Source organism: Oncorhynchus masou, chromosome 9 (assembly GCF_036934945.1).
Source record: "Oncorhynchus masou masou isolate Uvic2021 chromosome 9, UVic_Omas_1.1, whole genome shotgun sequence".
NCBI lineage: Eukaryota > Metazoa > Chordata > Actinopteri > Salmoniformes > Salmonidae > Oncorhynchus > Oncorhynchus masou.
The window spans coordinates 65811189-65955367 of record NC_088220.1 but is presented as its reverse complement, the minus strand read 5'-3'; the positions used below and the strand labels follow the sequence as shown (position 1 = coordinate 65955367).

Below are 144179 nucleotides of genomic sequence, written 5' to 3'. Positions count from 1 at the left end.
GCGATGGTCATGTTCTTGTGTTCAATGAAACGGAAGGTGTGCATGCTGAGACGTTCCATTCAAGTCGACCCTGGTTTGTCCATCATGTGTATGTACACCTTCAATGAGACAAGAGATATGAGTCATACACATACTGTACTCATACATGATTTAGGCGTGACCGGAAACAAAAAAGGCTTCAGTTTCAGTTGCAGAGTTATCATAAATCTATAGAAATTAAACTGGGTGAATAATATTGACTCACCCAACAAAGAGGTCATTGTAGGTGCTGTTGTTGGGAACGGGACTTGTTGTTGTGTAGCATCGGTCAAGCAGAACGTGGAACCTTTGGAGAGGAAGAGAGGGACTGATTCTAGAATGCAGGATAACTACAGCACTTTTTTTCTTAAAGATATTTTTTTTGTGATACATTGTACATTTTGCAGTATTGTACTTTACAAAAGGCTTTTATTGAGGTAGATTTTATCTGCGTATTGTAGTCCTACCTCTCTGTTAGATTGGTGGCTTTCACCCCCACAAAGATTCGGGTCTTCAGATTTATTCCATTCTCTGGAACAATGAGATTCTGAGTGTAGTCAGTGTCCTGTTTCACAGCAAAACACTAGTCTATTATAAGCACAACACAGTTGCTTCATATCCTGTAGAAGTGCACTGTGTACTTCTGGCAGCCATGTGCTCAAGGTACACACAAAGACAGACCACTTACACTGTAGAGCCACATACTCAGAGTACTGATGAAGCTGCCGCGGTTCTCCCTCACTGCAAGACTCACATCCGATCTGTGGACAATCAAGTGGGGGGAATGTTACAGAGACACATACATGGTTTACACTCAATAATGAACACTCTTAATAATGACTCTTTTCTCTGTATATATCAAATCAAATCAAGGAACCCACCAGATACAACCCTAAATCCGTAAACATGGGCACCCTCATAGACATTATCCTGACCAACTTGCCCTCCAAATACACCTCCTCTGTTTTCAATCAGGATCTCAGTGATCACTGCCTCATTGCCTGTATCCGCTATGGGTCCGCGGTCAAACGACCACCCCTCATCACTGTCAAACGCTCCCTAAAACACTTCTGTGAGCAGGCCTTTCTAATCGACCTGGCCCGGGTATCCTGGAAGGATATTGACCTCATCCCGTCAGTCGAGGATGCCTGGTCATTCTTTCAAAGTAATTTCCTCATCATCTTAGATAAGCATGCTCCGTTCAAAAAATGCAGAACTAAGAACACATATAGCCCTTGGTTTACTTCAGACATGACTGCCCTTGACCAGCACAAAAACATCCTGTGGCGGACTGCAATAGCATTGAATAGTCCACACGATGTGCAACGGTTCAGGGAAGTCAGAAACCAACACACGCAGTCAGTCAGGAAAGCAAAGGTTATCTTTTCAAGCAGAAATTTGCATCCTTTAGCTCCAACTCCCAAAAGTTTTGGGACACTGTAAAGTCCATGGAGAACAAGAGCACCTCCTCCCAGCTGCCCACTGCACTGAGGCTAGGTAACACGGTCACCACTGATAAATCCATGATATTCGAAAATTTCAATAAGCATTTCTCAACGGCTGGCCATGCCCCCCCCCCCCCGCTGCCGCGGTCATCCCCCTCTTCAAAGGGGGTGACACCCTAGACCCAAACTGTTACAGACCTATATCCATCCTGCCCTGCCTATCTATAGTCTTCAAAAGCCAAGTTAATAAACAGATCACTGACCATTTCGAATCCCACCGTACCTTCTCCGCTGTGCAATCCGGCTTCCGAGCCGGTCACGGGTGCACCTCAGCCACACTCAAGGTACTAAATGATATCATAACCGCCATCGATAAAAGACAGTACTGTGCAGCCGTCTTCATCGACCTGGCCAAGGCTTTTGACTCTGTCAATCACCGTATTCTTATCGGCAGACTCAATAGCCTTGGTTTTTCTATTGACTGCCTTGCCTGGTTCACCAACTACTTTGCAGACAGAGTTCAGTGTGTCAAACCGGAGGGCATGTTGTCCGGACCTCTGGCAGTCTCTATGGGGGTACCACAGGGTTCAATCCTTGGGCCGACTCTTTTCTCTGTATATATCAATGATGTCTCTCTTGCTGCGGGCGATTCCCTGATCCACCTCTACGCAGATGACACCATTCTATATACATCTGGCCCTTCTTTGGACACATTCTTAGCCTCTTGAAACTCTGGGGGCGCTATTTCATTTTTGGATGAAAAACGTTCCCGTTTTAAACAAGATATTTTGTCACAAAAAGATGCTCGACTATGCATATAATTGATAGCTTTGGAAAGAAAACACTCTGACGTTTCCAGAACTGCAAAGATATTCTCTGTGCGTGCCCTAGAACGTGAGCTACAGGCAAAACCAAGATGAAACGGCATCCAGGAAATCAGCAGGATTTTTGAGGCTCCGTTTTCCATTGTCTCCTTATATGGCTGTGAATGCGAGAGGAATGAGCCTGCCCTTTCTGTCGTTTCCCCAAGGTGTCTGCAGCATTGTGACGTATTTGTAGGCATATCATTGGAAGATTGACCATAAGAGACCACATTTACCAGGTGTCCGCCCGGTGTCCTGCGCCAAAATTGGTGTGCAAACCTCAGCTGCAAGTATTTTTCCATGGAATTCAGAGAAGAAAGCAGGCTTCCACGAACGATATATCAATGAAGAGATATGTGAAAAAACACCTTGAGGATTGATTCCAAACATCCGAGTCTCCTCATTGAAAACATCCGAAGCTCTTCAAAGGTAAATGATTTTATTTATTTGGTTATCTGTTTTTTGTGAAAATGTTGCGTGCTAAATGCTACTCAAAATGCTAAGCTAGCTTTGCATACTCTTACACAAATTAGTGAATTGCTATGGTTCAAAAGCATATTTTGAAAATCTGAGATGACAGTGTTGTTAAGAAAAGGCTAAGCTTGAGAGCAGGTGCATTATTTTAATTTTATTTGCGATTTTCAGAAATCGTTAACGTTGCGTTATGCTAATGAGCCTGAGGCTTTATTCACGATCCCGGATCCGGGATGGGGAGTATCAAGAGGTTAAATGGAAAATATTTGTAACCACCGCCCGGCCAAACTGAGCAATCGGGTGAGAAGGGCCTTGGTCACGGAGGTGACCAAGAACCTGATGGTCACTCTGACAGAGCTCCAGATTTCCTCTGTGGAGATGGGAGAACCTTCCAGAAGGACAACCATCTCTGCAGCGCTCCACCAATCAGGTATTTATGGTAGGGTGGCCAGACGGAAGCCACTCCTCAGTAAAAGGCACATGACAGCCCACTTGGAGTTTGCCACAAGGCACCTAAAGATTCCCAGGCCATGTGAAACAAGAGTCTCCGGTCTGATGAAACCAAGATTGAACTCTTTGGCCTGAATGCCAAGCGTCACGTCTAGAGAAACCTGGCACCATCCCTACGGTGAAGCATGGTGGTGGCAGCATCATTCTGTGGGGATATTTTTCAGCGGCAGAGAATGGGAGACTAGTCAGGATTGAGGAAAAGATGAATGGCGCAAAGTACAGAGAGATCCTTAATGAAAACATTTTCCAGAGCACTCAGGACCTCAGATTGGGGCGAAGGTTCCCCTTCCAACAGGACAACACACAAGCACACAGCCAAGACAACGCAGGAGTGGCTTCGGGACAAGTCTCTGATTGTCCTTGAGTGGCCCAGCCAGAGACCAGACTTGAATCCAATCAAACATCTCTGGAGAGACGTTCCCATCCTACCTGACAGAGCTTGAGAGAATCTGCAGAGAAGAATGGGAGACTCCCCAAATAAAGGTGTTCCAAGCTTGTAGCGTCATACCCAAGAAGACTCGATGCTGTAATTGCTACCAAAGGTGCTTCAACAAAGTACTGAGTAAATGGTCTGAATACTTATGTAGATGTAATATTTCTGGTTTTTAGTTTTAATAAATTAGCAACAATTTCTAAAAAGCTGTTTTTGGTGTGACATTCTGGGGTATTGTGTGTAGAGTGATGAAGGGGGAAAACTATTTAATACATTATAGAATAAGGCTGTAACATAACAAAATGTGGAAAAAGTCAAGGGGTCTGAATACTTTCCGAAGGCACTGTATGTTGTTGTATTTTCAACATGGCTAGGTACTTAATTATTAAGTATTTTTTAAATAAATGTTTCATATTTTGGCAAGGATCTCTGTCAGTAGATATACCTACAATGACGCTTTAGAATGCAAGACTAAAAGTGATTTACTGTATTAATTAACATGGTGAAAAGAAGTACACGAATGTACAGACAATTTCATTACATATCCTCTGAGAGTAATTGTATGATTGTTGTGCTGATTAAAGCCAATTGACTTCAACAGAGTTGTGGATCTTATATAGAGCCACAGGATGAGCTCAGTGCTCGAGGAACAACTTGATGACATAATTAATGTCATTTTATGTCTGTCTCAATTGAGTTACAATCAAGTCCACACCAGGCACATACTGTCTATGGGAAAGAGAGCCGTGATGGTAGGTTGGATGGAAGGTGTTAATATAAATGTGTTAATAGCCATTAATGGTGTTATGTAAAGACTACATAATGAATAGTCTCGGGCATAATGTAACAAGCACATGTTTTTGAAAAAAAAAATGTGTCCATTAAAATAACATCAAATTGATCAGAAATACAGTGTAGACATTGTTAATGTTGTAAATGACTATTGTAGCTGGCGAAAGGAGGCCCATTATCAGCAACCATCACTTCTGTGTTCCAATGGCACGTTATGTTAGCTAATCCAAGTTTATCATTGCAAAAGGCTAATGGATCATTAGAAAATCATTTTGCAATTATGTTAGCACAGCTGAAAACTGTTGTTCTGATTAAAGAAGCAATAAAACTGGCCTTCTTTAGACTAGTTGAGTATCTGGAGAATCAGCATTTGTGGGTTCGGTTACAGGCTCAAAACGGCCAGAAACAAATAACTTTCTTCTGAAACTCGGCAGTCTATTCTCTTTAGCTAAATCCCAAACTTATTTTCCCTCCTCTTTTCCCTCCTCTCTCTCTCTCTCTCTCTCTCTCTCTCTCTCTCTCTCTCTCTCTCTCTCTCTCTCTCTCTCTCTCTCTCTCTCTCTCTCTCTCTCTCTCTCTCTCTCTCTCCCTCTCCCTCCCTCCCCCTGGGGTGTGAGTCAGATGGCAGGAGAGGAGACAAAAGTGTTCTCTGCTCTCATCTCGTGTACTCTAGTTTCCCTGTTCCATTCCATCCAAGCACAAACAACATGAGCAATGGACAAACAAACCCCACATAGCAACAGGAGACTGTTTACATGTTTTGACTTGCTCCGGTTCCTTTTTCATGTTATGACACCTGACCTTTCGAACAGTAAAATAACGATAACTATAATTTCTTCAGTTTAGTGTCATTACAGTTTTTCTCAATTGCTAAAACACTAAAAGCCATTGGCTGAACAAAGTTCTCAGTTGCCTGGACTCATTTAGCTAATTATGCAGTCTGTTGTCAATACCTTAAACCATTTCACATGATAAAACACAATTTGCAGATCTCAGTTAGACTTTTCAGCAAAACTCTAAACACATTCTCATTCTCAAAACACAGTCTGCACTTTAATCCCCATGTCATCCATACTGGCAAACACAAGTGGCAACAATCAAATACAAATAGAGAAGACATGTCATTGATGGAACACAACCACTCAAAATTGATTTAACCTGTTTCAAATGATGCGACACAACCAATATAAGCCTGTTCAGAGAGCAAACAGGTTGTTGAAGGTGGGAAGGAGAAAGTCTGAGAATGGATAGAAGAAACAATGTGAGAGGACGAGTGCGTATGCGAGGTGGGTGACGAGGAGGAAGAGGAGGAGGACGAAGAGGAAGAGGAATACAAAGAGTGGAAATATCTGATGAAATTTGAGCAACAGTTATAGACCATGTTCAAATCAAATTTATTTATAGAGCCCTTCGTACATCAGCTGATATCTCAAAGTGCTGTTACAGAAACCCAGCCTAAAACCCCAAACAGTAAGCAATGCAGTGTAGAAGCAAAGCACGGTGGCTAGGAAAAACTCCCTAGAAAGGCCAAAACCTAGGAAGAAACCTAGAGAGGAACCAGGCTATGAGGGGTGGCCAGTCCTCTTCTGGCTGTGCCGGGTTGGAGATTATAACAGAACATGGCCAAGATGTTCAAATGTTCATAAATGACCAGCATGGTCAAATAATAATAATCACAGGCAGAACAGTTGAAACTGGAGCAGCAGCACGGCCAGGTGGACTGGGGACAGCAAGGAGTCATCATGCCAGGTAGTCCTGAGGCATGGTCCTAGGGCTCAGGTCCTCCGAGAGAGAGAAAGAAAGAGAGAAAGAGAGAATTAGAGAGAGCATACTTAAATGCACACAGGACACCGGATAAGACAGGATAAGTACTCCATATATAACAAACTGACCCTAAACTACTGCAGCATAAATACTGAATTATATTCTTGTCCATGGACTGACAATGAGGGAAGCAGGACTTAGAGTGCAACCCAATTTGAGCTGATTTTCTGTGTCCACCATAGTAAGGACCTTCAGAGAAGAGAACAGGTACAGTACACTACTGTATTTTTGTATTTGCAAATTTACTGTACTACACTATATGCAGCTGTTTCAATAGACATTTGTAAAGTTAATCACTGTATGTATTGTACTGCATGAATATGTTTTGTAACTGCACAACTACTTTTTGTAGAATTGCAAGGCTGCCACGTGCAGGTGGAAGGACAGCTATATTCACTCGGGAGCAAGAGGCCGTTATAGTTGGCATGGTCCTTCAAGATAATGCAATACGACTCAGAGAAATCCAGGAACGAGTGATACAAGACAACACTCACTTCCAGGGAATCGACAGTGTGAGCATTTCCACAATTGACCGTGTCCTCCATTGTAACAGGATGCGAATGAAACAAGTATTCAGACTACCTTTTGAGTGCAACTCACCAAGGGTGAAAGAACTGCGAGCTCAGTATGTGCAAGTAAGTGTACATTCAGAAACATTTACTGTAATCCAGATTGTCTACAGTACTAACATATACTATGTGAATGACATTACTCTTCAGTACATACAATGTATGTGAATCGGAAGCCTAATTGTACTCTACAGTATAGCACTGTCTCTGTACGACTTACAAAATCCTACATACAGTATATTGTATTTCTACACAGACAATATTTGACTTGGAATCCTTGGATAGACCCCATGAGTTCATCTTTGTTGATGAAGCATTCTTCAATCTAACAAAGAGGAGAAGGAGAGGCCGATACATGATTGGACAGCGGGCCATTGTTGCAGTCCCTGGTCAATGAGGTGGCAATGTCACAATCTGTGCTGCTATCAGCAACTATGGTGTTCTACATCACCATGTTACACTCGGGCCATATAACACCCAGCACCTTCTAAGATTTATTGGCAATCTAATAGATATTTTATTTGAGCAGCAGGTTCAAGAGCAGCAGGGTCAAGAGCTAATTGAGAATCCCATTCCCACCTATGTGATAGTGTGGGACAATGTCAGTTTCCACCGAGCTGCTCAGGTAAGGGAATGGTTTAACATCAATGGGCAGTTTATGAACTTGTACCTCCCTCCATACTCGCCTTTCCTGAATCCGATTGAGGAGTTTTTCTCCTCTTGGAGATGGAAAGTGTATGATAGACAACCCTACACCAGAGTAAATCTGCTGCAAGCCATGGATTTAGCCTGTGGTGATATAGGTGAGGAATCATGTCAGGGCTGGACACGGCACACAAGAGGCTTCTTCCCCCGTTGCCTCAGGAGGGACAATGTAGCTTGTGATATCGACGAAGTGCTCTGGCCTGACCCAGCCCAAAGACAAGAAGAAGCAGATTGATCACATGTTTACTCATTAGATTTTATTTGTCACTTTTAGTATTGTATACTGTAGTACAGTGCATTGTAGGCTGTATACTGTACAATGGACAAATTGTATGGCCCTGAACATTGTGCTTTCCATTTATTAACAGTACTGACTGCTCAATAGATTTTGACTGGTTGCAGGTTAATATCAACAAAGAATAAGAATTACAGTATCACAGAGACAAAGGACACGTTTGTGAGATGCAGGGTACAGTACTGTAAAAATAGGAGGAAGAACAAAAAACAAAATTGCAAAGAACAAAGCAGAGTAGTAATTTCCGATCAATTTTGAGCTACTATGATAGAACATGTTTTCGTTCATCAAAAGACAGTGGCGGATTTTTTTTTTTAGATAAAAAATGTACTTCTCCCTGAGAATTGTATGTTTTAAACAATGTGTTTTCTATTTTTCGGTGTATTGTTTACTGACTGCTTGAGAGTGTATATCATTTTGATCACTTTTGATCAGAGGTTATGTAAATAGTGCTTGAAGATGAGGTTTTGTGTTTAATGGAAATGGAGCAAGGTTACAGAAATTGTGTTTTAGCAATTGAGAAAAACTGTAATTATATAAAACCAGACTCACATTATGTTGTTGATATGCAAAATGCAATGCATATTACAATTACATGGTAGGCCTATGCTTTTGCTGACAGTATAAATTAAACAACTAAAGTGAAAGACCATTAGAGGTCATTCCACGAAATGAGTGTATTTTGCATCCCTTTGATATTTTAAGTAGAAATTGTGTACAAATATTGCATTTTTAAAGACTGTTATATTAAATTAAGTGTCCTTTAATATAGAACACATTGCATGTAAAATTCAATAACTCTGAACAGACTTTGTAAAGTGAAACAATTCAGCATTTTTACATGCATTTTGACATGCATCCTCTGTGACTACTAGTAAGATTTTCACCCACTTAACCCCAAATGTCATTTCTGAAGATTATTATTTATTTCATGTTATTAGTGATTAATATATTGGCAAAAAAAAACAACAACAACCTATCCCTCATTTTAAGGTCAGCCCTGTTTTGTGAACTGAACTCTTTTTTCAATATTTATCTCAGTAGGTAGGTTTCCATCCAATTAGTGACAGATTTTCATGTGAATACTCAAAAATCTACATAAAAACAATATGCTCATTTAGTGTGTATTTTTTTACTAAAAGGTTGTGCTTGATGATGTAATGCACATAAAAATAACTTTTTGTGGTTAAATTCCAATGTACCGAATAAAAACGTCAAGTTAAATGGGTTTCCATCGCATTTTCAACTCTACTGATGGTTTTCTCACAACAAATGTTGGGTTATATAGCGAGTGTGCCCGCTCGGGTATTGTTAGCTGCGCTCTAGCCAACAGTACTATCTGCGGATGTATAGTTTACATGATGAGATTATTATGGACAAAATAGCGAGTTTATTTGTATTTGCCAAGCAGATTAAGACCATTGATATTTATTGGAAAGGAGAATAAAGCACATCACCTTGCACTTTCCCAACCCTGTGAAGTTCATCATAATTTATTTAATCTTTAACCTCATAAACTGTATGCTTTCCTGATGAGTTGTAGTGGGAGGACCACACAACATGTCATCACATGCCATCATGTGACTCCACGTGACTACTTTGGTATAATGGTGATTGGCCTATATCAATATTTGCGCATAAAAACGTTTCCACCGACATTTTTTGTGTAATTAATTTTACCACATAAAAAGATCCACCTGGTCTAGCGTATTTTGTTTTGTCAACATTTGGAAAGTTTACAGAGAAATGCTGTTTTGAAAGGTTGGATGAACACATTAAAAGATTGAATGAAAACCAGTGTCAAATCATAGTGTAAAAGCAGGTGAGATGGTTTTATTGTTTTGGGCAATTTGTTTGTGTTTGTGGTGGAAATCTGAGCGGGTCGAGCATGCACTACCGGTCAAAGGTTTTAGAACACCTACTCATTCAAGGGCATTCTCTCACTCTTGGCATTTTATCAACCAGCTTCGTCTGGGATGTTTTTCCACAGTCTTGAAGGAGTTCCCACATATGCTGAGCACTTGTTGGCTGCTTTTCCTTCACTCTGGGATCCGACTCATCCCAAACCATCTCAATTTGGTTGAGGTCGGGAAATTGTGGAGGGCGTGTCAACTGATGCAGCACTCCATCACTCTCCTTCTTGGTAAAATAGCACTTACACAGCCTGGAGGTGTGTTGGGTCATTGTCCTGTAGAAAAACAAATGATAGTCCCACTAAGCCCAAATCAGATGGGATGGCTTACTGATGCAAAATGCTGTGGTAGCCATGCTTGTTAAGTATGCCTTGAATTCTAAATAAATCTCTGAAATTGTTACCAGCAAAGCACCACCACACCTCCTCCTCCATGCTTTACGGTGGGAAAAACACATGTGGAGATCATCCGTTCACCCACACCATGTCTCACAATGACACGGCTGTTGGAACCAAATATCTCAAATTTGGACTCCAGAGCAAAGGACAGATTTCCACTGTCCATTGCTCGTGTTTCTTGGCCCAAGGAAGTCTCTTATTATTTGTGTCTTCCTTATTATTTGCGCATACTGGATGCTCTGGCGGAGGAGTAGGGTTGATCTAAGAGTTCTGACCTCACAACGGCACTAGTGGAATCTTTGCGGAAATTCGACCATGATGGCCTGATTCACACAGCCTGACTCACTGTAATGCTCCGGTTGTTGTGGGTGTGGAGTCAAATGCAGGAGACAGAGAGTTCAATGCTGTGCGTCTTTAATAGCACCAACGCACCACTGGGTGCTCACAATAGTTACGTTCCCAAACACAGGGAATCAAAATGTGCAACGAAAAATACACGACCAAGTACTAACACGGAGCTCTACAACAGAGCCGAAGGTTACACTGAAATAATCCCGCACAACAACCAGGCTAATTAAACATAAACAGGTGCTACCACTAAACATACAAGGAGGGGGAGGAAAGACAATCAGTGGCAGCTAATAGGCCGGTGACGACGACCGCCGAGCCCCACCTGCCCGGGAAAGGGAACCACCCTTGGTCGGACTCGTGACACTCACAGAGATGTGTCTTTTACTTGAATTTCTGTGAAGTATTTACTTGGGCTGCAATTTCTGAGGCTTATACTCTGCAGCAGAGGCAACTCTGGGTCTTCCATTCCTGTGGCGGTCCTCATGAGAGACACTTTCATCATAGCACTTGATGGTTTTTGCAACTGCACTTGAAGAAATATTCAAAGTTCTTGAAATGTTTCATATTGACTGACCTTCATGTCTTAAAGTAATGATTGGCTGTTGTTTCTCTTTGCTTATTTGAGCTTATCATATTCTGACCTTAGTTCCTTTGTTATGTCTTTGTTTTAGTATGGTCAGGGCGTGAGTTGGGTGGGTTGTCTATGTTCGTTTTTCTATAATTTGGGATTTCTGTGTTCGGCCTAGTATGGTTCTCAATCAGAGGCAGCTGTCAATCGTTGTCCCTGATTTAGAATCATACTTAGGTAGCCTGGTTTCACTTTGGAGTGGTGGGTGTTTGTCTTCTGTGTCAGTGCTTGTTGCCACGCGGGACTGTTTAGTTTATTCACGTTTATTGTTTTGTTCCAGTGTTCTGTTGTGTTTTGATTAAACATTATGGACACTTACCACGCTGTGCATTGGTCCTCCGATCCTTCTCGCTACTCCTCTGGAGAGGAGGACGAGATCTGTTACAGAAACACCCACCAACCAAGGACCAAGCAGCGTGGTATCGGGCAGCAGCGATCTCCGGACTCCTGGACATGGGAGGAGATACTTGACGACAAGGTACCCTGGGCACAGGCTGGGGAATATCGCCGCCCCAAGGCAGAACTGGAGGCAGCGAAAGCTGAGCGGCGGCGATATGAGGAGGCAGCACGGCAGCGCGACAGGCACAAGAGGCAGCCCCCAGGTCTCCAACCTGACTCTGCCCCACTCCTCGTGCTTATCGGAAGAAGCGCAGTACTGGTCAGGCACCGTATTATGCGGTCAAACGCACGGTGTCGCCAGTACGCGCTCATAGCCCGGTAGGCTATAGGCCAGCCCCCTGCAAGTGCCATGTGAGAGTAGGCATCCAGCCAGGGCGTGTTGTGCCAGCCCAGCGTGTTTGGTCTCCAGTATGCCGTTTCGGTCCAGGGTATCCTGCGCCGGCGCTGCGTGCTGTGTCTCCGAGGCGCTGGGAGGGTGCAGTGCGTTCTATGCCTGCGATACGCCCGTGCCGGGCGAATGTGGGTATTGTGCCGAAGGGAGAGGTGCGAGTGGTATGCACCAGAGTTCCAGTGCTTACCCACAGCCCGGGTCAACCTGTGCATGCACTCGGGAGGGTCCGGGCTAAAGTGGGCATCCAGCCTGGAGGAGTGGTGCCAAGGCTGCACACCAGAGCTCCCCCACAGCCCGGTCCATCCGGTGCCCCTCCATGCACCAGGCCTCCCGTAGGTCTCCCCAGCCTGGTGGGCCCTGTGGCAGCCCCACACACCAATCTGTCTCTCTGTCTCCTCCCTACAGGTGCTCCCGCCTGTCCGGCGCTGCCGGAATCTCCCGTCCAATTGGGACCCATTGCTAGCGCCCCCAGTCCGAGGTCGGCGGCTAGGGTCGCCGCTCGAAAGACGCCACGGAGGCGGTTGAGGAGGCGGACAAAGACTATGGCGGAGTGGGGACCGCACCAGAGCCGCCACCGAGGACAGACACCCACCCAGACCCTCCCCTATAGGTGTAGGTTTTACGGTCGGAGTCCGCACCTTGGGGGAGGGGGGGGTACTGTCACGTTCTGACCTTAGTTCCTTTGTTATGTCTTTGTTTTAGTATGGTCAGGGCGTGAGTTGGGTGGGTTGTCTATGTTCGTTTTTCTATAATTTGGGATTTCTGTGTTCGGCCTAGTATGGTTCTCAATCAGAGGCAGCTGTCAATCGTTGTCCCTGATTTAGAATCATATTTAGGTAGCCTGGTTTCACTTTTGAGTGGTGGGTTTTTGTCTTCTGTGTCAGTGCTTGTTGCCACATGGGACTGTTTTGTTTATTCACGTTTATTGTTTTGTTCCAGTGTTCTGTTTTGATTAAACATTATGGCCACTTACCACGCTGCGCATTGGTCCTCCGATCCTTCTCGCTACTCCTCAGGAGAGGAGGACGAGATCCGTTACAGAGCTGTTCTTGCCATAATACAAACTTGGTCTTTTACCAAATAGGGAAATCTTCTGTATACCCCCTACCTTGTCACAACACAACTGATTGGCTCAAATGCATTAAGAAGGAAAGAAATTTCACAAATTTACTTTTTAGAAGGCACACCTGTTAATTGAAATGCATTTCAGGTGACTATCTCATGAAACTGGTTAAGAGAATGCCAAGAGTGTGCAAAGCTGTCATCAAGGTAAAGGGTGGCTATTTGAAGAATCTCAAATATAAATATATATTTTGATTTGTTAAACACTTTTGTTTTTGTTACTACATGATTCCATATGTGTTATTTCATAGTTTTGATGTCTTCACTATTATCCTACAATGTAGAAAATAAAGAAACTCCTGAATAAGTAGGTGTTCTAAAACATTTGACCGGTAGTGTAACTTCCAATAAATAGGTTAGTCCTAAATATTTCAAAACTATAAGCATTGTATATGGGAAAAATCGTTCACTAAACCTCAACTAAATCTTGTAATGAATAATGTGGAAATTGAGCAAGTTGAGGAGACTAAACTGCTTGAAGTAACCCTGGATTTTAGACTATTATGGTCTTAACATATACAACAGTTGCTAAAATGGGGAGAGGTCTGTCCATAATAAAGTGCTGCTCTGCTTTCTTTCACTGTCCAGTCATGTGGGCACAAAAAAGGGACTTAGGAAAATTACAATTGGCACAGAACAGGGCAGCCCGGCTGGCCTTTAAATGTACACAAAGAGCTAACAATAATATGCATGTCGATCTCTCCTGGCTCAAAGTAAGTGGAGAGGTTGAATGCACCTGAGTGGTCTGTTTAAACTACTAGCACACAGCTCAGACACCCATCCATACCACAAGACATGCCAACAGAGGTCTTTTCACAGTCCCCCAAGTACAGAACAGACTATGGGAGGCTCACAGAACTACCTTGAGCCATGACTACATTCAACTATGCCACATCAAGTAAATCATGCAAGCAGTAAATTCAGATTTAAAAAAGAGATACAAATACATATTATGGAACAGTGGTGACTGTGAAGAGACACACACAGGCACAGCCACACGCATACACACACATGGTAACATACGCACTATACACACATACACCCATGGATTTTGTGTTGTAGATATGTAAAAATAGAGGAGTGGCCGGAGGGCATGTGTTCGTAAATTCATTCTGGAGTGCCAGAGTGTACTCTGAGCGTTCAGACCGCATACTGGATGCTCCGGTGGAGGAGTAGGGTTGATCCGAGAGTTCTGACCTCCCAATGGCAGTCATGAACCCAAGCTAACTGGCTAACGTTAGCTAGCTTGCTAGCTACAGTACTTCCAGACACAAATGAGAGAACATCTCACTCTGACCATTTTACTTGCCCTAGAAAAGGTGGTTAGGCTGTTTACATTTTTTTCCAGAGCATTGGTGACTCTAACTGTGCTTCTCGCAACAATTGAATTACTCTCAGGCAAGAGTGCTCTGAAATCGGAGTAGACAGCCAGAGTGAATTTATGAACGCACCCTTAATGTGTTGTGAAATCAGTTGTGAAATGTAATGTAATGTTTTCAATTGTTTATAACTGCTTTCATTTTGCTGGACCCCAGGATGCTGATGCTTTGGTAGGCCATCATTGTAAATAATAATTTGTTTTTAACTGACTTGCCTAGTTAAATAAAGATTTTTAAAAAATAATAATAATAGGTTGTAATAATACTGTGAAATTATTAAGGTGGGATGGAGTTTTGGCCTGCCTCGGACATCACCATTACTTTTTTTGTGACACTTGCATTCAATTAACTGCCCCTCCCTGTGGCACACAAGAAGCTTGACTTGATTGGCTACATCGCTCAGTTCTAGACTGTTCTGCGAAAATCTTTATATACCTCAGAAATCACCAGCCCGCCCAGTTTCTGCGAGAATATTGTAGATGCGGAAACCTTCGGGACTGTTCAGGGTGAAGCTACATTTTCTGTCTGATTTCTTATCTTTAATAAGGTAAGCTTTTTTAAATTGAGGTTGAATGTCAGCATTACAATTGTTGGAGATGGAAAAACAGTAAGTTAGGCAAACAAGCTTGAAGCAATACTGAAACGGCAAGCATAAATGGCTATATTAGGCATAATCTGGATTCACAGGAAGCGTTACCTACGGTTGGGTTTCATATTCAAGTCTCCTGTAGAATCGCCATATTCAACGTCTCCTGTAAACCCAAATTCTAATTGAAAATGGCTACATTATTTTTGAACGCAAAAATAGTTTCAATGATTGCGTCATCGGATATGGCAGTTTCAGTTTGCTTGCAGTTTAAAGGGACGCTCTCTTGTTAGGCTAACTGTGAAGAAGGCTTGCCTTCCAACATTAACCAATTCAGTTGAACAATTGGTTTACTCTGTCGATGTAGCCTAATGTGCTGGTAACATATGTTCGAGTTTAAATAATTGCGTGTGAAACTTATTTTAATGGCAAGCCTATCAAGTCTAGCCTACGTGAGTTGGATGGTGATGAAACTGAACTGAATGTTCCAGCAATTTCCCAACCCACCCGCGGCAGGGCAGAGCCCTCAGTGACACAACTCCAGGCAAAATGTTTGTTTTGTATTTGAGTAGGTGATAGTGAGGAATCGCTTCGAGGATTTGTTCTACCACGTTAATTTGGTTAAAGTGTTAATACGTATGGAGTTACTTTAGCTATTCAGTTAAAACAGGTGGACATTAAAAACAACGTAAACAGTAACGTGACTTGCACTTATTCCCCCCCACCCCCCCTTTCTAACTGACTGCGGATAGCTACTTTGAGGAGAAATGTACTTTCTATGCCTGTGTTATGTGGTTGGGCCACCTTAAAATGAATGCACTAACTGTAAATCGCTCTGGTTAAGAGTCTGTTAATGACCAAAATGTCAAATGCTGTAATAAAGCACGTCTTCTTTACCCCCCTGCCTACTCCCAACCTGTAACTAGGGAAACACACTTCACGCTGCTTCGATACCAAAGTTACTTTGTCGTAGCAGGTTATGAGACTAAGGTTAGCGAAATGGCTCTTCTAACCTGCTACTAAAATAACTGTCTGTATCAAGACGAAATGCTTTGAAGAATGTCTGGTTGAAAGACAGCTGTTGCACTGAAGGTCAAGACAAGGATGAGTTTTTGAATGCAGAATCCGCATTAGTGGAAACTAAGACTGTTCTCAGTGCAGACCTGTTTGTATCTAGATTTGTGGGGTTGGGACAATTTTAGCAATTTCTAACCCTTTTCCTACCCTTAATGTAATTCTCCAAACATTACACATTCATTCTCCTAACATGCCACATTAAGTATCCTAACCTTTTTATCAAGGTCTCATAAACCTGCTATGAAAAGTCACTTCCGCTAGTAAAAACCTGCAGACCTGCCTTGAGAGCAGTGTGAGTGTCCAATAATGCAATGCTCCTTTTTGAACAGGTGGTCCCGGGGTCTTTCAATGACACAATAGGCTACGACAAAAAGTATGGACTTTTCTGAAAATAGCATCATGTGTCACAGGCCTATACCAAAATAGACCTAACTTGACCAGTTGTACAGAGTTGTCCCAGAGTCTACCCTCAGGATCACTTACCTGGGTCAATGAGTTCATACCTAGATTTCTTAAAAAATCTATTTTGCCACCACACAGTTTGTTTTAATGATATCGCTCTTCATTTTCAGACACCATGTCAAAGGGACCAGCAGTTGGCATTGACCTTGGCACCACCTACTCATGTGTGGGTGTGTTCCAGCATGGCAAAGTGGAGATCATTGCCAATGACCAGGGCAATAGAACCACACCCAGCTATGTCGCCTTCACAGACACAGAAAGGCTGATTGGGGACGCTGCCAAGAACCAAGTGGCCATGAACCCCACAAACACAGTGTTTGGTTAGAAATTCACTTGTAGAAATTGATCAAATACCATGTACGGTATATAAGATGTACTTGTGTGGCATTAACTCTTGTTTACCCCCTTTTCCCAGATGCGAAGCGGCTGATTGGGCGGAAGTTTGACGACAATGTCGTCCAGGCAGACATGAAACACTGGCCGTTTACAGTGATCAACGACTCGACACGGCCCAAGGTCCAAGTGGAGTACAAGGGAGAGACCAAGGCCTTCTACCCAGAGGAGATCTCCTCCATGGTGCTGGTCAAGATGAAGGAGATTGCAGAGGCCTACCTGGGCAAAGTGAGCATCACAACAGTCCTATCACTGTCTTCAACGCATGTTATGGTCTTTTGGGTGTTACTGAATGGTTTAACAAAATATAAATGCATTATTCTCACACTGTAGATTTGACTTTCAAAAAAGATTTGACTTAGTTGTAAATATTTCCTCCTGCAGACTATAACCAATGCAGTGGTCACTGTGCCAGCTTACTTCAACGACTCTCAGCGCCAGGCCACCAAAGATGCAGGGACCATCTCAGGTCTCAACGTACTCCGCATCATCAATGAGCCAACCGCTGCTGCTATCGCCTATGGCCTGGACAAGAAGGTTCATTTATATATATTTATCAACACTAACAACAGTACTTAGAACTCAGAACTGTAATGCATACCTGAGGCCCATTGACCATGTGTTTTGAGAGACAAATTTCACCCTAAAAATAATTTAACTCACAAAAGAAAATGTTTTTAGGTGGGAATGGAGAGAAACGTCCTAATCTTTGACCTGGGCGGTGGTACGTTTGATGTGTCCATCCTGACCATCGAAGACGGGATCTTTGAGGTGAAGTCCACTGCCGGCGACACCCATCTTGGAGGAGAGGACTTTGACAACCGCATGGTCAACCACTTCATCTCAGAATTCAAGCGCAAATACAAGAAGGACATCAGCGACAACAAGAGGGCCGTGCGTCGTCTGCGCACTGCCTGTGAGCGTGCCAAGCGCACCCTCTCCTCCAGCACCCAGGCCAGCATCGAAATCGACTCTCTGTATGAAGGTGTCGACTTCTACACCTCCATCACCAGGGCTCGCTTTGAGGAGCTGAATGCTGACCTGTTCAGAGGCACCCTGGACCCCGTTGAGAAGTCTCTTAGGGACGCCAAGATGGATAAAGCCCAGGTCCACGACATTGTCCTGGTGGGAGGCTCCACGCGCATCCCCAAGATTCAGAAGTTGCTGCAGGACTTCTTCAACGGGAAAGAGCTCAACAAGAGCATCAACCCTGATGAGGCTGTCGCCTATGGTGCAGGTGAGGCGCTTTATTTTTCTAGCTCCCTCTTTTATCTAAAGCTTTGCCCAGTAAACCTTCTTGTCAACTGTCTTTTCCTGTTCTACCATTTCTAACCTTCATCCAGAGAAGCCCTAATCAAATCAAATGTATTTATATAGCCCTTACATCAGCTGATATCTCAAAGTGATGTACAGAAACCCAGCCTAAAACGCCAAACAGCAAGCAATGCAGGTTTAGAAGCACGGTGGCTAGGAAAAACTGCCTAGAAAGGCCAAAACCTAGGAAGAAACTTAGAGGGGAACCAGTCTGAGGGGTGGCCAGTCCTCTTCTGGCTGTGCCGGTTGGAGACTAATATCGAAAAGACATTGTAAATTCTTTGATGGTTTGTTTAAGAATGAGTGATGACACCGTGTCTGTTGACAGCTGTCCAGGCGGCTATCTTGTCCGGAGACAAGTCTGAGAACGTGCAGGACCTGCTGCTGCTGGACGTCACACCTCTGTCCCTGGGCATTGAGACGGCCGGAGGGGTCATGACTGTGCTCATCAAGAGGAACACCACCATCCCCACCAAGCAGACGCAAACCTTCACCACATACTCAGACAACCAGCCTGGGGTGCTCATTCAGGTGAGCGGAATGTACTTATGACTCATTCCTAGGTATCTCAATGGATTGTGTCCATCAGTGTCAAAATGTTAGTATATACTCTAGTTGATATTTAAGTTGAATTTGGATCGGAGTCAATATTGACCCACACACTAATTTATTTGTTAGTGTTTACATTAAAACTTGAGATTTTAATCAGAATGTATCCAAATGAGTGTTGACCTGAGTGTGTGTCTGTGTCCTGTCAGGTGTATGAGGGGGAAAGAGCGATGACCAAAGACAACAACCTACTGGGGAAGTTTGAGCTGTGTGGGATCCCACCAGCCCCCCGGGGTGTGCCTCAGATAGAGGTTACCTTTGACATTGATGCCAACGGCATCATGAACGTGTCCGCCTCTGACAAGAGCACTGGCAAGGAGAATAAGATCACCATCACCAATGACAAAGGTAGACTTAGTAGTAGTTAAGAGTTAAAGGACAGATCTCATTTTCAAACAATAAAAACTCACCCACCCGCCACTGTTTTGGGGGAAAAGTTGAGGGATGGGACTGGAGAAATGTGTACCCACTCTCAAATGTATAGACCTAGCTATGGATACAAGGACTGATCATCCATGATATCAAAATTCTAGTTTTAACCATATTTTGAGACTGAACAGTGTTTGTTTACAATTATATTGTTTACAAACAAAGGAGTTAATTAAACTAGCTTATATGTGACCGACTGACTCGATCCGGTCTTATGTAGCAACATTTTAAATAATTTTTTACTTTTGATCAAAGTGGAGACTGAGCTAGAAAATGGTATATCATACGCTACAGCTGAGGAACAATGGGAAAGTAATTCTGCTTTGAAAGTTTGATTAACTTAGAACTTCACTTTTGAGAAAATGGCCTTGGAATGTTTTGGCGCATCTACTGTAGATCCCCTCTTTGTCTACACCTATTCAGCATCGAAAACACTAGAGGCCGATCGATTAATCGGAATGGCCGATTAATTAGGGCCGATTTCAAGTTTTCATAACAATCGGTATTTGGACACCGATTTTGGCAGATTTTTTAAATATTAACCCACCGGCCTAGGAACGGCCTAGCCTTGTTCAGGGGCAGAGCGACAGATTTTTACCTTGTCAGCTCGGGGATTCAATCTTGCAACCTTACGGTTAACTAGTCCAACGCTCTAACCACCTGCCTCTCATTGCACTCCACAAGGAGCCTGTCTGTTACGCAAATGCAGTAAGAAGGTAAGTTGCTATCTAGCATTAAACTTATCTTATAAAAAACAATCAATCAATCATAATCACTAGTTAACTACATATGGTTGATGATATTACTAGTTTATCTAGCGTGTCCTGCGTTGCATATAATCAATGTGGTGCGCATTCGCGAAAAAGGACTGTTGCTCCAATGTGTACCTTACATTAACATTAATGCCTTTATTAATATCAATACACAAGTATATATTTTTAAACCTGCATATTTAGTTAATATTGACTGCTAACATGAATTTCTTTGTCACTTCTCTTGCAACAGAGTCAGGGTATATGCAGCAGTTTGGGCCGCCTGGCTCGTTGCGAACTGTGTGAAGACTATTTCTTCCTAACAAAGACGGCAAACTTCGCCAAACGGGGGATGATTTCACAAAAGCGCATTTGTGAAAAAAGCACAATCGTTACACGACTGTATCTAACCATAAACATTAATGCCTTTCTTAAAATCAATACACAAGTATATACTTTTAAACCTGCATATTTAGCTAAAAGAAATCCAGGTTAGCAGGCAATATTAACCAGGTGAAATTGTCACTTGCGTTCATTGCATGCAGAGTCAGGGTATATGCAACAGTTTGGGCCGCCTGGCTCGTTGCGAAATAATTTGCCAGACTTCTACGTAATTATGACAAAACATTGAAGGTTGTGCAATGTAACAGGAATACTTAGACTTATGGATGCCACCCGTTAAATAAAATACGGAACGGTTCCGTATTTCACTGAAAGAATAAACCTCTTGTTATCGAGATGATAGTTTCCGGATTCGGCCATATTAATGACCTATGGCTCATATTTCTGTATGTTATGTTATAATTAAGTCTATGATTTGATAGAGCAGTCTGACTGAGCAATGGTAAGCACCAGCAGGCTCATAAGCATTCATTCAAACAGCACTTTTGTGTGTTTTGCCAGCAGCTCTTCGCAATGCTTCAAGCATTGCGCTGTTTATGACTTCAAGCCTAGCAACTCTCGAGATTAGGCTGGTGTAACCGATGTGAAATGGCTAGCTAGTTAGCGGGGTGCGCGCAAATAGCGTTTCAAACGTCACTCGCTCTGCAACTTGGAGTAGTTGTTCCCCTTGCTCTGCATGGGTAACGCTGCTTCGAGGGTGGCTGTTGTCAATGTGTTCCTGGTTCGAGCCCAGGTAGGAGTGAGGAGTGGGGCGGAAGCTATACTGTTACACTGGCAATACTAAAGTGCCTATAAGAACATCCAATAGTCAAAGGTATATGAAATACAAATCGTATAGAGAGAAATAGTCCTATAATTCCTATAATAACTACAACCTAAAACTTCTTACCTGGGAATATTGAAGACTCATGTTGAAAGGAACCACCAGCTTTCATGTTCTCATGTTCTGAGCAAGGAACTTAAACGTTAGCTTTCTTACATTGCACATATTGCACTTTTACTTTCTTCTTCAACACTTTGTTTTTGCATTATTTAAACCAAATTGAACATGTTTCATTATTTATTTGAGCCAAAATTGATTTTATTGATGTATTATATTAAGTTAAAATAAGTATTCATTCAGTATTGTTGTAATTGTCATTAATGCAAATATATCTTTAAAAATCGTCTGATTAATCATTATCGGCTTTTTCTGGTCCTCCAATAATCGGTATCGGCGTTGAAAAAGCATAATCGGTCGACCTCTAGTATAAACCCTCTTAAGCTTTAGCCCCACCCATCTCTTTAAGAATTTGCATGTGAGGCCGGAGTAGGGTTGAGCCAAGCATTCTGTCCTAACCGCAGTCAAGCACCCAAGCAAACTGGCTAACGTTGGCTAGCTTGCGACTTCCAGACACAAATGAGAGAACAGCTCACTCTGACCATTTTACTCGTCCTAGCAGAGCTGGTTAGGCTGTTTTATATTTTATCCAGATCGCAAGTGACTGCAACTGTGCTGCTGGCAACAATTTAATTGCGCTTGTTTCCCCAACGTTTACTGACATTGGCCATATTCAATGGCTGTTGAGCGTTTGTAAATTTGTCAGTTATTCTGCGCTCTGAATTTACCAACAACGTCTATCAACAGTTGTCTCAGTGACAGCATTAACTTTCAAGACATGTAGCTAGCTAAACAATGATACATAATCCCAGCTCATGACGTTACTGCCCTGCATGAATCTGCAGGCAACAAAAACCAGGTTCAGTGTTAGCTAGCTAACATTAGGCTATAACTAGGAAATTGCTCTGCGGTACGAATAATATTACTACAAAGATCATGCACGTAAAGTTCGCTAGCGAGCCAGCTAACATTAGCTAGCTCGCTAACAGTACACTTCAACTTAAATGAAAATGACTTTCTAAGAAAATTAGAAACGTGTAATATCTGAATATTATTTTTGGTTCCGACAGGGTACTACTGTTGGACTAGGCTCATGAGGCATTTTGAAGCTACTTTGAAGAATCTCAAATATAAAACATATTTTGATTTTGTTTAACATTTTTGGTTACTACATGATTCCATATGTGTTATTTCATAGTTTTGATGTCTTCACTATTACTGTACAATGTAGAAAATAGTCAAAATAAAGAAAAACCCATGAATGACTAGGTGTGTCCAAATGTTTGACTGGTACTGTGTGTGTGTATATATATATATATCACACAGTATATTCAAAAGTCCAAACATGGATGAACCAATCACAGATTGACATGTAAATCTATAGTCTGGGATCTGGGTATCTGTTCATGGCAATTAAATTTTTAATATTTACCCTTTGATTCTTGAACATCCGAATCCCAGAATGTAGCTTTATACACTATGCCATTGTAAAGTATGCACACCATTTTAAATAGGGATGTCCTCTCCAACAATGCTTTAACAAATCCTCCATCTCATTGTCTGTCCCTCTCTCCATAGGTCGTCTGAGTAAGGAGGACATAGAGCGCATGGTCCAGGAGGCTGAGCAGTACAAAGCTGCAGACGATGTCCAGAGGGACAAGGTGGCGTCCAAAAACGGCCTGGAGTCGTACGCCTTTAACATGAAGTCCACCGTGGAGGACGAGAAGCTCAAGGGCAAGCTCAGCGACGAGGACAAACAGAAGATCATGGACAAGTGCAACGAGGTCATCAGCTGGCTGGATAAGAACCAGGTACAGTACTGGCCCTGGGCCTTTCAACCAGAATGGAGTCGGTTAACATTCATATTTGAAATCAATTATAGAGCTCGTAGTCCCTCATTGTAATTTGATTAAACAAATGTCTGGTGGCTCAACAAGGAGATTAGAGCACTAATGTACCTTTCTCTTTCTCTCTCCTTGTAGTCTGCAGAGAAGGAGGAGTTTGAGCACCACCAGAAGGAGCTGGAGAAGGTGTGTAACCCAATCATCACCAAGCTGTACCAGGGTGCAGGGGGCATGCCAGGGGGGATGCCAGGGGCTGGTGGTGCCACACCCGGAGGAGGCGGATCCTCTGGACCAACCATTGAGGAAGTGGACTAAACCATACAGAGTATACTTTACTCCTGATTGGATATGGCTAAATAGTGGTCCACATTCTATAGCTTGGAATGGGCTGAACCTTTATTTTCAATCTGCATAGACTACTTTTGTTTGTTTTGGTCATTCATCTTTTTATGCTGAAAGCAACCAATCAATTTAATATTTTTCATGGGCACTGTTCTACCTATTGTTAAACGTTTTCAGTTCAACCAGTGAATGGTTACTACTGTATACAGAGCATGTTTTTCACAAGTGGAATTCTGTGACTGCAAAATGTTTTTGCCTTTGTACTGCACTGTTGGCTTAAAAAAACAATTAAAAAAATAATCTCTTGAATTCACACTCTTCCAGATCCTCCTTTAATTTTGACACCTATGACAGTCTTGATTACCATCATGGTTTATCATTTAGATGTTAAAGCTGTGCTATGCAGAAATCACTTGCCATTTCCTGGTTGCTAAAATTATAGTAGTTTGCCTTATTTCAGTTGTTACACAAAAAAGCACATGGTACAATGATTCTCTAAACACTATCTAAACAGCTGAAATATATGTACATAACCAAAAATATTGTATACTCAGCTGTTTAAAGCTGGTGTACAAAACCGAAATGTAGAAGATTAAAAAATTAAACTTAAGAATGGGAAGCATAGAAATGGTGCAAATAGAACATTTACCGCTTAGATTTGCTTTTATTGAGTGACTGATCTATTACTTACATTTCTATGTGAATTTGGTCTGGTCACCCAAAAAGTATGCAGCTTTTAAAGAAATGTTCTAATTTATAACTGAACATAATCTTAACTGTGGTTTATATTCTTAGCAGACCGATGAATACCACTCAAGAGAATTTAAACTCTTATTCAATAGGGGTCAGGTAAACAGGAAATGACGTAGGTGCCTAAACCCCGGTCTCAGCTGTTTTTATTTTTTATGTAAAATTAGCAGGAGTTGGCGTTTCTCGGGCATTCATGCATCCTATAGGCACACATGTAAAAGATACCTGTAAAAGAAAATTGGAAGAGATTACCATTCAGTACATGGCATACTGTCCACTGGATTATTTACTTATGTGAAGAAAAATATTCAAATGAATCATGTTGGACAGAGCCATCTCAAATGGCACCCTACAGGACACCTACATCACCCGATGTCACAGGAAGGCCAAAAAGATCAAGGACAACAACCACCCGAGCCACTGCCTGTTCACCCCACTATCATCCAGAAGGCGAGGTCAGTACAGGTGCATCAAAGCTGGGACTGAGAGACAGCTGTTTTTCAGTCTCAAGGCCATCAGACTGTTAAACAACCATCACTAACAAAGAGACTGCTGCCAACATACATATTCAAATCTCATGTAAGTTAAGAACAAATTCTAATTCGGCCTAGGAAGAGTAGGTTAACTGCCTTGCTCGGGCAGAACGACAGACTTTTCCCTCAGTTCAGGGATTCGATCTTGCAACCTTCCGGTCACTAAATCCAACACTAACCACTTGGCTACCTGCCTAGTGGTTAGATGAAGAAGAGGATGCCGGCCAGCAAACGTCTTGTCAAACCCACTGAAGGAGCGTATGAAAGCCATGACGCCGATCACGATGCCAATGAAGCAGGCCAGCAGGGAGAGGATCATGAAGGCACGAGTGGCATCCCAGTACGCTGGTGACAGAGAGGGCACAGAGAGGACAAGGCTGATACTCAGTACAGTACAAGTACTTACCCAATAAGCATTACTACTATTCCTGTCTACTACTGAATTACATTTCACACTTTACTCAAATGTGACATCACTTAACATACACAATATTCAATATATTGCACCAAATATTGAAATGTGATTATTTATTCCCAACTGAACCTGCTCAAATAAAATTAGCTGAGCCAACTGCAGCGTAGTACAACCCTCTGCCCATGAAGCTGTACATCCTGCCAAGCACAGGAGGAGGAGACAGTTAGCCTACAGCACAACTGGCTGGGACACTGAAGCATCTCCACACACCACCATCTCATGGCTGGTGAATATAGCATAGAGTAACACAACATTGCATGCTTTGAATAGTTGAAAGGGTCTGAACCAATTACATTTTCCAAGAATAATCTTTCAAGGTACACATTCATATTCCACTTGTTTTACCATAGGCCTGCTGCTTTTAGACAGTTTGTTAGAGCAAGGTATTTTCAAATGTGGCACATAGTTTTAACTTTGATACACTGTATTTACCCTGACATGACTGATCTGTCTCTCTTCTGTCCTCTCTCTTCTGTCCTCTCTTCTGTCCTTTCTATGAAGAAATATTCACTTTAAGTCACCTACATTATGTCAAAGCACACACATGACATCAGATTTGAGGTAAGTAATAACCTACCGTTATTATCCTTTTGGAAAAAAAGTCAGAAATTCCAATAATACAGGGGGGTTGTCAATACACTCCGGAGCCCGGTATTGCCCAGCCTGGCAGGAAAGTTCAGTTTGTGTGTCGGAAACCAGGCGAACAAACGGCCCGAGGCACAATAGAGCATGCTGAGCCACAACCAATCACAGGGGATGAGTTTTGTGTTTTAGAGAATCTGCTGAAAATACAAAACTATTGAAGTGCTGGGTAAGTCACAGTAATACTGATAACACAGGGGTATAATTCAAAATGCTGCACTGCCATCCACAGTGGACATGGGTTGGCAATAGGCTCCAACACTATGCAGTAAATGTACATTTCACATAGTTATTTCACACAGAATTTTTTTGTAAGTATAGTTGGGGCTCTCATGTTGGGAAAGTTCAATTTAGATAATCTTATCCCTCACAACATCAGGTGTTAAAGTATTCAAATTTTAATCGAAACTACATTTGAACTCCCAAAACTGCTTACTATTAATTGAATTTAAACTGGCCAGTAATTCTCTGACTTTGATCCAAAAAGCAGCTTCAAACACACACTGTGATGAATATGAGTCACTATGTAACACTCCTCTGCTAGGGTAGCAGGTGTCTTGAACAAATTATGGTACATTTATTTTATAATCACAAAACAGTGATTCAAGTTATTCAGTGCTATTCCATAATTAACACATTTTGAGTAAAAGCGATCAATAATTATGTATTCAAACATTTTTGGTGGCGAGTCAAGTCTTTTGGGAGGCGGGAACATAATCAGAAAACATTTCATCAAAACATTTTACATGGTGAGGTCTGAAATTCTTGACAACCTTGATAAAGTTGACCAAAAATGACTGTATGAAATAAATAATTCAAATACTGAGCTATGCTCAAATAAATGGGAAAATGTTATGATTTTAAACTCATACTCTCCAGAATGAAGGGGAGGGACAATGAGTTGAATTCAAGCAAAAAAAATCTGTTTTCATCTCAGTATCAAATCATTTTTGGGTAACAATTTAGTACCTTACTGTGATTGTTTTCAATTTAAAAGGACAAAAATAAACAAAAATAGATTCTTAGCAAAGAGACATTTCTCAAGCAAGAACTAAGCGAGGACTCTGGGTGTGATCTAAGTGGGGAGGGGAAAACTGAAAACAAACTGTTATTGGCAGACACGTTTGGAACTCTCTTTCTTATTGGTCTATCAACTAATTTAACCCTTGGTGATGTCGCTAAGCAGTCGAAAACTCCATCCCACCTAATCAATTTCACAGTATTATTCCAACCTCATAGTGTAGACATATATATACCGTTGAAGTGAAAGGTTTACATACACCTTAGCCAAATACATTTAAACAGTTTTTCACAATTCCTGACATTGAATCCTAGTAAACATTCCCTGTCTTAGGTCAGTTAGGATCACCACTTTATTTTAAGAATGTGAAATGTCAGAATAATAGTAGAGAGAATGTCCCGACTTCCGCCGAAGTTGGTCCCTTTCCTTGATCGGGCAGTGTTCGGAGGTCGACGTCACTGACCTTCTAGCCATCGCTGATCCATTTTCCATTGGTTTTGTCTTGTCTCCCATCAAACCTGGTTTCAATAACATCACTGGGAAAGTGATGAAAGAAATAAAAGCTTAAATAAATCATTCTCTCTACTATTATTCTGTCATTTCACATTCTTAAAATAAAGTGGCGATCCTAACTGACCTAAGACGGGGAATTTTTACGAGGATTAAATGTCAGGAATTGTGAAAAACTGAGTTTAAATGTATTTTGCAAAGGTGTATGTAAACCTCCGACTTCAACTGTATATATACAGTGGGGCAAAAAAGTATTTAGTCAGCCACCAATTGTGCAAGTTCTCCCACTTAAAAAGATGAGAGAGGCCTGTAATTCTCACCATAGGTACACTTCAACTATGACAGAAAAAATGAGAAAAAAAATCGAGAAAATCACATTGTAGGATTTTTCATGAATTAATTTGCAAATTATGGTGGAAAATAAGTTTTTGGTCAATAACAAAAGTTTATCTCAATACTTTGTTATACACCCATTGTTGGCAATGACAGAGGTCAAATGTTTTCTGTAAGTCTTCACAAGGTTTTCATACACTGTTGCTGGTATTTTGGCCCATTCCTCCATGCAGATCTCCTCTAGAGCAGTGATGTTTTGGGGCTGTTGCTGGGCAACACGGACTTTCAAATCCCTCCAAAGATTTTCTATGGGGTTGAGATCTGGAGACTGGCTAGGCCACTCCAGGACCTTGAAATGCTTCTTACAAAGCCACTCCTTCATTGTACGGGGCGGTGTGTTTGGGATCATTGTCATGCTGAAAGACCCAGCCACGTTTCATCTTCAATGCCCTTGCTGATGGAAGGAGGTTTTCACTCAAAATCTCACAATACATGGCCCCATTCATTCTTTCCTTTACACGGATCAGTCGTCCTGGTCCCTTTGCAGAAAAACAGCCACAAAGCATGATGTTTCCACCCCCATGCTTCACAGTAGGTACGGTGTTCTTTGGATGCAACTCAGCATTCTTTGTCCTCCAAACACGACGAGTTGAGTTTTTACCAAAAAGTTCTATTTTGGTTTCATCTGACCATATGACATTCTCCCAATCTTCTTCTGGATCATCCAAATGCTCTCTAGCAAAATTCAGACGGGCCTGTACATGTACTGGCTTAAGCAGGGGGACATGTCTGGCACTGCAGGATTTGAGTCCCTGGCAGCGTTGTGTGTTACTGATGGTCGGCTTTGTTACTTTGGTCCCAGCTCTATGCCGGTCATTCACTAGGTCCCCCCGTGTGGTTCTGGGATTTTTGCTCACCGTTCTTGTGATCATTTTGACCCCACGGGGTGAGATCTTGCGTGGAGCCCCAGATCGAGGAAGATTATCAGTGGTCTTGTGTGTCTTCCATTTCCTAATAATTGCTCCCACAGTTGATTTCTTCAAACCAAGCTGCTTACCTATTGCATATTCAGTCTTCCCAGCCTAGTGCAAGTCTACAATTTTGTTTCTGGTGTCCTTTGACAGCTCTTTGGTCTTTGCCATAGTGGAGTTTGGAGTGTGACTGTTTGAGGTTGTGGACAGGTGTCTTTTATACTGATAACAAGTTCAAACAGGTGCTATTAATACAGGTCACGAGTGGAGGACAGAGGAGCCTCTTAAAGAAGAAGTTACAGGTCTGTGAGAGGCAGAAATCTTGCTTGTTTGTAGGTGACCATATACTTATTTTCCACCATAATTTGCAAATAAATTCATTAAAAATCCTACAATGTGATTTTCTGGATTTTTTTTCTCATTTTGTCTGTCATAGTTGAAGTGTACCTATGATGAAAATTACAGGCCTCTCTCGTCTTTTTAAGTGGGAGAACTTGCACAATTGGTGGCTGACTAAATACTTTTTTGCCCCACTGTATGTCCAAACATGGATGATCCAATCTCAAATTGCGTTTTTAGTCTATAGTCTGGGATCTGGGATTCTGTTCATGTTCATTTCAATTTATTGATATTTACCCTTTGAATCTTTAACATCTGAATCCCAGAATCTAACTTTAAATACTATGCCATTGTAAAGTATGCACAACATTTTAAATAGGGATGTCCTCTCCAACAATGCTTTAACAAAGCCTCCATCTCATTGTCTGTCCCTCTCACCATAGGTCGTCTGAGTAAGGAGGACATAGAGCGCATGGTCCAGGAGGCTGAGCAGTACAAAGCTGCGGACGATGTCCAGAGGGACAACGTGGCGTCCAAAAATGGCCTGGAGTCGTACGCCTTTAACATGAAGTCCACCGTGGAGGACGAGAAGCTCAAGGGCAAGCTCAGCGACGAGGACAAACAGAAGATCATGGACAAGTGCAGCGAGGTCATCAGCTGGCTGGATAAGAACCAGGTACAGTACTGGCCCTGGGCCTTTCAACCAGAATGGAGTGGGTTAACATTCATATTTAAAATCAATTATAACGCTCGTAGTCCCTCATTGTAATTTGAGTAAACAAATGTCTGGTGGTTCAACAAGAGGTTGGAGCACTAATTTCTATCTTTCTCTTTCTCTCTCCTTGTAGTCTGCAGAGAAGGAGGAGTTTGAGCACCACCAGAAGGAGCTGAAGAAGGTGTGTAACCCAATCATCACCAAGCTGTACCAGGGTGCAGGGGGCATGCCCGGGGGGATGCCAGGGGGATGCCAGGGGCTGGTGGTGCCACACCCGGAGGAGGCGGATCCTCTGGACCAACCATTGAGGAAGTGGACTAAACCATACAGAGTATACTTTTACTCCTGATTGGATATGGCTAAATAGTGGTCCACATTCTATAGCTTGGAATGGGCTGAACCTTTATTTTCACAATCTGCATTGACTACTTATGTTGGTTTTGGTCATTCATCTTTTTATGCTGAAAGCAACGAATGAATTGAATCTTTTTCATGGGCACTGTTCTACCTATTGTTAAACGTTTTCAGTTTAACCAGTGAATGATTACTATACAGAGCATGTTTTTCACAAGTAGAATTCTGACTGCAAAATGTTTTTGCCTTTGCATTGCACTGTTGGCTAAAGAGAACTATTACAAAAATAAAGAATCTCTTGAATTCACACTCTTCCAGATCCTCCTTTAATTTTGACACCTTTGACAGTCTTGATTACCATCAGGGTTTATCATTTAGATGTTAAAGCTGTGCTATGCAGAAATCACTCCATTTCCTGGTTGCTAAACTTATAATAGTTTGCCTAATTTCAGTTGTGACAAAAGAAGCCCATATAGTGTGTAGAGAGAATCACTGTACCATTTAAACCACTGAAATATATTTCCATAAAAAATATATAATATTGTATATTCAGCTGTTTGAATCTGGTGTACAAAACTGAAACTTAAGAAAGGAAAGCATAGAAATGGTGCAAATAAAAACATATTTACCACTTAGATTTGGATTAATCAGAATGACTGATCTATTACTCACATTGTTATGAATTTGTCGGGTCACCCCAAAAGTTACAATGCAGCTTTAAAGAAATGTTCTAACTTATACCTGAACATAATCTTAACTGTGGTTTATATTCTTATCAGACCGATGAATACCACTCAATGGAAAGAAGAAACACAATTGGATTTACCCTTTGTATTGCTTATTCAATAGTGGTCAGGTAAACAAGAAATGACGTAGCTACTGTTGGTGTGTAAAACCCGGTTTCAGCTGTTTTTTTTTTGTTTTTGTTTTTTCAAATCAGCGGGAGTTGGAGTTTCTCGGGCATTCATGCATCCTGTAGGCACACATGTAGAAGATACCTGTAAAAGAAAATGGGAAGACATTACCATTCAGTTCATGGACATACTCTCCACTGGATTATTTACTTATGTGAAGAAGAAAAAAATGTTCAAATGAATCATGTTGGACTGAGCCATCTCAAATGGCACCCTACTGGTTATATAGTGCACTACATTTCACCAAAGCCCTATGGGCCTTGGTCAAACGTAGAACACTAAAGGCAATAGTTGGCCATTTGGGACACACTGATAGTAAATTATTGTATTTAGCTCTATAGGCAGAACCACATCATCCTACCTGAGAAGAAAGTGAGGACCACGGCCACCCAACCCATGATGTAGGACCAGGAGAAACGCCAGTTCCCATATCGTTTCCCGTAGTAGTTCACCGTCACCCCAGTGTACACAGCCATCGCTAGCAGTACAAAGAAACCTGTGGAGAGTAGTCAATCAAACGCTGCTTTATTCCCTTCATCACATCCTTCAACAGGGACTTGATAGCATGGAATGAATTCATTCTATTTCTATGCTTGATATAGAGACTGACAGGGAGAAATGACAGTAGGAGGGGGAAGGAAACACTTACAGGAGATGAAGAAGAGGATGCCGGCAGCAAACGTCTTGTCAAACCCACTGAAGGAGGAGGAGCGTATGAAAGCCATGACGCCGATCACGATGCCAAGGAAGCAGGCCAGCAGGGAGAGGATCATGAAGGCACGAGTGGCATCCCAGTACGCTGGTGACAGAGAGGGCACAGAGAGGACAAGGCTGATACTCAGTACAGTACAAGTACTTACCCAATAAGCATTACTTTATATTCCTGTCTACTACTGAATTACATTTCACATTTTACTAAAATGTGACATCACTTAACAATGACTTATTACACAATATATTGCACCAACTATTAAAATGTGGTGATTTATTCACAATTTAACCTGCTCAAATAAATGGAGCTGATTCCTTTATTGTGGAAATTATTTTACACTAGATATTCACAGCATGGAACAAATCACTGAATGTGACCTCATCAAGGCTTTTATTTAACTTACAGTACATTTGATGACAAAGGAGACATGTTGCTCTTACCAATGCTATCTGTATGTGTCATGCATTTCCCTGGCATACAGTAGCGCCATAGGCCCTGATGCATGTAGTTGTTAGATTGACGATACTGCATCCAGTAATCAGTTGCTGTGGAGATAATAAGGAGTATGTTCCCGACTCCAGCGCAGAACAACCCACCGCCCATGAAGCTGTACATCCTGCCAAGCACACTGACAGAGGTGACAGTTATCCTACAGTACAACTAGCTGGGACATGGCTGGCGAATACAGCATAGAGTAACACAACATTGCATGCTTTGAATAGTTGAAAGGGTCTGAATCAATTATATTTTCCAAACAATAATCTTTCAAGGTACACATTCATATTCCACTTGTTTTACCATAGGCCTGCTGCCTTTAGACAGTTTGTTAGAGCAAGGTATTTTCAAATGTGGCACATAGTTTTAACTTTGATACACTGTATTTACCCTGACATGACTGATCTGTCTCTCTTCTGTCCTCTCTCTTCTGTCCTCTCTTCTGTCCTTTCTATGAAGAAATATTAACTTAAAGTCACCTACATTATGTCAAAGCACACACATGACGTCAGATTTGAGGTAAGTAATAACCTACCTTTATTATCCTTTTTGAAAAAAAGTCAGAAATTCCAATAATACAGGGGGGTTGTCAATACACTCCGGAGCCCGGTATTGCCCAGCCTGGCAGGAAAGTTCAGTTTGTGTGTCGGAAACCAGGCGAACAAACGGCCCCGAGGCACAATAGAGCATGCTGAGCCACAACCAATCACAGGGGATGAGTTTTGTGTTTTAGAGAATCTGCTGAAAATAGGAAACTATTAAAGCGCTGGGTAAGTCACAGTAATACTGATGACACAGAGGTTTCAATTCAAAATGCTGCACTGCCATCCACAGTGGACATGGGTTGGCAATAGGCTCCAACACTATGCAGTAAATGTACATTTCACATAGTTATTTCACACAGAAATTTAAAAAAAGTATAGTTGGGGCTCTCATTTTGGGTAAGCTAAATTTAGATAATCTTATCTCTCACAACATCAGATGTTAAAATTTTAAAATCTTTATCGAAACTACAATTGAACTCCCAAAACTGCATTCAAATAATTGAATTTCAACTGGCCAGTAATTCTTTGACCTTGATCCAAAAAACAGCTTTAAATACACACTGTGATGAATATGAGTCACCATGTAACACTTTCCCCTGCTAGGGTAGCAGGTGTCTTGAACAAATGATGGTAAATGTATTTCATAGTCACAAAACAGTGATTCTAGTTATTCAGTGCTATTCCATAATTAACACATTTTCAGTAAAAGCAATCAATAATGATGTATTTAGCATTTTTTGGCGGAGAGTTAAGTCTTTTGGGAGGCGGGAGCATAATCAGAAGACATTTTATCAGGGAGTGTTTTAAATTTGTATATACACGGTGGGGTCTGAAATTATTGACAGCCTTGATAAAGATGAGCAAAGAATGACTGTTTGAAATAAATATTTAAAATACTGAGCTAAGCTCAAATAAATGGGAAAATTATAATATTTTAAACTCATACAATTGCTCAGAGAAAAACATTTTGTTTAACAAGTAATACTTTTTTTCTCTCTTCTTGTGACTCCCCATCCCGGGTCCGGGAGCGTAATCATCGCCTGACACTAATTAGCATAACGCAACGGACATAAATCTTCCTAGAAAATCTTCCGATTCATGAAAATCACAAGTGAAATATATTGGAACACAGCTTAGCCTTTTGTTAATCACCCTGTCATCTCAGATTTATAGCCAAAGCTAGACAAGCATTTGTGTAAGTTTATCATAGACTAGCATAGCATTATGCCTTGCTAGCAGCAGGCAACCTTGTCACGAAAAACAGAAAAGCAATCAAATGAAATCGTTTACCTTTGATGAACTTCGGATGTTTTCACTCACGAGACTCCCAGGTAGATAGCCAAAGTAATTTTTTTCCCCCAAATATTATTTTTGTAGGCGAAATAGCTCCGTTTGTTCTTCACGTTTGGCTGAGAAATCGCCCGGAAATTGCAGTCACGAAAACGGCAAAAAATATTCAAAATTAGCTCCATAATATCGACAGAAACATGGCAAACGTTGTTTATAATCAAGCCTCAAGGTGTTTTTCAAATATCTATTCGTTAATATATCCGTCAGGACAATTAGTTTTTCAGTAGGACCGATTGGAGTAATGGCTACCTCTGTATTTTACGTGAGAGTCACCCTGGGAGCCATCAGGTGACCACTTACGCAATGTAGCCGCCTACGACTATTCTTCAACATAAATGCGTAAAACTACGTCACAATGCTGTAGACACTTTGGGGATTACGTAGAAAGCATAAACTGGTTGATAGCACATTCACAGCTCAATAGGGACTCATTGGAACACAGTGCTTTCAAAATATGGGGCACTTCTGGATGGGATTTTTCTCAGGCTTTTGCCTGCAACATCAGTTCTGTTATTCTCACAGACAATATCTTTACAGTTTTGGAAACGTTAGAGTGTTTTCTATCCAAAGCTATCAATGATATGCATATTCTAGCATCTTGTCCTGACAAAATATCCCGTTTCAAACGGGAACGTTTTTTTTCACAAAAATGAAAATACTGCCCCTAGAGTCTCAACAGGATTTATTAAACTCATACAATTGCTCAGAGAAAAATATTTTGTTTAACAAGTAATACTTTTTTCTCTCAAAAAGGTAGGGGTCAAAATGATTGACAGCCTGCGAGAATAACAGCGTGAAGGCTTTTGGCATTGGAGAACACATTGGGAGGGATCTTAAGATCATTTCTCCATACAGAAGGAATCCTTCCAGATCCTTGATATTTACATTTACATTTAAGTCATTTAGCAGACGCTCTTATCCAGAGCGACTTACAAATTGGATATCCCTTGTCTGCGCTAATAGACTGCCCTCTTCAATTCAAACCATAGGTTTTCAGTGGGTTTCATGTCCGGATAATGAAATCCAAAGCAAAAATAAATATATTTAATCAATTACAAGTATACTAAAGTGTACTTAAATATAAACATTTCTAATAATATACTTAAAATATGAAATGTACTATTCTATACTATATACTACATATATATATACTATAATACTATATATATTCTATACTATAATTACACTTCAACACACTTATTAAAATTGTGCTTTATATTCATTGCTATTTCAGTCTTTTAGTATACTATAAATACACTATCATCAACCTTCAATATGCATATTAAAAGTGTACTTTAAATTAATTGTTTTTCAGTCTTTAAGTATACTGTCACGCCTTGGTCTTAGTATTTTGTGTTTTAGTTAATTAGTTGGTCAGGCCAGGGTGTGACATGGGTTTATGTTTGTTGTATTTCTTAGTGGGGTTTTTTAGTTATTGGGATTGTGGCTGATTAGGGGTGTGTGTTGCATAGGTTTGGCTGCCTGAGGCGGTTCTCAATCAGTCAGGTGATTCTCGTTGTCTCTGATTGGGAACCGTATTTAGGTAGCCTGGGTTTCACTGTATTTCGTGGGTGATTGTTCCTGTCTCTGTGTTAGTGTTCACCAGACAGGTTCGGTCACTTTGGATTTTCTTTTTTTTCTTGTATTGGAAGAGAAGAGAACGAGCGACATTCTCCTTGCGGAGATGGTGCTAAATACATCATCACGGTCGGTCCCTGGGATTGGGCTGGCCAACACGATTTGTTTTGCTTGGAAGGAAAAGGATTTGGAGCCTTTAGGACGAGAATCTTTTGGAAGGATAATATTGATGGGGATTCTAAAGCTGACGGTGAAGGACGTGTTTTGTTTCCAAGGCAACTCGTTGGAGGGAGCATACGACGTCACGCTATATACAGAAGAAAAACATGATGATATCCTGAGAAGGGCAAGAGCAGTGGGAGGTGAGAGGCCGATGTGCCACTACGAAATATCAAGCCTGGCGAAGAATAACTTTAGGGTTGTAACTGTTAACATTTACAACCCTTACGTTAAGGATGAAGAGGTGAGGGTTTTTCTGGGGAGATACATGGATAACGTTTCCTCAGCTAGGCACCTCAAAGACTCCCTTGGGTTTTGGAATGGGAGGAGAGGTTTCCAGGCCCTTCTCAGGGAGGACCCAAAGGGACATGGTGGCTACCTCCATCCTCCTGCTATGTTCTCCCTTGGGGCTGACAGGGGGACATTGTTTTATGCACGTCAGCCCCCATTTTGCAGGCACTGTATGGCCTATGGACACATTTTCGCCTCGTGCAGCATGAGAAAATGCAGATTTTGTGGATCTGAGGATCACGAGGCGAGGGATTGTGACAAGCCTAAGACATGCCATGGGTGTGGCTCGTCAGCACACCTGTGGAGGGGGTGCCCGGCCCGTCAGAGGTCATATGCGTCTGCGGCTGGGGGGGGGGGGGGCAGGAGTGGGGGATGGGGGAAGAAGAGGAGGGGAAGGAAGCACGCCTCATGACAAGAGTACAAGTCCAGAGGGGAAGGCCACAAGGAAGGAAGAGGAGCAAGAAGCGGCGGATGGAAGAGAGAAGGAAACGGAAGGCACGAGAGTAGGAGAACCAGGAAAAGCGGCGGAAGAAGGCAACCGGGTGGAGGAGCATGAGAGAGAAGAAAGCGAGGAGGAGTGGTGGAGAAGAAGACGGTGGAAGAGCAAGTGGACTGGGGGAAAGTGACATGGTGGAAGAGATGAGGGGTATGGTGGAGGAGCTGGCGGGGGTGGGGGTGGTATCTCTCCACTGCCGCCATCACCAAAGAAGAGAATGAAGAGGAGGGTGCGATTGGTCGACAGTGAGGGGGAGGGGATGGCCAAGAGAGTGATGGGGGTGGGAGAAACCTCTGGGTTGCTGCTGGTTTCCCAAGGCTCTCAACTTCATTTGGGTGGGGACACACCTAACAAGACTCAGGACTGGGTACAGGAGGAGGTGGGGAGTTTTTTGTTTGGGGACTCAGCCTCCCCAATTGTTTTCCAAACCAGCTGCAACACTGGGGAGGGTGAAGATTGTGGGGGTAGACCCAGGGTGCAGGGCACCCCGGAGCCAAACACTATTCCTGCATCCTGGGATGGTGTGATGGAGGAAGAGGGGGGGATGTCGGGATTACGGATGGTGTTCTCACCGGTAGATATGGAGCAGGGGAGCATCGGGTGAGTCTCCTGTTTTTGTTTTTTTTCTGTCTGGGTTTAGATTTTGAGTGTATTACATGTTTTATTTTTTCATGGAGTCTAATTTTACTTTTGTTAGTTTAAATGTAAGGGGTTTAAGAGATATTGTTAAGAGGAGGGTGGTTTTTAGTTATTTGGAGGGTGTGGGGTTTGATTTTTGTTTTTTACAGGAGGTTCACCTGAGGGATGGAGGGGATGTTAGTAGATTTAAGAGGGAGTGGAACAAGGGGGAGTCGGTTTGGGGTGTAGGGGGGGTGCACTCATCGGGGGTAGGGATTTTGTGTGGGCACAGGGAGGTAAAAGTGGAGGATTCTTTTGTGGTAATGCAGGGGAGGGTTATATGGGTGGATGTCACGATAAGGGATTGTAAATTTAGATTAGTGGTGGTGTATGGGCCACAGGTGGTGGCAGACAGGAAGGAGATGGTGGACTGTCTGACGCCCCTGTGTGTCACAAATAGGAAATTAGTGATAGGGGGGGATTTTAATACAGATTTAGGAAGAGGGGGGATAACAGTGCAGGTGCCATTGCTAGGCTAATGGCTTGCCATGGTCTGGTAGATGGTGGTATGCACACTACTCCGAAAATGGACGGTCCTACATGGCGTAACTCCAGGGGGGTTGAGCGGAGGCTCGATTATATTTTTGTACCCAGGTCTTTGGGTAAGTTGTCTGGGCGGCTATTGCCTGTTTTCTTTTCGATCACGACGGGGTGCTCCTGCAGGTGGGGTCGCCAGTCTGTCTCTTTGGTAAGGGGTACTGGAAGCTAGATCGGGATGTGCTGGAGGAGCAGGCTTTTGTTGACGGGTTTTATGGTTTCTTTAGGAGGCTTGAGGGCCTCCGGTCCATGTGCGAGGGGGTGTTAGAGTGGTGGGAATTAGTTAAGGTGAGGATTAGGGCTTTTATAATAGGGTATTGCAAGAGAAAAAAAGGGAGGAGAGGAGGGAGGTGGATCGTATCCAAAGGTTAATTGAACTCGAATACGAGGCAGGCAACCTCGGCGGGTCGTTTGACTGGGAGAGATCCGCAACCCTAAAGGCGCAGCTCAGGGAGTTGCAGGAGCAGAAGGCTCGAGCTTTCCTGGAGCGTGCGCATAGTGGCTTTCTAGAACATAATGAGACTTGTTCTGCTATGTTCTTTAAGTCGGTTAGGGCAAGACAGAGTAGGAAGGTAATGCATGGTGTTAGGGAAGAAAATGATAGTATAGTTAGAGAACCAGAGGATATGGTCAGGGTGACAACTGATCATTTCCAAGGTTTATTTAAGGAAAGGGAAATAGATGTAGAGCAGGGAAATGTGTTTTTAGAACACTTGTCCAGGCGGTTGCCGGAGGACATTAGAGAAGTGATGGAGGCCCAGATTTCACTAGAAGAGGTTGAGAGCGCTCTTAGGAGGATGGGAAAAGGGAAGGTGCCTGGGATGGATGGGCTGCCGGCTGAGTTTTATCTCAAGTTTTGGGGTATACTTGGACCAGTGGTCCTCGAAGTCTTGAAGGCCATCCTTGAGACGGGGGTCCCGGGGGATCAATGGCTGTTGGTGTGCTGTCACTTTTATATAAGAAGGGGAAGTAACAGACCTTGGCAACTGGCGGCCATTGACCATGCTGTGTGTAGATTACAAGCTACTTGCAAAGGTTTTAGCAGACCGGTTGCGCACAGCCCTTCCCTACGTCGTTCATGAGGATCAGACGTGCGGGGTAGAGGGCCGCTCTATTAGATGGAACCTACAGTTAATCAGGGACTCCATCGCTTGGGTTGAAGATAGAGGACTGCCTTTTATGGTAACAGCGCTAGATCAGGCGAAAGCCTTCGATCGCGTGAATAGATCCTTTTTATTCAGAGTGTTAGGTCGATTAGGATTTGGGGAGAAGTTTATAGGATGGATTCGTACATTATATGTCGGAGCGGGGTGCCGAGTTAGTGTAAATAGTCACTTGGGTGACGTTTCTGACCTCTCGTCTGGGGTCAGGCAGGGGTGCCCACACTCGGCTCTCCTCTTCGTTCTGTACATGGAGCCTCTGGGGGCTGCCATTAGGACAGACACAGGGGTGGAAGGTTTGCTGATCCCTGGAAGTGGTGGACTGCGTGTTAAGATGACGCAGTACGCCGACGACACTTCCTTGCTGTTGTGCAAGGACTCGTGCCTGACTAGGTCCCTTGCCATCTTTGGGGATTTCACTCGAGCGTCGGGAGCAGTTCTGAACCATGCAAAGTCTTCCGTCAAGTTTTTCGGAAGATGGCGCGGTAGAACGGATGTGCCTGGGGGGTTATCTCTCTGTGAGGGGGCCCTGAGGATTCTCGGGGTCCATTTTGAGACCTCCGGCTCGGCGACGCTAAACTGGAACATGCGTATCGCAGTGGTACAGAGGAAGCTAGCAATGTGGAAAGCTAGGTATTTGTCTTTTATGGGCAAAGTCCTGGTCCTAAAGGTGGATGTCTTGCCGTCGCTTTTGTATTTGGCATACATCTACCCATTGCCGGCTTGTCTGAGGAGGCCTCTAGTGAGGCTTGTTTTTCAGTTTATGTGGAGTGGCAGGTATGAGTGGGTCGCCAGGGCACGCATGATCTGTCCCATCGGGGAGGGAGGTAGGGGGGTACCACATTTCCCCCTCAAGCTGGACACAATTTTTGTTTCTTTCTTGTTAACGGAGCTTGCTCAGCCAGTGATACACCCGTCCGGTTACCTCCTGCGGGTATTTTTCTCATATCAGGCGAGAAGCATAATGGTGTGGTCTAACACGGGTCCTCGGGCGGAACAGCTGCCGTGGCACTTTGGTCATGCGTGCGCACCCTGAGGTTGAAGTTGCCCGAGTAGGTTTAGATCATAGGCACCTGTACGAGGAGGTCAGAAAGGCAGAGAGTCCGGCGCCTGTAGTAGGCTTCTCGGAAGTGGTCTGGGAGGGAGTGCAGGTGCGGGGTCTGGACAACAGGCTCAAGGACCTGAATTGGTTGAGCCTTCATAAGTGTCTGCCGGTACGTTCCATCTTGTACCGGTATAGTTTAGTGCAATCCCCCACCTGTCCAAGATCCTCTTGTGGCAGGGAGGAGACTGTGCACCATGTCTTTTGGGACTGTGCCTTTGCCAGAGTAGTATGGGCTAGGGCACGGGTGTTGTTAGGTTTGGTAAGAGGGGATTTTGTATTGACGTGGGCCAGGTTAGAGAGGGGTGTAGGGAGAGCAAGAGGGACGGATAGGGACAGGTTTCTGCTCTGGCTTCTCATTAGTCTCTTTAAACGGGGGCTGTGGGAAGCAAGACTGAACATGGAGAAGACAGGGAGAGATTGGGGGGTGGAAGGGATAGTGAGGAGAGTGGAAGGAGATTTGAGGGGGAGGATGAAGAGGGAGGAGAGGAAGTGGGGGCAGCATGCTGCTCGGGAGAGGTGGAAGGGGGGTTTAGGGCTGGGTGTCATTTAGATTTGTAAGAGGATAGATTAGGGACGGGGAGATAGGGAAAGGTATTTTGTAGGGTGACGGGGAGGGAAGATGCTCCCCTGAGGTTTTGTTTGGGGTTTATATTTAGTTTAATTTAATTAGTTTAATTAAAAATACCATTATTTGAGTATGTATGTAAATTATGAGTTGTAAAGAATGAATGGTATTGAAGATAATAAATTATTTTTATAAAAAAATAGGCTGTAATAGGTTTCACGTTCCGTTTTGTTGTTTTTTGTATAAGTTATTGTATAAGTTATTTCGTGTATCGTCATTTTGTTCCATTAAAGAACATGAGTAACCAACACGCTGCATTTCGGTCCGACTTTCTTTCGACAAACGAAGAACGCCGTTACAGAATCACCCACCACACACGGACCGAGCAGCGTGCAGCTGGAGCAGCGAAGGGAGGACGTTATGGACAGCAGAGGATTGGAGTATACGACGTGGGAAGAAATAGACAGGTGGGCGGCCGACCCAGAGAGAGTGCCGGAGCCCGCCTGGGATTCGCTGGGGCAGTGCGAAGAGGGCTATAGGATAATGGAGTCGAAAAGAGTGACACGGCGGCGCAGAGCGAAACCAGAAAATCAGCCCCAAACATTTCTTGGGGGGGGGGGCTCAGAGGGAGAGTGGCTGAGTCAGGAGACAGACCTGAGCCAACTCTCCCTGTTTATCGTGAGGAGCCAAGGAGGAGACCAGAACCGGTGTTGGAGGTGAGCGAAGCAGAGACTGTGAAGGAGTTAATGGGGAAATTGGAGGAGAGAGTAATGAGGGAGTTGCTAGTTTGGTGCTTTAGGTATAAGATTCGTCCGACGGAGCGTGTCGGGGATTTAATGGCACCTGGGTCAGCGCTCCATACTAGTCCTGAGGTGCGTGTTAGTCGGCTGGTGAAAAATGTGCCAGCCTCACGCACTAGGCCTCCTGTGTACCTACCTAGCCTTGCACGTCCTGTGCCAGTCCTGCTCTCAGGCTCTCCAGTACACCTTCACGGTCCAGTCCATCCTGTGCCACCTTCACACACCAGTCCTCCGATGGTAGCTCCCCGCACCAGGCTTCCTGTGCGTGTCCTCGATCCAGTACCACCAGTTCCAGTACCACGCACCAGGCCTTCAGTGCGCCTCTCCTGTTCAGCGCAGCCAGCGCTTTCTTCCTCTCCTGCGCTGTCGGAGTCTCCCGCCTGTTCAGCGTTTCTAGAGCCTTCCTCCTCTACAGCGCTGCCGGAGCCTCCTGCCTGTTCGGAGCAGCCTGAGCTGCCAGTCTGCATGGAGCAGCCTGAGCTGCCAGTCTGCATGGAGCAGCTAGAGCTGCCAGTCTGCATGGAGCAGCTAGAGCTGCCAGTCTGCATGGAGCAGCTAGAGCTGCCAGTCTGCATGGAGCAGCCTGAGCTGCCAGTCTGCATGGAGCAGCTAGAGCTGCCAGTCTGCATGGAGCAGCTAGAGCTGCCAGTCTGCATGGAGCAGCTAGAGCTGCCAGTTTGCATGGAGCAGCTAGAGCTGCCAGTCTGCATGGAGCAGCCAGAGCTGCCAGTCTGCATGGAGCAGCTAGAGTTGCCAGTCTGCATGGAGCAGCCAGAGTTGCCAGTCTGCATGGAGCAGCTAGAGCTGCCAGTCTGCATGGGGCAGCCAGATTTGCCAGTCTGCATGGAGCTGCCAGTCTGCATGGAGCTGCCAGTCTGCATGGAGCTGCCAGTCTGCATGGAGCTGCCAGTCTGCAAGGAGCTGCCAGTCTGCAAGGAGCTGCCAGTCGGCAAGGAGCTGCCAAAGCTGTTAGTCTGCATGGAACAGTCAGAGCTGTCAGTCTGCAAGAAGCCGCCAGAGCTGTCAATCTGCATGGAGCAGCCAGAGCCGCCAGTCAGCATGGAGCAGCCAGAGCCGCCAGTCAGCATGGAGCAGCCAGAGCCGCCAGTCAGCATGGAGCAGCCAGAGCCACCAGTCAGCATGGAGCAGCCAGAGCCACCAGTCTGCCAGACTCTTCCAGATCTGCCAGACTCTTCCAGATCTGCCAGTCAGCCAGACTCTTCCAGATCTGCCAGTCAGCCAGACTCTTCCAGATCTGCCAGACTCTTCCAGATCTGCCAGTCAGCCAGACTCTTCCAGATCTGCCAGTCAGACAGACTCTTCCAGATCTGCCAGTCAGCCAGACTCTTCCAGATCTGCCAGTCAGCCAGACTCTTCCAGATCTGCCAAACTCTTCCAGATCTGCCAGTCAGCCAGACTCTTCCAGATCTGCCAGACTCTTCCGGATCTGCCAGTCAGCCAGACTTTTCCAGATCTGCCAGTCAACCAGACTCTTCCAGATCCGCCAGTCAGCCAGGATCTGCCGGATTCAACTGCCTGGCTGGGCTTCCTCTCAGTACTGGGCTTCCCCTCAGTCCCGGGCTGCCCCTCAGTCCCGGGCTGCCCCTCAGTCCCGAGCTGCCCCTCAGTCCCGAGCTGCCCCTCAGTCCCGAGCTGCCCCTCAGTCACGAGCTGCCCCTCAGTCACGAGCTGCTCCTCAGTTCAGTGGGGTTCTGGGTGAGGACTATTCGGCCATGGTCGGCGGCGAGGGTAGATCATCCCAGGATGCGAAGGGGAGGAACTATGACATTTATGGAGTGGGGTCCACGTCCCGAGCCGGAACCGCCACCATGGACAGACGCCCACCCGGACCCTCCCTATGGTTTTGAGGTGCGTTCGGGAGTCCGCACCTTAGGGGGGGTTCTGTCACGCCTTGGTTTTAGTATTTTGTGTTTTAGTTAATTAGTTGGTCAGGCCAGGGTGTGGCATGGGTTTATGTTTGTTGTATTTCTTAGTGGGGTTTTTTAGTTATTGGGATTGTGGCTGATTAGGGGTGTGTGTTAAATAGGTTTGGCTGCCTGAGACGGTTCTCAATCAGAGTCAGGTGATTGTCGTTGTCTCTGATTGGGAACCGTATTTAGGTAGCCTGGGTTTCACTTTGTATTTCGTGGGTGATTGTTCCTGTCTCTGTGTAGTGTTCACTGTAATAGGTTTCACGTTCCGTTTTGTTGTTTTTTGTATTTATAAGTTATTTCATGTATCGTCATTTTGTTTTATTAAAGAACATGAGTAACCAACACGCTGCATTTCGGTCCAACTTTCTTTCGACAAACGAAGAACGCCGTTACATATACTATATGCTCACTATCATTAAACATACAGACTCATTAAAACTGTACTTCAATTTCAAACACTAATTGGAATTCAGTATATTCATTCAAACTCTGCTTATGAGTGATCAAGTACACTATATGTATACAGAAACTTAAGTATACAGCAAGTGTATTCTTCACTCTATATTGTGTTACAACGTGGGATTAACATGTATTTAATTTAATTGTTTTTGTCAACAATGAACTCAAATTCTCTGTATGTATTCAACCGTTTTGGTGATTTTAAAACAGTTATAGTTTAATGTCTGTGATGGGAGAAAACTGAGGATGAATCAACAACATTGTAGTGACTCCACAATCACTTAAATGACAGAGTGAACATAAGAATACGAATATACGGTATACAAATTCAAAACATGCATCTTGTATGCAACAAGGCACTAAAGTAAGACTGCTAAAAAACACGACAAAGGAATACACTTTTTTGCCTAAATGCAAAGCCTTATGTTTGGGGGTAAACAACACATCACTGAGTAACTGCCTACTTATTTTCAAGCATGGTGGTAAGTGCAACATGGTATGGCTATGCTTGACATCAGCAGATACTGATGAGTTTTTCAGGATGAAAAGAAACAGGACGGAGCTAAGCACAGGCAAAATTGTAGGGAAAAACCCTTTTCATTCTGCTTTACATCAGACGCTGGGAGGGGAATTCACAATCCCCAACATCTTGACAAAGCTTGAACAATTATGAAAAGAATAATGGGATAATATTGCACAATCCAGGTTTGTAAAACAATTAGAGAATTACCCAAGAAAACTCACCGCTGTAATCACTGCCAAAGGTGTTTCTAACATGTATTGACTCAGGGGCTGAATACTTATGCAATGACTACATTTTAGTTTTAATTTTATTACATTTTTATCAATCTTTACAATAAAAAACAAAATCTTCCCCTTTGACCAAGTATTTTGTGTAGATTATTGACAAAGAAATTACAATTAAATCCCACTTTGTAACAATAAAATGTGAATAAGTCCAAAGGAGTATGGAACCAGTTCCGTAGGCCTCTATTACTCATCTAACCAGTAACTCAGCTAACTGGTAATAAGCATGTGGGTGTTTCTTGTCATCCTCCACATGGTAACTGACTCCGGAGTATTTTGTCAACAGAACATGTGATCATCTCTGCAAATTCTCTCCATGATGACAACCATGCTTGATTTATAATCGAATCTATATCACATTAAATGCATAGTCCCATTTGTAACAATACAATGTGAAGAATCCAAAGGGGTATGAATACTTTTGCGAGGTAATGTAGTTTCAGTGACAATGAGGAATGTTTAAGTACTTTCTTAATTCCTGTTCAGAAGAGTGCAGAGTAAGTTGACAATGATATCAATTGTTTATTCCACTAAGGAAACATGCACAGCTGAGGAACATGCTTCCTGAAAGTATACCTTTCATATCTCAAGAAAATATACTTAAGTATACTTTCACAAAAATATATTTAACTTAAATGTTCACAAAATATATTTAAAGTTTATGTTAAAAAATAATAGTTAATAATAATAATAATAATAATAGCATCCTTTCTGCAGTTTTTAATAAATTATAATGTTATATTGTTCTAATTTTTAGGTTATTCAAATGTTTTGATGTTCATTTTAAAACTGAATAATGTTGTGCTTTAAATTACACATTTTTATTGAAATGGTACTTTATCACTTATCACTGTAATGTGAACAACTAAAGTGTGAAATGCCCCTGATGCACAAGTACTGTATCATATATGTTACTTTTAAATTGTTGCTCCAGCCACAACTGCTTATAAATAGCATGTTAACATTCACTGAAAAAAAGGTAACCTATACATGGCTAATTACAATAGCTAATGTGGTTAATGAGTAGAAGTGTATTTTTAAAAGTAAACTTGAAACACATTATAAATATACTTTATTTGTAAAAATAATAATACAGGAATTCTAATTCAAATAACATTTTAGTATACTTCTAATTTATGAGAAATATACAGTACCAGTCAAAAGTTTGGACACACCTACTCATTCCAGGGTTGTTCTTCTTTGTTTTTTTACTATTTTCTACATTGTAGAATAGTTGTGAAGACATCAAAACTATGAAATAACACATATGGAATCATGTAGTAACCAAAAAAGTGTTCTTCAAAGTAGCCACCCTTTTCCTTGATGACAGCTTTGCACACTTTTGGCATTCTCTCAACCAGCTTCATGAGGTAGTCACCTGGAATGAATTTCATTGAAAAGCTGTGTCTTGTTAAAAGTTAATTTGTGGAATTTCTTTCCATCTTAATGCATTTGATGGCCATGTTGAAGGCAGACTTCCACTCGTCCCCTTCCCGTATACACACCAGGTGGAAGGCATTCCATAGGTCCAGCTTGGAAAACATGGTGGCCCCCTGGAGCTGCTCGAAGGCAGATGAGATGAGAGGTAGTGGGTAGTGGTTCTTCACCGTGATATCGTTGAGACCTCGGTAGTCAATGCACAGGGGCGGGGTTTTGTCCTTATTCTTCACAAAGAAGAACCCTGTGCATGTGGGGGAGGTAGAAGGGTGGATGAACCCAGCAGCTAGGTAGTCCTCAATGTAGGTCTCCATAGCCTTGGTCTCCGGACAGAGAGTACAGTCATTCCTGGGACGTGCGGAAATCCACTGCGTTGTCTACCACACTGCGGGAGCCTTGCCAAAGCTGGAGTAACTTCCGGGCAGCCTCTCTCTCGGACAATGGTGCATCGAAAACCTTCTTTACCTCTGCCACGAACTCCTCCAGACTGGAGCATACGGCCGACTGTTGTTCCCATCATGCCGTATCCCAGGCGAGAGCCCTCCCGGACATCAGCGTGATGAGGTACGCTATCTTAGAGCGGTCCAAGGGGAAGAAGGAGGGCTGCAGCTCGATGATGAGTGAACACTGAGGTAGAATCGCCCGACAGGTGCCCAACTTTCCATCAAAGTGCTCTGGGGGAGGTAAGCCATGTTCCCGGGAGACCGGGTTGACAGCGCTGCTAACAGACAGTTTACTGAGGGGCTGGGAGATTATCGTTGTGGTAGGCTGCATAGTAGACAACCCATGGAATTGCTCTAGCAATGTGTTCAATGCTTGGTTGTGACGTTTGGTCAAGGTCTGAAATCTTTCCATAAGACCACGAAGCAACTCTTCGTGCCTTCCATTGGTGGCATCTTAGGAGGAGAGGGCGTTGCGGAGCTGGTCCATGTCTGCTGGATCAGTCATGGTCAGATCGTACTACCACGTTTCAGGTATGACCCAACAAAAGTTTATTTCTTAAACAAGGGCAAGCAAATGACAGGTCAAAGGCAGGCAGGGGTCAATAATCCAAAGAAGGTGTAAAGGGACCAGAACGGCAGGCAGTCTCAGGGTCAGAGCAGGCAGGGGTCAATAATCAAGTAAGGTGGGGTAAAGTACAGAACAGCAGGCAGGCTCAGGGTCAGGGCAGGCAGAACGGTCAAAACCGGGAAGGACTAGAAAACAGGAGCAAGAAACAGGCAGGAGCAGGGGAACAAATGCTGGTAGGTTTCATGAACAAACAAACTGGCAACAGACAAACAGCGAACACAGGTATACATACACAGGGGATAATGGGGAAGATGGGTGACACCGGGAGGGGGGGGGAGACAAGCACAAAGACAGGTGAAACAGATCAGGGTGTGACAATTAGAGTTAACTGCACCTCTGATTGCAGCTCAAATAAATGCTTCACAGAGTTCAAGTAACAGACACATCTCAACATCAAATTTCAGAGCAGACTGCGTGAATCAGGCCTTCATGGTCAAATTGCTGCAAAGAAACCACTACTAAATTACACCAATAATAAGAAGAGACTTGCTTGGGCCAAGAAACACGAGCAATGGACATTAGACCAGTGGAAATCTGTCCTTTGGTCTGATGAGTCCAAATTCAAGATTTTTGGTTCCAACCGACGTGTCTTTGTGAGACGCAGAGTAGGTGAACGGATGATTTATGCATGTGTGGTTCCCACCGTGAAGCATGGAGGAGGAGGTGTGATGGTGTAGGGGTGCTTTGCTGGTGACACTGTCAATGATTTATTTAGAATTCAAGGCACACTTAACCAGCATGGCTACCACAGCATTCTGCAGTGATAAGCCATCCCATCTGGTTTGCGCTTAGTGGGACAGTAATTTGTTTTTCAACAGGACAATAACCCAACACACCTCCAGGCTGTGTAAGGGCTTTTTGACCAAGGACAGTGATGGAGTGCTGCATCAGATGACCTGGCCTCCACAATCACCCGACCTCAACCCAATTGAGATGGTTTGGGATGAGTTGGACCACAGATTGAAAGAAAAGCAGCCAACAAGTGCTCAGCATCTGTGGGAACTCCTTCAAGACTGTTGGAAAACCATTCCTCTTGAAGCTGGTTGAGAGAATGCAAAGAGTGAGCAAAGCTGGCATCAAGGCAAAGGGTGGCTACTTTGAAGAAACTCAAATATATAATATATTTAGATTTGTTTAACACTTTTTTGGTTACTACATGATTCCATATGTGTTATTTCATAGTGTTGATGTCTTCACTATTATTCTCCAATTTAGAAAATAGTAAAAAGAAAGAAAAACCCTTGAATGAGTAGGTTTCCAAACTTTTGACAGGTGCTGTATGTGAATTAGATATTTCTGTTTTGTTTTTTATATATATAAATTTGCCCCCCCCCCAAAAAAAAAAAAAACTATCTTCACTTCGTAATTATGGGGTATTGTGTGTAGATTGGCGAGGGAAAAATGTATGTAATCCATTTTAGAATTAGGCTGTAACGTAATAGGAAAAGTGAAGGGGTCTTTTAAAACTTCCCGAATGCACTGTACTTAAATGCGAATAAGACACAAATAAAATTGTCATTAAATGCATTAAAAATAGTTCCAATTGAAATAATTTTAAATATGCTTTAGTATATCAGGCGCATACTTAAATATATTTAAATATATTAATGAAGTATGATTTAAGTATATTACATTTTGTTTTAAAATCTGCTTGATTTTGTGGCCAATTAACCATTTCTTTGTGGATTTCGATGTGTGCTTGGGGTTATTGTCTTTCAGTAAGATCCAGCTGTGGCCACGTTTCAGCCTCCTGGCAGAGGCAATCAGGTTTTTGGCTAAAATGTACTTGGTAAAGTTCATGATGACCAATTGAGTTGAATCAAAATAGCCCAATAACTTCAAACCACTATATTTTACAGTAGGTATGGGATCATTTTCTGCTCTTGCATTCTCATTTTGACACCAAACCCACAACTGGTGGTCTAAAATCCCTCCCAATGTGTTCTCCAACTCATCAAACATTTGCTATAAAAGAGTGCCATTATCCTCGCAAGGTGAGATATTGAATGGCATTGAAAACAGGGGTGTCAATAATTTTGACCCCTACCTTTTTGAGATAAAAAGTATTATTTTTTAAACAAAATGCCTTTCTCTGTGCAATTGTATTACTTCAAATACGAATGGGCAACTGTGATTGGGGGGGGGGGGGTGGGGCCACAAAAAAATCTGAACTCATCATGAGGGACCGCAGTGACTTGTGGGTCTGTGTACCCACATACATACCGACAGATTCAGTCAGAAAATAATTAAAGTAGCCTTTTGGGGGCCCTAAGCAACATTGTGTTCGGGGCCTCCACACCTTACCAGCAAAACATTTTGGGCCCTCCTCTTGACAGCGTAGAGAAAAACGTTGCAGTTGTAGAGCAGTTTTGCTGCAATTCTACTCATTTTACCATAGGGTAGAGAGAATTGATCCACGAAGGAGGGCAGGCCGCCCGATTTTTTCCCCTTACACATCAACTAGAATTAGCTGCGGGACTATTTTGTCTTGAGCGGATGGTCAGGGGGCCGGAACGTAATTACAAATCATTTGTAGACCGCAAATTAAATTAAAATAACTTGGAACTGATTTCCTGGTGTTTTTTGGTCTAATGTAAAAAATATATATAATTTTTGTTGTTGCCTACGAACACTTCAGGGGCCTAATAAAACCACCCGCGGGTCACCAGTTGGGGAATCCTGGCTTACACTATACTGTAGCTCAGTATTTGAATGATTTATTTTACAGTGCGTACGGAAAGTATTCAGACCCCTTGACTTTTTCTACATTTTGTTACGTTACAGCCTTATTTAAAAACGTATTTCATTGTTTTTTTCCCATCATCATCTACACACAATAGCCCATATGACAAAGCAAAAACAAGTTTTTAGACATTTTTGCAAATGTTACAATATTATTACAATACAATATTATTATTGAAATATTACATTTACATAAGTATTCAGACCCTTTACTCAGTACATTGTTGAAGTACCTTTGGCAGCGATTACTACCTGAAGTCTTCTTGGGTATGACGCTACAAGCTTGGCGACTGTACAACCATCAAGATTAATTGTCAGATTCAACAGAAGATCTCTTTGTTTCTTGGGACCTAGAACTAGCATCTCTGTTTTGTCCGAGTTTAAAAGTAGAAAATTGGCCGCCATCCACTTCCTTATGTCTGAAACACAGGCTTCCAGTGAGGGAAATTTTGGGGCTTCACCAAGCTTCATCGAAATGTACAGCTCTGTGTCATCCGCATAGCAGTGAAAGTTAACATTATGTTTTCGAATGACATCCCCAAGAGGTAAAATATATAGTGAAAACAATAGTGGTCCTAAAACGGAGCCTTGAGGAACAGCGACATTTACAGTTGATTTGTCAGAAGACAAACCATCTACAGAGACAAACTAATATCTTTCCGACAGATGAGATCTAAACCAGGCCAGAACTTGTCCGTGTAGACCAATTTGGGTTTCCAATCTCTCCAAAAGAATGTGGTGATCGATGGTATCAAAAGCAGCACTAAGGTCTAGGAGCCTCGGTCTGACCCCATTAAAAGGTAATTTTCACAAGTTCAGCCCCAGTGCTATGATGGGGTTTCAAACCATACTGATGCGTTTCATATCCATTGTTTGTCTTCAGGAAGGCAGTGAGTTGCTAGGCAACAGTGTTTTACATTTTTTTGAGAAATGGGAGATTCAATATAGGCAGATCATTTTTTATATTTTCTGGGTCAAGGTTTGGCTTTTCAAGAGAGGCTTTTATACTGTCACTTTGGTGGGTTTGGTACACATCCGGTGGATAGAGAGCTGTTTATTATGTTCAACATAGGAGGGCCAAGCACAGGAAGCAGCTCTGTCAGAAGTTTAGTTGGAATTGGGTCCAGTATGCAGCTTGAAGGTTTAGAGGCCATGATTATTTTCTGAAATGTGTCAAGAGATATAGTATTAAAAAACTTGAATCCTAAATACTGGCAGAGTTGTGCAGACTCAGGACAACTGAGCTTTGGAGGAATACACAGATTTAGACAGAATACACAGATGGGGCGGCAGAGTAGCCTAGTGGTTAGAGGGTTTGATTAGTAACCAGAAGGTTGCAAGCTCAAATCCCCAAGGTACAAATCTGTCATTCTGCACCTGAACAGGCAGGTAACCCACTGTTCCTAGGCCGTCATTGAAAGTAAGAATTTGTTCTTAATTAACTGACTTGCCTAGTTAAATAAAGGTAAAATAAAAAATAAAGAGGAGTCTGTAATTTGCTTTCTAATGATCATGATCTTTCCGTCAAAGTAGTTCATGAATTTATCACGGCTGAAGTGAAAGCCATCCTCTCTTGGGGAATGCTGGTTTTTATTTAGCTTTGCGACAGTATTAAAAATACATTTTGGATTGTTTTTATTTTCCTCAATTAAGTTGGAAAAATAGGAGGATTGAGCAGCAGTGAGGGCTCTTCAATACTGCACGGTACGGTCTTTCCAAACTAGTCGGAAGACTTCCAGTCTGGTGTAGCTCCATTTCCATTCCAATTTTCTGGAAGCTTGCTTCAGAGCTTGGGTATTTTCTGTATACAAGGGAGCTAGTTTCTTATGACAAATCTTTTTTGTTTTTAGGGGTGCGACAGCATCTAGGATATTACAAGGTTAAATTGAGTTCCTCAGTTAGGTGGTTAACAGATTTTTGTACTCTGACGTCCTTGGGTAGGTGGAGGTTGTCTGGAAGGGCATCTAGGAATCTTTTGGTTGTCCGAGAATTTATAGCACGGCTTTTGATGATCCTTGGTTGGGGTCTGAGCAGAATATTTGTTGCTATTGCAAACATAATAAAATGGTGGTCCAATAATCCAGGATTATGAGGAAAAACATTAAAATCCACAACATTTATTCCACGGGACTAAACTACGTCCAGAGTATGAATGTGGTCCGGAGACATTTTGAACAAAACCCACTGAGTCGTTGGTGCCGATGTGGAAAACAATATCCCTGTACTATCTACACTCGCCAGTTTTAGCTTTAACCAACACCATCTTCAGATTAGTTTTAACGTCGGTAGCCCTGCCCCCTGATAAACAGTGTATGATCGCTGGATGATTAATTTTAACTTCTTATGGGTGGGGGGCTTTATTGAGTAGTTTGGATGAATAAGGTGCCCAGAGTAAACTGCCTGCTACTCAGGCCCAGAAGTTAAGATATGCATATTATTTGTAGATTTGGATAGGAAACACTCGGAAGTTTCTACAACTGTTTGAATGATGTCTGTGAGTATAGCAGAACTCATATGGCAGGCAAAACCTGAGGAAAAATCCAACCAGGAAGTGGGAAATCTGAGGTTTGTAGTTTTTTAACTAATTTCATATCGAATACACAGTGTCTATGGGGTCATATTGCACTTCCTAAGGCTTCCACTAGATGTTAACAGTCTTTAGAACCTTGTTTCAGGTTTCTACTGTGAAGGAGGAGGGAATGAGAGCTCTTTCAATCAGGTGTCTGCCATGAGCTGATCACGAGCGCTCCCGTGAGAGGTAGCTGCGTTCCTTTTCATTTCTAAAGACAAAGGAATTCTACGGTTGGAACGTTATTGAAGATGTATGTTTAAAACATCCTAAAGATTGATTCTATACATCGTTTGACATGTTTCTATGGACTGTAACGGAACTTTTTGACTTTTCATCTGGACCTAGTGATCGCGCCTCATGAATTTGGATTTGTGAACAAAATGAGCGAACAACAAGGAGGTATTTGGACAAATATGATGGACTTTATCGAACAAAACAAACATTTATTGTGGAACTGGGATTCCTGGGAGTGCATTCTGATGAAGATCATAAAAGGTAAGTGAATATTTATAATGCTATTTCTGAATTCTGTTGACTCCACAACATGGCAGATATCTGTATGGCTTGTTTTTGTGTCTGAGCTCTGTACTCAGATTATTGCATGGTGTTTTTTTTTAAAATCTGACACAGCGGTTGCATTAAGGAGAAGTGGATCTATAATTCCATGTATAACACTTGTATCTTTTATCAATGTTTATTATGAGTATTTCTGTAAATTGATGTGGTTCTCTGCAAAATCACCGGATGTTTTGTAACTACTGAACATAACGCGCCAATGTAAACTGAGATTTTTGGATATAAATATGAACTTTATCGAACAAAACATTCATTGTGTAACATGAAGTCCTATGAGTGTCATCTGATGAAGATCATCAAAGGTTAGTGATTCATTTGATCTCTATTTCTGCTTTTTTGACTCCTCTCTTTAGCTGGAAAAATGGCTGTGTTTTTCTGTGACGAGGCACTCACCTAACATAATCGTTTGGTGTGCTTTCGTCGTAAAGCCTTTTTGGAATCGGACACTGTGGTGGGATTAACAACAAGTTTATCTTTAAAAGGGTGTAAAATACTTGTATGTTTGAGGAATTTCAATTATGAGATTTCTGTTGTATGAATTTGGCGCCCTGCACTTTCACTGGCTGTTGTCATATCGATCCCGGTAGAGGGATCTAATGCCATAATACTGTGGGTAATGGAGTCGCCAATGACTAGGGTTTTCCATTTGTCAGAGCTAATGGCGGGAGGCTTCGGCGTCTCAGACTCCGTAACGGGAGGAGTAGAGACCAGAGAAGGCTCGACCTCTGACTCCGACCCGTTGCTTAATGAGGAGAACCAGTTGAAAGTTTCTGTCAGCTGAATGAGCGACCGGTTGAGCATTCCTACATCACAATTGGCCCAGCTTCGTCTGGGTTAGGATAGGCTGTCATTGTAAATAATAATTTGTTCTTAACTGACTTGCCTAGTTAAATAAATAAAAAATGATCTGCACATCCTATGTACACTATGTAACAGCCACTAGATGGTGCCTTCTATCAAGTCATGCATTCACATATGGAGCCAGATCAGCAGGCCTCTATGACTCATCTGGCCAACTGGTCATCCTCCACATGGTAACTGACTCTGGAGTATTTAGTCAACAGTACATGGGATCATCTCTGCAAATTCTCTCCATGATGACAACCATGCTTGATTTATAATCTACATTACATTCATAATCCCATCATCTGCCATTGATATCAAACATTTAGGTATTTTATGTTCTTACTGTGTGTATGGGTTCATGGTTGACCTTTTCTATATGAATCTCTACTCAACAGATCAGTTCATCATATACAACTGATCAGGGTTGGAGTCAATTTCAGTCAATAAAAAAAAAAACTCAAATTAAAATAAAAAAAAAATCATCGAAAAGCATTGAAGAGAATATGAATCACCACCTTCCGGAGACACCTGAAACCCCACCTCTTCAAGGAATACCTAGGATAGGATAAAGTAATCCTTCTCACCCCCCCCCTTAAATGATTTAGATGCACTATTGTAAAGTGGCTGTTCCACTGGATGTCAGAAGGTAAATTCACCAATTTGTAAGTCGCTCTGGATAAGAGCGTCTGCTAAATGACTTAAATGTAAATGTAATGAATTTTAGTGTACCTCCTGAATTGACTAATTGATATGAAATTGATCCCAACCCTGCCACGGATATAAAAACATCTCCGTGGATGTTTGTTTATTTCTGTTCTATATTTCTGAAGGAAAAACATTCTATACAGACAAACCCCTACATGTACTTACCTAACAGGATCTTAAGCGGAGGTTTTCAGAATGGCTCGAGACCGACCGTATTGAAAGATAACTGCATGGATTTATGATTGATACCAGTGTACTAGTCACTAGAGACAGAATAAAGGAGGTTCATATTGTACACAGAGGAGCTTTTAGAGACCCGGGAAGAGTGTGTCTCAGGTGGAACAGCTCACATGCTCCTCATTTCTCAGAAACAGCTCATTTCTCCCAACCTCATCCACCACGCTCCCAGCCAGTCAGTTGATTTAACACACCTCACATATCCTGTCCAATATTCCACACAAAATAAACACCTCTCCCTCCTCTGGCTACCTTTTAACTGTAGAACATCCCTGCCTGATCCAGTTCTCTACTGTAGTTTTGTGTTGTCCCCCTCACCACCTTACTGTTAACTACTTTCTACTGTCTGGTAGAAATCCCAATCTGAAATCTGTCTGGGTTTAGCAGTTAACAATTACATCAAAGTCAGTGCACAGTGGCACAATTCAAAGAACCCAGGGAAAAGGGTACTTTTTTCTTGTAAATGTGAATCAATATAGCAGGTTTTTAGGATAGGATTACCTACACTAGATCAATTCTAGGAAACAGTCTAGAGAAACATGTCTTTAGAGTAACAAATGTTTTATTGGTATTTTTTAACAAATCATTCCACTGATGACAGAACATAACAATTGGTGTTTAACAAGGGTATAGGTTCACACATTTTCAGCATCACAACCTAAAATGACAAGGCTATTTCATCTGCTGTTGAAAAAATCGATATGCCGGTTTAGAAGAAGCAGGAGGTTGACTCCACAATGACAGCGCGCGCGAGAGAGAAAGAGAAACTGTCAACACACTCACAGAACCTCACAGATGCCCAACTATCAGGTCTTGTTAACAGAGTTTCTGCCTCATATCCTTTCATTACACAAACATCACCATGGTAAACAATAAACATAAGGTACATTCAAACATCCGATGTATAATATCTATAGTCATTTTAAGACTTTCTTTCCCTTTTCTTAAAATACAATATATTATCTTTATCCCAGGTCATGTTTAAAAAAAGTTGCAAAGATGTTTATATACAGAGGCAGGACATCAAATCACATACAAATTATGAATAAATAAAAAATGAGAATATGAACTAATACTGAAAAAGCAGGTGGCAAGCCTAAATGCTTTCACTTTTGTCTTCAGCTCTTCTTTGACACCATGGCAACAGGCTGGATTTCAGCAAAAATGGAAGCAGCAAAAGAACCTTTTAAAAAACACATGGCGGAGAACTTCACATCACATAATCTGCTTCCAGCTACATGAGGTTCTGAAAGTAAACAAACACACAACACAATCATCCCATGGGACTGGTGCCAAAAACAAATCCTGACACTGTAATTTAGCCAAGGTTTAGCCACACAAATATGAGTTTTGCATTTATGTTGAGCTCTCATAAATCTACTGACCCCCCCCCCCCATATTTGTCTACATCTATGCCATTGTCAAAACATTAGTTTGACATGTCCATAATCTACCCCGTGCAACATACTATAGATGGAAACACTGCAGTCTTGATTTGGAATTAATATTGTTTGTATTAAACATGTTGGATATACCAGATTCGTAGAGAAATTAAAGCAGTGGAGAGCCAGGTGTGTCTTGGGCCACTGGGTCTCTTGTCTCTCTGTGCCACATCAATCAACAATTATGAAGACCCAAACTTGTCTTGGATTATCACCAAATCCTTGCCTTACATTAACCCACTACAGTACTAGACTTTAGGAGGACAACAACACTGATAACAACTATAGGACTAAGATCATGTCTCTACTGAGCCAGACCAGGTAGTCCTGCTGTCCTTCATACTGGACTCACCTCGTCCCTCCTCCGGACAGCTCCAGGCCCTCTCTGTCCTGTTGAAGCCCGCGAGGACGCCCTTCCACCAAGGGAACCGTAGTCTGACATCTGGCCCCGGGGCAAAAAGCTGGATGGGCAGTACGGGATTACACCCTCATCTGCTGATGACAATATGCAATCACTCAAAAGTGCAGCTGGAATTATATGGGTCAGATTCTAAGTGCTGAACCAGACTAGACCTTCTACCATCTCTGTCCACCTGAGTAGAGGGGATTGCTGCTAGATATGTGTGCTTAAACCAATGCATTATTTTAAGTCCAGAGGATTTGTATGCGTATGAATGTAGACGGAGCATTATTAGACCTCAATCACAATATGTGTCTGTGGTTGTGGCTTTTATAATACTGTATGTGTATTTGCATATTTGTATTCATTTGCATTAATTAGATGGTTTGATGCATACCCTGTGAGCCCCACATGGCAGGCCCCCTCTTATGGGGTGAGGAGTAGTCTCCTCTCCTCTGCAGAGCCGGCGAGTTGTCCGCCGACGGTGTCCGGCTGCAGCCCAGCACATCAGCCAGGAGCTGCAGGGGGTCGTCTGCTGCAGAGGGTGGGGCCGGCGGAGGGGGCAGGTCTGCACAGACTGATTGACAGCTCATGATAAAAGAACTGCCTTCATTTGACCTAACAGGTTAACCTCTTTTAAGCACTGCAGTCTATCTATTCACAGTTGGATGTACACTATAGGACTTTAACCATACGTACTGGATAAGACAATCTGTTAAAATACCAAAATGTAAATACAATGTACTGTAAGGATGTGGCTTGAATCCCAAGGTGGGAATGTTACTCATGTGCATTTAAATACCAAGAAGTTAGAGCCAGTAAGAGACATTTCGTTCTTGCAAATAATGAGCTGGGGTAACTTGTTATTCCAAAAGCTGTGTGTGTTGCCTTGTATAAAAGCCTCTCCAAAGAGAAGATATGAAGATAACATAAATGTAGCCCACTGTCCAATATGTCTTACCTGCTTGGTCATGCAGCTCTCGTCGGTGCTGGCCCTCCTTGAGGACTTTCTTCTTGCTCCTGGTTCTGTGCCCCTGAGTAGCGTGGGCGGACTCAGCCAAGAAAGGAGGAGATTGTCCTGACAGAAAAGAACAGTGATGTCATCATCAAGTAGACATTCAGAGGGAAGCGCCATCTTCCTATGCAAATACTTGGTGTTAACGTAACATGACAACATTGAATAATTCAGGATAAGTATGCAGTTATGGATTAGCCTGGTAGCAGATCTGTGTGGGCTTTAGCCAACTCCTCTTGTCCAGTTCATTATCATAACAAACACATACTGTATGCATGGCATGGCAATACATGACAAAGGACGTGGCTAAGGCACATACAGTTCTGTGACCAGGCTGGTCATTTTCAAGAGGCTAGCTACACATATAAATAATTATCCTATGCATTAGAACTATGAGAGGGGAACAGGTGTGTAAAGACAGGGGGACAGGTGTGTACAACTAACCTCCTCCGCCACTCCTCTCTGAAATATAGCTCTCCCCCATGGAGGTGTCTCCCCATTGGTTGGTATGGTATGGCCCGCTGACATCATATGGCCCGCTGGCATCATCCTTATTGGCAAACAAGTTGTGGTTGGAATGGGAGACCTGGGAACTGGGCCCATAGCAGACCAGCAGGTCAAAGTGCTGCAGCGGGGGGCTGTCGTTGGGGTTGAGGGGGTGCGTCTCCTCCTCAGGGGAGGGGGGAAGTATGGCTGTGGACCGCAGGCTGGAGCTGGAGCACTGGGTCAGCTCCTCTCTTCTGGAGGAGGGCAGGCTGGGTAACTCATCCCTGGAGCCTTCCATCAGGTAGGTCCTGGCTGGCAGCGGGGGACACCAGTCCTCCTCATCCTCATCTGAGCTACTGGGAGAAGGAGGAAGAGTAGAAAAGACCCCTGGTTTAACAACTAAGAGGACCTGACACATTGAGTGAAAAACATTGTCAGTAAGACCCCAGTATAAATCAAGGGGTCCATCTTACACAATGCTTGTACATCAAGAAAAGTCTTCGAGGCACATTAACAGCCATATTCAGAGACAGTAACAGTAGTTGACAGAGTTACATTTTAAAAGAGGAACCAGCAGCATTGGGTTACAAAACACAAGAGTGACTTCAAATGATTTATGTTGCCGTGACAACGTCAGAGGACATCAGAGCAGATTTAATAGAGGACATGTTATTGAAACAGGAAAGTTCTAATCCACACTGTCAGACGGTGGCTAATGTCATTACAAAAGACGATGTACAGTCAGAGCAGCTAGGTCCCCCCAGTTATGGCCACAATCTCATCTGTCACAGTCAGTTAGAGGACACTCTACACTCCCCCTGATGCAGCCACAATAAGAGTCTCTCCTGAGCCTCCAGACAAGAATGTTTTTAACTCCAACTTTAACCATAGTAAACATCATTAGAGTTTACAATCTGGTTAAAATCGGAGGACAGGTTCTGGCCCTAACGTCACAAACTCTTGCTATATAGTTCAGGTAAACTATCAGGTCAAATAGAGTGCAAGCCATACATTCAAACTAAACATAGCTCTCAAATGAGGGCGTCAGAGAATAGATAAAAAGGAAAAATCACAATGAGTTATGGAGAAAAGGTTCAATATGTAACAACTTCAGCACTCCTGGCTTTCCTTCCCTCTACTGACATTTCCCTCCATACACCGTTAGTTCCCTCATCTGTACTTAACAAGCTATCCCATGGGAGGGTGTCTACAGGGGATATGGCGCTAGGTGTTACCTGTTCCTCCCCTCATCCCTGTCTCTCTTTTTGTAACCCTGTTCTTTATTAGCAGGCAGTGGTAGAGATAGCACATCCTCCCAGTTGAGTGGTGCAGGCTTGGATGGAGGACACGTGGACCTCTGCTTCACCAGCTTGGCTACAGTAGAGAGACAGCAGACAACCCACACACTTATTTAAATCAAGCTGAAGAGAACATTAGAAATTAGCTCTGTTAAACATATGTATGTACGATACGTTTGTGTACAGCATACAAACACCCACATCAACTATGTAACAGAGTTAGCTATATCCTCACTAACGAACATTCCATGAGCCCGTAACTACAGTAGATGAGAAGTGTAATAGCTGCCTGTACCATTGCTTGTCCTGGCGTACTGCAGCTTGGCGTACTCTCTAGACTGGATGGTCAACTGGTCCAGGTCCTGCTCCAGACCGAAGAGGCCCGAGTTGGAGAGGACGGGGGTAATGGCATAGGGGTCAGGGCCCTGGGAGTAGGGGGTATTGGAGCCCTGGGTGTAGGAGCCCTGGGTGTAGGGGGTGTTGGAGTATTTGTTGTAGTAGGCTAAACCCTGCAGGTCCTCAGCAGCAGCTGTATTGATGGTGCTGTAGATGGGACTGTCTGTGGACACTGAGCTGTACTTCTCAGACTGGCTCAGGTAATTGGAGATGCCAACTGCGGGACAGAAATAGAAAGTAAATAAAAAATGTAAAGTGGAACCCATTTCCTTGAATGAACCACTTCATCTTCCCTCTGCAATTTCCTGGTCAATCACAAAAGCTCAAATAGGTTCCATCATTTGAGCAGCAATGGCGGCTTATTACTATTAATTTTGCCTCTGTTCATACTACTGCATTTTATCCCACCCTAAGTTGCAAGAAGTGACTGTGGGCTCTCACCATTGTAGTATCTGTCTGTAGAGTCCAGTTTGCCAGAGCAACAGTTGACTGAGTCTTTTCCATTGTGGGCAAGGCCAGGGGCTGGCCAGGAGTCTGCTAGCCATGGGTAGTTCCCCATGTTGGAGTCCAGCATCCCTGGTCTACTGTAGGCAGATGGAGATAACTAAAAGGTCAGATATTACTGTAAGTCTATGCTGTTTGTAAAAAAAGAGACCACTCATTCCTTTACTTAGATTTGTGTGTGTTGGGTATATGTTAGATATTACTACACTGTCAGAGTTAGAAACACAAGCATTTCGCTACACTCGCAATAACATCTGCTAAACACTTGTATGTTACCAATAAAATTTGATTTGATTCTTGTTTACATTGAAAATCTGAGTAAAACCAAGATCTCTACCTTCCGTTGCTGAGACCAGATCCTTCACTGTGAGCAAATCCAACTGCAGGAAAAACAACAAAAGCAATGGTTGCAATTAAAAACCCATCTTACTCAAAGCAGTGGAGGCTGCTGAGGGGAATGGCATCAAACACATTGCAGCCATGCTGCTGAGTTTGACCTAGATACACTAAAAGGCATAGATCACAGCAACACTAGGATTCTGAACCCACAGATTACAACAAGTCACATTTTAAGACACTCAGATACCCAGACTTGGCAAACGTGATGGTGACAGGATTGGAACAGATTAGTGGTGTAATGCTAATGGTATTGTTTGTATGCTATGTGAATACAATGTTGGGGTTGAGGTTAAGGATGTTACAGTATACCTGCAGGTGTGTAGGCAAATGAGGTGGTGTAGTGTCCCAGCTCTTTCCTCCTGCGGTGGCGACAGTATAGCCAACCACTGAACCCCATGAGCACCAGCCATGAGGCCACACCCAACCCAGCAATGAACGCTGGTTGGCTGACCACTCCCGTGATCTGCTCTGATAGACTGAGGCTGCTGTCTTTCTGCAGAGGGTCTGAAGGCATGTCCAGTGACAGGGCTGAATGATAGAGAATCCAGGTTATCAGTCCGGCAAATTCATTTCCAATATGGCTTCCTGAATAAACAGACAACTAACTTACCCCATTGTTTTCTAGCAAGTAGTGTTGATATACTGTATACCAGTAACAAACAATTCAAAAACCTCAAGCCTCATCTTTAGTAATCTACCATACTGTCTGAGGACCGGGGTATTAATTGGCTATTAATGTTGGCTATTAATGTTGCATCTAAGGAAGGGTCTCTTCTAGTGGTAAAGCTGACTCACTGAGGACCAGGTCTATAGGTGGGCTATGTTCACCCACTCCCAAGTTGGTGACTGCAGCCACCATCACACTGTACTGGAGGTCTGGCAGCAGCCCAGTCAGTAGGATGGACAACCCCGCTCCATCAACTGTCCTGTTGATATGGCTCTCTGTCTTCAACTCAGTGTCACTCCCCAGGCACCAGACCTGGCAGTCAGAGAAACAAGCTTGATACTGAGTGGTGGAGAGACAGAAGCTCTGGAGGAACAGAAATGGGACAGCAACTCCGGAGGGACAGAAATGGGACAGAAACTCCAGAGGGATAGAAACGACAGACAACATTTAATAACACTAGAAGCATCAAGTCGATCATGTTGCCTAGAAGACAACTGAACCAGAAGTGGAGATATTTTGTTGCTTGCCGGCATGACATGGGAATACGATAGGCTTTAAAATGCCTTCCCAGAAAAGTCTGAGAAAAAAGTTTATTTTTGTTGACTGCAAAGCAAACCAAGAGCAGATCCAATCGACAAGATGAGGACAAGTGATTTAAATCTGAGGACTAAATTAGTTAAATTGTGTTTTTGCATCCTACAGAAGTGATGCTGTTAACTGATACTAAGCAATGTTTAATTAAAACCACTAGCACAGCATTTCTGTTCAGCAAAGCATGTTTTTGGCAACAAGGATAAAACCAACTGTTAAAATCAGCACATTGATTATTCAAACAAATAATACATTTTCTCTTTCCCACGACCAGCTGTAGTGACTAATTAACTGCCCACTTTTCACTAAATTAACATCAGACAGTAGTCTAGAGTAGCACTTTCCTCCAACCAGGTACAGCTTCAACATTCTCCACTCTGTAATCTTACCTTGTACTCCAGGACTGTACCACTCTGAACATCAGCGGGGGGAGGTTCCCAGGAGACACTGATGCTAGAGCTGTTGCTGAGCTGGACCACCGACACAGCCTGCGGGGGAGCACTTAACACTGGAAGGATGTGAACATGGATAACTGTCGGTTAATGAGACCCAGGAAATCAAAGAGACTTTGGTCAATAAAATACATGTTCCTATACGCATGTGCTGTGGTGTCCTACAGTAACACATCACAGCATTGAGTCATTTTAGAAGCAAACAAATCTTTATAAATTCTAAGGGAAAGTCTGAGGAAAATTGATTCTTACTGCCCTTGCAGCAACAATAAAATGTAATGAACTGCTTTATGCCTACGGACTTCACAGAGAAGGAACATCCTGCATCCCGCTGCGTGTCTTACCCTCCTCAGGGGTGCGTAGCTGCACCAGGGGGCTGTCCAGTCCCTGCAGCTCGTTGAAGTAGGGGCGGACCTTCACCTCGTACTCTGTGTCCGTGTGCAGGTCTGATAGGACAGTGGTGAGCTCAGGCCCCACTTTCACATTCTGGACTAACCAGGCGCTGCCAGTGGAGCGGTACAGCAGCCTGAATCCCTGCACGTACTGAGACTGACGTGCCACCTGACCAATGACAGAACACAGGGGGAGGGACATAGAGGTGGTTAATTATGTATTTCCCGAGATATTATAAAGTATGGAGCACAGTACAAAGTTGCATATTGTTTCTCCAGGTCATGACACTCAGTTTTACTCACAGTCCAGGAGACCTGGGCACTGCTGGGTGATAGGACCACAGGCTTCTGCAGGTAGAGAGACACCTCCCCCAGTTCTCTCTGCACCTGTCTGCGGTCTACCCCTTGCTCTGTAGGACTCCCATCTACAACACCACAAGAGAACTGCACTCAGAACAGCCTGATGTCATACCACACTGCACTGAGAACAGCCTGATTTCATACCACACTGCACTGAGAAAAGCTTGATGTCATACCACACTGTACAGAAAACATCCTAATGTCATAACACACTGCACTCAGAATAGCCTAACAGCACAGAACACTTTACTATGAAAAAGTCCAAGTGATTGAGTGATTATACACATATTATATGCTGTTCTGTGTCCATACTGACCCTGTGTCCTGATGGGTTCAGAGATTGGGCTGGGGTCACTCAGACCGTAGGAGTTCACTGCTCGGACGATGAACAGGTAGACAGTGTTTGGGTACAGGCCGATGACGGTGTGCTTCTCCTGTTTCACGTGGTCAGCTACCGTCTGCCACACACTGCCAACGGATTGGCTGGAAAATAACATTCATCAATTACAGGTTGAATTCTGGGAGGATTGTCTGGCCTTGTCCTTATCCTGATATGATAAATAACGCAACAATGAGTGTGGTTTGACAATTTGGGTCCTCTAGCATTGATGAATGTTGGGTAAATTAATGCTATTATCATCTCAGTTCAGTGAGGACCTATAGTACATATTACCTAGTCTATGGTATGATTTGTCCAGTCAATTACCCAGTGAGTGATAACCAACCAGTCAAAACGCGTTAGCATGCTTCATTTCCGCTGGCGCCTAGCCAGGAACCGACTGAGTGTGCTCGCAAACTCCCTTAAAAGACCTTCACTTGAAAAACAAGAAAAAGCGTCAATAGTACTGTTTGACCATTTTTAGATGCCGTAGCCAGTAAACACTTCCTCAAAATACTATGAATTAATCTAAAATAACTCCCAAAATCTGTCATTAATTTTGAGGTTTTTGTGGAGGATTTCTTAGTTGCGTAATTTATTACTAAGATGTTTGTTGTAATCTTTCTCAATTAAAAAATGTGCATGAAAGCGAGTCGTCTCTGGTTGAATGACAAAAAATAAGAATCCCTACTGTTGACCAATCACGGAAGAAGGGATGAAAACTTCGGCTCTGAAGAAAAAAAATGTGTGCCCGAACAGGCGAAAAAACCTTTCTGAAGTACAAAATGAACAAAAACACATCACAAAATGCTGTCATAATATATGCACAAATTCTTCCGAACTGTCTTGCCTGGAAAGCATGTGGACGCCTTAAGGAAGCAGCACTAGAACTCTGACCTGCTCCTTAAAACTTCTTAGGGCTGCAATCCCATTACCGGGATCCATATGACAACAGCCAGTGAAAGTGCAGGGCGCCAAATTCAAAACAACAGAAATCTCATAATTAAAATTTCTCAAACATGCATGTATCTTATACCGTTTTAAAGGTAATCTTGTTGTTAAACCCACCACAGTGTCCAATTTTTCAAATAGGCTTTACAGCGAAGCACCACAAACGATTATGTTAGGTCACCACCAACTCACAGAAAAACACAGCCATTTTTCCAGCAAAAGAGAGAAGTCATAAAAAGCAGACATAGAGATAACATTAATCACTAACCTCATCAGATGACACTCATAGGACTTCATGTTACACAATACATGTATGTTTTGTTTGATAAGTTCATATTTATATAAAAGAATCTCAGTATATATTGGCGAGTTACGTTCCCTAGTTCCAAAAACATCCGGTGATATTGCAGAGAGCCACATAATTTTACAGAAATACTCATTATAAATGTCGATGAAAATACAATTGTTCGACATGGAAATAAAGATATACCTCTCCTTAACCTTTTTGGGATAGGGGGCAGCATTTTCACCTTTGGATGAATAGCGTGCCCAGAGTGAACTGCCTCCTACTCTGTCCCAGATGCTAATATATGCATATTATTATTAATATTGGATAGAAAACACTGAAGTTTCTAAAACTGTTTGAATGATGTCTGTGAGTATAACAGAACTCATATGGCAGGCAAAAACCTGAGAAAATCCAACCAGGAAGTGGGACATCTGAGATTTGTAGTTTTTCAAAGCTTGGCCTACCGAATACACATTGAGATATGGATGAGGTTGCACTTCCTACGGCTTCCACTAGATGTTGTTACGGATACAGGTATTCCGTGTGTGTATCCTGTGTGTGTGTGTGTGTGTGTGTGTATTTGGTGACAATCATCATCCCCAATCAGTCATCAATCAGTCGCTAATCAGAAGACACACCTCCTCCTGTTTCCATTACCCAATCACATCCCTTTTCCCTTGGTTTAAAAACCCATTCAGTTGTTTCCTCTGAAGCTCAATCTCTCTGTCAATCTTGCTGTCATACAATCTCTCGGTAGTTCTCGTTTGTTTTCGCACCTCCAGATCACTTTGTCCCCACCTGTGAGTATTGTTTGTGTTAAGGTGTTTGATGGTGGGAAAGGGGGAACCAAGACAAGTTGCCCATGGGCATACACTACCAGTAGGACTACTTTGTCTAAGAACACTAGGTAGAACTGGGCGGACCCCCCACTGTATTTTAGGTTCGTTAGTTAGCTGTATAGTAGTAGGCTAGTCTAGTTTAGGGGTGTTTTTGGATATTTGTTTCTTTCCTTGGGTCCAGCTCAGGCCCCTTTCCTGCTCCCCCTTTACCGTGTGTTTTCAAATAAACCCTGAGTGTTTGATGGTAATTAAGTTGTCTGTGGTTTTTCGTTCGCACTTTTACTTTGTCACAATTATAATTTGCATGAGTTGTTACGGGTCTCGTTACCATCCCCCTGCTGGGCCAAAAAGGGATTCGTAACATAAGTGGGGGCTCGTCCGGGATATGTCATAATTGACACCCATGCCGCTCGTGCAGATTGTTAGTGGTTTGGTGTGGCATTAGTGTTTGCTATTTGTTGGCTCGTGTAGTAGTTCAAGATGGCTACTTTTGATTTCGTGGGAGGTTTTTGACAAATGTCGTAGAGTTGATTTACAGACCTTGGCTGACCATTATTCTGTATCGAATCCGCAGGATGTAGTTAAGGCGGAGGTTAAAAAGCTAGTGTTAAATGTTTTGTTGGAAGAGCAGGTGCTTGTATTACCGCTGCTTGAGCCTACTACCCCTGTAGGGGATGTTGCTGCTCCTCTAAGCCCGGTGGTGTCTGAGGGCAAGGCTAAAGTCAACCGGTGATATCAGGAGGGATGTCCGTTCAATACAGTTTCAACTGGAGGCGGAAGAGAGCACAAATTAGGCGGGAGACTCTCCAGTTGGAGATGTGTAAAATTGAGGCAGAAAAAGAAAGAGACAAGCGGCATTTGGAGATGTGTAAACTTGAAAAAGAACAGCGGCAGTTAGATTTGGAAATGTGTAAAATTGAGGCAGAAAATGAAAGAGACCAGCGGCAGATGGAGTTAAAAAATGCGCCAGATTGAACTGGAGGCAGAGACAGCGAAGCTAGCCTCCATTCCGGCTGTGACTATTAGTGAGTCGTCCTCACCAGCTGGAGCTTCCAACACATTTGACATTAGTAGGCAGATTGCCTTAGTACCTTTGTTCAGAGAGTCGGAGGTTGACTCCTATTTTTGTTAATTTGAAATGGCCTGAAGAGGTATGGTGCCTATTACTTCAGTGTAAATGAACTGGTAAAGCCCAATAGGTTTTGTCAGCACTACCTCTGGAAGACAGTTTGAATTATGAAGTGGTCAAAGCTACTGTTCTTCGTGCCTATGAGTTTGTGCCTGAGGCATACCGACAGAGATTTAGGTCTCATAAGAAGTCTTCTAGTAAGACTTATGTGGAATTTGCTAGAGACAAGGGAAATCTGTTTGATAAATGGCATGCTACTAGTAAGGTAACTGATTTCAACTCTCTCCGGGAGTTAATCTTGTTGGAAGAGTTTAAAAATTGCTTACCCGAAAACATTGTAGTTTACCTAAACGAACAGAAAGTATCCTCCCTGTCAAAAGCGTCTGTGTTGGCAGACGAGTTTGTGCTGACGTACAAGAGTGTGTTTTTGGCTCATACTGAGAGTAGAGCCACTGACTTGCCTACTTTTAGCCCTAGTCAGCCAGCAGTATATCAATCACGCCAGAAAAATGAGCGTCCCTGTTTCTATTAACATAAGGTGGGACATATGATTAATGATTGCTTCCTGCTTAAACGCAAACAAGGGATGCCTATTCGTGCCAAGCCGCCAACAGGTGTTGGTCTAATTCGTACGGTTGTGAGGTCTGAAACAAACAGGTGCCTCAGGGTAACTGCAGTTTGAAAGACCCAGTCCCCGACCGCAGTTATGAACCGTTCATTTGAGGGGTTTGTGTCCCTAACGAATGACGAAGCGTCTCAGCGTCCGGTTAAAATCCTTAGAGATACTGGAGCGGCGCAGTCGTATATATTGTCTGATGTGTTGCCCTTATCTGACGATACATACTGGGGTTTGTGTGTTAGTTCAGGGTATTGAAATGGGTTTTGTCCCAGTGCCATTGCACTTTGCGAAGGTACACTGAGTTAATCAGTGAAATATTCAGTGTGGGGGTACGTCCTATGTTGCCAGTAAAAGGTGTGACCTTTATAATGGGTAACGATATTTCCGGAGGAAAGGTAGTACCCGTATTGGAAGTAATGGATAAAAGTGACCACTCTCTCTCCAATGAGCTGGCACAGAGTTATCCACATGTGTTCCCCGCTTGTGCTGTCACTCGTGCTCAGGCACGACAAGTGGGGGAAGTGATAGATTTGTCGAACACTGTGCTGTTCAAAGAGGTTGATCAAGAGGATAGGTTGTGTGCTACCTCTGGGAAGCTGATCACCTCTGACAAACAGCCCAGGGAAGAATCAAAGTATGTTGAACTTATTGCTGATGCAATACAGTTACCAGTCACTCGTGAGCAGCTGATTGCTAACCAAAAGGTTGACAACAAGCTTTCTCAATGTTTTTATAGTGTTGTATCATTGGATGAGGTAAAGAAGAAGACGTGGCTTACTTCCTTGATGGTAATCTCCTCATGCGTAAATGGACATCCCATGTTGACGTGGGTGGACAATGGAATGCTGTTTACCAAATAGTGATTCCTACAGCCTTTTGACAAAATGTGTTATCCCTTGCTCATGATCACCAGTGGTCTGGTAATTTAGGAATCACCAAGATTTATGATCGGATCCTTCGACATTTCTTTTGGCCAGGTTTAAAACAAAATGTGTCTCAGTTCTATCAGACATGCCACACGTCAGATAACAGGAAAACCAAATCAGGTTATTCCTCCCGTTCCTCTTTGTCCAATACCTGTCATAGGTGAACCATTCGAACATGTGGTGGTTGATTGTGTTGGACCGTTACCGAAGACAAAATCGGGTAACCAGTTTTTGTTAACGGTTATGTGTATGGCTACAAGATACCCCGAGGCCAATCCTCTGAGAAGGATTACAGCTCCGCTAGTGAGTAAAGCCTTAATTAAATTGTTCACGACATTCGGGTTACCTAAGGTGGTACAATGTGATCAAGGTACCAATTTCCTATCAAAGCTCTTCAAACAGGTGTTAAAATCCTTGTCAATTACGCACCGGGTGGCAAGTGCATATCACCCAGAGTCTCAGGGTGCGCTTGAAAAATGGCATCAGACACTGAAGTCTATGCTACGTAAATATTGTTTGGAATCTGAGAAAGATTGGGATGAGGGTTTTCCTCTAGTTTTGTTTGCTGTTCGTGAAACTGTACAGGAGTCCCTAGGGTTCAGCCTGGCTGAACAAGAGTTTGGTCACACAGTGAGAAGACCAATGAAAGTCTTTAAAGAACAGTTCTTGTCCCAAGAGTTGTGTACAGGAGATGAGAATGTGTTGGACTACGTTAGTCGCTTTCGTGAGCGCCACACCAAGCATGTGCTCTCGCAAAGGAAGCTCTGTCTTCCTCACAAAGGAGTTTGAAAAGACACTATGATAAACAGGCTGTTTCTCGTCCACTACAGCCAGGTGACCAAGTATTGGTGTTATTGCCTGTTCCAGGATCTTCACTGTCAGCTCGTTTCTCTGGTCCTTATTTCATTGAAAAGAAATTAAGTGAAACTGATTATGTGCTACAAACTCCTGATAGAAAACGCCAATCTCGTGTCTGCCACATTAACATGTTGAAGGCATACCACACCCGACCCATCACCCAGGTAGATAGTTCAAAAACAGCGGCAGGCACTACTGTCTCCTCTGCTTCTACTGCTATGATAGTGGACTGTCATATTGATGATGTTGATGGATTGGAGCTGCGCAATACTCAGCAGCAGTGCGTTATATTGCCCAACTCAGAAATGCTGCTGTCTATCCAATCAGGTCTGGTTCATTTAACGGACGGACAGGCCGACGATATTGTGAGGCTACTACACAGTTTTCCATGTCTCTTTAATGATGTTCCGACTCGCACAAACGTGTTGGAACACGACATCAATGTTGGAAATGATGCCTCTATCAAGCAACACCCATATCGTATCAATGCTTCTAAGAGGAAGAAATGAGGGATGAAGTGAAATATTTGTTGGAGAATGACCTGGCTATGCCAAGTTCCAGCCCTTGGAGTTCTCCTTGCATTCTGGTTCAACCTGATGGTATGTCCAGGTTATGTACAGATTATCGAAAGGTAAATTCTGTCACAATGCCAGATTCCTTACCCGTTACCCAGACTGGACGACTGTATCGACACTATTGGTGCTGCTAATTATGTAACTATGTAGCTAATTATGTAGCTAATTATGTAACTCTTAAAAGGTTACTGGCGGGTCCAGACAACTTCCTACAGTACTCAGTCATGGCTTTTGGGATGCGGAATGCACCAGCCACTTTCCAACGACAGGTTAACTCTGTATTAGCTGGTGTTCCCAATTGTAGTGCATATCTTGATGATCTAGTGAATTATTCGTCTGAGTGGTCAGATCATGTTGACTCTAAGGGTAGTATGTGAACGTTTGGCAGCTGCTTCTCTAACCCTGAACTTGGCAAAGTGCGAGTTAGGTAACAGTAGCCTTCCCAATCTCGGTAAAGAGGTCGGCCATGGACAGGTGCGCCCTGTTGGTCTTGGCTAAAACTGAATTCCCCGCACCTACCACCAGATGAGAGCTACGCCACTTTTTGGGGATGGTTGGCTACTACCGTAGTTTCTGTAAAAACTTCTCTGAGGTAGTTTCTCCATTGACCAATTTGCTCAGTATGGCAAGATCATTTATTGTAAGATAGCTTTTGATACTGCGAAAGCACTCTTATGCAATACCCCTGTACTTGCTGCTCCGGATTTTGAACAACCGTTAACTTGGAGGTAGATGCTAGTGCCAGAGGTGCTGGTGCTGTTCTACTGCAGTAGGACAAGAGTGGAGTGGATCATCCCATTTGTTATTTTTCACGAAAGTTTAACAAATGTCAGGCAAACTATGCAACTATTGAACAAGAGGCTCTTGCTTTGTTGTTATGTCTGCAATACTTTGAGGTGTATATTGGTTCCAGTGCCCTACCAGTAATCGTATATACTGACCATAACCCCTTAGTGTTTCTCCACCGGATGTACAACCACAACCAGCGCCTTATGCTTTGGGCGCTGATTGTACAAAATTATAATTTGGAGATCCGCCACAAAAAGGGTTGTGAAAATGTGTTGGCAGATGCTTTGTCTCGTGTGTAAATATGATGATTTTTGGTATGTGTTGTAAATATTGTGGTCGCAGGTATTCTGTGTGTGTGTGTGTGTTTCTTTTCTCTCCTTCTCCCCTCCTCACAGGTAGAAATCAACATTCCCCAATCAGTCGCTAATCAGAAGACACACCTCCTCCTGTTTCCATTACCCAATCACATCCCCTTTCCCTTGGTTTAAAAACCCATTCAGTTGTTTCCTCTGAAGCTCAATCTCTCTGTCAATCTCGCTGTCATACAATCTCTCGGTAGTTCTCATTTGTTTTAGCACCTCCAGATCACTTTGTCCCCACCTTTTTGGTTAGTTAGTTAGCTGTATAGTAGTAGGCTAGTCTAGCTTAGGGGTGTTTTTGGATATTTGTTTCTTTCCTTGGGTCCAGCTCAGCCCCTTTTCCTGCTCCCCCTTTACAGTGTGTTTTCAAATAAACCCTGAGTGTTTGACGGTAATAAGTTGTCTGTGGTTTTTCGTTCGCACTTTTACTTTGTCACTATTATAATTTGCATGAGTTGTTACGAGTCTCGTTACCATCCCCCCTAGACTGCCGGGCCAAAAAGGGATTCGTAACAGATGCCAACCGTCTTTTGAAACTTGAATGACGATTCTACTATAAAGGAGGGGCTCATGAGACCTCTGAGTCAGTGGTCTGGCAGAGAGCCTCGGTCTCATGACGAGCGCTCCCGACAGAGTTACCTCGTGTTCCAGTGCTTTTTCTGAAGACAAAGGAATTCTCCGGTTGGAACATTATTGATGCTTTATGTTAACATCCGAACGATTGATTCCATACATGTTTCTAAAGGAGTGTAACTTTTCGAGTTTTTGTCTGGACGAAATGCATGAAGATGGATTACTGGGCTGAACTCGCTAACAACAAGTGGCTATTTGGACATAAATGATGGAACTTTATGGAACAAATCCGTCATTTATTGTCGAACTGGGATTCCTGGGAGTTCCTTTTGATGAAGATCAAAGGTAAGTGAATATTTCTGGTGTTGCTTCAAACTTTGTTTTTTCCAAAATGGCGGACATTCCTCTGGCTGTTTTGGGCTCTGAGTGCCGTTCCCAGATTATGCTTTTTCCGTTAAGTTTCTTTGAAACCTGACACAGAGGTTGCATTAAGAGAAGTCTATCTTTAATTCTGGGAATAACACTAGAATCTTATCAATGTTTATTATGAGTATTTCTGCAAAATCACCGGATGTTTTGGAATCAAAATATTACTGCACGTAACGCGCCAATGTTAACTGAGATTTTGGGATATAAATATGCACATTATCGAACAAAACATACATGTATTGTGTAATATGATGTCCTATGAGTGTCATCTGATGAAGATCAAAGATTAGTGATTAATCTATATTTCTTCTTTTTGTGACTCCTATCTTTGGCTGGAAAAATGGCAGTTTTTTTTTCAACTTGGCGGTGATCTAACATAATCATATGTTGTGCTTTCGCTGTAAAGCATTTTTGAAAATTGGACACAATGGGTAGATAAACATCTTGTTAATCTTTCATTTGCTGTATTGGACTTGTTAATGTGTGAAAGTTACATATTTCAAAAATATATTTTTTTATTTCGCGCGCTGCCTTTTCAGCGGAATGTTGTCGAGTAGAAAGGTTAATGCAACCGCTGTCAGATTTCAAAAAAACTTTACGGAAAAAGTAAACCATGCAATAACGGCGCTTAGAAAATTAAAAAAAATGATCCCATGGATTCAACAGAAATCAGAAATCACATTATAAATACTTCCATTACCTTTGACCTTCATCAGAATGCACTCCCAGGAATCCTAGTTCCACAAACGTTTGATTTCTTCGATAATGTCCCTTATTTATGTCTAAGTAGATACTTTTTTAGGGCGTTTAGTACACAAATCGAAACGCTCATGCAGGTCCAGCCGAACGTCGGACGAACTTCAAAAAGTTATATTACAGGTCGTAGAAATATTTCAAACTAAGTATAGAATCAATCTTTAGGATGTTTTTATCAAATCTTCAATAACGTTCCAACCTGAGAATTCCATTGTCTGTAGAAAAGCTATGGAACGCAGGTCGCTATCATGTGAAATGCGTGTGACCAGGCCCTGGCTCTCTGCCAAACAACTGACTCAAAGAGCTCCCATCTGGCCCCACATCACAGTAGAAGCCTCATTCAAGTTTCTAAAGACACTTGACATCTAGTGGAAGCCTTAGGAAGTGCAACCAATATCCCACTGTGTATTCAATAGGAGCTGGGTTGAAAATCGACCAACCTCAGATTTCCCACTTCCTGTTTGGATTTCTTCTCAGGTTTTTGCCTGCCATATGAGTTCTGTTATACTCATAGACATCATTTAAACAGTTTTAGAAACTTCCGAGTGTTTTCTATCCAATAAGAATATGCCTATATTAGCAACTGGGACTGAGGAGCAGGCCGTTTACTCTGGGCACCTTTCATCCAAGCTACTCAATACTGCCCCTGCAGCCATAAGAAGTATTAACTACAGTAGGTGTCAGATAAGGGGCGGCAGGTAAGGAGCGGCAGGCGTTGGACTAGTAACCGAAAGTTTGCAAGATCGAACTCCCGAGCTGACAAGGTAAATAAAACTGTCGTTCTGCAGTTAACCCACTGTTCCTGTCATTGAATATAATAATTTGTTCATAGTTAAATTAAGGTAAAAATAAGACCTGAGTAACAATCTGCCCTTTGCTATCCTCCAACCATCCCTCTTCTTCCATTAAGCCCTGTTCTCTAGCCCTAGGAGGGTTAGTGGAGGAATAATAGGAGATGTCCCCATCCAGCAGCTAGCTCTATTTAAAGACTGTGCTCTGTTAGATGAAGTTTGAGGAAAGTAGCTAACAGCTACCCATGGGAAGTCTTGTCTCAAACTGTGCTGTCAGTCTCCGTGCCAGGCAGCTTATTGGCCTGTATGTGTGTCTGGCTCTGCCTGCCCAGAGCCTCTGCCCTCTCTGCCTCTGTGATAAGAGCTCTCTGGCTAGTCTCTCCTTCCATAGCCCCAGGTCGGTGCCGTCCAGGACCACAGGGAAAATTATGCTTTTTTCTTCATGCAACTGATTCTATGTTCTCTGCTCCAGAATGCTTTATGCTTTTATTTAATCTGCCATGGCTCGTTTTCCCTTCACGTCATTATTTCCTGCCACTGTAGCACATGTATGTTAAACCAAATGGAAAATCCCTGTATGTGAATACAAATCAAGGACACAACTGATATAGCAACAGACCTAGAAAGACCCCAGTACCCAGCATTGAAATAGAAATCCCCTATTTATATAGTACCCTGCAGTACCCTCTAAATATATGTCTCTGGTACCCAGTCCTTGCATGTCATACCGTACCTGAAGGCCTCGATGATGTAGGAGGTGACAGCGGCCCCACCCTCGTGGGGGTTGGACTGCCAGGTGAGGGTGACTGTATTCCTGGTCACATCCGTCACCACAGGCTTCTGGGGCGGACCTGGCAGCTGGATGGACTCTGACACCCGGGGAACTGATGACCCAGGGGCTCCGCCCTCTGGGACACAAACAGGGATACGCCATTAGATAACATGAGACACAGTGGTGGTGTGTGATAATGGTAACTTGGTGTACCGGGATATAGTCTGAGTTTGACTGTTTATTTTTCAATTCTATTTATCTACACACAGTAGTGATGAATACTGAAGCTAAAGCAGGAAAGTAGGTTTCCATAGAAGTATAATGTACATTTACTGTATCATTTGAAACAAATGGGGTTTGTATGGTTTTGTGAGGCGCCAAGGTGAGTGTGTGTGTTGACCTCTTATGGTGAGTGTCCCGCTCCAGCTCGACTCGCCTGTGGCGCTGGACACCACACAAGTGTACATTCCCGAATCCTTATCCTAGCAACAGAAAGGTGCATTTTAGCTCCCTTTCATGAGGAGAGGGGACCCAAAACATTGGAACCACAGTGCTTTAGATACCTTCTGTGTTTGTTTATCCGAGTGGAGCAAATCTCAGCGGATCTCCTCTTTTTACTTATTAATTGCCTCCTTGTTCACTGCTTTGCCGCCGTCCTGAGACTCACTTTTAGACGTGTAAATTAAACTATTTTATGAAATGCCACTTTGCCACAAAGCAGACATCACTCAGCCACAGTAGTAGGAGTCATATGTGCTGAACACTCCTGAGAGAAAAGCAGTCGAAATGTGATTCATCTCCCCATGTGCATGGTCAACCTCACAGGTGTCTAACTCATTCCACGGAGGGCCGAGTGTCTACTGGTTTTCGCTCCTCCATGGTACTTGATTAATGAATGAAGCTCACTTATTAGTAAGTCACTCCACTTACCTGACTGTCTAGGTCTGAATTGAAAGGAAAAACCAAAAACCAGCTGACACTAAGCCCTCCATGGAATGAGTTTGACACCCCTAGTCTACCTGCTCTCCCTTTCCACAGTACTGTATTATATACATTATATATACACATTATATATATATATATGCAGTGAACAAAGAAGCAATATGTTCTCCACTGTCCTAATGGTGTTACGAACACTGGGCTGGCAGAGTGCCAGCATACTGTAACCAACATAAATTCATGTTAGATCATTCACCACAGCATCGACCTCTGGCTTGTGGATTGGTAGTATGTGGACAGATGAGCTCTTTGTGAGTTTAACCACTGCTGAAATATTGAAGACTAGGAGGGGGCATCGCTAGGCTAAATATTTTTAGCCCCTCTTTCTCCTGCTACATCTCGTCCTCTCCATTCCCCTCCCTCCCTCTCTCTCTCCATGCCAAGCTAATGCATCTATTCTGTTTCATTGAGCGCAGTGACATGGCAGATTTCCCCTGCCTCAATGATGCGTTGGACCTTGTGCTAATGCTCCAAGTTTGCTGAGCACCACTGCTGAGAGAAAGAGTTGTGCCAGAGATGTAATTAAAGGCTTTGAAATCGTTAATCATGCGTGACCACAGTCAATTAGCACAAACCAGGCTGCTCTCCCCGATCCGCACGCTCACCTCCAGGTAAGGCCAAAGCACAAAAGGGCCATGGACTGCTCTTTCATCAAAGCAGAACACATTTACATTAACAAACAAGCCCCTTCATTAACATTACAATTACACACTGCATAGGCAGGTAATCGCGCCAGAGAGGTCGGTTTGAAATTCAGTTTCACCTTGATTTCAGAGTGGTACAGAGTGGCAGAGTGGTACTTATAATGGAGGAGAACATAACATTTGTTGGTTGCCCTCTGGTTTTGGAAAAAGTAAAAATGTAACAATGATGGATGGCAGGCATTTCTGTACAGCCGCGCGATACTAATTTATTAATGAGGATCAAAAGACAACCAGATCACAGCCATATTTTTATTCCATGACATCATACACGTACCTCAACATTAGTGATCTGCAGTGTCCCGTTCTCCATCTGGGTCATGCGGGGGTCATCCCCCACAATCCTCTCCCCGTCCTTTTCCCACACGATCCTTAGTGAGGGTCCACCAATCGCATGACACTGCAACTGGGCAATGGACCCCAGACCCAACGTCTGATTGGCTGGGCCTTGACGGATGATTGGTGGAACACGGTCTGAAGGACCTATGGGTGAGAGGGAAGAACAGACAGGATATTATGTCAGTGGGTCCTGTCACACACACTAATGTCCACTTTATTTGACAGTGTTTATGAAGAGATGTCAAAGGCTATCTTCCCATCCATATACAGGTATGTGTGCTGTAATATCAATATATTTTTGCTGGGCTCTTCTCCCAGTACCATATGCCCTTCCTCGTCCCAAAATAACCCCCTCCATCCCTTAAACTCACCCCCTTCCACCTCCAGCAGGGCTTTGGTCAGGACACTTCCTGCTACACTGATGGCCTGGCAGATATAATACCCAGAATCCTCCAGGTGCACGTCGGTGATGGACAGCTCACCACTCATAGAAACAGAGTAGCGACCGGACTGGGAGAGGGGCTGGCCAGGAAACAACAGCATCTACACACACACACACACACACACACACACACACACACACACACACACACACACACACACACACACACACACACACAGACAGAGAAAGAAAAACTTGAATCTTAGCTAGTGATGAATCAGAGAGATGGTGTATCCAGTCATTATATGGCCATCACTTTTCCAACACAATACAGAATAGCAGGAGAACTACAGACTTGGTCTGTTTGGTCTGTTGGCTTGATGTGAGCTGACAGATGCTTTACACACGGCCAGAGTGATGAGAGGGGGAGATGGGCATGAATAGGGGGAAGGGACAGCCTTCCATCCATCCATCCATTTCATTCCTCTAAGAGGCTTAGACTGAGTGAGAGGACCAGGGCTATAAGGTCACAAGATAATCCCAAAAGTACAGCAAACCGCTTCACAAACAGGGGACCAGGCACATCAACTATCAAATAGACTGGAACACATTTAAACTTATTCAGAGAGCCTTGATTGTTCCCCCGCTGTTATCAGAATGTTATCATTAGGTATTTATAGTAAGTTATAATGATAGAAGGTTTTAAACAGTGTTTCTGTGCCTATTTCCCAAGGAGGCAGCTCCTCTCCCAGATGATGTAGCTCATCTGAGTCACTCCCCTCATCTACCCTTCCTCCCCCTCTCTTCATCTGTCTGCAGGTAACAGTGACTTCCTCGCCAACGCATTTCCTGTGATTCCTTCCAACACTTATTGGTTGTCGCCTCTCACAGCCAAATACAAACGAGCTCCCTCCCTCATTTCACCTCGGCCAACGTCTCTTTAAGAGCACGGGCAATCAAAAAAAATGTGTGAAAAGCATTGTTAAATCGAATAATTCCTCGGCTTGTTTCAAGCTGAGAGAAATCAAATGAGTCCCCACCAAACAAACATGGTGAGAACTATTTGTATGCTGCTGATCAAAATAAGGCTAAAACAAATCAAAACCCTACTTAAATGTGACATAACATCATTACTTTGTTGATCAGTTTAAAGTGCCATTTATCTGTGACAACGTATGTTGTAGTTTCTACAGTACATAGTTGGAATTTTATTAGTCATTTTTAAAAATGTTTTATTTAGGAAGTAGTCTTTCTTGACCACTCACTTCCTGTTTGTCAGGAAGTGCCATCATTTTTACCTGGCTTCCTTCTTTCTTCCAGAAGATGGCAGGTGAGGGGTTTCCTCTGGTGCCACAGCGGAAGGTGACACTACACCCCTGAGCGGAGATCTGGTCCTGGGGTTTAATGGTGATCTGTGGGGGCACTGGAGAGTAGAGCAGAGACACTCGGTTAGAAGATTCAGATTTTAGGCTTTAAATTATAGCGTTTAAATTCAGTTTTCTCCTGCCTCCCCTGCATAATCAATACCTACTATGTAATTCCAGAACAGTATTTATTCAACATTTAGCATATAGAACTACCCTTTTTACTCCATGATTTGACTGCTGTCTTTAACTCTTAACTCTCTTTAACCCTCTGCCAGTTGATATGGTTTCCCTTTCTGATTAATCTACCTTCTCATTTTCACATTATCGAGTGAAGACATTGATGCCTATCTTTTATACTGAGACGAGTCATCATCTAATTCCAATCTTAAACTATTGTGATGGTATTTGTGGGTTTACTTTGGAGTGATATCAGTGGAAATGAACTGGAAGTCAGGTTGTGTTGTGGCCACAGCTTGCTTCTGATCCCACCACATCCTGTCTTCCTATAGACTTTGACTGCACAATGACAGCATTGACTCCAATTCCATAGATTCTGAGCTCTCCTGCTGTTTGCTCTCCTCAGCAGGCTTCTTCCCTGTCTTCATACACACAACACACACACACACACACGGGATCAGGCTAAATCCTCAAGGGAACTGAGTCATCCGTGTCGTGTCTTGATTTTCTCTCTGAGGGAGAACACAGCAGATCTTCCCACATCAGAGATGGAGCACGCACACACCGCCACAGAGAGAGACTGACTTCACTACACTAACATCACTAGCCAGCCAGCAGGGGGGATGTAACTATGACAGGGAACCGTGTAGAGAAACCATGTTACTAAACATTAATGTGGTTTATGTTCACTTCAAATAGAGTCATGATCAGAGTGAACATGTATTGGCAGTTCTGTTACCGTTTAATATTTAGATTTTTTTTTTTTACAATATAAATTGGAATAATTTCACATTCAGCAATCATGGGTTTCTGTGGTAACAAACGAAGTGAATGTCTGAACTTTGACCTCATATCTCAACACACTTCTTTAATAAGAGTACAGCAGATGTGTTTGTTTGATACCAATCCTTAATCTGGTGCACATTAAGTCACTGTGTCAGAGTACAGGCTTACTTACTGCACTGCCTGAGTGCTGCAACAGGCCAGTAGACTAGAATCCTGACCATGCAGTAAGTCATGTTTACAGGCTCTTTTAAACCATTAGGTGCTGATGATACTGAATGCATTAACTATTATAACCCCCCTAGCTTTTAAAATGTATTTGGAACAAAAAATCTACAAACAAAGTCAGAATGGTGTGGGGGAAATAAAACAGAATGAGATGGTTGACTACAGTAAAATGAAAACATGACATCTACTACATAGTCAATGAAACACGGAACAGAAGGAAGGGAAGGCATTGTTTGAAGAGGTAGGGTTTAGATTTCATCAGGACTGACAAAAGCAATGGAGGATGAAGTCAACCCTGCTGCCCACTCAGACAACACACACACACACACACACACACACTTCTTATTAATAGTGGTCCTGCTTTTTGGCAGTGTGTTAAAGTGCACCATCTCCCAAACAGCTGTCAGAGGGAGTAATCCATACGGTTTAGCATAAGCTTCTGTCAGTGGAGTTGAAGAGAAGAAAGCCCACCACAAATACATTGATATGTCAACATGTATTCCAACACACACGGATGGATGGGCAGAGCTTTGACAACTCTAAATGACCACTGTCAAATGAAGTGGACATAACAGTGTGTGACCGTACTGTACAGTATGAGAAGGGTGAGAACACATATCAGTGTGTGTGATTGAGTGAGAGAGAGAGAGAATCTTTGTTTCTTACCATGGACCTCTAGCGTGGCTGAAGCCTCTGTCTTGCCCACGCTGTTCTCAGACATACAGGTGTAAGTTCCCCCGTCCTCCCCTCTCACCCTAGTCAGACGTAGGCTGTTGTCACTGTGGATCTCAAACCTGGAACAGAGACACACAGTCAAAAGTATTTTTACGAATCTAACCATCGAGACAGAAAGACCAGGCCCATGTCAGAATACCCATACTTCTGTTCCAAATAGTATGAATTTTAAATATGCGAAAATAGAACGTTTTATAGTATGTGACATTTCGAGACTCAAGTAAGCTTTAGAATGCCAGGACGTTATACTCATTTTGGGTTTTCATCTAGTAGAATTCAATGCACACTTTTAAAGAAGAGAATCGTCATTCCAGACTCACGTGTGATAATCAGTTAATAATGAGATAAGGAACGCACTGTACTCGAATGAATGAATGGAGGGAATCATCGCAATTGTGCATTAGACAACACATTCTCAGTAGGATGAGCCCAGTAAGATGATATTTGTTGCTTACTGCATTTGTTTTGTATGTTCTAAATGGTATGTGGTGCGATTAGTACACAGTATGTAGTTTTAGTAAGTAGTAGGCAAGGCAGATTTTGGAGACGGACCAGGTGTGAGAAGCACTGCCTTGAACTATGTAAACGTGACCTTGAATGTACCTGACCCTCTGACCCATCAAAATGTAACTGTATGAAGTAATCTGAAACTGTAGATAAAAAAAACAATTAAATACAGAAAGGATGACTCAACCCTATAACTTAATAGATCTGCAGAGAGAGATTTACAAGTCAACTGTGTTAGGGTTAAATAGCCAATCAGAATGGGCAGAGTGAGTCACCTCCGCCACCATGAGACCACCTCAAGTATTTTTATTTTCTTACCCACCCACTGCCCCTCCCCGTAGTTACAGCATAATCATAATAATATAAATATTTATATTTTGTCCCCCAGATGATCTTTCAACTGCATAGTCAAGTCGTAGCGTCACATGTTAACTAATGAATCCTCACTGGCCTTCAAGTCATGCATTTGTATTGGCTGAGGGAAGGGAAGGCATGCATAAATGAGTAGTTACTGTAGCTGTGCTTTCTTGGTCACATACTTTAATCCCATATGTATCCCTGGTGAATGAGCTTCCCTAATTCTGTCAGTCTGTCTGTACCTCCAGCACTGCATCAATCAATATGTCATATACTTTAAACCCATGTGCATCACCAGGGCCATGCACAGACCATTCAGAGGACAAGTGCTCAAAATGACCCACCGCTTAAAAAAACATAACTTTTATAATTCATATCTTGAAATTATACCGAATGCCTCTGTAGCAAAGAAATAAACATAGCCCTATTTATTCATGCAACACACTTGCTCATCACAAATTGTAATCAAGCTAGTTCCAGTGCTTCCTAAACACATGATTTACATTGTCCCTCTCCAAAATCCACCAAGGAATGTGCTTTGTCGACACAGACAGTCTTCCCGCCAAAACTCGATTTGATTTTGATTTGATTTCTCTAACACGTCCTAAAAGTGAATACTGGAACATATTTCTAATATAAGAATGTGGGGAATGGTCAGTGGTGATCTAAAGAATAATCATGTCATATGGGTTGTTATTTTGTAATGCCGGTAAAAAGGTTTTAAAGGAAATACTGTAACTTGAAAAGTATACACACTACAGGTATGAAGTCTCCATCCTTAACGTTGTATATGAAATATGGAAAATTATTATTTTATTTTTTTTGGAACATTGAACCTCAGCACGAGGTGGAGAAAATAAACTCACCTCCCAGACCAGAGAGGCGTGTAGAGCTGCAGCACACGTCCAGAGTGGTTTGAACCTTGAATATCAACACGGCGAAGAGGCGAGAAGCTCACCTTCCAGACAATCACTGGTACGGCTAATTAGCTGTTCAACGTCAAATATCTAGAAAAGTGAATTTAAGTGGGACCACTCTTCTCAAATCACCATATTCTACTACTCTCATCACCAATGGGAACCGTCGACACGGCTGGCTAGCCACCTTCCAAGGAGCATCTTCCAGAGTGAACAATAGCAGAAGACGGGAAAGGGAAGACCCCTTTCGGACAATCAGAGCCATACAAGCGTGCCGCTGAAAGGCCAGTGAATACATTCATGATTTCTTACTTCAAACGTGTGGAGGTTTGTGTGCAAAGAATATGAGTGCTGTGAGAAACGTTTCAAAAATGTATCAACGATAAGTGTCTCTTTCTTTTTCTCTCTCTCTCTCTCTCTCTCTCCTTGTTGTTGTGTAAAGAGCCACCATATTGTGTCAGTCCGCTAGGGACCTTTTCATCATGCATTAAGTGGGTATGTTTATTCTGTGTTATTATTTAGTTAGCTAGTAAATAAACAAATAAACCAATTTGTATAGTAAGTAAGGCTGGGGTTTTTGCAGATGCATGAGGTTACGACTGTTCAGAATGATATGATAAGAGGTTATGATTTAATACATTGACTGTTTTATGGATGTGATCGGTAAAGACCTTTAGAGTTAATTCGTGAATGGTAACTCTTTAAACAACCGCTCACATGATGCCCCAAACTCCTAATGAGTGCATTGTTACATGATTAATTTAAATCAGGTAACAATTAAACATAGTTAGTTGATTCGATAAATAACAGTCATCAGATTAATGAAAGTAAAGTCACGACAACATCGAAAAAGAGGGTGGGCTATCAATTGATCATTGATATTGATGATTGATGGAAATCTGCTAGTGATCTAGAGCGATTTATTTTACCGATTATGATTTATATTCAAAGCTCATATCAAATAATAAGAATAACTTAATTATATAATATTAATAATCTTCTAACTCATGATATATGGCTGGCTGTCAGTTGCTTGTGTTGATATTTTAGTATATGGTGGTTAGCGAGAGTCTGGACTGCCTGTGTTGCTGCTGCCATGACATACATGTGCAACTCCCGACTGAAGAACAGGTGGAGTTGGGTCAGAGATGCAGCCTCTCCTCTCTACATCTTTCTGCCTCTCTCTGCTATGTGTATCAGCCAACCAGAGCGAATATTATTGATGGAGGCTAAATCAAGTGTTATCAAGTGTTGAAATTTAAACTAGGGGGGTGGCAAACTTGATGACGCCACAACGAATTGTGGGAAGTGGGCTCCGAACAACAATGACACAATATTTATACAACAAATTCATTTTGCGGAAGATTATACCACCACCAAAAAGGGCACTTCGGAGACTGGAAGAGGAACAGGGCATGAGCTCTGCACAGGTATCTGTGCACATGCCTGTGCATTCCTGGTGAATGGGCTTTCCTCATTCTGTCAGTCTGTACCTCCAGCACTCCATCAATCAATGTGTCACTGAGTGTTTTGTCTATCTCTTCAGATGTCAATCAATCAATCAGTTTATTTTCTATTAGTGAGTGGACCTGTCCGTCAATGTGTCCTCACCTCCCGCGGGGGAGCTCCCCCTCCTCTCGACGCCAGCGTATCGTGGGGGCGGGGTCTCCATGTACCTCACACAGGAAATCAACGGTTTCTTCCTCCATCACCACCTGGTTCACCGGCCTCCGTATCAGCACAGGACGCTCTACATAGAGAGACCCAGAGTTACACACATGAAGACAGCGTGATGCACACACACACACACACACACGTGAGAGACTCACCATACACCACCAACTCAGCAGGGTCACTGTCCCTCTCTCCCACCATGTTGGTGCCCACACACACATACATGCCAGCATCACTCTTCCTGGTGTAGGAGATCATCAGCTTGCCCCCACGCATCTGAAAAACAAGACAGTGATGACAGGTCATCATATCACTCCATGTATTAGCCTTTGGGCTTTTCAGAGGAGCGGCAGTACTTCCACCATCTGACATCAGCACTTCAAATGGATGTATAATTTATGATTCCACCTTCATCAGCATGTATCATTAAGGATTCCACCATCATCAGCATGCATCATTAATTATATTAATGGCCTTTGAGACAGTTTGGGTTGACTTGGGACTTAACTGCACTGAGCTCAGTGAGGTTTGGTTGGACCTTGAGTGGGTTGGAACTCTAGTGTATGCAAACTCTAGAGGGTTTTACTTCTAACTCTAATGAGCTTGATGCTGAAACTAGGGGTCATAGTTCAGGGGTCATACAGTGCCGTGAAAAACTGTACAGGTGAGACTCACAGAGATGCGGTCATCCTTGCTGCTGACGCGGGCATTGTTCCTCTTCCAGGAGACGGTGGGCTCAGGGTGACCGCGGGGGGGAACACACTCCAGGACCGCTGGCTCACCGGCTGCCACCACCACATCACTGGGGGCCTGGCGGAAGTCATCCCTCAGGACTGGGAAGAGGAGAGCATAGACATGGTTTAGGCTATCTATTCATATTACTGTACATTTATTTGACCTGGTAGGTAAACACATTTGGAAAAATAGACAGAGTCAAACTATATAGCAGATTGTTTTTATCTATTAATTTAGTACCTTTATACGTCCATTAAAATAACATCAAATTGATCAGAAACACAGTGTAGACATTGTTAATATTGTAAATGACTATTGTAGCTGGAAATGGCTGATTTTTAATGGAATATCTACATAAGCGTACAGAGGCCCATTATCAGCAACCAATCACTCCTGTGTTCAAATGGCACGTTGTGTTAGACGAGAGGAAAACAAGCTGATTGGGTGAAAGCAGTACATTGTGTTTTGTGCTTGTACATGACTGTTCAAATCCCTGGCAACTTCCTTGTTGTGCAGTGTTTTGATGTTTCCTGTGCCGCATCCTAGTCTGCAGTCTCTACTGTCAGAGTGGATGAATAATGCACATCTCTCAGTCCAACACAGAGTAAACAAATACAAACACATTAATAATTTAACCTGTCAGAGGGAAAAATGGCATCACACATTAATGCAATGCTTCTGCTTCACACTGGAAACTATGCTAACTCACATCTCCGCACTACAAATCTGACAGTGACACAACGACGACAGAACTAAAAAAGGGGACATGATCTTTATGTCACTGTCACACAGTGAGTTTATCAGCCTTTTCTCTGCAAAGGAAGACCGGATGAGAGGCTTGACTTGGCAGCAACCTTTGTCATTAAATCCCAGCAATGATTGACAGAGGAAAGAAACTGTATGTGCTCTGATGCCTGGCCGAGGCCTCAAGAAACCTGTGCAGCACTACTATTCCAGTGTTGAAAATGCACACACACAATCTGAGGGTCTGCAGGTGACCCTCCCTATGTATCCTTTCCTCCTTGACCAACACACACTACTCCAGAATAACATATCTTCTTATACCTTTATAAATATCTTAGGTTGGTATTTTACGAAGTAAACAATCAGACCAAGACCATCTACCTGCCTGTCAAACTATCCATCTGTTAGCACGGTAATGCATCAACACCTAATCAAATAAATTAGGACTGCAAATATGCGGTGAATTAGTCCAATCTCAAACATCAGTTAATCTATACTAAACACATTAGTGAACTCATCACCTGTCTGTCAACTGGATATCTCTCCAGCTAAGCCACACTACCCCCATCACTTATCCCCTGACGTGTGTTTGACAGATCCCTCATCAACACAGCAGCTACCTGTGTCTTTTAAAATGGCATTTATATTCACAACTACAGTGACTGACTACCATCTCTTTTAGTTTATCACAGCCATCTAGAGTGTAGAGACTTTCTCTCCTCTATCTTCAGTTGTAAGGGCTGCAATTATCTTGGGAAACGTGTTGCTATGAATATTCCAATCTCTGAGAAGCAGACAAATGGTGGCTGAGCCGTCGCTGAGCCGTCGCTGAGCCGTCGCTGAGCCGGCTGCGTTTCAGATCCGCTGTCATGATTGAAGTGGTCATCTGTCGATCTGTCTGCTCAACCTCCCCCCTCTCGCCAGCCCCCCAATATGAGACAATCTGTCTCACACTCTCTGGCTGCCTGAAGTCGCTGCCTGTTCAAATGCAGCAGTATCTCTACTTTTGATCATTTGGAGGCATTTTTTCTGTATTATAATGAAGCACATTTAATTCCTCAGCTGAGACTGGACTTTGTCATTGACGTGACATTTAAACTTTTAGAAAAGTCGATTTCTGTTTCCCATTTGTTTCAAAAGTAAAGGCTTGTTCAGAACATTAAAAAGCTTGTCAGAATTCCTCATCACATCCAACTGGAGTTTTTTCTGTCTCAGATTGTAATATATCCACCTCATCTGAGTCTAAGATACACAAGGCCTATCAGCTCATCCAAATAGTAGCAGTTGCACCCCTACAGTCTGGGGTGAGTTAAGTACATAGGCAGGGGGGCAGTTTAAGGGAACATTTACAGGCACGCCTGAACATCTGTCCCTTCAGGGGTGTAACGGAACCCCCTGAGCTCCCGTCCCACCCGCCCCCAAAACCCAACAAAAGGAGACGCCAACACAATTAAAGAACCCCTTTAGACAATTGATGGATGAGCTATTACCTGACAAAGCACACACCCTTCCCAACAGTCTGTTCTGTAGTCCCCACTCAGCTGGCTGCTTGTTTGAAAAGCTTCAGAGAGCTGAGGGCTAATTGAAAGTGGTGAATTATTTTTAGAGATCCGTCTGTAAAGGGCCGGTGTGGAGACGAGACCAGGAGCACAGACACCATCACTACCCAGCCATGTCGAGGGAACTGAAGAGAATACATGGTTATAGAGCCAATGAGCTAATCCACACACACAAACACTCCTCCACTCTCATCCACACATTCAACCACAGAAGTCCCAGAATGTGGGCCATTTGAGGGCTTGAAACAAGTGTCAGAGAGCGGAAAGTAGCCTCAGATAATTTCCCCCCAACTCTGTGCAGTGCGAGCAGCCAAAAGCAACTCTTTGAAGCTGTTGGAAGTTAATACGATCCCTCCTGCACCCAGGCTTTAAAGGCTGACATGCTAAAAGTCCTTTCACAGAATTCACACACTGTTATATTTTTATGAAATGATGATGATGGCACCACAGGAACCTCTGATATTCTCACACAGACAGATGGCCAGGGGACTTCCTGAAGTAACGTCCAAAGCACAGTCTTTGTACCAGACGTGACTCACACTGTGATTCCCAATGGTGGTGAGTAAGTACAAGGACATCCTGAATCTGAACTATCCCAACCTCACCTTACTGTGACAGGAGTGGAGAAGAGGGCACCTAAGGTCCTGGCCTGGGGATAAATAAAGCCCATATTCATCTACCTCCTGCAATTTCTTTAGTTCAGCTTAAACAATGTTGTTAAATGACTAACCATTATGCTCCATGGTTACTACTGTAATAATTGTTACATTTACATTTTAAACATTTAGCAGACACTTATCCAGAGCAAAGCAAACTACATTGAGTGCATACATTTTCATACTTTACTGTTACTGCTACATTCCTATTCTGGGACAATGCCATTTATTTTCATAATTGTAATGCTTCAGGGATATACAGATTAAGAGATTAAGAATATCCTCAGAATATTCAGCACTGTATTTTTAAGTGACATTAATCTCAATATTTAGCATTTAGCAAGAGTGCAGCTTTAGTCCAGTTGTAGTGGCCATCTGTTAATGTTTTGAAGTGGGGAGATGGGAGAGTAGTCATGGCAATAATAAATCAAATCAAATTTTATTTGTCACATACACATGGTTAGCAGATGTTAATGCGAGTGTAGCGAAATGCTTGTGCTTCTAGTTCCGACAATGCAGTAATAACCAACAAGTAATCTAACTAACAATTCCTAAACTACTGTCTTATACACAGTGTAAGGGTATAAAGAATATGTACATAAGGATATATGAATGAGTGATGGTACAGAGCAGCATAGGCAAGATACAGTAGATGGTATCGAGTACAGTATATACATGAGATGAGTATGTAAACATGAGATGAGTATGTAAACAAAGTGGCATAGTTAAAGTGGCTAGTGATACATGTATTACATAAGGATGCAGTCGATGATATAGAGTACAGTATATACGTATGCATATGAGATGAATAATGTAGGGTAAGTAACATTATATAAGGTAGCATTGTTTAAAGTGGCTAGTGATATATTTACATCATTTCCCATCAATTCCCATTATTAAAGTGGCTGGAGTTGAGTCAGTGTCAGTGTGTTGGCAGCAGCCACTCAATGTTAGTGGTGGCTGTTTAACAGTCTGATGGCCTTGAGATAGAAGCTGTTTTTCAGTCTCTCGGTCCCAGCTTTGATGCACCTGTACTGACCTCGCCTTCTGGATGATAGCGGGGTGAACAGGCAGTGGCTCGGGTGGTTGATGTCCTTGATGATCTTTATGGCCTTCCTGTAATATCGGGTGGTGTAGGTGTCCTGGAGGGCAGGTAGTTTGCCCCCGGTGATGCGTTGTGCAGACCTCACTACCCTCTGGAGAGCCTTACGGTTGAGGGCGGAGCAGTTGCTGTACCAGGCGGTGATACAGCCCGCCAGGATGCTCTCGATTGTGCATCTGTAGAAGTTTGTGAGTGATTTTGGTGACAAGCCGAATTTCTTCAGCCTCCTGAGGTTGAAGAGGCGCTGCTGCGCCTTCTTCACGATGCTGTCTGTGTGAGTGGACCAATTCAGTTTGTCTGTGATGTGTATGCCGAGGAACTTAAAACTTGCTACTCTCTCCACTACTGTTCCATCGATGTGGATAGGGGGGTGTTCCCTCTGCTGTTTCCTGAAGTTCACAATCATCTCCTTAGTTTTGTTGACGTTGAGTGTGAGGTTATTTTCCTGACACCACACTCCGAGGGCCCTCACCTCCTCCCTGTAGGCCGTCTCGTCGTTGTTGGTAATCAAGCCTACCACTGTTGTGTCGTCCGTAAACTTGATGATTGAGTTGGAGGCGTGCGTGGCCACGCAGTCGTGGGTGAACAGGGAGTACAGGAGAGGGCTCAGAACGCACCCTTGTGGGGCCCCAGTGTTGAGGATCAGCGGGGAGGAGATGTTGTTACCTACCCTAACCACCTGGGGGCGGCCCGTAGGCTGCTTTGCATCGTGTGGCCCTTGTCATTCAGTTCACTATGGACACCACTAGACTAAACATCAGTCAGTGATCAGATTCACTGAACATTCTCAAGGCAGGATGGAGTAGGGTTGACAGGATTGGGGAGGAGTGTAGGGAGAAGGTGAGGATTGAGGGGGCACTCTAAAAGGTGACGTGGGGGACAGGGTTGAGAGGTTGGGCAGAGTTGTTGGAGGGACAGGTTGACTTCAATTGGGATGAATCTTGCCCTTGAACTGAGCGATATCCGCTAGCTGCAAAGTCAAAATTGTCTATATTGTAAAAATGCATGAAAACAAAAATTAGATTTTTGTTCTTAATTTGTTAGAGTTAGGAATTAGATGTGGTGTGGTTAAGGTTAAAATATGATTTTATGACTTTGTGGCTGTGCCAGCGAATGACCACTCTGCAGAACAAGATTTATGACGAAAAACCACTAACCAGAGGACATAGTGGCAAGCTGTGTACAGCAGCGCAAGGCAGCTCCCGCTCAGCCCAGTCAGAGCTCTACTCTGTCCTGGCACCCTCCATCCCTTTCCTACTAGCACTGACTTTGCTAATAACATATTTATTGAGGGAAAATGTATCCGCTACGATTGTGATATGTAGTCGTCTTACCTAGCCATCTTGAGATAAACACACAAATTGTAAGTCGCTCTGGATAAGAGCGTCTGCTAATTTACTAAAATGTCAATGTAGATGGAGATGTGTATGGGATGGGAGCCTGGCAGGCAAGTGAAAGTGTTCTAGCTGAGAGCAGGTCCTAGAGTAAAGTGACCTGATGGTCAGTCAGTCATTGTTCTTTTGTCTCAATACAGTAGGAGTACACCCATTAGAGGTGGTCTAATTCTATCGCTCTGCTACTGCCGTGTCATGGCTAATAGAGCCAGTGGGCGCCTGTCGAGAGGAGGGATTGATTTAATCCAGCCATTGTCTGTGTTTACTGAGGTTAAAGAGGGACTCAGGCAGTGCCAGGTCTCCTGAGCCTGTTGTGTTTCAATGATTGAACTCATGCCTGCAAATTCACCCTTAGGCACTTGTTAAAGCCAACTTGATTATTCAAAATCTCTAATCCTTTATGTAAATGATTATGACAAGAAAAAATGTGTAACGTATTGTAGTAACAATAAAGAGAGTTTAAATGAACAGTTTGGCCACTGCGATATCTGTCCATACAGAAAACATCTCTCCTGTATTTCTTCTTCAGGGTTTAAAGAAGAGACCAGTGGCAGAGTTGTAGTGTAGAAGAGGCCAAGAAACAAGCTGCAGTCCAAAATGTCAGTCCTTCATAATCCTCCCATCAGGAGAAAGAGAGACATCTGGCCCTAAAGCCTTTCAAGCAAGTTTTATTTTTTATTTGTCCTACTTTATTTTAATCCAGCTCAAAGAACGCGGCTGTTTGCTCCCTCAGACAGACATTCACATTCATGGCTTTGAAATAGATACCACTTTCCTCTTCTTCTTACATAAAGGCTAACCGACAGAGCAGAACACTGCTATTTCTGGGAGGAATATGTGAATGGATTCATACACAATATCTCATTATCTAGGCGCTTCAACAGCCCTGCTATTCAGCTGGTCGCTTACAGTTTATTCATGCCAACAACAAGAACACAGCCAGCAATAATTGACTGTTTAGTATTTCCATACCCGACATGAAAGTTATTCTGAGGAAGTCAAATTAAGCAACAGTGTCTAGTTATACCGAAGCATGAGTTGTGGACCCCGAAGGCGAAAAACATTTAAGCATGAAATACATGTCACTTCCGATGCATTTGTGCAGTGAAGGGACTGATTGTGTGGAAGGAATGAACTGTGTAGAAATTCGACAACCCTGTTGAGGTAATACTCTACTGTAGCCAATCCCCATGACAGTCAGGGCAGGGTGGGGTGTCATGGTTCAGAGGTCAGTTCTAGGCATGCCTAGATGCCACAGCAATTCAATGTATCTTTCCACTGAGCTACTCCCAAGTCAGGAGTTGCATTGATCTCAGTGTGATTTCACTATCGTTACCATGGTAGCAATTCAGTACTAATAAATCATAATCAACATATTCACCAGCTACCCAGAGGCACCAGACCTAGGACAATAGTCATTACTGCAGTTAGTCACCGTTAGAGTGCTTGCATCTAGGTGATGCATAGCCTTACTGGTAGGACTGTCATCTCCGACTACATCTCCACTGGCTGAGGAGAATTCATCATCAAAAACAGCAATATAACTGTGGTGCTTAAATGTTTTCCTCTGGAAGCTGTTCTGCTCTAATATTTTTAGTTTTTCTCTAATATTTCATGTTCTACCGCTTATGAGTGTGGATATATCACTCAGTGTGTAAGCTGAAATAAAGCTGGCCCTATTTTTGAACATGAGCTGTGGAAGTCAGTGTGCCATGAGCAGTTAGAGGCTGAGGCTGAGGAGGCCTGGCTGGCTCTGTGCTCTGGTGGAAGATAAGATGCAGGCAAATTGCTGTTTTGTGTTTTTAAACGAGGAGACATTCCCTCATCTGTTACGCTCCTTTTCCTAATCAGCACACTCCACTAATCCATTTCCTAACGGCAGAAAGGACCTGCATTCAGCCCAGGGTCATGCCACACTGCCACAATTACAAGGAGAAAGAGAGAAAGTGGCAAATGATGCAGTTGTCACTAGTTACCACAGACACAAAGTCATAATTTGTTATATTTAAAAAATAAAATAATAATAATGTTATTTTTGGTCTTAATTTATGGTTAAGCAAAAGGTTACAGTGTGGTTAAGGTTAGGGTTAAAATCAGATAAAAAATATATCAATTGTAGAAATAGGCAGGGTTTATGACTGTGACAACTAGTGATGACCACGTGAGCCTAAGGGCCACAATAATAGACAAGTCTCTCCAAATGGTCATATTTTCAGAAGTTCAAGATAGCAGATGAAAGCCTATCCTCTTCACCTGTTGTGCTTTGAGAGAGACAAAGGGACAGAGAGACATAGAGAGAGACAGGTCATGGGGTGACAATAACAGCAAGTAAAATGACAAAGACTTACTGGCTACTTCCAGTGAAGCGTTTCGACTGACAGCCTCTCCAAGGTAGTTACGTGCCACACAGGTGTAGACGCCCTCATCTGGTTTGGAGCGTCGTCCGTGGACGATACGCAGGAAGAAGAGGGAGCCGCTGGGAAGGAGCATTCGGTGAGATCGAGGGTCATCCCGGTCCGTTTCCACCCGCTCCCCATCCTTGTACCACTCCACAGTGGGGTTAGGCCGCCCCTCTGCCTTGCAGTTGAGGGTTGCGGGTTCCCCCTTGGACACGATCAAGTCAGAGGGGTGTTCCAAGATCCGAGGTGAGCTGTCCTCAAAACGTGCACGGGACCCTGTAAGGTGAAAGAAGTTTACTATCCATGTAGCTGTCTATCATACTGTAGCCCAAACCTGCAATCTCTAAAAGAAAACATCACAACACAATGTAATCCCATTGAGAAAAAAAGGCTGTAGAAAAGCTCTGTGGCAGGCTAACCCAAATCCATCTCCACTGACATGGACGTATAGATGCATGAAGTCTGAGGGAGAGACAGATGGGTTGGACAATAATAGAGAAATGTCTGTCACTCACCACTGAGATCTGATGCACCATGATAGTAAAGCTGACAACAAGGATCAGAACTTTGGTACTGAAGATCATGTTGTTGTTGTTGTCTCTTCCCACTCGGTAGAGATAAATCCCATCTTTATTTTACCTTCTGGGCCTCTGTTATTCTAGTGTTTAACAAAACACCTTATCAGACATTCCCTTGAGCATAGGTAAGTAAGTATCCTGCTTGTATACTCTTCACACTGTAATGACTTCTAGCCTTTTAACCAACTTTGTTCGTCCATTGAAATGTCATTTGTCAGTAATGGTTGGTAGCCTGCTGAAGAAGACAGGTTTTATTCTGATGGGGTATTTTCAAAGGAGGAAGAAGCCACAGGAGATGGTAATGGCCAATCTCAATGTCAGTCAGGATTTCAGCATAGAAGACATGAAGGCCAGTGACATGCTAACTAAAACAAGATGGAAAGAGAAAGCCAATAGAGATTGAAGTGGGTAGAATATCAGAGAGGGAGAAAGAGAGAGGAGAGAGAGAAAGCTCTCCTATAGCCCTCCCTCTTGGGATCCATTACTGTTACCCTCTTCTGTATGGGAGAAGAGTACTTCTCCAAGCCAAGGGCTTTAGCTAAGCTTTTAGAGTAGATGGCTCAAACAATGTGTACTACAGTTTTGGGTCTGGAATATTTATAATTAAAATTAAGAAAAAATGCCAATGTGCAGTGAATTACCAGATGTATCTTATTTTTTTACAATCAAAAGTAATTCTCTATGGATCTCCTTTGTTTAATTCTATTCTTATGTTTTTCTGTCCATCTGTTGTCTTTTCCTTACTTGTTTGCCTGTTCTTTTTAAACTACTTCAACCGAATAGCCCAGGAAATGCAACAGTTAAGATTTTCTGAATTTGAATGTTCACCATGCCATTGAATATCGTGTTAGAGTTATTTTTACTGCAGTCAGTCTATAAATCTCCATTGAAGTGAAAATCTTAAATTACCAGAAGTGTATGGTGGGGAGGAGCATACAGCAACCAATTCACATACAATGCCCTCCAAAAGTATTGGGACAGTACATTTTTTGTTGTTATTTTGGCTCGGTACTCCAGCACTTTGGATTTTAAATGATACACTGACGAGGAGGTTAAAGGGCAGACTGTCAGCTTTAATTTGAGGGTACTTTTATCCATATGAGGTGAACCATTAACAAATTCCATATTTTGTTTTAAATAGTCCCCCCATTTTAGGGGACCAAAACTATTGGAAAAGAATTCACTTCATATGTGTATTAAACTAGTCGAAAAGTTACGCATTTGGTCCCATATTCACAGCCTGCAATGATTACATCAAGTTTATGACTCTACACATTTGTTGGATGCATTTGCCATTCGTATTGGTTGTGTTTTAGATTATTTTGTTCCCAATAAAAAAGATATCACGAAGAACTGCAAAAGTGTTGCTAATGCTCTCCACTTTCTGGAGGACTGAGTTTTGAAATCATTGGAATGCCGGTGGAAGCAGAGTATGATAGCTAAGGAAATGGAGAAAATTCAGGCATTTGGTTGCAACTATGCGGAGGGAGTCGAAAAGAGAATACAAAGAAGGAAGGCTGTTGTATAAAACACCTGCCTCCGGATTACATTTTCAAACCAAGGGCAACAATGGCATCTGTAATAGAGAGGGAGAAGCGTTCAACCATGTACACGAGTAAGACAGTCTAGCTAGCTCCATATTCAGATATGATACATTTCTAATTTTGTGATGAAGTCATTTTTCAGTTAAAATGTATTGTTAGCTAGCTAGCTAACATTAACTGGTTGACTCGCTAGCTAACATTACGTGTATGATCTGTGTAGTAATATTGGTATCTCAGAGCCATTTGCATTGCTTGTTTTAGCCTAATGTTATCTAACTAACTAACATTGAAAGTAGTTGGTAAGCTTTAGCTAACTATAGAGTCATGTAGGGTAGTAATGTTATGAGTTGGAATTATGGTTCATTGTTTAGCTAGCTAGATGCCTAAAACAAAAAAAGACTCTACCATCCAAGTAACCATTTCACGGTACCGTTTACACCTTCTGTATCGTGTGCATGTGACGAATACACTTTTATTTTATTAGATATAGTGTGCGTTTACCAGAGACGGTAATGTGAAGAACAACCGGACCTGCACCAAAGTCAAATTAGGATTTAACGTTTAGCCAACCAGTGTCCAAGTAAAAACAAATCTCTGTTAGAATGCCCTGCTTTATTTCACCACACTCACAACCGTAAGTTATTTTATGTAATTAGCTCACCATTAACTTGTAAATAATCATCTTGTTGTGAGTTTATTTTCCTGTAATAATGAATACAAATTAGCTAAGTTAAGACATTGTCAGCTATATGATATAGTCATTTTTTGAATTGGCTAGCCAGCTAACTTAACATTAGTTAGCGAGCTAACAAGCTAGAAACAAACCAAAACAGATAAATTGTTTAGAAAGTTGCTTTTAGATGCCTGGTTTGCTAGATTGACATATACTACATTTATTTTTAAATGGATGGGTTTATTTGTGTTAAAATACACCAGTTACGCTATTTTGGACCACCAGGCTGCTGATGCCATGCAGCCTGTAATTTTTATGTTCGTACGTTTTCATAACGACCATTTTGAATGTTCATGATGTCACTGCGACAACTGTATATAGACATGTCTATAGACATAGTATAAACCAGCTTTAAGTCTTGAAATCTTTGGTTGCTTAGTACACTAAGTATTCCCTCTGTATAGCACATGGCCTCACGTGAATCCTTAAAGAGATGGTTGGGGCTAATGCTTAAGAGGGTATGAATGATGCTGAATGGGTGTAGACAAAGAAGAACTCTCCAGAAGGTGTATCAAAACATTCAAGGGGGGTTTACAAGTTGATCAACTTTCAAAGCAGAAATATTTTCCCCTTGTTCCTCAACTGTATTGTATGATATACCATGTTCTAGCTCTGTGTCTCTACATTTATCCAATGTCAAATAAACACAATTTCAAATGTTGCTACATAAAACTGAATCGAACCGGTGGTTCACATATGTGGGTCTGTAACTTTCTCACTCATCATTATTCACGATTCATTCAGGACTATCTGTAATCATGGTAGCATCAACATTAATGTAGAAGTGTTTAGAAACATTCTATTCTTATTGACAGTAAAGGTGACTCCAACATGACACAATGCATTATATACCATTAATTTCTATTAGGAACAAAATTATCGGAAACATAACGGAAACAAACAACATAAGAATCCAACACATTTGTAGAGTCACAAGCTTAAATGCATTTTGTATTTTTTTTATTTAATTTTTTACCTTCATTTAAAAACAGAGTCACCACAGGGAGATCTGTACATACAATTAATAGAACAATCAAATCAACATCAGATTAACAAAACCAAAATACAGCACAACAATCAAGAAAAACAGGCACATTCCTCAGAAAATAGTTTCACAATCAATATTTTAAATTGCCCAAGCGGCATCAGAGCGTCCAATTGCAGTGTATTTTGCAGTTGGTTCTAGCAATGAGATGCATTAAAACTAAAAGCGGATTTACCTACAGTAATTCGGTGGAGACACGAGGAACCTCAAGAGTTAACCAACCCTGTGAACGGGTTTGATATCTAATGTTTTTTAATATACTTTAACAACGAAGTCAGGTAAGTTGGAAGCTTGTGTAATAATGAAGTGCTCTACTGGACTTCAATGATGCCCGGGCCAACCTCATTGCGTGCTAGGAAAATGGGACCAAATAGTAAAAACTTTTGACTACTTTATTACACAAATAAGTGAATTTGTCCCAATACTTTTGGTACCTTAAAATGGGGGGGACTATGTACAGAAAGTGCTATAATTTCTAAATGGTTAACCTGATACGGATGTCATTACACTCAAATTAAAGCCGACAGTCTACACTTAAACCTCAATCATTTTATAATTTCACTTTTGGAGCTCACTGTACATGCTGGCTTCTACACTATAGTTGTTACATCTGAAAAGTGTGTATAAATCCAAGCTTTTAGCTGTAAGCAGATTTTTTTTTTATGACCTCATTTGATGCACATCAGAAACACTGACCAACATGCCATGAACCCGAGGAAAACACCCAAACAACAATCCCACCACGGTAGCTGTACCAGCTAAAACCCACCGGTTACACACAAGGGCAGCTAATACTAATGCAGGATGCGGATAAATGCTTGAATAGCGCCACATAAAATCAGTTCTTTGCCTGATTCTGTATTTTTTCCCCCCAAAATTCCATTTTGTTATTCCAGGTTTCCATTTTGTTTCTCCTATCAAATTCACATGACATTTTCTTTTCTTTTTATAGAAGAACAACAACATTGCATGCTCTAAGTCCACAACAATGTTTAAACCACACAAGGAGACCATTTTTTTAAGTCTGAGAAATGTTACCCTTAAATGAAAGTGTGCACCAGAAAGAAACCTCTGTTTGGTTAAGAGGTGTTGCTGTAGCGCTCATGTGAATGCAGAGTTTGCAAAACAAATGGCCACTGGATTGACACAAATAGTCATGATATCATTCTGCCTGGTAGGCATAGGCTACTTTGTAGTTAACATTTAAGTGAGAAGATTTTTGGGAAAGCCTTTCCATCTCTAACAGAAGAAGGTTATCATTAGCATCATCGCTAAAGGCTATACAAAGTGTAGACATATGCACGCACAACATACACACAGACAGGGGCATTCCTGTGCCGTTTCAGAAAGTTGCAGGAAAATATGAATCACTGATGCATTTTGTTCATGTCTTATGATTCACTTCATTTCACTGCATTTCCTAATAAGTTCAATAAAACATTTTAATTCCGTTTTAATGTCTGGATTCCATGATTCCATCTGCAACTAAGATTTTATAGGGCCCTAATATCCGAGGAGTTGTCTCACTTTTAATGCTCATTGAATTTCTCAATTCAATATTATCTCTAACAATTCCACAAATTCAAATACTATTCCCTCGGGCTAAACATTTCACTGTTCAGCCAAGCAAAAATGATTTAAAACAAATCCTATTGTACATTTTTGATACTAAGTTCTTTAATTTCTGGGAAATAACTGGGAAATGTATAAATATTCAAATCCAATACAATTCCAAATATTAAAAGGTTTTCACAATTCCAATTCAAACAGTCTAATTCAAATTCAATCATTTTAATTCAACGTTAATTCAGGAATTCCAATTTTTAAATAAATTGGAATTGACCCCAACCCTGGTACTTACATCATAGCAGAACCAACAGGCCAGGCCATAAAGCTTTTGTGTTTTACAATTTTGTTGTGGAAAAGCACACAACTCAGGCATAGCTGAAAGGCTATGTGACAAACAGAAGCAGCAAACTGCTGTGACAAGTGTACTGTATAATCAGTGCAAACTCTGTGGCACCAAGGGCACCTGTGAAGCTGCTTTGATGAATAAATCAGGCGGTTTGATTTACACTGAACAAAATTATAAACTCAACATGTAAAGTGTTGGTACCATGTTTCATAAGCTGAAATAAAACATCCCAGATAGTTTCCATTCTCACAAAAAGCTCACTTCTCTCAAATTTTGTACAAATTTGTTTACATCCCTGGTAGTGAGACTTATTCCTTTGCTAAAATAATCCATACACCTGGCAGGGGTGGCATATCAAGAAGCGGATTAAACGGCACGGTCATTACATAGGTGCACCTTGTGCTGGGGGACAATAAACAGACACTCTAAAATGTGCAGTTCTGTCACACAACACAATGCCACAGATGTCTCAAGTTGAGGGAGCATGCAATTGACGTGCTGATTGCAGGAATGTCCACCAGAGCTGTTGCTAGAGAATTGAATGTTCATTTATCTACCATAAGCCACCTCTGTCATTTTAGAGAATTTGGCAGTACATCCAACCGGCCTCACAACTGCAGACCACATGTAAGCATGCCAGCCCAGGACCTGCACATCCGGCCTCTTCACCTGCAGGATCGTCTGAGACCAGCCACCCGGAATTTCTGCACACACTGTCAGAAACCGTCTTAGAGAGGCTCATCTGCATGCTTGACTGCAGTTCGGAATCTGTAATGGAGGAATACCTACCTATTTTTAAGGTATCTGTGACCAACAGATGCAACTGTACAGGGCAGATGGCAGACAGCGTTGTGTGGACGAGCGGTTCGCTGATGTCGACATTGTGAACAGTGCCAGTGTGGTGGTGGTGGGGTTAAGGTATGGGCAGACATAAGCTATGGACAATGAACACAATTGCATTTTATCGATGGCAGTTTGAATGCACAGAAATACCATGAAGAGATGCAGAGGCTCATTGTCTTGCAATTCATCTACCGACATCACCTCATGTTTCAGCATAATGCACGGCCCCATGCCACAAGGTCCTGTACACAATTACTGAAAGCTGAAAACACTCATTAAGCATGTTTGGGATGCTCTGGATCGACGTGTATGACAGCGTGTTCCAGTTCCCGCCAATATCCAGCAACTTCGCACCGCCATTGAAGAGAAGTGGGACAACATTCCTCAGGTCACAATCAACAGCCTGATCAACCCTATGCAAAGGAGATGTGTCGTGCTGTATGAGGCAAATGGTGGTCACACCAAATACTGACTGGTTTTCTGATCCACACCCCTACCTTGTTTTAAGGTATCTGTGACCAATAGATGCAAATCTGTATTCCCAGTCATATGAAATCCATAGATTAGGGGTTCATTTATTTATTTAAATTGACGGATTTCCTTATATGAACTGTATCTCAGTAAAATCCTTGAAATTGTTGCATGTTGCGTTTATATTTTTGTTCGGAAGAAGATTGTGGGGCGGAAGTTGAGTGCACCTTTTAAAGACAAAATCACAGGCAATCAACCAAGCTTGCTGTTTGTTACAAAGAGAAAAACATGTCTCTGAGAATAACGGAGGCTTCTAAAGCAGTAAAACATTTGATTCTCCTTCGTTTCATTTTCATCTTGTGTTTTTCTTGTCCATCATATTTTTTGTTTACTGGTTTGCCTGTTGTTTTTAAACTGCTTCAACTGGATAGCCAGCCCCAACAATGCAACAGTTAAGACTTTCTGAATCCGAATCTGAATGTTGTGTTATTTTTACTGCGATCCGTCTATAATCTCCTGTGGAATGAAAACCTTCATTACCAGAAGTGTATGGTGGGGGGAGAGCATACCGCAACCTATTGACATACATGCTTGCTGCTACACTATAGTAGTTACATCTGAGGCGTGTGGACCAATCCAAGCTTTTAGCTGTAAGCAGATTTGTTTTATTTATGACAGGCAATTCCAAGGTAATGGAATTACCCTGAAACTCAGATGTTACTTTTAAAATGTATACCAAACAAAAATTGATTGAAAAGTTTGTGCCGTCATTCTTTTACCAAACTTTGCATCTGCACTGTTCTTCAAGTAAATGTGTTTTTGTCACATTTTTGGTGGTCCTTGTGTATAGGATTAAGTTGTTTGGCATACATTTTAAAGTGAGAAGAAAATAAATTGGAATCTCAGAGTAATTCTGTTACTGTGGAATTACCCTGAACTCAGAAACACTGACCAACATGCCATGAACCTGAGGAAAACACCCAAACAACAATCCCACCACGGTAGCTGTACCAGCTAAAACCCACAGGCTACACACGAGGGCAGCTAATACTAATGCAGCATGCGGATGAGTGTTTGTAATATCAGATGAGCTGTAGCACCTTCAATCTCTCTCATTGCTTTCATAACGACAAAAAGCAAGGCAACAGAAAAAAACGAACATTTGAAAATATTATTGCACAGTTTAAACTATTCCCCTCTCGACTCATCTCTCTGCAGCCTTCATCATGACACATTCCATCGCTCTTTCCCTTTTTCAACTCTAATACAATTCCAGCTGAGTTGTTGTTATGACCAGTCTCATCTCCCCTATGGTTCACAGATGCTGGGACTTGATCTGCACATTTGGCTGAGTTCCCCCACAAGAAGTTAAATTAGACAATAGAAGAGAGTCTCTGCTGCTTTCCCATAATGCCATTCTCTGGGATTACTGAGAGCTAATGGGTACTTACATCATAGCAGGAGCAACAGGCCAGGCCATAAAGCTTATGTGTTTTATAATTTTCTTGGAGAATAGCAGACAGCTCAGCCATAGTTGAAAGGCAAACACCTTTATCTGGCTGTGTGACAATCAAAAGCAGCACAATCCTGTGACAAAATCAAAACTCCTGTGACAAGTGTATTATCCATGCAAACTCTGTGGCACCAAGGGCATCACAACACCTGTTCTCTCAGAAGATGCTTTGACGTACACTGAACAAAAATATTAAATGCAACATGTAAAGTGCTGGTCCCATGTTTCATGAGCTGAAATAAAAGATCCCAGAAATGTTCCATACATCACCTTTGGAAATATAATCCATCCACCTGACAGGTGTGGCATATCAAGAAGTTGATTAAACAGCATAATGGGGCTGGGGACAATAAAAGGCCATTAAAATGTGTAGTTATGTCACACAACACAATGCCACGGATGTTTCAAGTTGAGGGAGCGTGCAATTGGCATGCTGACTGCAGGAATGTCCACCAGAGCTGTTGACAGAGAACTGAATTTATCTACCATAAGCCGCCTCTAACGTCATTTAAGAGAATTTGGCAGTACGTCCAACCGGCCTCACAACCGCAGACCACGTGTAACCACGCCAGTACAGGACCTCCACATCTGGCTATTTCACCTGCGGGATAGTTTGAGACCAGCCACCAGGACTGCTGATGAAACTGTGGGCTTTGCACAACCAAAGAATTTCTGCACAAACTGTCAGAAACCATCTCAGGGAAGCTCATCTGCGTGCCTGTCGTCATCACCAGGGTCTTGACCTGACTGCAGTTCGGCGTCGTAACCAACTTCAGTGGGCAAATGCTCACCTTCCATGGCCACCGGCACACTGGAGAAGTGTGCTCTTCACGGATGAATACCGGTTTCAACGGTACTGAGCAGATGGCAGACCGCATGTATGGCATCGTGTGGGCAAGCGGTTTGCTGATCTCAATGTTATGAACAGAGTGCCCCATGGTGGCAGTGGGGTTATGGTATCAGCAGACATAAGCTACAGACAATGAACACAATTGTATTTTATCGCTGGCAATTTGAATGCACAGAGATACCGTGATGAGATCTCGAGGCCCATTGCCATGCAATTCATCTGCTGCCATCACTTCACGTTTCAGCATGATAATTCTAAGCCCCATGCTGCAAGAATCTGTACACAATTCCTGGAAGCTGAAAATGTCCCAGTTCTTCCATGGCCTGCTTACTCACCAGACATGTCATCCATTGAGCAAGTTTGGGAAGCTCTAAATTGACAGTGTGTTCCAGTTCCTGCCAATATCCAGCAGCTTCCCACAGGAGTGGGATAACATTCCTCAGGCCACAATTAACAGCATGATCAAATCTTAGGAAATTTGTTGGTGGTCACACCAAATACTGACTGATTTTCTGAACCACGCCCCTACCTTTTTTTAAGGTATCTGTGATCAACAGATGCATATCTTTATTCCCAGTCATGTGAAATCGATAATTTAGGGCCTAATGAATTTATTTCAATTGACTCATTTCCTTATATGAACTGTAACTCAGTAACATTTTTGAAATTGTTGCATGATGCGTTTATATTTCTGTTCAGTGTATAATCAGGATGTTTGCTTTATAAAGAAAAAGGAAAGCCGTACACTCAGATGCAATAAATGTATTTCCAATGTTGACAGCTGGGCCCTGATTTCATTGGTCAATTTACAAATATCAACATTACATATAAAAAGCATGAATGGATAACATATGATCATAGATACAATTAGGCTACATCATATAGGCCTACAAAACATAATATAATTTACAATGGATAGAAAAAAAAAAATCGCAGGAATGGCTTCAGATCAAACTCTACGTTGAGACCGAAGGGATCGATGGTCTTTAAATTAAAGATCCAGGTCGACCTCTCATTTTAACAACATATTGTAAAAGTCCCCCCCTCTCCTAGGGAGTGTGACGTGTTCTATGCCGATATAACGAAGGGACAAAATAGGGTGGTTTGCTTCCAAAAAGTGGGCAGCAACTGAGTACGTCGAGTTTTTGCACCTTATGGTGCTACGATGCTCAGAGATTCTTTCTTTTAGTTCACATGATTTTTTACCAGAAGGACAAATAAGATAAATAACTGCCTTAGTGGAACATGTAATAACACCTTTGATTGGGATCTGTTTCACTGTTTGGGGGTGTTTGAAGGATCTACATTTGTAAGTGCCATTTCATTGAACACTTGAGATGTTGTGCGGACGTATTTTGGTGTGGTAAATCAGAGTTTATAAATTGATCTGAGATTTCTGCCCCGTGAGAATAAAACCAAGGGAGGTTTCGAAAAACACATTACCGATACGGTCATCAGATCTTATCATGTGTCAATGTTTGTGAACGATTTCCTTAATTTGTTCAGAGCACTTAGTGTGTAGTGAGAACGCAAGAATGGTTATTTTATGCAAAACTGTCCTTGAAAGAGATCTTGTCTCGATTTGTTTTGGATTTCCTCAATGGCAGTATTGATCTGGCCATTTCTGTACCCCCTTTCATAGAAATTTCTTTGCATCGCAACGATGTTTCTGTCGAAGTGTGATTGTTTTTTGCAAATTCTTTTGATTCGACAGAACTGGCTGTAGGGCAAACTGTTTTTCAAGGGATGAGGGCGACAGCTATCAGCCTTCAACAAACTGATACAGCCAGTGGGTTTCTTGTAAAAATCTGTGTATAGAACATTAACCTCACAAATAATCAAAAGATCAAGGAAACTGATTTGATGTGTTAGATTGTAAAGTAAATCTCAGGTTGTCAGAACCAGCGTTAAGAAAAGCATGGACTGCTTCTCCATGTAACGCACATACATATTTGCATAGTTAGGAGCCATCGGGGATCCCATAGCAGTACCCTTCATCTGGATAAAGAAATCCTTTTGAAACATGACATAGTTGTAAGAGTACTATTTCAGTCAATGTTATAAAGTGTTTCCATTTTTTTATTGAACCCTTATTTTAGCAGGTAAGTTGACTGAGAACGCATTATCATTCACAGCAACAACCTGGGGAATTGTTACAGGGGAGAGGAGGGGGATGAATGAGCCAATTGGAAGTTGGGGATGATTAGGTGGCCATGATGGTATGAGGGCAAGATTGGGAATTTAGCCAGGACACTAGGGTTAACACCCCTACTCTTACGATAAGTGCCATGGGATCTTTTAGTGAAGACAGGGAGTCATGCACTGGAGGGTAGTTAATTTGGGTCACGTTGTAAGGCTGCTTTGATGTGTAATCAGGCTATGTTTGGTTTATGACAAGAAGATTGTGGGTGGCAGTTGAGTGCACCTTTCAAAGAGAGAAACATGAGCAACCAACCATGTTTGTGACAGAGAAAAACACGTATTTGCCGAAATTGGAGGCTTTTATAAAGCGGTACAAACATTCAGCTAATACTCATGGCCCATTTGGCCTGGATAGCGTTCAACCACATGAAATAAATAGCATGGTGGGTCCTCAGAGGGTTCAATGTGCATATGGAATTCTTAAAAATGCTTTGGTGTGACTTGACTTGCCCCAAATTATAATTCTAGGTCAATCCTTGTTTCCAAATGAACTAACAAAATTAAACACACTAAGGGTGAACAGCTAAGGGAAGGGCATATTCCTGAAACCAAATGTCCACATAAATAAATAAACACAGAACAGAGCTAAATCTTAAATCTGTGCTATGTCACAAAATGCTCCCATCTGTGTTGATCCAATAAGTAGTTATGCAAGGTTTGTGTCATTATTGTAATACTACACACTGGAGAAATAATGTACATACACCCACTTCACAATCAGACTATTCCTTCACTCACTCAACACACGCCACACAGAAGAAGCATCCAGCGCTATCAAGGAGTCTGGGTTGTCCATAAGACTGAATTGTGGGCAACCTTGAAGTGTCTTCCAGAGGGAGGGGCCTATTGAATGAGAGGCTGTTGGCCTCAAACAAGGTGATCACTCTCTACCAGCCTCTCAAGGATATCTCCACGCAGCAGTGAAGGTTGTGTACAGAGTAACAGAGAATCTGTCTGGAGCACTGTAAAGTTTCCTGTATCTCTGGTAGGAAAGAAACTTAAAGCAAATAGCTAGCTCCTATTATGGTCATACCTCATGATAGATGTTGTGCAGATTTCCAGAATGAAGCTGACACTCTCCCCTCGTTAGGTTAATAAAGCACTAACCTTGATGTAGTAACACAACTACAATACCATTTACATCTACAACTCGCATACTGTGAGACGGAGTCCAAAGAGCTAATCATTTTATAGATAATGTTTAACTCATTATGCAAGGATGATGAGTCTAAATAACATCCATCATCATACACTGTAGATTTATTAAGATAGTAAAAGCTATTCATGGAGAACATGAAACATCCACAGCAGAGCAAGCAACCAAGCCCTGTCAGAGAGTGACAGCAAAATAGGCCAAGCACTATCTGATAGACAAGCTATTGAATTGGCCCTAATTGCAACTTCAGACACCCACCCACATATTGGCTCATGGCTTCTCATACACTTCTGTCTTACTAAGCAGGCAGAGTTAGCAGGAGAATAGCTTAGGGGAAGATCAAGCCCCATCTTTACAGCCCTGTTGATCAAGGCCATATTTGGCCTATGGCTGCTAGCTATGACATTACGTAATTGGGCTTCTTTCATTAATTAATATTTACAAATATTAAGCATGCGTCAGTGTCTTTCTTCCCCAAGGGCATAAGTGTACCCCCGTCATACTAACATGGTGTGATAACAACAAAACCAGAGGGAGAACTACGTCCTGCTTCACATCAAATCCTGTTGTTGTTCAGGGTAAGAGTACCCCTCCAGGTCGGCGCTGGGAACACAACACTCCTCAAAACAGAGATGCTGCACCCCAGACCCTGTTTCCTATATTTTTCGCAGTATACAAAAATCAGGAGAGACAGAGTGTACCTGTTGGGTAATAATGTAGCTGGCAAACAAGGATACATTTGGCCACCACCACACAAATTCGTAGGGGCTGCTTACCTTGGGGGCTGGTTGCTATCCACTGAGATTTATTCATTAAGATTTCACTTCTTGTATCATTTACATAATGCAATGGACCCAAAAGCCCTTGAGAAGCATTCGAGAGTCATAAGGAAAAAAGTTTGGTTACTCTTGGCACGCTGTCAAATGGTCTTTGAAGGGCACACTCAAGTAATGTTCTCAGTCTTAAACTTATAGTGTTCCATTGACTCGTATGTTACAGTGCATTCGGAAAGTATTCAGACGCTCTCGACTTTGTCCACATTTTTCTACGTTACAGCCTAATTCTAAATATGTCTTTTTTTTGTATCCATCTACACACAACACCCCATAATGACAAAGCAAAATCAGGTTTTTAGAAATTTTGCAAATGTATTTCAAAAAAAAACTTTAATATTATATTTACATAAGTATTTAGACCCTTTACTCAGTACTTTGCTGAAGCACCTTTGGCAGCGATTACAGCCTCGAGTCTTCTTGTGTATGACGCTACAAGCTTGGCACACCTGTATTTGGGGAGTTTATCCCATTACTCTCTGCAGATCCTTTAAAGCTCTGTTAGGTTGGATGGGGAATGTCACTGCACAGCTATTTTCAGGTCTCTCCAGAAATGTTTGATCAGGTTCAAGTCCGGGCTCTGGCTGGGCCACTCAAGGACATTTAGAAACTTGTCCCGAAGCCACTCCTGCGTTGTCTTGGCTGTGTGCTTCGCCCCAGTCTGAGTTCCTGAGCGCTCTGGAGCAGGTTTTCATCAAGGATCTCTCTGTACTTTGCTCCCTTCACCCATCACTTGATCCTGACTAGTGTCCCAGTCCCTGCCGCTGAAAAACATCCCCACAGCATGATGCTGCCACCACCATGCTTCACTGTAGGGATGGTGCCAGGATGCACCTGAGCTCAATTTCGAGTCTAATAGCAAACGGTCTGATTACTTATGTAAATAAGGGATTTCTGTTTTTTTTTTTTTTATAAATTTGCAAAAAAATCTATAAACTTATCTTTGCTTTGTCATGGGGGGGGGTGTATTTAATCCATTTTAGAACAAGGTTGTAATGTAACAAAATGTGGAAAAAGTCAAGTGGTCTGTGTTTGTGCTACAGTCTCATATAGTTCCCATCTGAGATAGGGACTTTGCCTGGCAGTTGCCCTTACTGCCCATGACTCAACTCAGTGATGTCATCAGCATGTCCCAGAAGCAGGACATTATTCAGTGATATGACTCAAGCCAGGCTGTGTACTACAGTAGTAGGCTGTGAGCAGACACTGTTCTTGTGGTTTCATCATCCAGACCAGAGACCATTTTCATTAAGTGCAGCTCTGAGAGGCTTTGGGTGAACCTGCAGACATGATGTTTCACTAGCTAAGTAACCAGGGGGAGGAGGATTTGGACAGATATCTCTGTTGGCTATTTCATTAACTGTCGCCTTCAGAAGGGTGTTTAGCATTGGATTAGGATAACTCCAAGCACAACAGGTGCTCTGAATTTATTCAACTTAACGTCATTGAAATAGCAGTGATTTGTCGATACATGGAGTAAAACAATTGAATTCCAACCTGAATCAGATTGATCAGTCTGTGCGTGTGAAACACTCTGGTGAGGCAAGTTAAGTGCTGAGACTCCAATCAATATGTTAAGTTGTTAGCTCTGGCAACTCTGTCTTGCTCAATCTGCCTTCAATCGAATGCAATTTGTGGAGGATCCCTCTTTTTTACGCAATCAAACAGAGACTTAGGAGGACACATGCAACACTCAAGTTCAAAAACAATTTAGGAAAGTATTGGCGTATTGATGGACACCAGAGAGAGAATGGAGACCATGCATTAACAGCCCTGTTCTCACAATAAAGTAAGGTAGTACTGTTTTCAGAGACTGACTCTAAAAGTGGAGACCAAAGTCAACAAAGACCACTGCTGCTAACATGATGATGCATCATTGTCTTACATGCACCCATGTAGTACACAAGTGTCTATCATTTGTGTCTTTAAAGTAAAAGCTTGTTTAAAAAAAACATGACTGTGGTTTCAATTGTACCCGAGTAGTTCATGTTTTTGACATCAATCATCCTGTCTCAGGGTCAATATTTTCAAATATTATAGTACTTATCCTTTCATCATAGGATTGCCAGTCTCTCAAAGGATCATAGAAATTCTTGAGGTCCTACAGTAGCCTATGACATAGATGCTCATAGTGACTCAGGCAGCTGCATTGATGTCCTATGAGTCTGATGTGAGTCCCTGTCAGTGTCAACACAATACTTCTGGTGGAAACATGCATAATAAAACTCAAGATGTGTGAAGCCTCTCACTCAATACACTTCATACCATATGGCACCAGTGGGATCTGACAGCGACTTAAAAAGAGTTTGTTGGGAGGGGTGTCTGGGGGATAGAATGTCAATTACACACAGGCACGCACAAATGCATGAAAGCATGCACACACACACATGCCAATGGCATCACATTTGATTAAAGAAAGAATTGTAAGTGACTTTTCATGAGTCACAAAAAAGTGTTAAACAAATCAAAATCTATTTTACATTTGAGATTCTTCAAATAGTCACCCTTTACCTTGATGACAGCTTTGCACACTCTTGGCATTCTATCAACCAGCTTCACCTTGAATGCTTTTCCAACAGTTTTGAAGGAGTTCCCACATATGCTGAGCACTTGTTGGCTGCTTTTCCTTAAGTCTGCGGTCCGACTCATCCCAAACCATCTTGATTTGGTTGAGGTCAGGGGATTATGGATGAAAGGTCATCTGATGCAGCACTCCATCACTCTCCTTCTTGGTCAAATAGCCCTTACACAGTCTGGAGGTGTGTTGAGTCATTGTCATGTTGAAAAACAAATGATAGTCCCACTAATCCCAAACCAGATGGGATGGCGTATCGCTGCAGAACGCTGTGGTAGCCATGCTAGTTAAGTGTGCCTTGAATTCTAAATAAATCAGACAATGTCACCAGCAAAGCACCCCCACACCATAACATCTCCTCCTCCATGCTTTACAGTGGGAAATACACATGTGGAGATAATCTGTTCACCCACACCGTGTCTCTCAAAGACAAGGCGTTTGGAACCAAAAATCTCCAATTTGGACTCGAGACCAAATGTCAAATTTCCACCGGTCGAATGTCGATTGTTCGGCCCCTTACTGGTGGTTTCCTTGCAGCAATTCGACCATGAAGGCCAGATTCACACAATCTCCTCTGAACAGTTAATGTTGAGGTGTGTCTGTTACTTGAACTCTTTGAAGCATTTATTTGGGCTACAATTTCTGAGGCTGGTAACTCTAAAGAACTTATCCTCTGCAGCAGAGGTAACTCTGGGTCTTCCTTTCCTGTGGCAGTCCTCATGAGAGCCAGTTTCATCATTGGCCTTGATGGTTTTTGCGACTGCACTTGAAGAAACTTTCAAAGTTCTTGAAATGTTCCGTGTTGACTGACCTTCATGTCTTCAAGTAATGGACTGTCATTTCTCTTTGCTTATTTGAGCTGTTCTTGCCATAATATGGACTTGGTCTTTAACCAAATAGGGCTATCTTCTGTATACCCCCTTACCTTGTAACAACACTGAAACGCATTGAGGAAATATATTCCACAAATTAACTTTTAAGAAGGCACACCTGCTAATTGAAATGCATTCCAGGTGACTACCTCATGAAGCTGGTTGAGAGAATGCCAAGAGTGTGCAAAGCTGTCATTAAGGCAAAGGGATAATTCACTTGTAATATTGATCACCATGTATTTCACCGTAACATGCCAATTATTTAGCTAACGTTTCTGCTCACAGGAAGCACGTCGAGACAGTTTCCCACTGGGCAGCTGTATGGTCTTCTTCTATGAGGTTTAACAGCGGTTGGCATCCAATTTGTTACATTACCGCCACCTACTCGACTGGAGTACAACTCCCTTATACTTTTCTTGAATAATACAAATGTACAAAATAAATACCCTACCATCTTACACTACACTCACTAGTTTCAAAATTATATAAAATAAAATGAACACCACCCTACTCCACTTATTAAATGTATTTATTCCTACATCATGCCATTACCCCTTAACACACCCTGTAACTCTTCTGATGTCAAGTCTTGCACACCTAAATACCTCTCTGCAACTGCCACCATAACCTCAATTTTCTGCGACTTCCGTTCCATCCCTGCAGTACAGTTGATAACCATTGCTGTAAATCCAATCTTAATTAAACATATATCGCTTTTTGGCCTATCCCCCTGTACTGGTATATCTCTACTACTCTCACCACTCCTCCCCCTTAACCCATCTTCACTGCCTTTGTATATGACAACTTCTGCACTACTCAAACACTGGAAACCTAAACCTGCCTCTCTCGCACGGTACATTTCTGATCCCCAGCTCCATGGGCACCCCTACAATTAACACATTCCATTACTTTCCCCAATACTACACATTCCTTTGTCTCATGCCCTTCTGCACACTTCTCACACCTTGGACCCTCCCTCCTACACTCTGCTCAGCTGTATGGTCACATGTCACCTGCAGTAGCTATGGCCAATTTGTTCCATCCCACTTGAATTTATTTGGAGTAGGATGGCAGCCTACATGAAAAATAGCTTGTAATATTAGTAGTGACCATCTGGTTGGAAAGTCAGAGTTTCCAACCTCGAATTCTGAGTTGAAAACATTATATATGTTTTTATTCCCAGTTGTCTTAAACACGACATATGCTCTGCAAGCCGACAGTACGACACCTGGGCAGTGTCTTTCACTCCCGCTTGCGGAGCACTACTGTTCCGCAGTACAGCAAGTGATGTAGCTTGGTAGAGGATGACAGCGTTGATGATGCGTTCTGTGGGAGTGGTTGCTGAACTCTCATTCCAAAATGTATTGACCAACAGTAACCAATTTAGTTCGCTCCCTTCTAAACCCAACAGAGAAATTTAAAAATTAAAGCGCTGGGGAAAGAAATGTTGTAACCTTAGAAACGTGATTTGAAGAGCTTGAGAAATGCAAGCATGGGTGAGGAAAAGTTGCAAACAAAGCAGAGAAGATTGCTTGTAAGTAACCAGGTTTCCATCCAACCTTTTTATGTGAGTAAAGTACATGTCGGACCAAAATAATTACTACAAGCCTGAGTGGGCTCCCGGGTGGCACAGCGGTCTAAGGCACTGCATCTAAGTGCTAGAGGAGTCACTACAGACCCTGGTTTGATTCCAGGCTGTATCACAACCGGCCGTGATTGAGAGTCCCATAGGGCGGTGCACAATTGGCCCAGTGTCGTTAGGGTTTGGCCGGGGTAGGACGTCATTCTAAATAAGAATTTGTTCTTAACTGACTTGCCTGGTTAAAAATAAATAAATACCGCATTTACTTTGATGCAGCCTCCGCAGAAGTCAGAGCATTCATACTTCTTGTACTTTGCTGAGCTGTTGTCAAGGAAGTGAGTTTGTGTTATACAGGACCTCCCGTCCCCACCTACCGTCACCCAATCATGTCAATGTGTAGCTATACGTTGTTACAAAATTTGGATAGAAATGGCGATGCGGAACGGAGCTCAATTTGGTCGCCACAAGCCTTCGGAGGATGCACAATTGCGTCACACCCTCCGTACTATATTACAAGAGCAAGGATAAATTAGCTTTAAAGCGCATGTGCCAATACCTGATGGAGACCAATCTAACTTATTTGTTATTCTGTACATGGGAATTTAACGGCAAAATGTATTTTTATGTGCACTACGTCACCACACACAGCCTTTTATCTGCAACAAGTCAATTGATGTTAACATCTCTGTTGGGAAAATGTGCCAATGTTTTTATGCAGATTTTAAAATATTCACATGAACATTTGTCTCCAATTGAATGGAAACCTAGCTAGTGCCATGAACATATTCAATTGAAAAGAAAAATAATTTCTGTTTCCTTTTTTATCATTGATATAATGTATTTTTGGCTTGCAATAACTTTAGATTAGTTTTTGTTTACAAATTTAACATTTTGTCTAATTACTGTTTTCCTCTCAATATGTTTAGGACTTTACAATATATTGAATGTTCCATTTAAAAATTAAAAAGTATTTTGACTCATGAAAAATAACTCACAATAGTGATTTAAAATCAAATGTGATTCTATACACTCCACACTACAGAGCTATGTTTTGGATAAAAGCAGTGTAATACAGTGATTTGCATAACCTTGTGATGCATATCCTTGTGATATAGCCTTTTAAAATGATAAATATAATGTAAAAAAATAAAGAGAAATAGCTTGCATTACTTTTCATTGAATATTAATCCCAATCAAAACATTGTTCCTTAGCCTAGCCTACAGGTAACTGCCAAAATAAAGGAAACATCAACATAGTGTCTTAATAGGGTGCTGGGACATCACAAGCCGCCAGAACAATGCGCCTTGGCATAGATTCTACAAGTGTCTGGAACTCTATTGGAGGGATGCAAAAACATTCAGCCACAATAAAATTCCATAACTTGGTGTTTTGTTGATGATGTTGGAAAACACTGCCTCAAGGGCCATTCCAGAATCTTCCATAAGTGTTCAATTGGGTTGAGATCTGGTCACACACACACTAAACCCCCCTATGCTCCTTTGAGAACCTGTTTCAGATCTTTTCTAGCCATGGTAGACAAAATAATGGGCAACTGGGCATTTTTATACACGACCCTAAGCATGCTGGGTTGGTAATTGCTTAATTAACTCAAGAACCAAACCTGTGTGGAAGCATCTACTTTCAATGTATCTTGTAAACCTAGTTTACGCACGTGTTTCCTTTATTTTGGCAGTTACATACACTTGATGCATCGGCTACACGTAAAAGTTGAAAAGATGGAAGAGTTCATATTGTAGTTTCTCTCTTACCCATGGTGGTACAGATGATTGATACGGCCAATAGCAAGACATGTGTGGTATGTGTCTCCATATTCTTGTAGTTGGTCATTTTTGCGTTGTGACAGGTCGGTCTATGTCCAAACTGGTTTTCAACCCTCAGTCACATTCAGTATCCAAATGTATCAAAGGTAAACAATTACAGTGCTTACTACAAGCTCAGCTGATGTTTTTTCTAACGGTTAAAATGACCACACAGAACTTCTTTGAAAACAGCTCTCCGGACCCCGTGACAATTTTGCCCGAAGAAATACATTGCCGCTTCACTTCGCCCCGCACATTATGCACGCAAAATCATATTGTTGTAGCGAAACGTCCTCAGCAAAACAAGAAATCGATACGTAAATATATTGATCTATAAAATATAAACAAGACAGCTTCGTCGGAGAAGTTGCGCTCCCGCTCGCATCTCTGTATGTGTGCCTGGAATAACAGACCACCACTTTACGAATGGCACCCGACGCACATGCTGAATCAACTGCGTACACAGCTCTCAGCTACAAATGCGAGGATGTATTCTTAAAGAGACAGGAGCGACATCTGTGCAGGCTCTGACCTTGCCACTTCAAATCCCTCTGCTGCGCTACGCATGGCTAGATGACCGTGAGATGATTCACAATCTAAAGGTCTGTGTTTCGGCCATGTCAATCTTTACAGTAATTGCAGGTGTCAGTTTCCCCAACTCATATGGGCCTAACATCGTATGGTAAAGCAATTATAGGTAATTCAATAAACATAATCCTAGCCTGTCAATTGGCTGAAATGATTAATATCATGTGTTGCCTTTAAGTAGGCTAACACAAATTGATGAAAACTACATCACAGAAGGCATATGTTGTTATTGACCAACAGAACTGTAATCAAGGGGATAATGATGAGGATTATTATGGCTGTGACTTTAATAATTTACTGAATTATCTCTGCTTCTCCTCCTGTTGAAGAGAATTCTAATCATAATGATGATGATAAAGGATAATGATATTCTGCTGCTGCTACAGTACATGTACTGCTGATGATGATGAAGATAGCCTTCCACTGTGATCCACAGTCCAGAGCAGCTCACCCCTTTAACACTGTCTGCCACCGAGCCTCCACAGACCCCAGATTCCATAGTGATTTATTAAACAGATGCGGGTTCACACCCACTCCTCCTCTCTCTCATTGATCTGCAATCTGCCTCTCGCACAGCCTCTGATGCTTGTACTCTCTGGGGAGAAGGACACCATGCTCCCCAGGGCAAGCTCAATTTCTCTGCCTCCACCCCAGCCTCTGTGTGCCCCTGCCCCCTGCCCTCTCAATGCATTGTCTCCATGTCTCTTACTGAGAGCCCAACATGATGGAGAGTGCTCATGGACTACCAGGCGCCTACTCTCCCTTTGTCCCCCTGAATTGGGCTGGAAATTGGGCAACAGAAGTGGTCCAGACACCTGTCCCGGCAACAACAGCATTAACCCTCAGCTCCAATGGAAGTGTGGACCTTATCAAAGTCTACAAAGCTAAACAGAGCAAATGGAAACAACTCATCAGGAATCTTAGTGGCATCATTGGGTGTCAGTCAATATAACAACAACAAATGGCACCAGTGGACACTGTCTCTTCCGGTGTTGGAGGTTATCCATGCACTCATGCCCAATTCTTAGGGATTTCACTCATGATGCAGTCAAAATAAATACATTACTTTACTTTGCCTTTGTATATAATGTATATCATGTATATAAATGTTGATATTTATGTATTTTTACCTGAGAGCAGTTGTTGTTTTCTTGGAATTCAGCCATGTGCATTTAGGTAGAGGCCATTGATGTATTTTCGATTTATGATAAAATAATGTTGTTAATTGTAATATCCAATGGTCCCAAGCTATGTTTAAAGTCAATTGATCCCTCTGCATGGGGTAGAGTATGTGGATGGTGGGGAAAGTGTGGCGGGGTACAGATGGTGGGACAGGCTAGTGAGTTTGACTCCTGTAAAGAATGTGAGGTTCAAGTGTCCACCCTGAGCCCTGATCTCATGTCTCTCAGATCATCGTCTGGCTCCATACCATAACCTGGAAACCCAATCCAGAGACAAGACTCTACAGACAACTACATTTTTCCTTTTACACAAACTCTTCAGTATATCCCCCCCCAAAAAGATGGCGCCGACAGAGATGGTCGCCTCGCTTCAAGTCCTTACGAAACTATGCAGTAATTCGCTTTTTAATGTATTTATTTCATTGTTAGCCCAGAAAATCTTAATCTTAATTGTTATCACATACAGCCAGGAAGAACTATTTGATATAAGAGCTACGTCAACTTAAGGACATTACGACCAGGAATACGACTTTCCCGAAGCGGATCCTTTGTTCGGACCTCCACCCTGGACTTTGGATCTTATTCCAGAGGCCGACCCAAAACAACATTGTCATCACAGGAGAGGCAGACGGAGCGGCCTCCTGGTCCGACTTAGAAGGCGAGCACACCATCCACCGCTTCTTAGTATATTAGTCGCCTTTGTCCAGTCTCTAGAAACACGGTGGATGAAATTAGGGCACAAGTTGCCTTCCAGAGAAACATCAGATATTGTAACATTCTCTGTTTCACGGAAACATGGCTCACTCGGGATATGTTGTCAGAGTCGGTACATCCACTGGATTTCTTCATGTGTCGCACCAACAGAAATAAACATCTCTCTGGTAAGAAGAAGAAGTCACAGCCGTGTATATCCCCCCCAAGCAGATCCCTCGACGGCCCTGAAAGAACTTCACTGGACTATATGTAAACTGAAAACCATATATCCTGAGGCTGCATTTATTGTAGCTGGAGATTTTAACAAAGCTAATTTGAGAACAAGGCTACCTAAATTCTACAAGCACATTGATTGTAGTACCCGCTCAAGCAAAGAACTAGACCACTGCTACTCTAACTTCCGTGATGCATACAAGGCCCTCCCTCGCCCTCCCTTTGTAAAATCTGACCATGCCTCTATCTTGTTGCTCCTCTCCTATAGGCAGAAATTAAAACAGGAAGCGCCAGTGCTTAGGTCTATCCAATGCTGGTCTGACCAATCGGATACCACGCTTCAAGATTGCTTCGATCATGTGGACTGGGATATGTTCCGGGTAGCCTCAGACAATGACATTGACGTATGCGCTGACTAGGTGAGTGAGTTTTTTAGGAAGTGCATTGGAGATGTTGGACCCACTGTGACCATTAAAACCTTCCCTAACCAGACACCGTAGATTGATGGTTTAGCAAAACTGAAACTGAAAACAAGAACCACCGCATTTAATCATGGCAAGGCGACTGGAAACATGACCGAATCCAAAAAGTGTAGTTATTCCCTCCGCAAGGCAATCAAACAAGCAAGCGTCAGTATAGAGACAAAGTAGAGTCTCAATTGAACGACTCAAACACGAGACGTATGTGGCAGGGTCTTCAGATAATCACAGATTACAAAAAGAAAACCAGCCCCGTTGCGGACATCGATGTCTTGCTCCCAGACAAATTAAACAACTTCTTTGTCCGCTTTGAGGACAATACAGTGCGGGCCGCTACCAAAGTCTGCAGGCTCTCCTTCTCCATGGCCGACGTGAGTAAAATGTTTAGACGTGTTAACCCTCGCAGCGCTGCCGGCCCAGAGGGCATCCCGAGCCGCGTCCTCAGAGCATGCGCAGACCAGCTGGCTGGTGTGTTTACGGACATATTCAATCAATCCCTATCCCAGTCTGCTGTTCCCACATGCTTCCAGATGGCCACCATTGTTCCTGTTCCCAAGAAAGCTAAGGTAACTGAACTAAATGACTATCGCCCCATAGCACTCACTTCTGTCATCATGAAGAACTTTGAGAGACTAGTCAAAGATCTTATCGCCTCCACCCTACCTGATACCCTAGACCCACTCCAATTTGCTTAATGCCCCAATAGGCCACAGATTATGCAATCGCCATCACACTGCACACTGCCCTATCCCATCTTGACAAGAGGAATACCTATGTATGAATGCTGTTCATTGACTACAGCTCAGCATTGAACACCATAGTACCCTCCAAACTCATCATTAAGCATGAGACCCTGGGTCTTGACCCCGCCCTGTGCAACTTGTTCTGAACTTTCTGACGGGCCTCCCCCAGGTGGTGAAGGTAGGAAACAACATCTCCACCCCGCTGATCCTCAACACTGGGGCAGCACAAGGGTGTATTCTCAGTCATCTCCTGTACTCCCTGTTCACCCATGACTGCGTGGCCATGCACGCCTCCAACTCAATCATCAAGTTTGCGGATGACACGACAGTGGTAGGCTTTATTACCAACAACGACGAGACACCCTACAGGGAGGAGGTGAGGGCCCTTGGAGTGTGGTGCCAGGAAAATAACATCTCACTCAACGTCAACAAAACAAAAGAAAAGATGATTGTGGACTTCAGGAAACAGCAGAGGGAGCACCCTCTATCCACATCGACGGGACAGTAGTGGAGAAGGTAGAAAGTTTTATGCTCCTCGGCGTACACATCACTGACAAACTAAAAGGGTCCACCCACACAGACAGCGTGGTGAAGAAGGTATAACAGCGCCTCTTCAAACTCAAGAGGCTGAAGAAATTTGGCTTGTCATCTAAAACACTCAAAAACTTTTACAGATGCACAATTGAGAGCATCCTGTCGGGCTGTATCACTGCCTGGTACTGCAACTGCGCTGCCCTCAACTGCAAGGCTCTCCAGAGGGTGGTATGGTTTGCACAACACATCACCGGGAGCAAATTACCTGCCCTCCAGGACACCTACAGCACCCGATGTCACATGAAGGCCAAAAAGATCATCAAGGACAACAACCACCCGAGCCACTGCCTGTTCACCCCGCTATCATCCAGCAGGCAAGGTCAGTATAGGTGCATCAAAGCTGGGACCGAGAGACTGAAAAACAGCTTCTATCTCAAGGCCATCAGACTGTTAAACAGCCATCAATAACATAGAGAGGCTGCTGCCAACATACTGACTCAAATCACTGGCCACTTCAATAAATGGATTTAATAAAGGTATCACTAGTCACTTTAAATAATGCCACTTGAATAATGTTTACATATCCTACATTACTCAACTCATATAACTCAACTTGTTGTTCAGGGGTGGCAGGTAGCCTAGTGGTTAGAGTGTTGGGCCTTGCCTATGCATCTTGCCTATGCTTCACGGCCATCGCACATCCATATATTTATATTCTTATTCCACCCCTTTACATTGTGTGTATAAGGTAGTCATTGTGAATTTGTTAGATTACTTGTTAGATATTACTGCACTGTCGGAACTAGAAGCACAAGCATTTCGCTACACTCACATTAACATCTGCTAACCATGTGTATGTGACCAATACAATTTGATTTGATCCAGAAATGTACAACTCTAATGACAAATTAAACACTACTCTCAACCGCACTACAACTCTAAATGTGAGCCTCTGATCATCGTTGGTTGTTCCCTGTACAGTGTAGAAAGCTCCTTTAGGGATCCTAGTTTCTCTCTACCTGCCTCTCCTGGGCTCACCTCGTCACATACAGTACCTCCCTGTTTTTCTCCTCTCCCACAGAGAGGGTCCTTAGCTGTCAACCTCTGTGGTAACTGATCAGCCAGTCTCATTAGTCATTGGTGTAGACCCTTTGTCTTCCCCTGCCTGCCTGCCTGGCTGTGTGAGGGACCTTCAGTCAGCCTGGAGGACTCAGGCTACATCCCAAATGGCACCCTATGCCCTTTGTAGTGTCCTACTTTTGACCAGGGCCTATAGATCACTGATCAAATGTAGTGTGCTACTGTATATAGGTAACAGGGTGACATTTGGGACACAGCCTCAGCCTGGGGTTTATTTATAGACCTGGTGTCACTGCCATGCAGGGCCCTACGGCAGGCCATTTACATCCAATACAGTACAGTGCTAAGGTAAGCAACTAACAATACAGCTGCATTTGGCGGCCAGCCCATCTTTTCTCATTTCAGGCCCTTCAATATAGACAACGTGAACGTACACCCTCTTATCATGCCCTCAAACATCAGTGGCAAATTGTAGGTGAGTTGTACTTGTATTGAGCCACCCCGGAGGGAATGTGGTGGTTTGTATTACTAATTATTCTTTCTCATCAGTCTACCTGACCAGGAGTGCTGACTGCTATTGGATCTCCTCCACTAAGTGTTCATGAGCCAAGGAAAACACTTACTTGCTCTTTCTCTGGCACAACTGACTGCAAGTCTTTCTCTGCTATATAGAGTGCCTTAAGAAAGTATTCACAACCCTTGACTTCCTCCACAAGTGGGATTGAAATGGATTTAATTTATGTTTTCTGTCAATGAACTACACAAAATTACCCTAATGTCCATTTTTTAAATATATTAATGGAAAATAAAACACTATCTTTAATAGATAAGTATTCAGCCCCCTGAATCAATACATGTTATAATCACCTTTGGCAGCGATTACAGCTGTGAGTCTCTAAGTGCTTTACACACCTAGATTGTACAATATTTGCCCATTATTCTTTAAAAAAATATTCAAGCTGTCAAGTTGGTTGTTGATCATTGCTAGACAGCCATTTTCAAGTCTTGCCATAGATTTTCAAGCCAATTTAAATCAAAACTGTAACTATGCCACTCAGGAACATTCAATGCCGTCTTGGTAAGCAACTCCAGTGTATATTTGGCCTTGTGTTTTCGGTAATTGTCCTGCTGAAAGGTGAAAGAAGTTTTACTCTAGGATTTTTCTTGTGCTTAACTCTATTCCATTTCTTTTTATCCTAAAAACTCCATAGTTCCTGCTAATGACAAGCATACCCATAACATGATGCAGCCACCACCATGCTTGAAAATATGAAGAGTGGTACTCAGTCATGTGTTGTGTTAGATTTTCCCCATGCAAATGTGTATTCAAGGAAAAACGTTTATTTATTTGCCAAAGTTTTGGCAGTATTACTTTGCCTTATTGCAAAGAGTATGCATGTTTTGGAATATGTCTATTCTATACAGGCTTTCTTATTTTAAATATGTCATTTATGTTAGAATTGTGGAGTAAATACAATGTTGTTGATCCATCTTCAGTTATCTCCTGTCGAAGCCATTAAACTCTGTAACTGTTTTAATATCACAATTGGCCTCATGGTCAGTCGTGGAAAAAGTACCCAATTGCCATACTTGAGTAAAAGTAAGGATATCTTAATGGAAAACGACTCAAATAAAAGTGAAAGTCACCCAGTAAAATACTACTTGAGTAAAAGTCTAAAAAGTAAAATAAATGTAATTACTAAAATATAGTTAACTATCAAAAGTAAATGTATCAACACTTTCTAATTTCTTATATTAAGCAAACCATATGGTACCATTTTCTTGTCTTTTTATTTATTTAGGACAGCCAGGGGCATGCTCCAACACTCACACTGTTTAGTGAGTCCACCAGATCAGAGGCAGTAGGGATGATCTCTTGATAAGCATTCAAAATGCAACGAGTACTTTTGGGTGTCAGGGAAAATGTACGGAGTAAAAAGTACACTATTTTCTTTAGGAATGTAGTGAAGTAAAAGGAAAAGTTGTCAAAAATATAAATCATGAAGTACAGATGCCCCCAAAAAACGATTTAAGTTGTACTTTCAAGTATTTTTACTTAAGTACTTTACACCACTGCTCATGGTGAAATCCCTGAGCGGTTTCCTTCCTCTCTGGCAAATGAGTTAGGAAGGGCGTCTGTATCTTTGTAGTGATTGGGTGTATTGATACAAGTGTAATTATTAACACCACCATACTCAAAGGGATATTCAATATCTGTTATAAAATTATCATTTTTACACGTCTACCAATTTCTGACCTTCTTTGCAAACCATTGGAAAACCCTCTGGTCTTTGTGGTTAAATCTGTGCTTGAAATTCAATGCTTGACTGAGGGACGTTACAGATAATTGTATGTGTGGGGTACAGAGATTGGATAGTCATTTAAAAGGCATGTTAAACACTTATCGCACACAGAGTGAGTCCATGCAACATATTATGTGACTTGTTAAGTACATTTTTACTCCTGAACTTATTTATCTTTGCTATTGCAAAGGGGTTGAATACTTAGTGACTCAAGACATTTCAGCTTTTCATTTTTAATACATTTGTAAACATTTCTAGAAACATAAATCCACTTTGACATTATGGGTGTTGTTTGTAGATCAGTGACACAAAATCTAAATTTAATACATTTTAAATTCAGGCTGTAACACAACAAAATGTGGAAAAAGTCAAGGGGTGTGAATACTTTCTGAAGGCACTGTAGTTGTTCCAGCTTTGGTAGTCTAAGTCTAAGTCTTGCTGTATTAAAGATGCACTTTCAAACGTTTGTATAATTTCAGCCACTAGTTTTGAAAGTGGTGTTCAGGAGCCATTTTTGCAATTAATGTGATATGTTACGAATCCAACTTGTGCAATATGATACGAATTTGTTGTGCTTAAGATCCCGGAGTGTATTTTTAAGCAAGTGCATACACCCAGGTGTGATTGAATTGCATCCTCAAACATGAGGGCTGTACTTGATTCGGCAGCCACAGTGCTGCAAGCAAGGCAGCTGAGGTTGCATAAGAAAAAAAATGTTTTTGTCACATACACCACTTAGGTGCAGTGAAATGTGTAGTACAGTGCCTCTGGAGCTAATTATGGTTAAGTGCCTTGCTCAAGGGCACATCAACAGATTTTTCTCCTTGTTGGCTCGGGTGTTCAAACCAGTGACCTTTCGGTTACTGGCCCAATGCTCTAACCGCTAGACTTCCTGCTGCCCCTAGAGAGAGAGATTGGATACATGGGGTTATAGTCGGTTATAGTCATTGTCATCATGTCCTTTCACACTGCTCAGATAGATAGACATATGTGCAACACGTCATACCATACAATGCCATATGGGGCTAGTCAGGCCCAAACATATTACAACAGTTGAGAAAGATGTAGAACAGGATAGGGAGCAGGAGGGAGGGAGAAGGAGGCAGGACACAGAGGGTAGTGGAGGGGGAATAAATCACTAGGATCACTCTCAAAGGATTTCTCTTACGAAGTATATATGGCTCATAGTGCCATCTACTGGCCATTCTGCCCACATGCAGTCCTTTCATGGTAAATTCAACACATTGCCTTGTCATGAAATGTGAATAAGTTTCATATTATATTGAATGGTCCTAAAACAGTGTATATGGTAGCTTAATAAATTTACTTTATATTACAGTTTCCCTTATTACTGTGTAATTATAATTACATTAACAAGTTTTGTAATTACCCATTGTTGCGCCGTACTTCCATTGTATTTAGGGTTAAGTTTAGGGCTAAGGTTATGGTTAGGATAAGGGTTGTGGTTGATGCTAGGGTTATGGTTGAACCAGGATGTGGATATAAAGCTAGGGTTAAGGTTGTGGTTGATGCTAGGGTTATGGTTGAACCAGGATGTGGACATAAAGCTAGGGTTAAGGTTGTGGTTGATGCTAGGGTTATGGTTGAACCAGGATGTGGACATAAAGCTAGGGTTAAGGTTGTGGTTGATGCTAGGGTAATGGTTGAACCAAGATGTGGACATAAAGCTAGGGTTAGGGTTAGGGTTGTGGTTGAAGCTAAGGGGTTAGGGTTGAACCAGGATGTGGACATGAAGTTAGGGTTGTGGTTGAAGCTAAGGGGTTAGGGTTGTGGTTGAAGCTAAGGGGTTGTGGTTGAAGCTAAGGGGTTGTGGTTGAAGCTAAGGGGTTAGGGTTGAACCAGGATGTGGACATGAAGTCAGGGTTAGGGATGTTGTAACAATGGGTAACCCCACTAGTAATTGTCTAACCTGAACAGAGAGAGATATGTTATTTCTTCAGTGCTTTTTTATGAGCCATCAAGCGAGATCAACTCACCTGCATTTATTCCAGTCTACCACTAGAGATCACAATAACACAATGTTTGGGAATCTTTCCACTAAGGGTTATCATCACCAGAAGGATCAAAGTTATAAAGGCTTGGTATAATGTTTCCATTGTATGAATAAAATTTTTTTTTTTATGTCATACATAAGTGGCAAAACAAAAACTGTAAACAGTCATGGACCTCAGTGCTGCTGTCACGCCTCGGTCTTAGTATTTTGTGTTTTCGTTAATTAGTTGGTCAGGCCAGGGTGTGACATGGGTTTATGTTGCTGTATTTCGTAGTGGGGTTTTTTAGTTATTGGGATTGCGGCTGAGTAGGGGTGTTGCATAGGCTTGGCTGCCTGAGGCGGTTCTCAATCAGAGTCAGGTGATTCTCGTTGTCTCTGATTGGGAACCGTATTTAGGTAGCCTGGGTTTCACTTTGTATTTCGTGGGTGATTGTTCCTGTCTCTGTGTAGTGTTCACAAAATAGGCTGTAATTAGTTTTCACGTTCCGTTCGTTGTTTTGTATTTATTTAAGTTATTTCATGTATCGCTATCTTCTACATTAACGACATGAGTAACCACCACGCTGCATTTCGGTCCGACTCTCTTTCAACAAACGAAGAACGCCGTTACAGCTGCCTGCAACAAATATCTCAGACTTTAGAGGCCTGAGATGCACAGGAGGTTCGGGGCACCTCAATTGGAGAGGACGGGCTCTTGGTAATCTTGTTATCCAATATATCAAACGGTTTCCATGTGTTTCATGCCATTCCATGTTCTAGCCATTATTATGAGTCGTCCTACCCTCAGCAGCCTCCACTGCTGAGATGATAGGATTATTTAAAAATAATATACACTACCGGTCAAAAGTTTTAGAAATTCAAGGGATTTTTAAAATTTGTACTATTATCTACATTGTAGAATAATAGTGAATACATCAAAACTATTAAAAACACACATGGAATCATCTAGTAAGCAAAAAAAGTGTTATAGGAATCTAAATATATTTGAGATTTTTAAATAGCCACCCTTTGCCTTGACAACTTTGCACACTCTAGGCATTCTCTCAACTATCGTCGTGAGGTAGTCACCTGGAATACACTTCAATTAACAGGTGTGCCTTCTTAAAAGTGAATTTATGGAATTTCTTTCCTTAATGCGTTTGAGCCAATCAGTTGTGTTGTGACAAGGTAGGGGGGTATACAGAAGACAGCCCTATCTGGTAATAGACCAAGTCCATATTATGGCAAGAACAGCTCAAATAAGCAAAGAGAAACAACAGTCCATCATTACTTTAAGACATGACAGTCAGTCAACATGGAAAATTTCAAGAACTTTTAATGTTTCTTCAAGTGCAGTCGCAAAAACCATCAAGAGCTATGATGAAACTGGCTCACATGAGGACCGCCATAGGAATGGAAGACCCAGAAATACCTCTGCTGCAGAGGATAAGTTCATTAGAGTTACCAGCCTCAGAAACTGCAGCCCAAATAAATGCTTCACAGAGTTCAAGGAACAGACACATCTCAACATCAACCGTTTAGAGGAGACTGTGTGAATTAGGCCTTCATGGTCGAATTGCTGCAAGGAAACCACTACTAAAGGACACCAATAATAAGTAACTTACTTGGACCAAGAAACACGATCAATGGATATTAGACTGGTGGATCTGTCCTTAGGTCTGGAGTCCAAATTGGAGATATTTGTTTCCAACCGCTGTGTCTTTGTGAGACGCGGTATGGGTGAACGGATGATCTCCACATGTGTATTTCCCACCGTAAAGCATGGAGGAGGAGGTGTTATGGTGTGGGGGTGCTTTGCTGGTGACACTGTCTGATTTATTTAGAATTCAAGGCACACTTAACCAGCATGGCTACCACAGTATTCTGCAACGATATCCCATCTGGTTTGGGCTTAGTGAGACTATCACTTGTTTTTCCACAGGACAATGACCCAACACATTTCCAGGCTGTGTAAGGGCTATTTGACCAAGAAGGAGAGTGATGGAGTGCTGCATCAGATGACCTTTCATCCATAATCCCCTGACCTCAACCAAATCAAGATTGTTTGGGATGAGTCGGACCGCAGACTGAAGGAAAAGCAGCCAACAAGTGCTCAGCATATGTGGGAACTCCTTCAAGACTCTTGGAAAAGCATTTCATGTGAAGCTGTTTGAGAGAATACCAAGAGTGTGCAAAGCTGTCATCAAGGCAAAGGGTGGCTACTTTGAAGAATTTCAAATATAAAATATATTTTGATTTGTTTAACAGTTTTCGGTTACTACATGATTCCATATGTGTTATTTCATCGTTTTGATTTCTTCACTGTATAAAATAGTCAAAATAAAGAAAAACCCTTGAATGAGTAGGTGTTCTAAAACTTTTGACCGGTAGTGTATACTGAACAAAAAAATTAAACGCAACAATTTCAAAGATTTTTTACTGAGTTACAGTTCATATAAGGAAATCAGTCAATTGAAATGAATTAATTTGGCCCTAATCTATCGATTTCACATCAATGGGCAGGGGCACAGCCATGGGTGGACATTCGAGGGCATAGACCCACCCAGTTGGCAGCCAAGCCCACCCACTAGGGAGCCAGGCCCAGCCAATCGGGAGGACTTTTTCCCCACAAAAGGGATTTATTACAGACAGAAATACTCCTTAATATCTCCTCTGGCTGCCCTCTCTGCATCTGAGATGTCTCTTTGGCTCTGGGGAATAGGGCTATAATAGATAGCTAACAGACAGATGTATGCTGCCGGTCCCCCATAGACTGAGAGTGTGGGAGCCAATTCTATGTAGCTTACACTGAACAAAAATATAAGCGCAAGTGTTGGCCCCATGTTTCACGAGCTGAAATAAAACATCCCAGAAATTCTCCATATGCACAAAAAACGTATTTCTCTCAAATGTTTTGCACAAATTAGTTTACATCCCTGTTAGTGAGCATTTCTCCTTAGCCAATATATTCAATCCACCTGACAGGTGCAGGTGTGGTAAATATCAAGAAGCTGCTTAAACAGCATGATCATTAAGCAGGTGCACCTTGTGTTGGGGACAATAAAAGGCCAGTCTAAAATGTGCGGATTTGTCACAACACAATGCCACAGTTTTGAGGGAGCGTGTAATTGGCATGGTGACTGCAGAAATGTCCAACTGAGCTGTTGCCCGATAATTGAATGTTCATTTCTCTACCATAAGCCACCTCCAATGTAGTTTTAGAGAACTTGGCTGTACGTCCAACCGTCCACACGACCACAGACCACGTGTATAGCGTTGTGTGGGCGAGCGGTTTGTTGATGTCAACGTTGTTTTTATTTTTTTATTTCACCTTTATTTAACCAGGTAGGCTAGTTGAGAATAAGTTCTCATTTGCAACTGCGACCTGGCCAAGATAAAGCATAGCAGTGTGAACAGACAACACAGAGTTACACAAGGAGTAAACAATGAACAAGTCAATAACACAGTAGGGAAAAAAAAGGAAAAAAAAGAGTCTATATACATTGTGTGCAAAAGGCATGAGGAGGTAGGCGAATAATTACAATTTAGCAGATTAACACTGGAGTGATAAATGATCAGATGGTCATGTGCAGGAAGATATACTGGTGTGCAAAAGAGCAGAAAAGTAAATAAATAAAAACAGTATGGGGATGAGGTAGGTAAATTGGGTGGGCTATTTACCGATAGACTATGTACAGCTGCAGCGATCGGTTAGCTGCTCAGATAGCAGATGTTTAAAGTTGGTGAGGGAGATAAAAGTCTCCAACTTCAGCGATTGACAAATGGATGTAAGTGGACGGATCCCTATTAGATGTCATCCTCTCCTGTATGGAGTGTTTCTAAACATCTAAACTACATACAGTGCATTCGGAAAGAATTGAGACCCCTTGACTTTTTACACATTTTGTTACGTTACAGCCTTATTCTAAAAAGGATAAAACACATTTTTTCCCTCATCAATCTACTCACAATACCCCAAATTGACAAAGCAAAAACAGGTTTTTAGGTGTGGCGTATCAAGAAGTCAATTAAACAGCATGGTCATTACACAAGTGCACCTTCTGCTGCAAACAATAATAGGCCACTCTAACGTGCAGTTTTGTCACACAACAATATGCCACATATGTCTCAAGTTTTGAGGGATTGTGCCATTGGCATGCTGACTGTAGGAATGTCCAGCAAAGATTTTAATGTTGTTTTATCTACCATAAGCTGCCTCCAATGTCATTTTAGAGAATTTGGCAGTATGTCTTACCGGCCTCACAACCGCCGAAAATGGGTAACCACGCCAGCCCAGGACCTCCACATCTGGCTTCTTCACCTGCGGGACCGTCTGAGACCAGCCACCTGGACAGCTGATGAAACTGTGGGTTTGCACAACCGAAGAATTTCTGCACAAACTGTCAGAAACCGTCTCAGGGAAGCTCATCTGCGTGCTCGTCATCCTCACCTGGGTCTTGACCTGACTGCAGTTCGGCATTGTAACCAACTTTGGTGGGCAAATGCTCACCTTCGATGGCCACTGGCATGCTAGAGAAGTGTGCTCTTCATGGATGAAAACCGGTTTCAACAGGGGCGATGGCAGACCGTGTGTATGGCGTCGTGTGGGCAAGCGGTTTGCTGATCTCAACGTTGTGAACAGAGTGCCACATGGTGGCGGTGGGGTTATGGTATGAGCAGGCTTAAGCTACGGACAATGAACACAATTGTATTTTATCGATGGTAATTTGAATGCACAGAGATACCGTGATGAGATCTTGAGGCCCATTGTCGTGCCATTCATCTGCTGCCATCACCTCATGTTTCAGCATGATAATGCACAGCCCCATGTTGCAAGGATTCAATCACAGTTCTTCCATGACCTGCTTACTCACCAGACATGTCACCCAATGAGCAAGTTTGGGATGCTCTGGATCGATGTGTACGACACGGTGTTCCAGTTCCCGCCAATATCCAGCAACTTCGCACAGCCATTGACGAGGAGTGGGACAACATTCCACAGGCCACAATCAACCGCCTGATCAACTCTATGCGAAGGAGATGTGTCGCGCTGCATGAGGCAAATGGTGTTCACACCAGACACTGACTGATTTTCTGATCCACATCCCTACATTTAAGGTACTGTATCTGTGACCAACAGATGCATATCTGTATTCATTCAAGTCATGTGAAATCCATAGCAAAGGCCTAATGAATTTGTTTCAAACAACTGATTTCCTTATATGAACTATAACTCAGTTAAAACCTTTGTAATTCTTGCATGTAGCGTTTTTATATTTTTTCAGTGTAGCACAGCAACTGGATAGACACACACACACACACACACACATGAACACACACACGAACGAGCATGCACGCATGCACACACGCCTAAACTGAAACAGAATAGTTGTGCTTTATACAGTTCACACTAATTAGGGTCCCACAGAAAACACCAAAACTGTGGTTCCAACCCTGTCACAATAGGCTTGTTCGTCATTGCAGCTGGCAGTGCCAACTGACTAATCTACAAATCACTTTCCATCATAAATAACTACCCACAAGTAAAAACACAACCTTATGGAATAATTATTGGATAGCTTTTCTGAATTCCTTCAATAAATTGGCCCACATGGAAAAATAAAGGCATAGAAACCGTAAGTGACTTGCTAATAGGAAATACATGTATTTCCATGACAGAGGTAAAAAGTAATAGTTTCAAATACATGCAACTTAAAAGTTACATATCACAAAATTTTGATTTGAAATCTTTTGGATTTGAGTCAGAAAAGGATGTTCATATGATCTACAAAACCTTGTAGAAAGCATATCCAAGTGAAAATCTCTTAGAAAATATTATATACTATTGGAACCAAGACTTAACTCATAACTGGTATTGGCATAAGATGGAGGGAAAGTTGGAGTGTTACTAACAAATTTACAGTTAACTAAAATGTACCCTCATTCCAGTATAAACTGGAATTAATTATACAAGATACGCAATTCACAAGTTCTACAGCACGGCAGAGTCATGTCTTAAGTGTAAAACTTAAAATGACTCAATAATCCATGCTTTCTGGGAATGCTATAATGTTTGGAAGTTGTGGGCAAAGCTACAAAAGTTGTCAGAAGTACTACAATGTAAAAGTACTTTTAATCAATCTCTCTGCATATTTCAAGACATGACATATGGGGGTGTAGTGAGATACCCAATGGGCGGAACTATTCTTTACTCATTTTGAAAAAGCATATACTAAAAACGTGGAAGTCAATCAAGCCGCCATCATTGACACAATGGAAAAATCAAATTATGTATTATTGAAATATTGAAATAGGATGGGCAACCAAGAAAAACAAATTGGTACAATTTAATATCAATTGGAAACCAATAATGCAGGCAATAGTGATGGATGTGTGAGCATGCGGGTCTGGGCAGATGATGTTACGCTCGTCGTTGTAAGGATGGTCGGACCAAGATGCAGCGTGGATGCAGCGTCATTTTTATTAGTGATAACCAGAAACAAAACAAGAACGCGTAACCAATGAAACATACAGCCTAGTAGGGCTAAACAGGACAGTACCAAAAATAAGATCCCACAAACTACAGGTGGAAAAAAGGCTGCCTAAGTATGATCCCCAATCAGAGAAAATCATAGACAGCTGCCTCTGATTTGGGAACCATACCCAGCCAACAAAGAAATAGAAAACATAGATTGCCCACCCTAGTCACACCCTGACCTAACCAAATAGAGAATTAAAAGGATCTCTAAGGTAAAGGCGTGACAGAGGAGATGTAGTCATTGTTTTTATTTGTCCTTAAATTGTTGTTCGTATGTATACAGTACATTTGTTTTTGTTTTTGGAATGTAAAAAAAAAAGAAAAGAAAAGGAAAAATAACTACTCAGTCACAACGTACCCATGATACGCTACAGTTTGATCCTCTCGAACACGGCCATTATCTCTCCTCTGGAGATTGCTCACAAACAGGGAGGCTACAGTTGTCAGGAACAGTAGTACTGTATATGTACAAGTGGGGGAGATATTGTATACATTTAAAGCACAGGGGAACATGATGAAGTGGATTGATGACAGAGAGATAGTCAGAGGTGTGAACATTGCGTGTTTCCCCTCTGTCCGACCTGTTGGAATGAGGGCGGGCAAAAGTGATGGTGGAAGGGAGAACAAAGATACACATATTTAGAAGGCTGTGCATTGATACGTATTGGAGACATAGAACCAGCCCATCCACTCTCCTAATAATCCTGGTGTCTCATTCATCGTCAAATCATTCACATAGTCCCCTTTAGGGAATCAAGCACAGGAGGCTTTTGAGGGGAGAATGGCTCATAATAATGACTGGAACATGGAAATCATGTGTTCAATGTATTTGATACCATTCCACCTATTCCACTCCAGCCATTACCACGAGCCCGTCCTCCCCAATTAAGGTGCATCCAACCTCCTGTGGATTCAAGTATTGTGACCCTACTGTGACTGTGGGATCTGTATATTACGGTATTAAAGTACTGTCTGTAACTGTGATGCTGTACACTAATACATTATGAGTGTGCAGTACTCTAAAGTGGTTAAATGCCTCACCCTAATAAGTGCCACAGATGATGAGAGATATGGATATCATGCATTAAAATAGGCTACAATTCTAGTATGTCTAAAATCAACAGATTACATAAAAATAATCACAGAATCCTGAACCAAATCCCACGTGTGCTGGACATGATAGTCTGATACGAAAGACTGGTATTTACCTCTTTGGCATCTGTCTGTGTGAATAAAATACATTTTTCAGTGAAGAGATGCTTTTCAGAGAAAAATGTTGAGACTGAGGGTTCACATAATGAGATGATTGGAGGATATCCTCCTTGTAGATTATGTTTCTAGATTGAAGTCACCTCTCAATTTTACATTTAAATTAAAATACTGCAGACTATCATCTGGTTGTGAAAACGAATGCTCTTCACCTCTTGACCACTAGATGACACTAATCAACCATTCATTAATAACAGAATAATTGGTGATAGATTCTCTGCTGCATTTGAGTTCCACTTGTTTAGAAAACAAGAAAGTAAACTGAGGAACAAGGAACAAAGAGTTGAATTGAGTCATTAATCGTGCCGGACCAGACACACTATCAAATCATGGACACCACAGTTGAGGACAGAGAGGCCCATATTCCGCCTGGAATTGAGATCAGGGGTTCTTCTCACATGAACATGTTTAACAAAGAACTTCTTCAGGAAGTCAACTGCAGCTCAAAGTGAAAAGATACCAAATAATCATATAATTAAGGAGTACATGCCATTGAAATAAGCTATTATTCAGAATGGATGGACAACAAGGAAGTACTTATTTAACCACCTACAGGATCCCCCCCCGCAGGATGGATGAGCTAACGTACAGTAGTCTAATGTGATTAGCATGAGACTGTAAGTAACGAGAACATTTCCCAGGACATATCTGATATATGCAGAAAGCTTAAATTCTTGATAATCTAACTGAGCTGTCCAATTTACAGTAGCTATTACAGTGAAAGAATACCATGCTATTGTTTGAGGAGAGTGCACAGTTATGAACTTGAAAATGCATTAATAAACCAATTAGGCACATTTGGGCAGTCTTGATACAACATTTTGAACAGAAATGCAATGGTTCATTGGATCATTCTAAAACTTTGCACATACACTGCTGCCATCTAGTGGTCAAAATCTAAACTGCACATAGATTCCTGAATCATATATTGGCCTGTTTTTTTGTTTGTACTATCTTTTACCAGATCTAATGGGTTATATTCTCCTACAATAATTTCACAATTCCTCCAAAGGTCATAGTTTTTCCTTCCAAATGGTATCAAGAATATGCATATCCTTGCTTCAGGTCCTGAGCTACAGGCAGTTAGATTTGGGTATGTAATTTTAGGTGAAAACTGAGAAGGACCAGTGCAGTCAAAAACATGATTTCCTGTGTTTTATATATATTTCCACTCTACGTGGTTGGAATAATCAAATCAAATTTATTTATATAGCCCTTCGTACATCAGCTGATATCTCAAAGTGCTGTACAGAAACCCAGCCTAAAACCCCAAACAGCAAGCAATGCAGGTGTAGCAGCATGGTGGCTAGGAAAAACTCCCTAGGAAGGCCAAAACCTAGGAAGAAACCTAGAGAGGAACCAGGCTATGTGGGGTGGCCAGTCCTCTTCTGGTTGTGCCGGGTGGAGATTATAACAGAACATGGCCAAGATGTTCAAATGTTCATAAATGACCAGCATGGTCAAATAATAATAATCACAGGCAGAACAGTTGAAACTGGAGCAGCAGCACGGCCAGGTGGACTGGGGACAGCAAGGAGTCATCATGTCAGGTAGTCCTGAGGCATGGTCCTAGGTCTCAGGTCCTCCGAGAGAGAGAATGAGAGAGAGAATTAGAGAGAGCATACTTAAATTCACACAGGACACCGGATAGGATAGGAGAAGTACTCCAGATATAACAAACTGACCCTAGCCCCCCGACACATAAACTACTGCAGCATACATACTGGAGGCTGAGACAGGAGGGGTCAGGAGACACTGTGGCCCCATCCGATGACATCCCCCGGACAGGGCCAAACAGGAAGGATATAACCCCACCCACTTTGCCATAGCACAGCCCCCACACCACTAGAGGGATATCTTCAGCCACCAACTTACCATCCTGAGACAAGGCCGAGTATAGCCCACAAAGATCTCCACCACGGCACAACCCAAGGGGGGGCGCCAACCCCAAATAATATTGTTTAATTGTGCACATGATGATAATGCTCTTTTAGTGTAAGCTGTTTGAAAGAGCCTGAAAGTTCTGCCTGTTTTGGTGGGATGGAGTTTAAGCCTTCTATGGGGACATCATCCCGAGGTAAATTAGTTAACACATTAATAAGAAAGACAGTTCCAAACCTCTCTGCCAATAACAGCTAGTTTTCAGTTTTCCCCTCTCCACTCAGACAGTCCTAGCTATTTTCTTGCTTAAGAAACTGCCCTTTGTTAAGATGCTATTTTTGTTTTTTGTATTTTATCCCTTTTTTGTGATATCCAATTGCGGTCCAGTCTCATTGCTGAGCCAGGTAAAGCCCCCCCCCCCCCTGGCCAAACCCTCCCCTAACCCAGACAACACTGGGCCAATTGTGCACCACCCTATAGGGCTAACGGTCACAGCCAGTGGTGACACTGCCTGGGATTGAACCAGGGTCTGTAGTGATGTCTCAAGCACAGTGATGCAGTGCCTTAGACCGCCATGCCACTTGGGGGGCACTTTTGCTTCTTTTTGACCATTTTAATTGACAACATTCACAGTAAGGTACTTAATTGTTACCCAGTAAAGATCAGAGATAAAAACGGCTGCATGGGACTTTTAATTATGTTCACACAAAATATATTTTAAGACAATCCAATTTCACAAATGCAGTTGATCTCATGTCGGATATAGTGTACATTTTATGGTTCCTTAAACAAAATAACAGTGATATAGAGGCCTACTCTATAATTGCCAAACAATTTGAAAATCTGTTCTGGGAATATATGTGGAGTGAAAAATAGTGCAGCCTTAGAATGTTCCCACGGTGCAGTTTGAGATTAGTGCCTCTCTCCATATACCCACCATTAATTATCAATCATTTACACTAGCAATCAGCATCAAGTTTTCTTGGTATGTTAGTGTGAATAAGCTGGGGGGGGGGTTCAAATACTAGCTATATCTTTTCAGTAGGCTTTTCAGATATCTTTGGGTTTTGTTCCAATCTGGTGAGAGTAAAACATGAGCATCAATTACATAGACAAGTCATTGTGAGGTCATGTCAGGGTCTCTCTCATTTACCTATACCTGTCTACTGGAGGACGATGCTCAGAGCCTCAGAGAGTCATATTTCACCTTCATTCAGACGAGCTAGTGACTCTGTCTGGTGTAACATAACAACTCATGTTATTAATTGAAGCTCTATTTTATAGCCAGTGAAAATATTCTTCGGAAGCTATGACCTCTGTCAAATTGGCTGGCAATGTTAAAAAGCAGGAAAAGCCGGAACAAAATATGAGGCCATGAAAAATTCAAGAGTCTGCCAGTCAATTATTAACTCTAAGTTCTGGAACACACAGGTCTGATGTGATGAGGTAGTGGGTTGAGGTTAGCAGTGGTGGCAGTCATGGTCGTTGTGTATTTCACTGCAGGTCGAGATGAGGACAGATCAGTCTTAAAGATGCTGGATTTGATATCATGTAATAATTCCATTACACCCAACAACTAAAACAGCACATGGGCCACGCAGATATTAATATTTCACCTGACAACCCATTTATGAGCTGAGGTGGGACCTCAGACTTACACTACAACATAAAAGCGTAGCTCGTGCCTCTATCTGTCCTCTCACACAACTGTCTGTTAATGTTTCCTCAGGATTTTTTACATGCAAAAGAAATGTGTCCTATATGTAAACTTTTAAATGAGACTCAGGTAATGCACTTTAACTGATTTCACATCTTTATAGACTTTATCTGGAATAAATTTCAGTATGAACTAAATCCCTGAAACTGTTTATCTACGGCATTGACCTGAATATACATTTCAGTACAAATCAGGAATAATCTTCTCCATGCTCATTCACAGCATTATTCCATACACCCTATCCCTTCAGAAGACAGGCCACTGCCATGCTTATCTTCTTAGATCTTTGGCAAGCCTGTAGGCCAATGCTTGTATCCCCTTAGCACTTGACCTTAAAGGTCCAATGCAGCCATTTTTATTTCAATATAAAATATTTTTTGGGCAACAATTAAGTACCTTACTGTGATGGTTTTCAATTAAAATGGTCAAAAAGAAACAAAAACAGCTTCTTAGCAATGAGCAATTTTTCAAGAAATAATTTTGCAAGGACTCTCTGGGAGTGGTCTGAGTGAGGAGGGGAAAACTGAAAACTAGCTGTTATTGGCAGAGGTTTGAAACTCTTTCTCATTGGTCTATTTACTAATTTACCACCCGGTGATGTCTGGTGATCCAGGTTGAAATGTCAGCCTGTCTTTTCAAACAGTTCTTACACTAAAAGGGCATTATCATCAATTTCACAATTTCACACCGACTCATTCAAAGGTTTTTCTTAATTTTTTACAGTTTTCTACATTGTAGAATAATAGTGAAGACATCAAAACTATGAAATAACACACATGGAATCATATAGTAACCAAAAAAGTGTTAAACAAATCAAAATATATTTTATATTTGAGATTCTTCAAAGTAGCCACCTTTTGCCTTAATGACAGCTTTGCACACTCTTGACATTCTCTCAACCACCTTCATGAGGTAGTCACCTGGAATGCTGCAGGTGACTACATTGTTAAAAGTGAATTTGTGGAATTTCTTTCCTTCCTAATGTGTTCGAGCCAATCAGTTGTGTTGTGACAATGTAGGGGTGATAAACAGAAGATAGCCCTATTTGGTAAAAGTCCAAGTCCATATTATGTAAGAAACAGCTCAAATAAGCAAATAGAAACGACAGTCCATCATTACTTGAAGACATGAAGGTCAGTCAATCCATAAAATGTCAAGAACTTTGAAAGTTTCCTCAAGTGAGGTTGCAAAAACCCTCAAGCGCTATGATGAAACTGGCTCTCATGAGGACCGCCACAGGAAAGGAAGACCCAGAGTTACCTCTGCTGCAGAGGATACGTTCATTAGAGTTAACTGCACCTCAGATTGCAGCCCAAATAAATGCATCACAGAGTTCAAGTAACAGACACATCTCAACATAAACTGTTTAGAGGAGACTGCATGAATCAGGCATTCATGATCGAATTGCTGCAAGGAAACCACTACTAAAGGACACCAATAATAAGAAGAGAATTGCTTGGGCCAAGAAATACGAGCAATGGACATTAGACCGGTGCAAATCTGTCCTTTGATCTGATGAATCTAAATTTGAGATTTTTGGTTCCAACCGCTGTGTATTTGTGAGATGCAGAGTAGATGAACGGATGACCTCCACATGTGTGGGTCCCACCGTGAAACATGGAGGAGGAGGTTAGATAGTGTGGGGGTGCTTTGCCAGTGACACTGTCAATTATTTATTTAGAATTCAAGGCACACTTAACCAGCAAGGTTAACACAGCATTCTGCAACGATACGCCATCCCATCCGGTTTGCACTTAGTGGGACTATCATTTGTTTTTCAACAGGATAACCCAAAACACACCTCCAGGCTGTGTAAGGGCTATTTGACCAAGAAGGAGAGTGATGGAGTGCTGCATCAGATGACCCGGGCTCCACAATCACCGACCTCAACCCAAATTAGATATTTTGTTATGAGTTGGACCGCAGAGTGAAATGCAGCCAACAAGTGCTCCGCATATGTGGGAACGCTTTCAAGACTGTTGGAAAAGCATTCCTAATGAAGCTGGTTGAGAGAATGCCAAGAGTGTGCAAAGCTGTCGTCAAGGCAAAGGGCGGCTACTTTGAACAATCTAAAATATATATTTGTTTAACACAATTTTGGTTACTACATGATTCCATATGTGTTATTTCATAGTTTTGATGTCTTCCCTATTATTCTACAATGTAGAAAATAGTAAAAATAAAGAAAAACCCTTGAATGAGTAGGTGTGTCCAAACCTTTGACTGGAAAATAACCCACAGGCAAATCACTTTTTTTGAACGCACGGGGCCTTTACTAACTTTTTTCCCCACAGTTAATAAGGCTTCATTACAAGTCTTAGTTCATAGTAATTAGTCCTATAGATTATTAATCTTGTGTATAGATGTTACAGAGTAGAAAGTATAAAAACAACCAGTGCAATATTAAACCAAGTCCATAATGATAGGGGGCGGGGCGTTTCATGCGCGCACAGGTGCAGGCGGGCAGGTGACCCGTTATAACTGTCCACTTCGAGGGTAAGGAGGGGAGACTACTGTCTACATTTCAACTCTGGAGAGAGATGGAAAGCAGCACATATGTAAGGGTTTCAGGAGTAAAGTCAAGGGAAACAGAGCGTCGACTTCTCGACAAATGGTTTCTTATTTGACAGTGAACGGTGGAAGTGTACCAGCGCCAGTTCTCTGCAATGTTTGCTCGGCGGACGGGAAAGCTGAAATAATTCATAAACCATTACCTTTCTATACTGTCTAAATTCTGCTTCCCGCGTTCACTTTGGCCAGACGTGGAGCGGATGAGAGCCCACTGAACAGGAGACGAACTTCAAAAAGACAACAGACGCCCACTCCTTTTGTAGACAAGTTTGCTATTTGTCTTGTACAGGGCACGTGCGGTTCATGTTGGGCAATGGCGATGTCTGGGAGAGTCCGAGCGCTCCTGTTATTGTTATGGATTTTTCAAGGTAAGATAATTTTGTGCCGCAACTATTCTATTTACACTTTTTTTTTTTTGGATTATGTTAACAAATGACACATTTTTACTATTTCAGTCATTATTGTCGTTCCAGCTCTATGCGTCATTTATTTACACATACAGACTATTAGGTTACGGTCTTGTGGTATACGTTATTTTTCACATTTAGTGGTTCTGTGTAGCTTTCAGGCGATGTGGCATTGGAAAATTCCTCAGGCAATTTCACAAATTCATTATAAGATGTCGAACTGCTATGGCTGTAAGGTAGGCTACCACCTGTTTTATAAATATGATGTAGCCAATGAATACCTAAATCATGTGTGAAGACCTCGCTCTTTACTGTAGTGTTCTAGCATGACGAAAGTAGGTCTTGGCTCCAAATCTACAGTATTTGATATGAATAAATATATATTGATTAGACATGTGAGATCCACTGTTTGGCCCAAACGCATGTGCATGGTGTTACAATAGTGTTGTAATGTAGTTTGAAGAAATTGCCTCCTGAGATTTCGCCCCTGAAGTGAAAATGTATCTAGTACAGGGAGTAATAAGATATCTAAAAGTTTTTTTTTAGGTGGCTGTTGTTTTTCAAAGCACCATTGAACCAGGTGTTGGTTTCTTCAATAGTAAGGGGAGAAAGGTGCGGTGTGCTCAGGTATGCTGTCTCACTGGCTACAACATGCATCCTTTCACCTGTCAGGACAGTTCAAGCTATCAAATTGCATTGTTTATTCTGATGGTATTCTGATGGTTTTTAATCAGCTAGATGCAGCCGCAGGCCGATTTGTTTTCTTGAGCAGATGGTTAGGAGACCTGAACATAATTACAAATCATTTGTAGAGTGCAAATTAACTGCAATAACCTCAAACAGATAATATTTTATTAAAACAATCACTTCAAACCTTGCTAACGTTTTGTGTACAATCACACACATCTCTGTGTGGGAATACTTTGGAAAATATTTCCCAAATAAAAATTGCTTGGTGCTGATTTGCTGGTGTATTTACAGTTATTTTGTTTCTCAAACTTGGGGGGCCAAGTAAAATCACCTGCATGCCACCAGTTGGGGAACAAAATAAGCATGTTTTATATTGTAACTTATTTTGTGTTGAGGAAACCTCCATACTAGATTGACTACCAGCAGCAGCACAGTGAGATGAGCATTGTGGTTGTTGCTAAGCTGCCCAGCCCACGCTGCTGAAGTCAAAGGAGGTTGTAATCCTCTGATTTGCCCTGGCGTTTTAACAAGGCGAGGACAAGGTACAGATTCACCGGCCGGCCCGGGTGGCGGTCTTGGTTGATGAGATTAAAACGCGAGTGATGACGACAGACTGGCTAAGGGACTGGTTTCACGTCAGGCTGGGATTAAAATGGCAAACATGGAGTTGGAGTGTGTTCATCATGACACTATCCATTCAGCCTGGAGTAAACCCTGTGTTGTAGGACAGGCCATGGCCAACATGAACTCATCAACTCACAGCATTATTTTACTTCCATCTGTCCTACTTACATAGGATGTCAGGGGATTGACAGCAACCATTGGCTCCCCCAGTCAGAGGTTTTATCGTCTATGCCGTAGGACAGGACACCTGGGTGGAGTTTGATAAATTAGGATAACAGTATATAAGGGTGGACAACTGAACTGCATGAGCCAGAAAAGGCATTTCCCGTTTGTTAGTATTAAATACATCCCTCAAATTTAATTCTGGACCTCGAAGTCAGTTCCACTGCTTTGTTCATTTGTTTTTCATTCTGCCCCTCTAATCATTGACTGATGTAGACCTTGGACACTAGGTGGGAGCAATTCATTATCAGGTAAAACAGAAAACTAGCAGTACTCCAGACCTCTAAGGGTAAGATTTGAGTACTCCAAATCAGTCCTTGATTAGAGGGGAAGAATGGGGGGGAGAGAGAAACAGTTGAACTGGTTTAGAGGTCAGATGAATTTGAGGGCTCTAGATGAGGGATTTTAAAACCTCCTCTGGGACCCCCAGCCGTTCCATGTATTTGAACTATTCCACAGCTAGCAAACCTGATTCAACGTGTCAACTAATCAAGTCCTTGATTAGGTAAGTTCAGGGCTACAACACAGTTGTGAGACGTTTGGTGGTCACAGAGGATAGGTTTGAAAACCACTGCTCTGTGCTATCAGTTATAACTGCTCAACTCGACCCCCATAACGTTCTGCAGATGTCAGACCCTGATACTACAGTTTGCTGCTAAATAAGGAAGGTGACTACACTGTTGCTAGTTTATGTGTGTATGGGTATATCTCTGTGTGTGCTTAATGCGAGCACAAGATGGGGCCTATTAAATGCTCACCCAGCCTAAGTTGTTGCCTCCTAACATTAACCTAGCCTACAGTCAATGGAGAGCTTCCATTTACCAAACAAAATGCCATTAAAGTTTGAGCTTTTTGCATGTTTTTAATCACCGTTGCTACGCTCAGATTGGGACCGAATGATCTGTGGACTTGTATTTCATACCCAATAGGGAGAAATAAAACATTCGTGTTTCTTTGTATTATGTTGCTACTCTGTGATAGACATTAGTGTGGCGGCAGGGTAGCCTAGTGGTTAGACTGTTGGACTAGGAACCGAAAGGTTGCAAGTTCAAATCCCTGAGCTGACAAGGTACAAATCTGTCGTTCTGCCCCTGAACAGGCAGTTAACCCACTGTTCCTAGGCCGTCATTGAAAATAAGAATTTGTTCTTAACTGACTTGCCTAGTTAAATAAAGGTAAAATAAAAAGTGTCTCCTGCCGCTGTATCTGTACCTTGTGGCGGAGCAGGTGTTAATGTGATCTATAAGCTTATCTTTTTTTTTCCTTGCTGGGGAGGAAAAGCAGTACAATTAGGCTAGGGGGCTATTGGATTGAGGAAGCCTCTTGTCAATAAACACACTGACAGGGTTGACAGCTAGTGCAAATGTCACATTTAAACTGGCCAATTAGGCCTGACAGAAGAAATATGATAATAACATTGCTATGTGACAGTTCTTTGTTTGAGACAGCTGATTCCACAAACATTATCTCTATGTAAATACACTGTTAATGATCTGTTAGAGAACAAACTCAATGTACAATTCAGAACGTGAAGAATTATATTTGTCTTGGTAAAATGTATTTTATAACATAAGGAAGTGAAATTTCATCACCAATGTGCATTTTCACCCACTCTTTGCAGACCCAACTCTTCCTGTCAAACCATTACAGGAGATATCCTGAAATATGTGAATTTGTTGGGTCCATGTGAGCAATTAATCACTAAGTAGTGCTTTATGGTAGGCAAAACTCTTTGGTATTTAAAGTTGATCGAACAGTAGTACTGTCCCCACCCCCAGAGGTTTTTACTTGTGTTCACTATTGTCTAAATGTAAATTTAGCAAAATCACATGTGTTCCATAGTGGTGGTGGATGGCACAGAGGGAGCCAGTACCTCGGAGTTCCTCTCTCAGCAGAGATCATTAGCAAGGCGAGTGCCAAGCTAGCTGTGGCAATTTATTATTGTTATTTTATATATATATATATATATATATATATATATATATATATAACCCCCACAATGCAGCCAGGACGTGTAGCACCTACAGTCAATATTTCTCCTCATTAACTCCTACTACTGACAGTGAATGGGCGAATATGTTACTGAGTTTTAATATTTAAATATATTGTGTTTCTTTCCATTCTGTTTGTTGTTTGAGCTCCCTTCAGAATAGCATGCAGTAACCTTTTATACACTGTCAATCTGCTGATGGGTCTGACCTGAATTAGCAGCAAGACAAAGGTAGCCTACAATGGTTGTTTAATGGGTTGAAAATAGGCCTGTATTTGTGGCACAATAATACGCTGTCAAACATAAATCACTGTACTGTATTTTACTACGGTACAGTGTGACTCTGGGGAAGGAAACAGAGCGGTTCTGATGATGAAGCGGAGTGTGGCAGTGAAGCGAGCTGAGGCACACAGACTGCAGTAAAAGGTGGCGGTGTGTGTGCTGCCACAGCTGCAGCTTGACAGGAACACTTCACCACCAACACATCTCCATCTAGATCCTGTTCTCATGTGACTAATGATGCAGGGGTGGGGAAGGTGGAGGAGGGCAGGCATCAGGCGGGGGAGGTCTGGTATGGGAGGGAAGGGAGTAGGAAGGCGGGCGGGGGGGGGGACGGAAGGCTTAGGTGGCCAGTGAGAGGAGTTGGAATACAGTGAGGCCACACCACTATCACCCCACTCTGCCAATTACTGACAGAGACAGTGGAGGCTCCTCAGTGAATTGAAAAAAAACTGGAAAACATTTAAAGTTATCATTTTTAGATAAAACTATATATTCTAATAAAATGTATTTATACAGCCCTTCGTACATCAGCTATCTCAAAATGCTGTACAGAAACCCAGCCTAAAACCCCAAACAGCAAGCAATGCAGGCGTAGCAGCACGGTGGCTAGGAAAAACTCTAGAAAGGCCAAAACCTAGAGAGGAACCAGGCTATGAGGGGTGGCCAGTCCTCTTCTGGCTGTGCCGGGTGGAGATTATAACAGAACATAGTCAAGAGGTTCATAAAAGACCAGCAATAATCACAGTAGTTGTCGAGGGTGCAGCAAGTCAGCACCTCAGGAGTAAATGTCAGTTGGCTTTTCATAGCCGATCATTAGGAGTATCTCTACCGCTCCTGCTGTCTCCAGAGAGTTGAAAACAGCAGGTCTGGGGCAGGGTGCACGTCCGGTGAACAGGTCAGGGTTCCATAGCCGCAGGCAGAACAGTTGAAACTGGAGCAGCAGCATGGCCAGGTGGACTGGGGACAGCAAGGAGTCCTCATGCCAGGTAGTCCTGAGGCATGGTCCTAGGGCTCAGGTCCTCCGAGAGAAAGAAAGAGAATTACAGAGAGCATACTTAAATTCACACAGGACACCGGATAAGACAGAAGTACTCCAGATATAACAAACTGACCCTAGCCACCCGACACATAAACTACTGCAGCATAAATAATGGAGGCTGAGACAGGAGGGGTTAGGAGACACTGTGGCCCCATCCGATACCCCCGGACAGGGCCAAACAGGAAGGATATAACCCCACCCACTTTGCCAAAGCACAGCCCCCACACCACTAGAGGGATATCTTCAACCACCAACTTACCATCCTGAGACAAGGCCGAGTATAGCCCACAAAGATCTCCGCCACGGCACAACTCAAGGGGGGGCACCAACCCAGACAGGAAGATCACATCAGTGACTCAACCCACTCAAGTGACGCACCCCTCCTAGGGACGGCATGAAAGAGCACCAGTAAGCCAGTAACTCAGCCTCTGTAATAGGGTTGGATGTAGAGAAACTCAGTGGAAAGAGGGTAACCGGCCAGGCAGACAGCAAGGGCGGTTCATTTGCTCCAGAGCCTTTCCGTTCACCTTCACACTCCTGGGCCAGACTACGCTCAATAATATGACCCACTGAAGAGATGAGTCTTCAGTAAAGACTTAAAGGTTGAGACCGAGTTTGAGTCTCTCACATGGGTAGGCAGACCATTCCATAAAAATTGAGCTCTATAGGAGAAAGCCCTGCCTCCAGCTGTTTGCTTAGAAATTCTAGGGACAGTAAGGAGGCCTGCGTCTTGTGACCGTAGCGTACATGTAGGTATGTACGGCAGGACCAAATCACAGAGATAGGTAGGAGCAAGCCCATATAATACTTTGTAGGTTAGCAGTAAAACCTTGAAATCAGCCCTTGCCTTGACAGGAAGCCAGTGTAGGGAGGCTAGCACTGGAGTAATATGATCACATTTTTTTGGTTTTAGTCAGGATTCTAGCAGCTGTATTTAGCACTAACTGAAGTTTATTGAATGCTTTATCCGGGTAGCCGGAAAGTAGAGCATTGCAGTAGTCTAACCTAGAAGTAACAAAAGCATGGATAAATTGTTCTGCATTTTTAGACAAAGTTTCTGATTTTTGCAATGTTACGTATATGGGGGTGGGGGGGAAGCTGTCCTTGAAACGGTCTTGATATGTTTGTCAAAAGAGAGATCAGGGTCCAGAGTAACGCCAAGGTCCTTCACAGTTTTATTTGAGACGACTGTACAATCATTAAGATTAATTGTCAGATTCAACAGAAGATCTGTTTCTTGGGACCTAGAACAACCATCTCTGTTTTGTCCGAGTTTAAAAGTAGAAAGTGTGCAGCCATCCACTTCCTTATGTCTGAAATACAGGCTTCTAGCGAGGGCAATTGTGGCTTCTCCATGTTTCATTGAAATGTACAGCTGTGCGTCATCCGCATAGCAGTGAAAGTTAACATTATGTTTTCGAATGACATCCCCAAGAGGTAAAATATATAGTGAAAACAATAGTGGTCGTAAAACGGAACCTTGAGGAACACCGAAATCTACAGTTGATTTGTCAGAGGACAAACCATTCAGAGACAAACTGATATCTTTCCGACAGATAAGATCTATTCCAGGCCAGAACTTTTCCGTGTAGACGAATTTAGGTTTCCAATCTCCAAAAGAATGTGGTGATCGATTGGTATCAAAAGCAGCACTAAGATCTAGGAGCACGAGGACAGATGCAGAGCCTCGGTCTGATGCCATTAAAAGGTAATTTACCACCTTCACAAGTGCAGTCTCAGTGCTATGATGGGGTCTAAAACCAGACTGAAGCATTTTGTATACATTGTTTGTCTTCAGGAAGGCAGTGAGTTGCTGCACAACAGCCTTGTCTAAATTTTTCGAGAGGAGTGGGAGGATTCGATATAGGCTGAAAGTAAAAAAAAAAAAAAAAAAAAAAAAAAAATTCTGGGTCAAGGTTTGGCTCTTTCTGCCACTTTTAGTGAGTTTGGGAGACATCCGGAGGTGTGTCGTCAAACAATTACTTAAAACACTCTGTTTTGTAATGAAGGTCTACAGTATCCTCAACAGCACCCTGTAGGTTAGCACCATGGTGTAGCCGGAGGACAGCTAGTTTCTGTTCTCTGGGTACATTGACTTAAATACAAAACCTATGAGGCTCATGGTTCTCACCCCCTTACACCGTAATTATGACAACTTCCAGAGGACGTCCTCAAAATATCAGAGCTCTTGCAGCATTGACTGGCATGTTGTCCACCCAATCAAAGGATCAGATCATTTAATCGAGCACTGAAACCATAAGCTGCAGCTAACACTGCAGTGCAAAAAATGTGGTGAGTAGTTGACTCCAAGAGAAAGACAATAG

General features: G+C 42.4%; 4 protein-coding genes and 1 pseudogene across 4 annotated transcripts in view; 3 read left to right on the top strand and 2 right to left on the bottom strand.

The window, feature by feature from the left end:
• The first annotated feature begins 14929 nt into the window (after positions 1-14929).
• Positions 14930-23912, top strand: LOC135546492 (heat shock cognate 70 kDa protein-like). Its single transcript, XM_064974960.1, has 9 exons — positions 14930-15056; positions 16745-16954; positions 17050-17255; positions 17412-17564; positions 17709-18264; positions 18670-18872; positions 19100-19298; positions 22992-23224; positions 23396-23912. The coding sequence occupies exons 2-9, from the start codon at positions 16750-16752 to the stop codon at positions 23570-23572; spliced, it is 1932 nt and encodes a 643-aa protein (XP_064831032.1). The 5' UTR covers positions 14930-15056; positions 16745-16749; the 3' UTR covers positions 23573-23912.
• A 5678-nt stretch (positions 23913-29590) lies between these two features.
• LOC135546493 (heat shock cognate 70 kDa protein-like) lies at positions 29591-30531 on the top strand (annotated as a pseudogene).
• Positions 30532-31178: 647 nt separating this feature from the next.
• Positions 31179-32810, bottom strand: LOC135545293 (lens fiber membrane intrinsic protein-like). Its single transcript, XM_064972915.1, has 5 exons — positions 32754-32810; positions 32309-32496; positions 31806-31955; positions 31518-31652; positions 31179-31240 (listed from the first exon to the last, which is right to left on the bottom strand). Exons 1-5 carry the CDS (start codon positions 32759-32761, stop codon positions 31179-31181), a joined length of 543 nt encoding a protein of 180 aa, XP_064828987.1. The 5' UTR covers positions 32762-32810.
• Positions 32811-55623: 22813 nt separating this feature from the next.
• LOC135545067 (roundabout homolog 2-like) lies at positions 55624-101704 on the bottom strand. Its single transcript, XM_064972716.1, has 27 exons — positions 101698-101704; positions 96971-97020; positions 92214-92547; positions 84351-84508; positions 83831-83951; positions 83613-83751; positions 80152-80279; positions 78229-78353; positions 76920-77091; positions 76487-76692; positions 74910-74991; positions 74471-74645; positions 63792-63958; positions 63419-63540; positions 63068-63284; positions 62661-62779; positions 61809-61992; positions 61323-61541; positions 60952-60994; positions 60552-60694; positions 60010-60327; positions 59652-59790; positions 58375-58772; positions 57877-57993; positions 57313-57492; positions 56868-57007; positions 55624-56319 (listed from the first exon to the last, which is right to left on the bottom strand). Exons 1-27 carry the CDS (start codon positions 101702-101704, stop codon positions 56308-56310), a joined length of 4215 nt encoding a protein of 1404 aa, XP_064828788.1. The 3' UTR covers positions 55624-56307.
• A 14471-nt stretch (positions 101705-116175) lies between these two features.
• Positions 116176-144179, top strand: part of LOC135545066 (immunoglobulin superfamily member 11-like) — a 96347-nt gene continuing 68343 nt past the window's right edge. The window contains exon 1 of the mRNA XM_064972715.1: positions 116176-116440. Within this exon, the coding sequence (XP_064828787.1) occupies positions 116176-116440 (265 nt within the window). The remainder of the gene's footprint in view (positions 116441-144179) is intronic.

What these genes read in the sequence shown, in the direction of transcription:
- LOC135546492 (XM_064974960.1), top strand. Translation starts at nt 16,750, where the DNA reads ATGTCAAAGGGACCAGCAGTTGGCATTGACCTTGGCACCACCTACTCA. An exon ending in CCTATGGCCTGGACAAGAAG is followed by an intron (nt 17,565 to 17,708) that starts GTTCATTTATAT and finishes AAATGTTTTTAG; the next exon opens with GTGGGAATGGAGAGAAACGT. An exon ending in AGCCTGGGGTGCTCATTCAG is followed by an intron (nt 18,873 to 19,099) that starts GTGAGCGGAATG and finishes GTGTCCTGTCAG; the next exon opens with GTGTATGAGGGGGAAAGAGC.
- LOC135545293 (XM_064972915.1), bottom strand. An exon ending in GACACATACAGATAGCATTG is followed by an intron (nt 31,956 to 32,308) that starts GTAAGAGCAACA and finishes CTCTGTCACCAG; the next exon opens with CGTACTGGGATGCCACTCGT. An exon ending in GGTCCTCACTTTCTTCTCAG is followed by an intron (nt 31,241 to 31,517) that starts GTAGGATGATGT and finishes TTTCTTTTACAG; the next exon opens with GTATCTTCTACATGTGTGCC.
- LOC135545067 (XM_064972716.1), bottom strand. An exon ending in TACATCATCGAGGCCTTCAG is followed by an intron (nt 63,959 to 74,470) that starts GTACGGTATGAC and finishes GTTATTTTCCAG; the next exon opens with CCAATCCGTTGGCAGTGTGT. An exon ending in ACCTATAGACCTGGTCCTCA is followed by an intron (nt 61,542 to 61,808) that starts GTGAGTCAGCTT and finishes TCTATCATTCAG; the next exon opens with CCCTGTCACTGGACATGCCT.